We start from the raw sequence: 144,179 nt of genomic DNA, 5'->3' as shown, positions 1-144,179 counted from the left end.
GAATTTTATTGAACAGACATAATGTACAATGGAAGTTTTACTGAGAAGCTTAAGCTGCTTTTTAAGCTACATATTCCTCCAGGTAAGAGTTTACCAGTCTTTAATGATGTACAGCAGGAATTTATTCCATTTTAACAAATATAATTACAGATTTTTTTAACAACTAAACTAATTTTCAACATGATATAAGATCGTTGCTTCATTGTGGCCCTCAAATTATATTATGACTACTTTTGCTAATATAGATACAGTGATCTTCTATGGAAGAGATCCTGTGTAACATATGGGCCCACAAGTTTCCTTCCTGTTAGTAGTCAATTTAATGATAAAGTTTGTATATAAGAATTACATATCATTTGCTTGTTGGTATAATGTTGAATTGTTGTTGTTGTCATTAGAGTGGAAATTAACTTTAGACAAATTGCCAAACTCGCAAAATACTACAAATTATTCAGAAAAATGGGACAAGGCAGCAGGGATATTAAACATTTTAAAAAGGAAGCACAATAAAAGCTATCATGTATTAAGCACTTGCTCTGACAAGATATTAACTTTACATGCATTTTTTAAATGTTATTCTCACAATATCCCTGATAGGTGGTATTATCCTTCCAATTTTGATGATAAGGAAACTGAGAGCTGGAAAGATTAAAATTTGCCAAAGATCACATCGCTAATAAATTGCATAGCAAACTGAAGTCTAACTCCAAAGCTCACATTTCTTTATATTCTTCCGTACTACTTCAAAATTACCACACCATTCAGTTTACTTGTTTTTCCCACTGATCTGAAGAGGATGCCTTGCCAAGGCCTGATCCCTACTTTGTGAAAACAGTCTTAGGCTTTAAACTGAAGGAGCATTGCAAAAAGTACCTTTTAACCGAGATTGGGTAATTCACAAAAACAAACAGCACCTCATAATTTGTTTAAAGCTACACCTGGGATCCCTTTTCAGCTTTTCTCAGGATAGCCAGGAAATATTCTTTACCAGACCAACAAGCTAAAGGCCATCTTTAACCCTTCACACACTCAAATCACAAACACAGTATTAAAAGCAAAAGACAAATCACCTAAAAATTTAATTATAAAAGCAGTTTAGAATGTTTAATATTGTCATCAACTATGCTTTTAACAGAGAGATAAAAAATAGGAAAAACATTATTTACCTGTTAAAGCACAGGTAGGAAGTAAACTAAAGCACCCAACTTTCTGTTTTCCTTATTATTGAAGATGTTTTTTTAAATGGCTGAAGTCACATTTTCAGAGATTTCTAAATGCCAGATTTAAACAATTTCAACTTTTAATAGCTCTTGGAAAACAATTAAAACAACAAGTAGGAAAAATAATAGAACTCAAAATGATCAAGTACTTCTTTCATTTACTATATTTTATATATATTATGTATATTACAGTATAATTACTATATATTACAGTAGAGTAGAACCACCTCTACATTTCTTCACTTACATCTTTCTTATACAGAAACTCTTTAACACCCAGTTCCCAGATTTTCCTGACCCATTATGAACCTCATCTCTGCCCCTGGTTGTTAATAAATGTAATTTGGGTTATTTATATGTTTTCAGCTTATACTGAAGTGAAATCTAAGGATACTTCAAAAGGAGATGAACTTTCCAAGGAAGAATTACTTTATTTCAGCCAGCTCCATGGTAAATACCTGTTTAAAACTTTAACTGTTTTGATGATTAGTCACCCATAAAGATCTTGTTGACTTAGATATACTTTACCCAGCTAAAATTGGGCTTCATTTTACCTTATGCTTCTTTTGTATTACCACAGCACTTAGCATGGTCCATAAATGTTTGACCGGTTAACCATATTGCATTTTGGGACTTTGATTTATGGAATTTCTTGCTTATTGGAGACTCAAAAAAGTATTTTGTTTCTACTTATGTTGCAGAAATTTCTAAAATGTGTTAGATCATTTTCATGCCTTGATAAAATACAATAGAATATTTGATGATTGAAGGTCATAGCTATTTTTCAAACAGTGAATACTTATTATAAATCACTGTAGGTGTAGGAGACAGGGATGAGTCTGTCTCCAAGACAAAATTTAAAGTGATATGAGCTTATTTTTGTGTCCTTTAGTTTATTTTCATAAATATTCAATGTCCTATAGAGGGATGAACCCTGATTAATGTATATTTGTGGTTATTATATGTTAAAGTGTTTGAACATTAAGTTTGAAGGGACCTTACAAATCTCTTCCTTTTATAGATAAAGGCAAGTCAAGTCTCTTCCTTTTATAGATAAAAGCACTGAGGCCCAGAGAGAAGTGACTTGTGCAAGGTTTCACAGTGAGTTATTGCCACAGTCAGGGCTTTGTAGCACACTCTTCTGACTTCCAGTATGTGCTTTTTTCCACCTGATAATAAAAGTAATATAACTTTATTTAAAGAAAGTCACAAAGAAGAAAATACTACTCAGAAATAAATACTTAGTATTTGGTATACTTCCTTCTAAGATTTTTTAAAATATGGATTTCCCCCCGGTGTTCTTTTTACTGTGAAAGTTTTGGAATATTTTGTCTTCTGATGATAGGTCAAGTCAGCTAAAATTTGTTTGCAGAACTGAATAATGTAATGTGCTTATATGTCTATACGAAACATTATTTTACTTTCAAAGAGTATTTGTTAAACATCTTACAGAATGCAATTGCATCTTTTCTTCTAGTTTCCAAGCCTGAAAATGAGAAGGAAGAAGAATCAGCAAAACACAGCCCTGAAAAAGGTACTATGATCTAGGAGTTATCATTTAATTTATTTAGTTATTGTTTATGTAAATAAGGATAGCTACAAAGGGGGAAAAGATGGATTCCTTTTAAAGGCTATTGATGTCTCAGAAATTATAGAAAATATGATAGTAAATGACCCATATTCATTTAATTTTATTATTTTAAAAAGATTTATTTTTAATTTCAAAAGTAATAGATAATTCTTGGAAAAGAAATTCAGACAGTACATAAGTCCTTTTGCCTTCACTCAACCCTACCCGAAAACATTTTTGCCTATATCCTTTTCAGATCTATTTCTGTGTATACACAACATATGCAGACATCTCTCTTTTTAAAACAAAAATCCATAAGTACTGTTTTATAATTTCCTTTTTTGATTTTGCAATATATCATGGACATCTGTTTATTTGTTTGTTTGTTTTGAGATGGAGTCTTGCTCTGTCACCCAGGCTGGAGTGAAGTAGCATGATCTCAGCTTACTACAACCTCCGCTTCCCAGATTCAAGTCATTTTCCTGCTTCAGCATTCCGAGTAGCTGGAACTACAGGCACCTGCCACCACACCCGGCTAATTTTCATATTTTTAGTGGAGACAGGGTTTCACCATGTTGGCCAGGCTGGTCTCAAACTCCTGGCCTCAGGTGATCTGCCCGCCTTGGCCTCCCACGGTGGTGGGATTACAGGTGTGAACCGCCGTGCCCAGCCCACTTTGGTACAATATATGCATATTAAGAACATAATATAGAAGCTGTTTTAAACTTAATAATATACATGAGAATGAATACATAAAATTTGCATTATTAAGTCGGGGTGTATTGTTTTAATCTAAATATGTCCTTTCTCCCTCTCTCGCCACATCTTCACTAGTTCCTAACCTTCCCAAAGTAAACGTTTTAGTCTAAACAGGAATGGGAAAAGTATTCTCAGAGCCAGTGGGTGAAATGAAAGGAATTTCAGATCATTTCCTGGATTAAAAAAAAATAGACTCATATCTCAGTGAAATACCTTTTAATCATAATTATTATTTTTGAAATTTGAGAAAGTATAGTGGGCTGTTCCTTATGAAATGGTTTTACTCCCTTTCTTCAGGCAAAGGGAAAATTGATATTCAAGCATATCTAAGTCAATGGCAAGATGAGCTTTTCAAAAAAGAAGAAAACATTAAGGATTTACCAAGAATGAATCAGGTATAGCATTTTCAAAAAGAAAATTCTAAGTTCTTGCTTTTTTGTATGAATGTGGGTGTAACCTCTAAAATAGCTAACATGCTATTCCCAAAATAGTTAAATAATCTATGTATTATCTAAGTTTCAGATGAGCATGGAACAGTGGGAAGAAATTTTTTAATGATTTTTTTTTTATTTTTAACACTTAAATGTGTCTAGTGTTTCAGAGAATTCTTCTGCTATGACATGCACCTATAGAAAAAACATATGTGTAATATATTTCCAACTTTATTGGAAATGTTAATTTATTCAGTAAACATTTGTTTACTGTCTACCAGATACCAAACCCAATGCTAGGTACTGGGAATGATAAATTACTGAGATGGGTCACACCCTGGTTCCTACTGATCTTATATCCAAACATAATCTTAAGTTCCTCTTTTTCTTATACACTGCCTAATCAAAATATGTTCTTTTTTAAATTAAAATCTGGTTAGTACAGATACGGAGGATCCCGAGAACTTTACCAAAATGAAAACTGTCAAACAACTTCATATTTTTCAGTGGACTGTATCATTTGACAATTGAATAAGTACTTTCTAAAATGAGTCAGTATGACATATTTATTCTAGAATTATTATAAATGAACAGTACTATTGTTTAGGGAAAAATTCTCTCAAAGTACCTTTTTTCCTCTACTCTCACACCACAACAATAACAATCATCAACATAGAAGAAAACATCTGTGGCCAAATGTGTGGGGGTTTTCCCCACCACCAAGCAGTAGATACCAGCTGAGTGTCCTCCAATTAAATTCCAACACTATCTACCTAGAAATAGTATGAGATCCCACAGGTTGAGTGTTCAGTCCCCAAGACCGCTCTCTCCTTTCCCCCAGTAACAAGTCTGATCTCCTGAACTTCTGGCTGACCAACTTCAAGTTGGGGTTCCCACTATCCCTTCTTTGAGTTTGATTAATTTGCTACAGAGAGACTTACAGAACTCGGAGAAATCCTTATATTTACTGGTTTACTGAGAAGGATATTTTAAAGAATACAGATAAACAGCCTGAAGAAGAGATACATAGGGCGAGGTCTGGAAGGGTCCCAAGCACAGGAGCTTCTGTCCCCATGGAGTTGGGGTGTGTCACCCTCCCGGCATGTGGATGAGTTCTTCTTTACCTTCCTCCTGTCAGCCTCCATACATTCAGCTATCAGAAGCTCCCCGAACCCAGTTCTCTTGGGTTTTTATGGAAGCTTCATGATGTCAGCATTTCTTCCCCCAAGGATATGAGGTAGGACCCTTTCTAGGGAGGGTTTAAGACCAACTATCAGAAAGCTACTCGGGAGGCTGAGGTAGGAGAATCACTTGAACCTGGGAGGTGGTGGTTGCAATGAGCCGAGATTGCACCATTGCACTCCAGCCTGGGCGACAAGAGCGAAACTCTTTCAAAAAGAAAGAAGGAAGGGGAGGGGAGGGGAGAGGGAGAGGAGGAGGAGGGAAAAGGGAGGGAAGGGAAGGGAAGGGGAAGGGAGGGAAGGAGGGAGGAAGGGAGGGAGGAAGGAAGGGGGGAGGGAGGAAGGAAGAGGGGAGGGAGGAAGGAAAGGAGGAGGGAGGGAGGAAGGAAAGGAAAGTAAGAAGGAAGGAAGGAAGGAAAGAAGGAAGGAAGAAAGGAAGGTTGGAAGAAGATTAGAGTGGGGAGAAGATTCTGTTTTATGAGGCCTGCCCCTGTGGCCTAATACACCCAACATTATAAGACAATACTGTAACAAAGGACTATGGGAGTTATGAACTAGGAACCCAGAAAAATATATTATATATATATTTATATTTATATAGGAACACTAAAACTGTAGATTAATTAAGAAAGAAAAATGTTACAATATATTATCATGAAGTATATCTTTTGTATATGATTTTTATTTACAAGTAAACTTTTCTGGTAGGATGATTGACTTGTAGAATTCTTATGTTGGAATTGCTTTTGTAAATTGACAGGTATCTTCTAGGAATATCTATGGATCATCAAGGTGCAATTAGCAGGCAAACCCGTTTATCTGTCAACTTAGGCCCCACTTCAGCCTTTAAAGAGAAACATGTCCAAATGGGTTCCTTGGACTGGGCACGGTGGCTTATGTTTTTCTATCCCAGCACTTTGGGAGGCCAAGGCGGGAGGTTTGCTTGAGTCCAGGAGGTCGAGGTTGCAGTGAGCTGTGGTCGTGCTACTGCACTCCAGTCTGGGTGACAGAGCAAGACTCTGTCTCAAAAAAAAAAAAAAAAGTGTTACCTGGAGTCACCTTGTACTACTAGATAGTCCCAAAACTTATTCTTCCTTAAATTTTCTTTTTTATTTTTGAGACAGAGTCTGGCTGTCTCTCCCAGTCTGGACTGGAGTGCAGTGGCATGATCTCGGCTCACTGCAAGCTCCGTCTCCCGGGTTCACGCCATTCTTCTGCCTCAGCCTCCCGAGTAGCTGGGACTGTAGGCGCCCGCCACCACGCCCGGCTAATTTTTTGTATTTTTTTAGTAGAGACAGGGTTTCACCATATTAGCCAGGATGGTCTCGATCTCCTGACCTTGTGATCCACCCACCTTCTGGCTGAGCTACCCACTCCAGCCATTTCGGATTAAGTGGAACTCATTTTTAATTGTTACAATTGGTTAATGAATGAATGATTTATGTGTAGGGAAATACGGTGTAACCATAATAGTTCCTTTACCTGATGTACACAGCAAGTCAGTAAACCGAGACATTAGGTTGCAGCAGAGAAAGAGGTTTGATTGTAGGGTTGCTGAATAAGATAGGAGGAGGCCTCAAATCCATCTCCTCGAGGAGTTTGAGACTAGGGTTTTTAAGGGGTTCGGAGTGGGCCAAAGTGTGGAGATCATTGGTCGAAGAATGCAGGGTGTAATCATTGGACAGGGAGATGAAGAAACTATTCTCATGCTGGTTTTGTTCTTCTGTCGGGGTCTTCAAACTGGTTTGCATCAGCTATTTTGCTGGAATTCAGGATTAAACTTCTTAATTCTTAAACAAAAGCCTTATGATTCTAATGTCAGTGACTTTTCATTACATGGAAGCAAGTCCAAGTGCAACCTAATTTATGCATAATTATAACTATATTTCTGTCCAGAATTCTTGTTCACCCTGTGAGGACAGCTTCAAAGGGACTTTGTCTAATTAGAAGTACCACCTGGCCAGCACAGTGGCTCATGCCTGTAATCTGAGTGCTTTGGGAGGCTAAAGTGGGAGAGGATCACTTGAGGCCAGGAGTTTGAGATCAGGCCAGGAGTTTGAGATCAGCCCAGGCAACATAGTGAGATCCTGTCTCTACAAAAAATGTGAAAATTAGCCAGGCATGGTGGCATGTGCCTATAGTCCTAGCTACTTGAGAAGCGGAGGTGTGAGGATCACTTGAGCCCAAAAGTTGGAAGCTGCAGTGAGCTATGATTGCACCACTGTACTCAAGCCTGGACAACACAGCAAGACCTTGTCTAGGGGAAAAAAAAAAAAATAGCACCTAACATTTAAGTAATGCTGGCAGGCAAACAGTCCAGGAATTAGTCTGGATAAAATGTACTGCTATTAGGCAATAAGTGAGAGCATCTAAATGAAATTTCCTTCCATGCTTCATACTCATCTTTTTTTTAAGATGGAGTTTCTCTCTTGTTGCCCAGGCCGGAGTGCAATGGCATGATCTCGGCTGACTGCAACCTCTGCCTTCACGGTTCGGGCAGTTCTTCTGCCTCAGCCTCCCGAGTAGCTGGGATTACAGGCGCCTGCCACCACGCCCAGATGATTTTTTGTATTTTTAGTAGAGACGAGGTTTCATCATGTTGGCCAGGCTGGTCTCGAACTCCTGACCTCAGGTGATCCTCCTGCCTTGGCCTCCCAAAGTGCTGGGATTACAGGCGTGTGCCACCACGCTTGGCCCATACTCAACTTTCTAGAACCAAGATTTATTTTGGGATTAATCACCAGTTCTTATAATTTCTAGGGTGAAGCTTCTATGGTACAAATCCTATATAGGAGACTATTCACTTCTAAGTTCTCTTTATATTTGCTAAGTCTAATATTCAAATGTGATATTTTCAACTTGTGTCTTCTAGTCTCAGTTTATTCAGTTTTCAAAGACCCTCTATAACTTATTTCATGAGGACCCTGAAGAAGAATCATTATATCAAGCCATTGCTGTTGTAACCAGCCTTTTACTCAGGATGGAAGAAGTTGGAAGGAAACTACATAGCCCTACATCATCAGCCAAAGGATTCTCTGGTACTGTCTGTGCTTCTGGAGGACCCAGTGAGGAAAAAACAGGGAGCCAGTGGTCATTTGCATTTGAACAGATTCTTGCATCGCTGTTGAATGAACCAGCATTGGTGAGGTTTTTTGAGAAACCCATAGATGTAAAAGCCAAGCTGGAAAATGCAAAAATTTCTCAGTTAAGGTCTAGAACCAAGATGTAAATCCCTAGGAATTGCCTATCATAGACCACCAGTTTACTAAGATTCCTGTAGCTGTCAGCTTGATTCCTGTGAGTAGGGCTCAGGGATTTATCTTGTTAAAAATGTGTCTAAAGGCCAAAATATATATCCAGAAGCACAATGCATCATTCCTTTGTTGTTGATAATGGGCTTTGTTAGCACTTTTTTAAAAAAAAACAAAAAACAAACAAAAACAAACCACATTTGTTATCTCAAATTTTGATGATATTCTCAAATACAAATATACTTTTTTGTATTTCACAATATATGCAATATCAGGGGAACATGCTAAATGTTACCACCAGAGGGCACAAGCATATCACTTTTAGTAAGGAAATTACTAGCTTGTGTTGCTATTTACATATGAATTACTGATGATTTTGAAAAGACAGTGTTATGCTTGGGTGTTAGTGAGGCTGATATGTCATGTCAATCGATAAACCCTACTTTCCAAATTATCTAGAAGATTACCATTTGGGGCCCTTGTTTTCAAGTTATCTAACTGAAATATTATTAACTTTTTAAAGTTAATCTCATTCAGTCTTCTAGTAATAAATGGTTTTTTAAGTACCTTCTACAGTCTTCCTACCTGAGGGGTTCAGAGGCTGCTGACTCACACTGCTAACTCTGTTACTGATAAAAGCAAATCAATAACTCTAAATTCTGGGCCGATATTAAGAAAAAAACAATATTGGATTTGGATTTAAGCTGGATAAAACCAGCCTTCTGAGAAGGGCTAAGAAATGGTTCAATTAAATGTATAGGTCTTAAGAAATCACTAGAAATTCTGGGCACTACTGTTTGTGGCATTTGTCTCAGAGTAGCTTATGACTGCTTTGGTTCTAGCTGTAGATTTTGGATTTTCACCAGTCATGTGTTAATTTACATTAGATAGTAAAGAATGGCTACACTAAGACTGAATTATCTTATAGTCTGGCAAGCACATAAAGTATACTTGTATGTAATGATTGCCAAGGTAACAGAATTGCTGACATCAGTCTAAAAAGTTTTGACTATCCAATTTAGATGTGTAATTTCTATATACTTTATGCTGCTTATATTTCAATCATTACACAGACAGTCCATTTAGAGATAATAGGCTTTGTTAGCACTTAAAAAAAAAAAAACAGCAAACCACATTTGTCCACTGTCCTGTGCTATTCCTACCAGGGGCAATTTATTAATCAACTGACTTAGGAAATTGGGGGAGAAATCATTCATTGGAGTGTCTTGCTTTACAAAAGACGTTGGTTATAAGCTCTTTGACTTTTCTAGATGTGAAACCATGAAAGGGTAGACCTCCTTCAGAGTGACTCAAGAGGTCTCCCTTTCTTGGAGGGAGTTGGTACAGTCAGCCTTTGGGAAGAATCCACTGTGAACAAAGCTCAACACATGGGGCTTCATCGCCCATAGAATATGTTATTTTCAAAGAAGTTCAAGAATTTTCAAGTTGAGCCTTTGAAAATTCCATAAATTGGTTTTAGCTAAACACTTACTAGTAGTATCTTTAAAATGATTTAATAAACCTTGTCTTTTCAAGGAAATTACCACTTAAAGAGATAGTTGGTAAATAAACATCTATGCCTTTTCTCAGAAATGATTTGCTGAACTATGTCCATATTTTAGAGCTTAGTTAATAGTTTATATGGAAACTATTATACATCTGCTATTATGCAATGATTGTTAAATTACACTGAAGTAGCTCCAGAAAGACACATGTATACAAGGCACTATTGTACACACTTTGTTGAATATTTTGTCAGTTGTATTTACAAAGAAAGGTACTTTGTAAGAGCATATGTTATTAATATTTGATAAGATTTTAAAGTCAGAACAGTACAGATTACTGAGTATATTTTAGCCTCGATTAATTAAAATTGAATACTGAAAGAGATTTTTTGAGTTGCAAAATTTTATAAATGCAAAGCAAAAAGAAAACATTTATTTTCTGAGTCTGCAGGAGAAACAAACTAAACATTATAGATTTTTATAGCTGCTATCTTGTTAACCAAACAGGTTGTTCATAATATTAAAAATCTTATGTAGTTGTGTTAAACTGAACCAGTTCATTATACCTTATACATTAAATTAAATATGTTATAAGGTGGCTTTACTTGTCTTTATAAAAATAAATATTATATCTACTAAACATGAAAAATGGTTTACTTAAAAAGATTAATATTGTTTATCATGATACCTTTTTTTCCTTTTTCTTTTCTTTTCTATCTTCTTTTTTTTTTTTTTTTTTTTGTCTTTTTATTGAGACAGGTCTCATTCTGTCACCCAGACAGACAGCTCTCATTCTGTCACCCAGATTGGAGTGCAGTACAGCCTTGATCTCTCAGGCTCATGCAGTCCTCATATCTCAGCCTCCCAAGTAGCTGAGACCACAGACACACACCACCATGCCTGGCTAATTTTTTTTTTTTTTTTTTTTTGGTAGAGATGTGGTCTCCCTATGTAGCCCAGGCTGTTCTCAAACTCCGAGGCTCAAGCAATCCTACCACCCCAGCCTCCCAAAGTGTGAACTACAGGTGTGAGTCACCATGTTCAGCCTTTTTTTTTTTCTTTTTCTAAATTTCAGTTCACACAGAACTATGATATATTTTCACTTACACTTAACTCAGATATCACTTGAGGACTTCCCTCTTGTATCAGAATTCAATTGCAGAGAACTAGGTCACTCTAGTTAGTTTAGTCAGGAAAAGATTGATTACTGGATATCAAGTGGCTTACATAATTACCAGGAGGATAGACTAACTTGAGCTTTCAAGAACAACTTCCAAAGACACACCACTATCAGGCCACCAAGGGAATTGCTAACTCTTCAGTGGTAAGGACACTGCTACTTCCTATTGCTGTCATAAAAAGCCATCACTACTACTGCTACCTCAGGAACCATGCTTCAACTGCTGTGATTTACACTAGCAAAATAGATGACAGGCACCCTGCCTCTCATCACCCACAAACTCATGACTAAATTGCAATAGAACAGCCAAACATCTTCACAACTATGTTTAACAGCAGAAATGGCAGAAACATAGCCAACACCTCACTCCCGTCATTCAAGTCTCACATGTGTGCATCTGATTAGCCTCTAATAAATCCAGAATCCTAGTTGCAGAGGAATCTGGGAAATTTACCTTTTTAGCCTCTACAGTATAGAAAGGCAAACTAAGAGGGTGGAAAGCAAATTGAACAGTGTGTTTGTTTTCTGTTGTTGCATAACTAATTCCAGCACACATTTATTATCTCACCATTTCAGTGGGTCAGGACTCTGGGCTCAACTTATCTCAACCTTCTGCTTAGGATCTCACAAGGCTGCAACCAAAGTGTCAGCCAGGATGGTTCTCATGTGAAGGATCATGTAAGGAATAATCCACTTCCAGGTTCACTCAGGCTGTTGGCAGAATTCATTTCCTTGTGGTTTCCAGTCTGGGGCAACAGCTTCTTGCTGGTAGTCACTTGGCAGCCACCATCAGCTTCTAGAGGCTTCAGTCAGTTCTTAACAGCTGCCCTCACCTTCTGTGAACAGTTCTCTGCCACATCGGCTTCCCCCAAAATGGCCACTTACTTTATCAAGCCAGCAAGGGAAGTCTCTAGAGCAAATCTGCTAGCAAGACAGTATCTTCTATAATGTAACATAATTACAGCCATAACATCCTATCCCCTTCACCATGTTCTGTTGGTTAAAGCAAATCACAGGTCCTGCGCACACTCAAGGGGAGAGGAGCAAGATTGATGCATGTGACACTGGGGCCCTGTAGCTCCGGTCCCTAAAGGCAAGGCAGATTATTCCAGTAACTACATTCCTAGGCATATAACCATCAAAAGAAGCACATTTTATCCTATCTCTCACATTATGCTGCAGTTTCCACTTCTGTCATCAGAACTACATATTTCTCCCATCCCAGAAACATCAAGCAATGTATTTCCCAGCTCCTAATTCTACTTGTCTTCCTTTTGCAGGTAATGCCATTTCTTTATGACTACTTTTAAGGTCTTGATCTTTCTAGTGTTCTACAGTTTCCTATGATTTATCCAGCTTTAAAAAAATCCTGTTTGAGATAAATGATTAAATTTTGATAATTGAATATCATTTTCTAAGACCTCTCTACCTTCGGCATAGTCCAAACAGGCAAGTTAAAGGAGGGTATGAAATCACCCCCACCTGCCATACACACACGTTCTTCAAATCTTTGGTACACACTCATCTCTGTGATTTCCCTAGACAGACCCAACTAATTCTACCACAAAAAGTTCTTACTACACTGATCAGGGGGCAGATGTAGTGTATCTATCAGTTGCTGATTGTGGCTATTTCAAGTTGTGCATTCATGAACCAGGAAATAGCTATATAATATATTTGCAAATACACTAGATCCATTGTAGACTGATTCAAGATAAAACTGTATCTCTTGACTCCATAAGCCCTGCCTCTGACCACTAGTTAACCACTGTGTTCTAACCCCTTCTAATCTCTCCCAGGAATGAATGTGAACTCAGAGTCAGTGTCAAATAATCTCTGAAAGTCCAAGTCATTTGCCCAGTGCAAATTACCCTGGTAAATGGCTCCTCTTCCTAAAAGAAGATTTACAACACGTGCTCATGGTGTTGCAAAATCCTTCCTTAAGGTTACCTGGTTTTCCTTCAGGAGCCTCTGAGTGTGTAAACTGACTCAGGTCTGCAAATTGGGTGAAAAACCTTAAATCTCCATAATGATTACTCAAATTAGATCTTTGTTCACCAGACTGCAAATATTTTGCCTATACAAATAAAGTAGGAATTAGTAGGCTACCATTTATTTTAATCTAAGAGACCTGAAGAAAAATTAGCCACTACCAAACATCTCTGTAATTCAAAACATATAGATTACTTCCTTGGCCATGATCTTATCATACTCACCATGCTCACCTCATCTCTAGTCATTAAGTTCTACCACTTGGTCTCTGCCATTCTAGGTTCCCATTATTCTCATAGGAATTAGCAAGTTCCTGACAATGGCAGCATGAACTAAGAAATTAAGGAGACCTACAAATAATATTGTTAAAATGCTCATACTACCCAAAGTGATCTACAGATTCGATGCAATTTATATGAAAAAATGACATTCTTCATGGAAACAGTAAAAAAAAATTAAAATTCATGTTTGACCACAAAAGACCACGAATAGCCAAAGTAATCCTGAGCAAAAGGAACAAAGCTGGAGGTGTCATACTACCTGACTTCAAAGTATACTACAAAGCTATAGTAACCAAAACAGAATGTTACTGGCACAAAAACAGACACATAGACCAATAAAACAGAATAGAGAACACAGAAATAAATTTATGCATTTATAGCTGACTGATTTTCAACAAAGACACCAAGAACATACATTGAGGAAAGGACAGTCTTCAATAAATGGTATTGGAAAAACTAGATAGCCACATGCAGAAGATTGAAACTAGACCTCTGTCTCTCACTATATACAAAAGTGGAGTCAAAATGGATTAAAGACTTAAATATAAGCCCGGAAATGATAAAATGACTAAAGGAAAACATAGGGGAAGTGTTTCATGACATTGGTTTGGTCAAGGATTTTTTTATTTTTTTAATAAGACACAGGTGACACAATTAAAAACACAGATGACAAAATTAAAAATAGACAAATGGGATTACATCAAATTAAAAAGCTTCTGCATGGGAAAGGAAATAACAGAGTAAAGAGACAACCTACAGACTGGGGGAAAATATTTGCAAACTATCCATCTGACATGGAGCTAATATGGAGCTAATATTCCAGAATATACAAGGAAGTCAAACAACAGCAAAAAAGAAGCAACCCAATTGAAAAATGGGCAAACCACCTGAATAGACATTTCTCAGAAGAAGACATGACCAACAGATATATGAATAAATGTTCACCATTTTCATCAGGGAAATGCAAATCAAAACCACAATCAGATATCACCTCACCCCAGTTAAAATGACTGCTATCAAAAAGACAAAAATTAACAAATACTGGTGTGAATGTGGAGAAAGGAGAACACTTACACAGTGTTGATGGGAATGTAAATTAGTATAGCCATTATGGAAAACAGTGGGGAGGTTCCTCAATTAAAAATAGAACTACCGAGGGGAGGGGGGAGGGATTGCATTGGGAGTTATACCTGATGTAAATGACGAGTTGATGGGTGCTGATGAGTTGATGGCTGCAGCACACCAACATGGCACAAGTATACATATGTAACAAACCTGCACATTATGCACATGTACCCTAGAACTTAAAGTATAATAATAATTTTTTAAAAAGTTTAAAAATCCACCCCTGAATAAATGCAGCATTGTGGATAAGAATTAGAGATATATACACAAACCCAGGAAATTTAAAATAAAGGATTCCACAGCAACTATTTTCAAATAAATGTCACAAATGTATTAAGGTTATGAGAAACATGGTACCTGAGATATGACTAGGCAATTAAAAGAAATGTCATTTTGAATTCTCTGACATGTAAAGTCTTAACTGTATTTTGACACTATTTTAACATAAAAATAATAAAGAATATAATTTATAAGCAAAAAAAAAAATAGAACTACCGTATGATCCAGCAATCCCTCTTCTAGGAATATATCCAAAGGAAAGGAAATCAGTACGTCTAATAGATATCTGCACTCTGATGTTTGTTGCAGCACTATTTACATAACCAAGATATGGAATCAGCCTAAGTAATCATCAATGAATGAATGGATTTTTTAAATGTGGTATATTTTCACAATAGAATACTATTCAGCCATAAAATAAAGTGAAATTTTGTCATTCATGGCAACATGGATGAACCTAGAAGACATTATGTTAAGTGAAATAAGCCAGACACAGAGAGACACATACTGCATGATCTCACTAATATGTGAAATCTCGAAAAAGTTGGTCTCATAGAAGAAAGTAGAAATCGTGGTTACCAGAGGGTTGGAAGGGTAGTGGGGAGGAAGGGATGGAGAGAGATGGATTAGGGAATACAAAGTTACAGTTAGATAGGAAGAATAGGTTCTGGTGTTAGAACATTAGGGTGACTATAATTAACAATATTGTATTATATATTTCAAAATAGCTGGGAAAGATGGGAGAGGTTTTGAATGTCCTCACCACGAAGAAATGATAAATATATGAGGTGATGGATATGCTAAATACCCTTATTTGATCGTTGCACAATGTATACATGTATTGAAGCATCACACTTCACCCCATAAATATGTACAATTATTATGTGTCAAAAATTAATTTTAAAAAAGAAGTTAAGGAGACTTAATTTCACCATAAATCATAGCCTACAAAAGACAGCCACTGTAGCATGTTTCAAGGATACTGGGACTCCTCTCATTAAGGTAATTTTCAATGCCTTGAGTAATAAAGCATCCTCTGGTCCCTGTTGGAAGAGGGACATGGTTAAAATGTAAGTGACTGAATCATATAAATGTACTCCAATGTTTCTGTCTCCTTAAGTCTTTGGAGTACTTCCTCTTCAGCATGCCAAGGAATATCTGCCATATCAACTTCATTTAATATGGGCTAGTTTTGAGCCTTGGCTTCTGTCAATCAACTGATCAAACAGAACCACTTCCAATTAGGTAAGCTAGTAATTGAATTTAGACTCTCTGGTAAATATGCAGATGTTGGTCTATTTGGCCTGATCAAAAATTATTTTTTTCTTCCGTGGTATACCATTCTAAGACACATTTCTACACATATTCTTCAGACTTCTGTCATTGTAAATTAGCAAAATTTTGCAATTCTTGTCTCCTTCCAGGTCAGACTTCATATTTGTACCCTTGGAGCATATGCTTATCTGACTCTAGTTACAAGTCTGGAAGCAATAAGAGGGGGTAGGGGTGCTTTATGAAGAAAGTTTACATTCCCCTAAAAGTAAATTCAGAGTGTTCAAGGAAGGCAGGACCAGCCTTATCAAACCGGGGCTGCTTCTGCTGGCAAAGCACACTTGTTGGTAAACTACTTAGAGTTATCTGAATCTACCCAAATGTACCCATTTCTTTAAAAAAATATATTATTATACTTTAAATTCTGAGATACATATGCAGAATGTGCAATTTTGTTACATAGGTATACATGTGCCGTGGTGGTTTGCTACACCCATCAACACATCATCTACATTAGGTATTTCTCCTAATGCTATCCCTCCCCTTGCCCCCCAACCCCCCGACAGGCCCTGGTGTGTGATGTTCCCCTGCCTGTGCCCATATGTTCTCATTGTTCATCTCTCACTTATGAGTGAGAACATGCGGAGTTTGGTTTTCTGTTCCTGTGTTAGTTTGCTGAGAATGATGGTTTCCAGCTTCATCCATGTCCCTGCAAAGGACATGAACTCATTCATTTTTATGGCTGCATAGTATTCCATGGTGTATAAGTACCACATTTTCTTTATCCAGTCTATCATTGACAGGCACCAAATGTCCCCATTTCTATTCTTGGGTGGTCTCACTCTATCCTGATAAATATCCTTACTTTCACAAAAATGAGCTAGTAAGGCTGTGAGTTCAATGTATACTATAATTTAATGACCCATTGTATCAGACTCTGGCCAATTTTCAACTATGTCAGTTCTACATCAACAAGAAATAAGGGAATAGAAACTCATAGTTGTCTGTTTCTTGTGCTGACCATGTAAATCCCAGTGTAGCCATTTTCTTTCTTTAAACTCTAGAGCACAGTTAGAAAAAGTTAGCCCACTTCACAATTCTTGGGTTCATTATTAATGCCAAAATAATCTGTAGTGGCAGTTACCTGGTTCATCTAGCCTTGCCTTCAATAGGCACATGGACTACCAACATCCCATATTATAATACTAAAAGAATTATCACTGCTTTCAAACTTAACCAGATTATTTAATCTCCAGTTTCCTATTTCCTTGAAATGTTATCACCTGCAAGCACTCCAGGTACTACATTCTTTATCATCTCAATAGATGCAGAAAAAGCATTTCATAAATTTCAACATCTTTTCATGATAAAAACTCTCAACAAATTAGATATAGAAGGAATGTGTCTCAACACAAAAACACGTATGACAAACCCACAGCCAACATCATACTGAGCAAGGAAAAGTTGAAAACTTCCTCTAAAAACTGGAACAGGACAAAGATGCCCACTTTCACTACTCTTATTCAACATAGTACCAGAAGTTCTAGCCAGAACAATAGGCAATAGAAAGAAATAAAGGGCATTCAAATAGAAAAGGAAGAAGTCAAATTGTCCCTGTTTTCAAATGACATGATCTTATATACAGAAAAAACCTAAAGACTCCACCCAAAAATTCTTAGAACTGATAAATTCGATAAATTTGCAGTATACAAAATCAACATACAAATATCAATAGCATTTTCATACACCAATAATGAACTAGCTGAAAAAAATCAAGAAATCAATCTCATTAACAATAGCTATTAAAAATATAATACCTAGGAATAAATGTAAGAAAGTAAAGGAAAGATCTCTATAATGAAAACTATAAAAGACAGATGAAAGAAATTGAAGAGAACATAAAAAATGGAAAGATGTCTCATGCTCAGGGATTAGAAGAATTAATACTGCTAAAAGGACCGTATTTTACACAAAGTGATCTACAGATTCAATGCAATCCCCATCAAAATACCAATGACAGTCTTCACAAAAATAGAAAAAATAATCCCAAAATTTGTATGGGACCAATAAAGACCTTGAATAGCCAAAGTAATCCTGAGCAAAAAGAATAAAGCTGGAGACATCACACTACCTGACTTCAAAGTATACACTACAAAGCTATAGTGGACAAAGCAGCATAGTACTGGCACAAAAACAGACATGGACCAATGGAACAAAATAGAGAACACAGAAATAAATCCACACACCTACAGCAGAGTTTGTTTTCAACAAAGGTACCAAGAACATATTGGGGAAAGGATAGTCTCTTTAATTAATGGTGCTGGGAAAACTGGATATCTATATGCAGAAGAATGAAACTGGACCCCTCCCACCATATACAAAAATTAACTCAAATGGATTAGAGGCTTAAATGTCAGACACAAAAAATATGAAACTACTATAAGAAAACATAAGGAAAACACTTCAGGACTTTGGCCAGTGATTTTATGGATAAGACCTCAAAAGCACAAGCAACAAAATCAAAAATAGACCCAATGAGACTATACCAAACTAAAAATCTTCTGCACAGCAAAGGAAATAATCAGCAAAGTGAAAAGATAGCCTGCAGAGTGGGAGAAAATATTTGCAAACTATTCATCCAGCAAGGCGTCGATATCCAGAATACACAAGGAACTTAAGCACATTAAAAAAAAAAAAAAACCTCAAATGATGCAATTTAAAAATGGGCAAATAAGGTGAATAGACATTTCTCAAAACAAGACATACAAAATGGCCAACAGGTACATGGAAATATGCTCAACATCACTAATCAGGGAAATGCCAATCAAAACCACAATGAGGTATCATCTTACCCCAGTCCAAATAGCTATTATTAAAAAGACAAAAAATAACAAATTGCTGGCAAGGGTGTGGAGACAAAGGGACCTCTTTTTTTGTTTTGAAACAGGGTTTCCATCTGTTGCCCAGGCTGGAGTGCAGTGACATCATCACTCACTGCAACCTCCGTCTGCCGGGCTCAAGTGATCCTTTCACCTCAGCCTCCCAAATAGCTGGGACTATAGGTGCACGCCACCACACCCAGCTAATTTTGTATTTTTTAGTAGAAACGGGGCTTCGTCATGTTGCCCAGGCTGATCTTAAACTCCTGGGCTCAAGCGATCAGCTCACCTCAGCTTCCCAAAGTGCTGGGATTACAGGTGTCAGCCACTGTGCCCGGCTGAAAACGGAACTCTTATATACTGTTGGTGGGAATGTAAATTTAAAAATTAGCCAATATGGAAATCAGTATTTAGATTCCTCAAGAAAAACCTAAAAATAGAAAACCATATGATCCAGCAATACCACTACGGGTATATATTCAAAGGAAAGGAAATCAGTATGTCCAAGAGATATCTGCACTACCATATTTATTTCAGCACTATCCACAATAGTGAAGATGTGGAATCCACCTAATTGTCCATCAACAGACAAATGGATAAAGAAAATGTGGTACATATACCCAGTGGAATACTATTCAGCATAAAAATAATGAAATCCTGTCATTTGTGGCAACATGGATGGGCCTAAAGGATATTATGTTAAGTGAAATAAGCCAGGCACAGAAAGTGAAATATTGTATGTTCTCACTCATGTAGAAGCTAAAAATGTTGAGACAGAAATAGAGAACAGTGGTTTCTAGAGGCTGGAAAGTGTAGGGGGAGGGGAGGATAGAAAGAGATTGATTAACAGATTTAAAATTATAGCTAGATAGGAGAATAAGTTCTAGTGTTCTATATCACCATGGACTGATGATATTTAATAATTTACTGTATATTTTCAAATAACTAGAGGAGATAATTTTTAATGTTCTCAGCACATGAGAAAAAATAAATGTTTGAAGTGAAGAATACATTAATACTTTGATTTAATCATTACACATTGTATACATGTATCAAAATATCACACTGTATTCCATAAATATGTGCAATTATTATGTGTCCATTAAAAACACCATGACAGAAGATCGAGACCAGGTGGGAGCAAGATGGCCGAATAGGAACAGCTCCAGTCTCCAACTCCCACCGCGAGCGACACAAAAGACCGGCGATTTCTGCATTTTCAACTGAGGTACTGGGTTCATCTCACTGGGGAGTGCCAGACGATCGGTGCTGGTCAGCTGCTGCAGCCCGACCAGCGAGAGCTGAAGCAGGGCGAGGCATTGCCTCACCTGGAAAGCGCAAGGGGGAAGGGAATCCCTTTTCCTAGCCAGGGGAACTGAGACACACAACACCTGGAAAATCGGGTAACTCCCACCCCAATACTGCGCTTTAAGCAGACAGGCACACCAGGAGATCATATCCCACACCTGGCCGGGAGTGTCCCACACCCACGGAGCCTCCCTCATTGCTAGCACAGCAGTCTGTGATCTACCGGCAAGGCAGCAGCGAGGCTGGGGGAGGGGCGCCCGCCATTGCTGAGGCTTAAGTAGGTAAACAAAGCTGCTGGGAAGCTCGAACTGGGTGGAGCTCACAGCAGCTCAAGGAAACCTGCCTGTCTCTGTAGACTCCACCTCTGGGGACAGGGCACAGTAAATAATAACAAACGCAGCAGCTCTGCAGACGCAAACGACTCTGTCTGACAGCTTTGAAGAGAGCAGTGGATCTCCCAACACGGAGGTTGAGATCTCAGAAGGGACAGACTCCCTGCTCAAGTGGGTCCCAGACCCCTGAGTAGCCTAACTGGGAGACATCCCCCACTAGGGGCAGTCTGACACCCCACACCTCACAGGGTGGAGTACACCCCTGAGAGGAAGATTCCAAAGCAAGAATCAGACAGGTACACTCGCTGTTCAGAAATATTCTATCTTCTGCAGCCTCTGCTGCTGATACCCAGGCAAACAGGGTCTGGAGTGGACCTCAAGCAATCTCCTACAGCTACAACCTACAGCTGAGGATCCTGACTGTTAGAAGGAAAGCTATCAAACAGGAAGGACACCTACACCAAAACCCCATCAGTACATCACCATCATCAAAGACCAGAGGCAGATAAAACCACAAAGATGGGGAAAAAGCAGGGCAGAAAAGCTGGAAATTCAAAAAATAAGAGCGCATCTCCCCCGGCAAAGGAGCGCAGCTCATCGCCAGCAACGGATCAAAGCTGGACGGAGAATGACCTCGACGAGATGAGAGAAGAAGGCTTCAGTCCATCAAATTTCTCAGAGCTAAAGGAGGAATTACGTACCCAGCACAAAGAAACTAAAAATCTTGAAAAAAAAAGTGGAAGAATTGATGGCTAGAGTAATTAATGCAGAGAAGCTCACAAACGAAATGAAAGAGACGAAAACCATGGCACGAGAAATACGTGACAAATGCACAAGCTTCAGTAACCGTCTCGATCAACTGGAAGAAAGAATGTCAGCGATGGAGGATCAAATGAATGAAATGAAGCGAGAAGAGAAACCAAAAGAAAAAAGAAGAAAAAGAAATGAACAAAGCCTGCAAGAAGTATGGGATTATGTAAAAAGACCAAATCTACGTCTGATTGGGGTGCCTGAAAGTGAGGGGGAAAATGGAACCAAGTTGGAAAACACTCTTCAGGATATCATCCAGGAGAACTTCCCCAACCTAGTAGGGCAGGCCAACATTCAAATCCAGGAAATACAGAGAACGCCACAAAGATACTCCTCGAGAAGAGCAACTCCAAGACACATAATTGCCAGATTCACCAAAGTTGAAATGAAGGAAAAAATCTTAAGGGCAGCCAGAGAGAAAGGTCGGGTTACCCACAAAGGGAAGCCCATCAGACTAACAGCAGATCTCTCGGCAGAAACTCTTCAAGCCAGAAGAGAGTGGGGGCCAATATTCAACATTCTTAAAGAAAAGAATTTTAAACCCAGAATTTTATATCCAGCCAAACTAAGTTTCATAAGTGAAGGAGAAATAAAATCCTTTACAGATAAGCAAATGCTTAGAGATTTTGTCACCACTAGGCCTGCCTTACAAGAGACCCTGAAGGAAGCACTAAACATGGAAAGGAACAACCGGTACCAGCCATTGCAAAAACATGCCAAAATGTAAAGACCATCAAGGCTAGGAAGAAACTGCATCAACTAACGAGCAAAATAACCAGTTAATATCATAATGGCAGGATCAAGTTCACACATAACAATCTTAACCTTAAATGTAAATGGACTAAATGCTCCAATTAAAAGACACAGACTGGCAAAGTGGATAAAGAGTCAAGACCCATCAGTCTGCTGTATTCAGGAGACCCATCTCACACGCAGAGACATACATAGGCTCAAAATAAAGGGATGGAGGAAGATTTACCAAGCAAATGGAGAACACAAAAAAGCGGGGGTTGCAATACTAGTCTCTGATAAAACAGACTTTAAACCATCAAAGATCAAAAGAGACAAAGAAGGCCATTACATAATGGTAAAGGGATCAATTCAACAGGAAGAGCTAACTATCCTAAATATATATGCACCCAATACAGGAGCACCCAGATTCATAAAGCAAGTCCTTAGACACTTACAAAGAGACTTAGACTCCCATACAATAATAATGGGAGACTTCAACACTCCACTGTCAACATTAGACAGATCAACGAGACAGAAAGTTAACAAGGATATCCAGGAATTGAACTCATCTCTGCAGCAAGCAGACCTAACAGACATCTATAGAACTCTCCACCCCAAATCAACAGAATATACATTCTTCTCAGCACCACATCGTACTTACTCCAAAATTGACCACGTAATCGGAAGTAAAGCACTCCTCAGCAAATGTGCAAGAACAGAAATTATAACAAACTGTCTCTCAGACCACAGTGCAATCAAATTAGAACTCAGGACTAAGAAACTCAATCAAAACCGCTCAACTACATGGAAACTGAACAACCTGCTCCTGAATGACTACTGGGTACATAACGAAATGAAGGCAGAAATAAAGATGTTCTTTGAAACCAGTGAGAACAAAGATACAACATACCAGAATCTCTGGGACACATTTAAAGCAGTGTGTAGAGGGAAATTTATAGCACTAAATGCCCACAAGAGAAAGCACGAAAGATCTAAAATTGACACTCTAACATCGCAATTAAAAGAACTAGAGAAGCAAGAGCAAACACATTCGAAAGCTAGCAGAAGGCAAGAAATAACTAAGATCAGAGCAGAACTGAAGGAGATAGAGACACAAAAAACCCTCCAAAAAATCAATGAATCCAGGAGTTGGTTTTTTGAAAAGATCAACAAAATTGACAGACCACTAGCAAGACTAATAAAGAAGAAAAGAGAGAAGAATCAAATCGACGCAATTAAAAATGATAAAGGGGATATCACCACCGACCCCACAGAAATACAAACTACCATCAGAGAATACTATAAACACCTCTACGCAAATAAACTGGAAAATCTAGAAGAAATGGATAATTTCCTGGACACTTACACTCTTCCAAGACTAAACCAGGAAGAAGTTGAATCCCTGAATAGACCAATAGTAGGCTCTGAAATTGAGGCAATAATTAATAGCCTACCAACCAAAAAAAGTCCAGGACCAGATGGATTCACAGCTGAATTCTACCAGAGGTACAAGGAGGAGCTGGTACCATTCCTTCTGAAACTATTCCAATCAATAGAAAAAGAGGGAATCCTCCCTAACTCATTTTATGAGGCCAACATCATCCTGATACCAAAGCCTGGCAGAGACACAACAAAAAAAGAGAATTTTAGACCAATATCCCTGATGAACATCGATGCAAAAATCCTCAATAAAATACTGGCAAACCGGATTCAGCAGCACATCAAAAAGCTTATCCACCATGATCAAGTGGGCTTCATCCCTGGGATGCAAGGCTGGTTCAACATTCGCAAACCAATAAACATAATCCAGCATATAAACAGAACCAAAGACAAGAACCACATCATTATCTCAATAGATGCAGAAAAGGCTTTTGACAAAATTCAACAGCCCTTCATGCTAAAAACGCTCAATAAATTCGGTATTGATGGAACGTACCTCAAAATAATAAGAGCTATTTATGACAAACCCACAGCCAATATCATACTGAATGGGCAAAAACTGGAAAAATTCCCTTTGAAAACGGGCACAAGACAGGGATGCCCTCTCTCACCACTCCTATTCAACATAGTGTTGGAAGTTCTGGCTAGGGCAATCAGGCAAGAGAAAGAAATCAAAGGGATTCAGTTAGGAAAAGAAGAAGTCAAATTGTCCCTGTTTGCAGACGACATGATTGTATATTTAGAAAACCCCATTGTCTCAGCCCAAAATCTCCTTAAGCTGATCAGCAACTTCAGCAAAGTCTCAGGATACAAAATTAATGTGCAAAAATCACAAGCATTCTTATACACCAGTGACAGTCAAACAGAGAGCCAAATCAGGAATGAACTTCCATTCACAATTGCTTCAAAGAGAATAAAATACCTAGGAATCCAACTTACAAGGGATGTAAAGGACCTCTTCAAGGAGAACTACAAACCACTGCTCAGTGAAATCAAAGAGGACACAAACAAATGGAAGAACATACCATGCTCATGGATAGGAAGAATCAATATCGTGAAAATGGCCATACTGCCCAAGGTAATTTATAGATTCAATGACATCCCCATCAAGCTACCAATGAGCTTCTTCACAGAATTGGAAAAAACTGCTTTAAAGTTCATATGGAACCAAAAAAGAGCCCGCATCTCCAAGACAATCCTAAGTCAAAAGAACAAAGCTGGAGGCATCACGCTACCTGACTTCAAACTATACTACAAGGCTACAGTAACCAAAACAGCATGGTACTGGTACCAAAACAGAGATATAGACCAATGGAACAGAACAGAGTCCTCAGAAATAATACCACACATCTACAGCCATCTGATCTTTGACAAACCTGAGAGAAACAAGAAATGGGGAAAGGATTCCCTATTTAATAAATGGTGCTGGGAAAACTGGCTAGCCATAAGTAGAAAGCTGAAACTGGATCCTTTCCTTACTCCTTATACGAAAATTAATTCAAGATGGATTAGAGACTTAAATGTTAGACCTAATACCATAAAAATCCTAGAGGAAAACCTAGGTAGTACCATTCAGGACATAGGCATGGGCAAAGACTTCATGTCTAAAACACCAAAAGCAACGGCAGCAAAAGCCAAAATTGACAAATGGGATCTCATCAAACTAAAGAGCTTCTGCACAGCAAAAGAAACTACCATCAGAGTGAGCAGGCAACCTACAGAATGGGAGAAAATTTTTGCAATCTACTCATCTGACAAAGGGCTAATATCCAGAACCTACAAAGAACTCAAACAAATTTACAAGAAAAAAACAAACAACCCCATCCAAAAGTGGGCAAAGGATATGAACAGACATTTCTCAAAAGAAGACATTCATACAGCCAACAGACACATGAAAAAATGCTCATCATCACTGGCCATCAGAGAAATGCAAATCAAAACCACAATGAGATACCATCTCACACCAGTTAGAATGGCGATCATTCAAAAGTCAGGAAACAACAGGTGCTGGAGAGGATGTGGAGAAATAGGAACACTTTTACACTGTTGGTGGGATTGTAAACTAGTTCAACCATTATGGAAAACAGTATGGCGATTCCTCAAGGATCTAGAACTAGATGTACCATATGACCCAGCCATCCCATTACTGGGTATATACCCAAAGGATTATAAATTATGCTGCTATAAGGACACATGCACACGTATGTTTATTGCAGCACTATTCACAATAGCAAAGACTTGGAATCAACCCAAATGTCCATCAGTGACAGATTGGATTAAGAAAATGTGGCACATATACACCATGGAATACTATGCAGCCATAAAAAAGGATGAGTTTGTGTCCTTTGTAGGGACATGGATGCAGCTGGAAACCATCATTCTTAGCAAACTATCACAAGAACAGAAAACCAAACACCGCATGTTCTCACTCGTAGGTGGGAACTGAACAATGAGATCACTTGGACTCGGGAAGGGGAACATCACACACCGGGGCCTATCATGGGGAGGGGGGAGGGGGGAGGGATTGCATTGGGAGTTATACCTGATGTAAATGACGAGTTGATGGGTGCAGCACACCAACATGGCACAAGTATACATATGTAGCAAACCTGCACGTTGTGCACATGTACCCTACAACTTGAAGTTTAATAATAATAAATAAAAAAAAAAAAAAAAACACCATGAAAAATTATATAAATTGAATCTTATGACTATAATACAACATGCATCTTTTTAGTTGGCTTCTTTCACTCAATATTGTTTTTGTAATTCATCTATGTTATGTATCAACAGTTCATTCCCTTTTATTGTGTGTGATAATTCATTGTATGGCTATATTATGGTTTTTAAAATCCATTCTACCGTTGATGGAAATTTGGATTGTTTCCAGTTTGGGAATATAAATATAATGTGGCTGTAAGCTTTCTTATATTTGTCTTTTGATGCCTATATTTATGCATTTCTTTTGGGTATATATTTAAATATCCGGAAGTGAAATTGCTACGTCAATAGAGTATGTATATGTTCAGCTTTGATAGATACTGCTAAACAATGTTCCAAGTGGTTGTGCCAATTAATACTCCAATCAGTCATAAATAAGAATTCTGATCTCTCTATATCCTCACCAACACTTGATATCGTCTACCTTTTTACATCTTAGCCATTCTGGTGGCTGTATAATAGTATCTCATTGCAGTTTTAATTTGCGTTTTCCTAATTATTTTTTAAAGTAAACTTTACTGAAGTATAATTTACACAAAGTTAAGGCATTCATTTAAAGTATACATTTTGACAAAATGTATAATGTATGAATTTCACAAAATGTATACACCCATGTAACTAACCACACCGCAATCAAGATACAGAATATTTCCATCACCCTGAAAGTTCCCTTATTCCTCAACCAGGTCAACCTCCCCCACCCTCAGTTCCAGGTAACCTCTAATCTGCTTTCTGTCATCATAGATTTTTCTTTTCTAGAGTTTTATAAAAACTGAGTCATACACTAAGTTTTTCTGTCTGCCATTTCTGGAATAATGTTTGTGAGAATCATCCATGCCCATATCAGAAGTTTATTCCTTTTAGTGTTCCATTAGTATAAATATACGACAATTTGTATATCCATTCACCCTTTGATTGTCATTTGGGTTGTACCCAGGTTCGGGCAATTATGAATAATGTTATTAGGAACAGTTGCTTACAAGTCTTTGTGTAAACATATTTTCATTTCTCTAGGGTAAATATTCAGGAATGAAAATGATGGGACATATTTTTTAACTTCCTAGGGAACTTCCAAACTGTTTTTCAGATTAATGAACCATTTTGCATTCCCACCAGCAGTATATGTGAGCTCCAGTTGTTCCACATTCTCACTAGCACTTGGCATTTTAAAAATTTTGTCTTTTTAAATTTGGCCATTCTAGAGGGTGTGTAGAGTATTTCATATTGTCGTGTTAATTTGCATTTCACTGATGTAATGGAGTCCAATGTCACTTAATGTACTTATGGATGTTTCTTTTATCATCTTTTGTGAAGCTTGTTAAAATCTTTCACTGATTAAAAATATTTAAATCAATTTTATTGAGATATAATGCATAGATAATGAAATTTTACCAATTTTAAACAGTTTGAGGAGTTTGAAAGAAAGTATACACTCATACAACCACCACTCCAATCAAGATATAGAACATTTCCATCAGTTTAAAAAGTTCCTTCCGGCCCCTTTGAGGCAATCTCCTCCTTCCACCCCTCGCCCTTGGCAACATTGAACAGCTTCCTATCACTGTAGTTTTGGTTTTTCTAGACTTTCATATAAATAGAATCTTACAGTATGTAGCATTGTTTTATTTTATAAGATGTTATTTTTATTGTTTATATACTTCTAAAAATAGCTTCTGTGAGATACAATTTATGTACCGCAAATTTCATCCTTTTGTGTTTTTTGTTTTAATTTTTATTTCTGAGACAGTGTCTCACTCTGTCACCCAGGCTGCAGTGCAGTGGCATGTTGATGGCTTACTGCAGCCTTAAACTCCTAGGCTTAAGCGACCCTCCTGCCTCAGCCTCCCAAGTAGCTGGGACTACAGGTACATGCCACCATGCCCAGCTAATTTTTAAATCTTTTGTAGAGATGGGGTCTTGTTCTGTTGCCCTGACTGGTCTCAAACTCCTGACTTCATATGCTCCTCCCGTGTCAGATCCCAAAGTGCTGAGATTACAGATGTTAGCCACTGTGCCCAATGCAAATCCACCCATTTTTAAATGTAAGATTCAATGATTTTTAAGTCAATTTACAGTTTTACAACCATCACCAAAATCCAAATTTAGAACATTTCCATCACTCTAAAGAGAGCTCCCAATCCTCATTCCCATTCCTGGCCCAGGTAACCACTAATCTATTGTCTACCTTTTGTAATTTGCCTTTTCTGTACAGTGAATATAAATGAAATCATACAACATTTGGTCTTTGCATGTGGCTACATTTACATATAATGTTTTTGAGGCTATTCATGTTGTAGCCAAGTATCAGTAGTTAGTTCCTTTTAATTGCTGAGTTGTTATCCATTGTATGGATATATTGCTATCTATATATTCATTCAACAATTGAACATTTGGATTGTTTTCACCTTTTTTCTATTATCAATAATGCTGCTATGAACATTCATGGTATGTTTTTGTGTGGACATGATTTAATTTCTCTTGGGTATATACCTAGGAATGAGATTGCTGCATCATATGGTAGCTCTATGTCTAACATGTTAAAGACCTGCCAAATTGTTTCCCAAAGTGAATGAACCATTTTACATTACCAGCAGTGTATAAGGTTTCCATTTTCTCCACATCCTTGTCAACACTTGTTATTGTCTGTCTTTTTATGTAACCATCCTAGTAGGTATCTAGTGGTATCTCATTGCAGTTTTATTTTGTATTTCTCTAATGTGAGCATCTTTTTATGTTCTTATTACATATTATTGGATGAACTGTGTCCCCTCCAAATTTATATGTTGAAGTCCCAACCCCCAGTAACTCAGAATGCAACCATATTTGAGATAGGGTCTTTAAAATTGTTATTAAGTTAAAATGAGACCATTAGATTAAGGCATTAATCCAATATAAGTGGTGTCCTTATAAGAAGAGACGGATATACAGGGGCACCTATGTACAGAAAGACAATCATATGAAAGGGCAGCAAGAATGGCCATCTACAAGCCATCAACAAGAGAGGCCTCACAATGAAACCAACACTACTGACACCTTGATCTTGGACTTCTAGTCTCCAGAACTGTACGCAAATTAATTTCTGTTGTTTAAGCCACACAGTCTGTGGTATTTTGTTATGGCAGCCCTAGCAAATGAATACAGCTAATGATGTTGAACATCTTTTCACATGCTTATTCACTATGGATATATCCTCTCTGGAAAAACATTTGTTCATGTCTTTTGCCAATTTTCTAATTGAATTGTTTGAGTTCTTTATTGTTGAGTTTTAAAAGTTATTTTTCTATTCTAGATGTGAGTCCTTTGTCAGTTATATGGTTTGCAAATATTTTCCCCTAGTCTCTAACTTGTCTTTCCATCTAATTCACAGGACATTTCACAGAGCACAGGTTTTTAATTTTAATGAGGTCTAATTTATCAATTTTTCCTATATAGTATCATGATATTGGCATCAAGTCTAGAAATCTTTGCCTAGTTGTAGATACCACAGATTTTCTGCTATAGTTTTCTCTAAAAGTTTCATAATTTCACATTTTGCATTTGTTTATAATCCATTTTTAGTTAATTTTTGTGAAGATGTGAGGTTTAGATCAAGGTTCATTTTCTATTTTTGCCTCTGCCTGTCCAATTGTTCCAGTACCATTTTTTGAAATGGCTGCTTTTACGTCTTGGTAAAAATCAATTTCGCATATTTGTGTGAGAATATTCACCTTAATTTTACAAAGATATTTTTGCTGGATATCAAGTTCTAGATTACTTTTTTGTTTTTATTTTATTTTTTTAATTTTCCAGCACTTTGATAAGCTCATTCTATTGTCTTTGACTTTTATTGGTTCTCTTAAGCTGTCGGTTTTATTGTTGTACTTTTGAGGTTAATATGTCTTCTTTTTTCCCTCCAACTGTCTTAACCCTTAACTTAAAAGTCTAAAAATAATGTAAGCCCTTTAAGGAACATTTGGAAAAAAAGAGGAAATGAAGTAAAATCACATCTAATGTCATCAGCCTAGCACAACCACAGATTTGCGCTTCTGGATACTAAACATTTTAAAGAGGGTTCATTATTCAATCCCCTGCCTATTTCTTTCTGTTTAATCCTACTGTCGTTTTTTTCCCCTCTTTTGAGATGAGATCTCACTCTGTCGCCCAGGCTGGAGTGCAGTGGTGCAATCTCGGCTCACTGCAACCTCCACCTCCTGGGTTCAAGCAATTCTTCTGCCTCAGCCTCCCAAGTAGCTGGGATTACAGGCTCCTGCCACCATGCCTGGCTAATTTTTGTATTTTTAGTAGAGAGGGGGTTTTGTCACGTTGACCAGGCTGATCTTGAACTCCTGACCTCAAGTTATCCATGGCCTCCCAAAGTGCTGGGATTACAGGCATGAGTCACCATGCCCAGTCTAATCCTACTGCCTTCTATTTGGTTAAAGTTGTGGAGTCTCCAGCTGCATGCAATTTTATTGGACTCATAAAAATAGATATAAGGAAGCATTGCAAACATCTACATTTATGATTCTTACCTTCTATTCAGATAGGAAGAGCAAAGTTTTCATTTCTACTAACTCCTCATGAGCCTATGTATGGTTTTCTATATATCTAATAGGGGAAGAGTCCACAAAAAGTGTATAATATGTTACATAAAAACTAGTATCTTCACCCTTCCTTTTCTTAAAAGTAAAAAGAAACTCTCCTACCTTTGATCATTTTATTTGTATTCCTCTATCTTCATTTTACTTTTTATGTTTCAGCAAACATTTTGGTCAGTTGGAATTTTGCCTACCATTTTTGGTGGTGTTCTTATACCTGGAATGATTCTCTTACGGATTATTTGTAAGTTTTTCCACTATATTGGAGAAAAAAAACACCCTGAAAATTTTCCCTCTACCTTTTTGGAGTTTAAATAGTATGAATCCTTCAAGTTGTTTGTAGAAAGAAAAGTCCATTTTCCTAACATGCTGAGTGTCTTCAGAGTGAAATAATATGTAGCCGGGTGCGGTGCCTCACGCCTGTAATCCCAGCACTTTGGGAGGCTGAGGCAGGCAGATCACTTGAGGTCAGGAGTTCAAGACCAGCCTGGCCAACATGAAACTCCGTCTTTACTAAAAATACAAAAATTAGCTGGGCATGGTGGCTCTCGCCTATAGTCTCAGCTACTCAGGAGGCTGAGACGTAAGAATTGCTTGCACCCTGGAGATGGAGGTTACAGTGAGCTGAGATCGCACTACTGCACTCCAGCCTAGGCGACAGAGTGAGACTGTCTCAAAAAAAAAAAAAAAAGAATGAAATAATATGTTCATGTTACTCAAATGCACAAGTAGCCTAGCTTCGGAGAAATAACGTGAACTTCAGATTTTGTAAGCCATTGCCAATGGCAACCACTAAATGTCATCACTCCCAGTAATTCAGGCAAAGTTACTATTCCCACATTTACAGTCTCACATACAGGACCTCTTGGAAAACTTCCCCAAGTTTATTAGGAAATGGGGTATCCAGGAAAAGTGGGCAGACAAAAACTATTTCTACTACCTTTTTAAGTGAAGCCATGAGGTTTAGCTTCTCTAGGAATTTACATGAATGACTTCTATGCAAGATCGCCAAGGGTTTCTCCCAGAAATTTATAGGGCTTGTGTCTGCATTTTGAAAGGCAGACTATTATCCTGAAGTTCTTTCCACAGTGCTTATTAAAGTACAACTTTATATAACATTTTACAGTTTTCTGAGTGGTTTAATAATGTAACTATATACTGGAACCTCATATAATGTAACTATATACTGGAACCTCATTGCCAAAAACCTGTGCGGTTGATAGGCTAAAGGTTGTCCCTATTTTAGAGATAAGAAAATTAAATCACTTGTCCAACGTATTAGAGAACCGAACAAGTAATAAATGACGGAACTAAACAAGTACCTGAGTCAGTCTTCTGATGCTTGGTGCCCTTTCCTTCCCACCACACTGCCCCCATCTCAGAAGATATTAAATATCCATTCAAAAAATCTGCTAAGTTTGCAAAGAATGGCTTTTTATTTCAGGCCTTTCTTACACGTGGAAATTGTCATCAGTTTTCTAAGAATATTTTGGTACTCAAGTTTCTATGGTTGTGTTTGAGCAGAGGGAAATTCCACTGTTAGTCCAAGGCAAAGCTCCTACTCCCAGGCTAACAATTTCACTACATGGGCAGGTCACTTCTCGGTATCTGTGAAAGAGTTACACACTACTGAAAGCTCAATATAAAATTTGATTTTCAATTGAATGTGCTCCCAAAATCCCCAGTGGAAGGTGAGGAAATTGAACATGTGCATCCTTTCTGCCCAGTGTAGACACAGGCTGGGACAAGACTCTGACCTTGGGCAAACCTTCCTAGATGTTGTGGGTTCAAGTTGGAGTTTTTATTCCTGAATTCCTGAATCTCACCCTTCTCCTTAACCCTTCCCACCAAGAAAACTATATGTGCAAGGAACAATAGTAAGCAATAGTAAGCAAAGTATCTATTAATAAACGCTTGATCTGAGAATTCAGCATAGGCTTGGTAACCTTGTTCTCCTCTTTCTGTTGCAGGGTTCTTTGGTTTAAAAAAAAAAAATGGATTGGAAAATGCAGCTTAAGCTACTCCCTTCCCTCTGAAACTGAGAAGCTAAAGTCTTCAGAACAAATTTGGCCTGACCTAATCATCCAGCAGCAAGTGGAACTGGCTATCTAGTCACAGATGTGTATAATTCTTTTCACCGTGATGACCTAGCTCACCAGTGAGCTGTGGCCCAATGATTGGCCTCAGACCAGTGAGATTAGAAACTCCCATGCAGGAAGAGCAAAGGTGCCTGAATTTGCAGGTGAAAGTATTTTCTCTCACCATGAACTAAGGCTGAAGCACGGAGAGAGGGTTAAAAATGTTTTGCTTCCCTAATATTAGAGAGGGAGTACACTTGCTGTTTCACATATGTCTATTGGGGAGAGATTGATTTCAATGTTGGTTCCCGCTCTTGAGTTGCCATGGTGATGAGCAAGTGAAAAACAAATGATAGCAGAAAGAGAAATTCAGTGCCACCCAGAGATCCAGCACTCCAGAAGGAAGTAACAAGATTTCCCTCTGAGCAGAACCAAGCTTGCCAGTGTCGCATGGGGGCTAGGAAGAGGGTGTTTGGGCTCTATGATTTGTTATCTCAGCAGTGCTCATTTTGTCACCAGTGTGTTAGAATGAGAAAACACGGCCACTGTTATTGACAGTCAAGCCTGCATCCTCTGCCCCCAAAGTCATATCAAATGACACCAAGAGCTTTGAGTTATTATCGTACTGCTTCTCTCAGTGCCTACAAACAGATGCTGCCATCAGGACCCATGCTGATGACATGCATCAACACCTCCCAATCTTTGTGCTGACTAGGGACAAGGCTGCCCTTTTGAGACCCTGCCCTGATGGTTATATCCAACACGAAAAGAGTGGCTAAGTCAAGCTGGCTGTGAGTACGGGACAGCAGCTAATTCTTTAGCAGTGCATGCAGCTTGGTTGAGAAGATAATGTTCACCTCTCTGCAAACCCATCATCTAACATTTAATTGTATTCTTGGCATGTTTTGGAGATGTGGCTGTCTTGGGTCACCAGTCCTGGCAACATGGTGCCACTTCTTTTAGGTGAAGAATCATAGTTTGATAGTTTCCTGGAAATACAACCTTGGCCTCAGTAGAAGCGGGAAATTGGTGTCAAAGTGTAGTGGTGTGGCCTTCAAAAGTAAGCTCCGTCCTGGATTACAAGTGCTTCATATTTAGTCAGAGCTCAAGGCCCTGGATGATTGCAAGGGTTGGTAGAAAGCACTGGACTCAACATCGAGATTCTGGAGGTTAGTCCTGACTCCTGCACTGACTTGCTGTGCAACCTTGAGCAAGTCATTTCCCTTGTCATCATCTTCAATATCCTCATTTAAAAAATTGTTACCGGGCACAGTGGCTCATACCTGTAATTCAATTTGGAAGGTTGAAGTAGAAGGATTGCTTGAGCCCAGGAGTTCAAGACCAGCTTGGACAACAAAATGAGACCACTGTCTCTACAAAAATAAATAAATAAATCAGCAGGGCATGATGCCACACGCCTGTAGTCCTAGTTGCTCAATAGGCTGAATTGGAAGTATTGTTTGAGCCCAGGAGTTTGAGGCTGCAGTGAGCTATGATTGAGCCACTACACTCCAGCCTGGGTGACAGTGAGACCCCATCTCTAAAACAAAATGAAAAAAAATGAGAGTACTGGGAGTATTAAGAGATTCAAATGAGATCACGGAGGTAAAGCTGCTTTGAAACACAGAAAGAGCCTAGAACCTGTGTAAAGCAAGCTTATTAACATTCCCAGAATATTGAAGGACAAAGATGTGCAGTCCAAGATTCTTGAAAGTGTACATGGAGAAAAGCAAGTATCTTAGCCCATGTCTTTCCCATAAGCTTCAAGGGAGTGTGTTGACAGTACTTGGGGCACCAGGGCTTAGTAGAGCTAGATAGTGTATTAGTCTGTTCTCATGCTGCTAATAGAGACATACCCAAGACTGGGTAATTTATAAAGGAATTGACTCACAGTTCCCCAGGGATGGGGAGGCCTCAGGAAACTTAGGATCATGGTGGAAGGAGAAGCAAACAAGTCTTTGTTCACATGGAGCAGCAAGGAGAAGTGCCAAGCAAATTGGGGAAAAGCCCCTTGTAAAACCATTAACTCTTCTGAGAACTCACTGTCACGAGAACAACAGCATGAGGTAACCACCCCCATGATTCAGTTACCTCCCACCATGTCCCTCGCATGACATGTGGGGATTATGGGAACTACAATTCAATTTGAGATTGGGGGGCAGGGGCACAGCCAAACCATATCAGATGGGAAAGGCAAGAGAAGTCAAAATGATGACGAGTATTATGATACCATGTGTCAAAAAGAACAATTATTAGATGTGTATACATTCATATATACACCTATGCACTATATATAGTAGTGTGTGTACATGTATATATAAATATATATGTATGTCTCTATCACATCTGTAATGTGCCAAGTACTCTGCTAGTCCCTTACATATGCTGTCTCATTTAATTCTTACATTAACCCTGTTAAAATGGTATTATTATCATTCCTATTTTATAGATGAAGAAACTAAGGCTTAGAGACATTTTCTCATGGTCACTTAGCTAACAAGGAGTCGAGCCAGTATTTGAACCCAGGTTTAGTTTTAAGTCCAGAGTCTGTCTCCTTAACCACCAGGCACAAAACAGTGCTGGCCATAGAATCCTCTGGGTGATGAGCCCCCTCATCCCGGGCCTTGTGCTGTAGGTTTAGAGTTCAGCCACTAGAGGGGGTTGCCTGTCTTGCTGTTAGCGAACACAAGTTGAATCGCTAGGGACTTGGAGGCCGCCGTTCTCTCCCTTGGGTGGAAGACTTCTAGAAGAACCTAGAGCCTACTCCAGCTGGTTCCTGGTCTCTCCCTCAACCTCTTTTAATTCATAGTTGGTCCCAGGCCTCAAGGTGTCCCCAGTGATGGGGATAGCAATGCCTTTGTGTGACAGTTTACACACTTCTTTCCCCATAGGCTGCAGGAGGTCAAGGTGAGCTGCCTGCCCTAAGGGACTTTCAGGGCTTCTCTGGGAGAATAAGGAGAAGGGAAGGAGGAGAGTAGTAGTTAACAGCCAGGACTCTGTAGTCGCACTGTCCTGTTCTACCCCAGCTTCCCACTCACTGCCTGTGCCACTAACAGGTCACTTCACTTATCTGAGTCCCGGTTTCTTATCTGTAAACATTAAGATGCCCCACCACCACCACCACCCAGTTCAGGATAAAGCGTGTGTGGTGCCAAGTACAGTGCCTGGGATAGCACGGGAGAGCTCAGCAATTGGTAGTTCCTCCCACTTTTCAGCCAGAATGAGACGTGCCCAGCCAGGGCCCATTCCACTCTGAGGCAGCACAGCACTGAGGGGCAGGAACAGAATTCCCTCATCCCCCTCTCACCTCTGGTAGCACTGTGCCCGCAGCCCAGGTGCTGTGAGAGTCTGCCACTGCCAGGCAGGAGGTCCCCAAATATTCCTCCCTCAGTGACACCTTTCAGAGGCCCTCAGTTTTTCCTGGCACCTGGCCCAGAGTTCTTCATATCCTCTGACTCACTTCCCTGCAGCCAGAACTTAAACCTTTTCTCCCTTGCCCTCCCACAGATTTAATCCTTCAGCAAACCCTGTTGATTCCACCTCCTGAAAGCTCAGGGCTCTGGAGTCAGGCGGCCCTGAATCCTGGTTCTGCCACTTACCATTAATGTAACCTGGAGCAATTGCTGTCATCTCTCAAATCTTGGGTCGGTCATTTATTAATTACGTGACCTTAAGATTCCTTAACCTCTCTGAACCTCAGTTTCCTCATCCATAAAACAAGGAAAATAATAGTGCTTGAGTTTTAGGGTTGCCATAAGGATTAAATGAGGTAAAATGTGTAAATAGCCTGACACTTAGAAGGTGCCACAGTTTACCAACTGTGTGATTTGGGGCAAATTTTAAAAACCAGTCTAAGCCTCAGTTTTCCCAACAATACCGATCCTTCAAAGTTGTTGTATTAAAGGAGTTAATCCATGTAAGGTTCGTAACAAGAATTCCAGAATTATCAGCTGTTCTCTTATCCTCCTAGGTATCCTGTTGTCTAGTCTTCTCTGGACGGGGAAAGCCCCACTCCCACACTTGTGGGTGTTACCACCTCCTACCCACCCCCACCCCACTGTGCCTGTATGGCTCTCTAGTGGAGAGACAGTTCATCTCCTCTCCTCTCCAGTCTCCTGTCATAAACTACCTGACTTCACTGTTTTACCTGTCATGGCCTGGTGTTGGTTCCTGTATTTTTTTACTTAATCACCGCTGACAAGGTTTGTAGCATCTTCCATGCAGGCACACAAACCCAGGCATAGAAACCCAACTAACTCTTAGTTTTCTCATTAATAAGTGGGGGTAATAATAAGACCTATCTCTAGGACTGTTGTGATTACAATTACCACACGAGACGATGGGTATAATGTCAGTAGCAAGTGCTGTGGCACCCGCTTTCGAGCACTAATTCCTTGTTGGCTTTCTGTATCTGGGTTTCTGTGTTTCCATGGAGATTGTCACGAGCCTTGCCAGCCAGGGGATAAACGAAAAACACAGGAACCAACACCATATTCCTGATAGGCCAAAACAGTGGATTCAGGTCCGCTAACAACCTTGTTTGGGACGGGGATTGGCCACCATTTGGCAAAAAGGAAGTGGGGAGTAAAGGAGACAATGTATCTACCCACTAGATGGGTCACACAGGCATAGTTTCGAGGAGGGGCTGAGAGGTGAGGTTTTGAAACACCCACTGGGTAGGCAGATGGCTTTCCATGACCAGGCAAAGGAGAATAGGCAACTATTTTAATGAGCATGTGCTGTGTGGGGAAGAGGTGTGATACAATAAAGAACTACAGTCAAGAGTTCAAGACCAGCCTGGCCAACATACTGAAACCCTCTCTCTACTAAAAATGCAAAAATTAACCGGGCATGGTGGTGCACACCTGTAATTCCAGCTGCTCGGGAGGCTGAGGCAGGAGAATTGCTTGAGCCTGGGAGGTGGAGGTTGCAGTGGGCCAAGATCGCACCACTGCACTCGAGTCTGGGCAACAGAGTGAGACCTTGTCTCAAAAAAAAAAAAAAGAAAAAAAGAAAAAGGAAAAAAAAAAAACTACAGAGGTTGTAGTGAAAGTGTTAAGAGCAGAGAGTTGACCTTGACACTTGAGGGGAGTGGGCCTATGAATTGAGCCAGCATGCAGCAGATAAGGCATTTGAACCCAGGTACATCTGCTTCCAAAGCCCATGCTCTTAATCATTACAACATTAAGGGCTGGCACATAGTAAGTGCTCAATAAGTATTGTTTAATGAAGGAATTCATAGTGCTGCCTCTTTCTGAAAAGTTTTCTCCCTCCATTACTACTCATGCCCATCCTTCAAAGCCCAGTTCAAATGCAGCCTCACCCCAACAGATGTGTCCTCTCACTGCTGCTACAAGGTGGGATAAACAGGAGGAAATCAGTGCTAGGATGGGGAAGTACTGGAACACTAGAATGGGCCAGCTGGGTGGAGCTGGAGGAAGGACTCTTGAGTTTTGCACAGAGATTTTTCTCCTGAGTTTGTGCACTGGAGTTGAAGTTGGTACAAACATTGGAAATGCCCATAACAAAGTAACTCATACTGAGCTCTGATTAGTCAGAACAGTGAATTCCAATTACTTAGCAACCACATATGGGGAGGAGGATTGAAAGCCATTTCAAGACAGGGGACGGAGAGGACAGTGAGACAAAATGTCTGCCCAGTAAACAACAGCATGTGTGCAGTAAGGGAGGTAGGGTTGGGAAATGAGAAAAGTCCATTCTGAGTTAAGAATTACTACTCCAAGGATTTTAGGGTCTTTAAATCCCTGAGGATTTAGGGATTTGTAATTCTATGCTATATAATACCTTAAAACCAAGGATATTGGGATTCCAAGGATTTTAAATCCCTATAACCTATGGTATAAGGATTCGAGCAATTTTTGAGCTATGAAATGCTGGGTGCTTAGGACCCAAAACAAGGATTTTAAACAGAACACTGGACATTTTGAAGTACTAATTAATCTCCCTTCTACTTCAAAACAATCCTGGTTTAACCCTTGGAACAGTGGTTTCCAAATTGTGTTTCCCACAGTCTAGGGATCCCTGAAAGTGCCTCACAGAAAGGGGTGGAGACAGCTACTTTACCAGAGAAGACACCAGCATAAGAATTCTGCCCTTCCCCGCATTATGGCTTCCACCTGGGTAGCTCCATTTTTATTTGATTTATATATTGGGATTCTGCATTCAATTCAAAAGAAAAGTTTTCCTGCTAAAGCACAAAAAATATGTTTACAAACCTCTGGCCTTGGAAAAAGGGAACTGAAACCTGTGGGCTACCATTTGAATGTAGACAGTGGTCCAGGGAGCCACACTTCGCCTCTGCTTTTTGTTGTTTTTTTTTTTTTTATTATTATTGGTTGGGGTTTCTTTCTTTTTTTTTTATTTTGGAATAAACACTGAAAAGATGCTTTTACTGGTAAACCATCAAATGGTGCCAGGAAGATCAAGTGGTGATAACTGACAAATCAGTTATTAGTTGAGTAAATCGTCATTAGCTGACTCTGGCCTATAAGATTTCCTTTATAAAATCAGTAATAGCAGCTACTAAGACTACTATTATGACTACTACCATTTATTGAGGGTTTGTACTATACGACAGGGGGCATGCTAAGTACTTTACATATATTATCTCATTTAATCCCCACAATAACTCTGAAAGGAAGTATTATTGGCCCCATTTTACAGATGAGGAGACTGAGACTCAGAGTGGATAAGTAACTGGCCCAAGGTCATACTGCTAGCACATGGTAGATTCCACTTTACTTGCAAACAGAAACAGAATGGACTAAAAGAATTAATGTAGTCAAAGGTCAACTGCCTGGAAGCCTTAATTAAAGAACAAGGTTAAATTTTGACCAATAGATGGCACCAGTGTGTGAGTATGGTGGCCTACTCAAGGTTTTGTCCAATGCAGGCAAGTCCCAGCTAGGGTTCAGAACCGAAGCAGCCTGTCTCATGTTGAGGGAGGAAGAAAAGAAAGATGGTCATCGTTTTGCTCCTGAGAGAGATGACATTACCCTCTCCCCTTTGTAGCTAAACCAGGAAGCTGGCAAGTTGAGGAACAATGGTGGTTCCACCAAGAGCTGCTTTCAGAAGACTTGAGAATCTTTTCTCTTTCAGCATTTTCTGAGCACCTCCTTTGTGCCAGGCAGTGTTCTGTGCAATGAAGTCATATGGGAATATCAAATACAGCCCCAGATTACTACATAGGAAAGGAGGCAAATGCTATGTTAGAGGAGGCTCTGAATGTGTGGGGGCACCCAACCTGGTGCCTGAGGGGTCTGGGGAGGCTTCCTACAGCAGGGGTGTCTGAGCTGGTTCTGTTGGATGAATGAGAGTTTACCAGGCACGCGAAAGTGGAAAGGCATTCCAGACAGGGTTAAGGACACAGAGGTGTTAGAGAGCATGCCACATTCAAGGAGAGGCAGTATAAACTTCAAGAGTTGAGAGATGAGTCTGAAGAGACAGGCAAAACCCACATAATTGAAAGGCCTAGAATATCAAGTTAAGTACTTGATTTGTGAAGATATAGCACTGTGTGTGAGTGTGTGTGTGTGTGTGTGTGGTGTGAACACATATATTTTTCTGAGTAGAGAAGCCACAGGTTCTCAAGGGGATCTGTGACCAAAAAAAAAAAAAAAAAAAAAAAAGCCCAGAAGTGTTGGCAAAGGCATGATATGGTCTAATCTGGTGGTCAGTGTGGAAGATGAATCACAAAGGGACAGCTGGAGGCCAGAAAAAAAAAAATAGTCGAAGAGTAATTGGAGCAAGGGTAAGCATGAGGGTCTGAGCTGCAGTAAATACAAAGGGAATTGAGGGGGAAAAAATGCTAGGACCTAGTAGCCCTCCTCCCCACATGCACACAGCCATCTCTGAGGCTCAAATGAGGCTGCACCTGTCACTTTTCCCCTCTCACCTCCATCCCTACTTCCAACTTTCAAGTTGCCTTTTGGGGGCCTTTTTGTTTCCTTTCCAAGCCGTCCTTGAAGTTTAATCAAGTCTGATTTCACAAGTTGATGGAGGGGGCCTGGCCCCATGCTGGGTCCCCAGCCCTACAACCCCATGAAGAAAAACTTGTCAACTGACCTCAGGTAGGAAAAGCAATGAATTGGCCTTGAGCTGGTCTCTGACCCTCTGCCCATGGCTTCACAGCATGGGCAGAGTTCAGTTAAGAAATCAGCACAGTTCCAAGAAAAAGGAAAACACCCTCCAGTTTATTTTTCTCCTGATTCATCTCATGCCAACACAAAGACTTCAATGGACAGCAGGCAAAATGGGGGTCATCCCCAGAGGAAGCCGATTCTCTACATGCCCCCTTCCCTTACTGTAAGACTCATCAAAAAGGCACCCCAACCTTACATGGATCTGCTGTTGGTATTCCTGGGGGTGAAGCCAGAAGTCAGGCTTTCCACAGAGAGACGGGACTACATGTCCACCTGGCAAGGCTGGGGAGTCAAAGGGCCTGAGGAGTGACTACTTCCCTCCGCAAGGACATGCTCTGCCCTGTTCTGCTTCCTGGAGGCTTCAGCAAGCCTTCCTTCTTCTAGAGCTCCTAGAACCCTCCCATGGTCAACACAACAGCAGCCCAGACAATGAGATGCCAGAGGCCTGGGCTTATAGGCCAGTCAGGTAAGCCAGGGTGAGCTGGGCAGTTAGAGGACCCAATTTTCAGTCCAGAAAGCTCTATCTAATTGATGTCTGTGGAAACTTCCCAATCAGCTCTGGCTGCCTCCATTTGGATAGGTTAGGGGTAGGGAAGGGGGATGAGCTGTGGCACTGTAGGATATGGACCCTGGTACCCTCACACACCCTTCTGGCCTCTTTTCATCAGCCTCCTACTTCTCTTCTTCATCCTCCTCTTCTTCATCTTCCTCTTCTTCGCTGTCTGAGTCCTCATATAGGTTGATGGTTGCCTGGACAGGAAAGTTCTGCAGTAAAATCTCCCCAGCACTGTACAGATAGTCGAAGGAGTGGGATTTAGGCCAGAAGAGCCTGTGGACAGAGAAGAAGCATAGCCCCTAACTTAGACAGGTCTCATATGTTCAGAGGGGCCAGTAGGGCCAAGAAAGAAGCTGGCCCCTAAACCCCTTCTCTTGGCTGCAACAATGAGGTCAGAGGGAAAGGAAGAAAGAAAGTTTTGTAACAGAACCTTCTGCAATTGTTACAAAATAGCCCCACGCAGGAAGGTAACCCCTTATGGACCTATAGTGGCGGGGGTGGGGGCCCAGCCCCAGCATCTATCAACTATGGCTCTGACTCCATCTGCTACCTACCCCAGAAGGCTTCTAGCCAAGAATTCTCCAGCCCTGTGGCCCCCATCTCCTTCCACTGAGGATTATTTCACTGACCCATCCATGGGGGATCATTCTTGGCATTAGTAACAATGCCTCCAGGGAAGACAGCCTTGGTCAAGTCCCTTAACCTCTCTGGGCTCCAACTTTCTCTGCTATGAAACAGCGATCATAGATAGCAATCCCTCCCTTCTCCTGCTTTACAAGACCTTTGTGAAGATTCAAAGAGCTAATGGATCTATGTCAAGTTTGGAGCTTGATGCCAGAAGCTTACCTGACAGGGTGATGGAACTTGGATTCAGCCTTGGTGACCTCAGCAGCTGTTGCTCCGCCAGCAGCCTGTTCAAAGCAAAAGCTAGCATGTGGTTCAAAGTACATGGCTAGATAACTTCCTCGTCTGTACCAGAGGTCAGAAAGCTGCAGGGAAAATGATCTTGAAGAGACCTTAGACATCTCTGGGACCCAGCAACCCCCAATACCTGCCCCTCAACAAGGGGTCCCTCTTGTTTCTGGTTAAAAAACAAGCAGACAGAGTCCTGTGGGTTGTTTGCTTCCCTCTTCTGTTCCAGCACCTGTTTGGAGGCTCTCCAGGGGACAGAGTTCTACTGGAGCAGCAAAGATTCAAGGAGATGGGGTGGGTGGGAAAGCACTGGAGCAAGGTGCCAGGAGACCAGGCCTCAAGCACCAGCACTGCCCCACACTGGGTGTGGGGCCTGCCCAGATCTCTTGTCCACTCTGAGCCTTGGTCTCCTCATCTTTCCAATTGCCACAGAAAACTTGGATCTGCTCTCTATTGGAATCAAATGTTGGCAAAACTGTGAGGATGCTATCTCAGATCTGCACCCTTGGACTGAGGTCAGGGGTTCTCTGGGAAGTGACCTGGTCAGTGTTAATGCATGTGGCTGCATGTCATGCGTCACAAGGGCTCGAACTCACCAAATCCACCAGCTTCCTCATCTGCCTTGGGGAATCATTTGTGGAAGACAGCCAGGGCCGCCAGAGACAAGTTCCTCTGGGACAAAGAGAAGAGATTAATCGGTAGAGGAAGAGACTGAAAGATGGACTCCCTGAGATAACAAGAGGCCTCCCAAAAGCTTGGCTCAGGTGCCATCTGCTCCAGGAAGCCTTTCCTAAGGCTCCTGAGCCCCTTCCAGGACAGATGCCCCTTCTCTCAGCTTCAGCAATGTTGTTATTGCTTTTATCATCCTGTTTTGTAATTGTCTATTTACTTGTCTTTGGGCTTCTTAACACCCAAAGAATCCTCAACACCTAGCACAATGTCTGGTACACAGCAGCTGTTTCAGTAAATGTTTGTTGAAGGCTAAATGTTTGGAGTAATGAATAGGGGTTAGATGGAAAATATCTTGCCTTCTACTTCCTGCTCCAAGAAGTAGAACTCAGAGCTCTACCATCTTCCTGGGCTGAGGAAGAGGGCCAGAAATATTCCTGGGCCCACTGCTTCCCCACTGTACTTGCAGAGGTAGGAAAAAAGCCAATGGAAATCTTATGTCATGGTCAGGAAAAAGACAATGTCCCAGTCAAGGACCTCTTTAGACTTTGGTCCTCTTTCCCCATACTCCGCACTGCCACAGTCTAGATTGTGTTAAGCCCAGGTTTCATAGAAGTTCCCCATCCCCCTCAGGGGACTAAGCCACCTGGCCTATGAAGACCTGGCTGCTTCACCTTCAGCTTTGGCAACAGCCACTGTCCCCAAGTCCCCTCTTGCCACCCAGCGGGATTAGTGAGGTGAAAAGCCAGATGAGATATTCCAGCTAGAGATGAGGAGGGAGGGCTATGAGGCCATTGCTTTTCCCCTTCACAGAGAACAGGGTGCCCTGGACATCTCATTTTCCTTCCTCTCTCAGGAAGCCCTCAAGCCTAAGTTCAGGTTGCCAAAGGCCACGCTCAACTTACCTTTCACTCCCATCTACTTCTTTTCCAGAGGAGAGAAGGGGAGATGGGCTTAGCAGGCCAGGGAGTGCCAGTGGGGCTTGTGCTAGGTCTGGAGCTAGGGCCAGGGCCAGGGCTGGAACAGCGGTGGCAGCAGCAACACAGGCAGCAGAGTCCATTCTTAGGGGACCAGAGCCAGGCGGACTGTGGGGTCCCCTACTTCCCAGAACCTTCTGCACTCTTTTGGCCTTTCCTGGGACACCCTTTTATAAGCCCTGCCTGGTCTTATAAATTATTCAGGGAGGACAGGGGTGGGATGATTCGGGAGGGGGACAAAGATTTAGGGAAGGGGCTCAAGGAGGGAGAGCTGGGTTCCTGGGTGTGAAATCTCTCCCAGTTGAATAAACATGGTGTCAGTGGGAAGTGAGGGATTTGCTTTGCCTCCAAGTCAGAAAGGAAAACACAGAAGGGGCAAATCGCACACCATTTGTGTGAATTCCCCAGGCAGTAGCAAGGCCTGAGAGGGGAAGGAGAGGAGCTCATTAGCACTCTGAAACCACAGAGCTGTCAGGGACAGAGGACTGAATAGACAGGCCTTTAACAAAGCCAATTCCTGGCAAGAAGAGACAGCTGACTTCTTTAAGGAGAGTGAGGGACTCACTTGTTATTTCAGCTCAACCTCAAATAGATTTGCCAGGTGGACCTGAATATAGGGTGACTGCCATTAAGCATATCATCTGGGTTAGGGAAAAAAGGGGGCATTCTGGGCAGAGCAGGCCCAGTTGCCTGTACAGTAAACCTTAAGTCTTCTTTCAATGCCCCTCAGCCCCTTACTGATCAGTTCATTTGCCAAAGTGCCCCCTCCAGCCTCAGCAGTAAGTGGCCCAGTGAAGGAGAGCAAGCAGGATTTCACAGGGCCTCTGGGTGAGATTCCAAACCTCAGAGCTCAGCTTCCAGTTCAGGAGCCAGGGTGCTGGGGAGAGGCAAAGTTCTGCCCGACTACAGAGCTGCTGAAGGACCAGCCCCAGCCCTAGGCCTCAGTTCCCTCACATGAAAGATGAGGGTGCTGACCCAGTGGTCCCATAGGACCATGCCAGCCTGAACACTCTCTGACGGGGGCTACATAAATGGGTACTGAACCTGGGCAAGCCCAGAGGCTTGAGCACAGTCCTCGTCCTTAGCCAGCCTTCTGCGCCTTTGCCAGAAAGCTTCTAGTTACAACTACTGGCAGGGACCTTACGCTTCAGAGGCCTCAAAAATATTCCTCCTGACCTCAGTGTCTAGCCCCAGCACAGATTTAGCTTCTTGGGTGTTCATCACAGTCTGGTTTGTAATGGTCGAAAATTAGAAACAACCTCAATGTCCAATAATAGGAAACCAGTTACATTAATTAGGGCAAATACTTGCAACTGAATACCAAGCAGGTGCTCATAATCATGTTCTGGGAAGTGTAATTTTTCAACACAGACAATGGAAAAAAATCAGATGGTAAGATAGCATGACTAATTTAAGGGCTCCTCATTTCTCTGTTCACCTACCCCTCATCTTCACCTCACTTCCAATTCTAGTCTCACTATGTTCTTTTCAGCAAAGGAAAATTGAAAACAACCTAAGTGTCTCACTTTTAAAAGCTGGTTAGATAAATCATTGGGCAGTTACACAATTTCATATTAAAATTGGCATGGTAGAAGAATGAGGGAAAAGTTAACATATTGAAAGAGTGAAAACAAAATAAGTGTCTAAAATATTACTTAAAGGATGATCCCATTTTGGTAAGAAAAAAGATGTAGAATGGACAGCGTGCAGAGAAAAAATAAGACTGGTGAGAAGAAAGAATGCTAGGGTTGTCATTTCTGGGAGTAACAGTGGGGTGGATTTTTACTTTATGTTTTTCTGAATTTTCTAAAAAGTTCCACAATGAACTGATATTATTTGAGTAGTGAAAAGGAAAGGCACTAAAAATAAACATAAACCAAGAAAGAAATGTTTATCTGTGGAGGAGAGAAAGCTGGGTGAAATGACAGATATTTTCAAATATCTGAAGATTAGACTGCAATGAGATTACACTTGTTCTGGGTGACTTCAAAGGGCAGGGCTGAGGCCCATGGCTAGAAGCTACAGGGAGACACATTTTGGCTCAATCAAAGGAAAACTTTCTAATGGCTCAGTCACCACCTAACCCAAGGACCTGGCACAGTCCCAGCCCTCAATAAACAGAGGTTTATTATATGAGATGAAATGAGTTCAGTGGAATGTGCTGCCTTGGACTGGAGAGAGCTCTCTGTCCCTGAATTTTCTAAGTGCAAGCTAGATCCCAGGTCCTGAAGAGGGAAATCTTGTGGGGAAAGAGAGGGTTGCTGGGGAGCCGGAGCATCTATCAATCTCTCAGAGTTCTTGCTAAATTTACCTTCATGAGCTGAGCATTTGCTTGTACTGACTGCATCATTGGCTGAAAGGAGGATTGTGGCTCAGAGAAGGAGTCAGGCTGAAAAGACTGGGCTGGAAGGAGATGGCGTGCAAAGGAGAAAGAAGCACAATACCTGTTGTCACACTCTAGGATCTTTTCCACTTGTAAGTGGCCTCCGAGAATCAGCAGAAGGAAGGAGGGAGAGGGCTAAGAGGCAGATATTCCTCCTGAGGTCGGGACTCATGCCTGACCAGACTCAACCATGCCACCCATCATGCCACCTCCCACCTTCAACTTGTGTTCCTTCAGTCACTCCCTTCACATTAGGAGCTGTCCAGTCCCTTCACTCCTCTGACTAGCAGGCCTCAGGGTTCCACTTACACTCAGCTCCCAGCATGCTCTCCTGGAGCCCAGGGAGCCTTCAGTCCTGTTTCCATGGGTCTTTGACCTCCCTACACAATGGCTGTGTCTTGCTACCTCCTAAGAATTGCCTCAGCCTCATTTAGCTTGTGGGACATGAAGCCGCTGGCTCCTCTTGTTGGCTTTTCCCTGGCCTGTAAGATTTAAGGCCTGCAAGTGTTGCTGGGTAAAAGTTGGCTGTTCTCTTTTTCACTTAACACAAAACAGGAGTAAACTGGTCAGCAAGGCAGCAGAAAAGGTCTGGATCAACCAAGATGGAGACCTGCCTATCAGAGCAATTAAGATCTTACCTCTATTCCCCGTAACAGCCCTATAGTGCTTCTGGGTTTTGCCAGTGATTGCTTTTCCAGACCTTTCTGAGAGTACTAGGGTTAGCATTGCCTCACGAAGGGACAGACAGGAAAGGAAAGTGCCGTGGACTCTGCCTCAAGCTTAGCGAGGGAGACAAGACCTGCAGAGGGAAGACAGACTTGACCAATCTCAGCTCGCCTCAGTCATCCTTGAGCATGTTCCCTTGTCAAGGCCCCAGCTCCAGCCTCCACATTTCGCTTTGGCCACATTCCAAGCTTCCTTCACCTCCTTACCATGTTCCTGCCCCTCCCCTCTCTGCGTGGAATAACCTCTCCTTCTACTTCCCTGAGAAAACAGAGGCCTTCAAGCGTGAATTACCTCAGTGCCCTACCCCACTCCCCCCTCAAACTTGACCTGCCTTTCCAACTTCCTTCCCCTCCAGCCCTCTCTTCTCAGGGGACAAGGTGCCCCTCTGGTTAAAGGCTAATCCCTTCGCCTGGGCCTTGGCCTCATCCACCTCCTTCCTGGGCCCTTCCTCCAGCCATTTGTTATGCTTCTTGTCTTTGGGAAAGTTCAGCTTCTCTATACCAGCTCTTTCTCTCCTAATTATAAAATGCTTGTCTCTGTTATCCCAAAAAACAAGAACTCCCTCTCCACTGTGTGTTCTCTTGCTCCTTTAACTTGCTCTTTCTCTCTTGATCTCTTTCTCTACCTCCCTCCCTCCTTTCCTCTCTCTATTTTCTTTCCCTCAGTCTCAAATTTATTGGAAGTACTCTACATGTTAGACTTCCGCTTTTCCTGGCTTCCCACTCACACCTCAACCAAAAGGAGTTTGACTCCAGCCACATTATCTCAGTGAAAGGGCTCTGTCACCAATGACCTCCTAATTGATTACTTCTTTGAACTCTGGGTGGCAAAAGACACTGTTGGCCAAGTCCTCATTTCTGAAACTGTCCCCTCTTTTGGCCTGCATGATCACGCTTTCTTGGTTTTCCTCCTGCCTCTGGAACCATTCCTCATGGTCTCTTTTGCTGGCCTCTCTTCCTTTGCCCATTCCTCGAATCAGTGGTTCTCCAATTACAGTCCACAAAACAGGCTGATATTATACAGCGATGTTTTCATGGCAAAATGAAAAAAACTTTACTAGGAAAGTTTTTCAATAAATAAATCTTTTCAATTATAAAGGATTAGGCCGGGCGCTGTGACTCACGCCTGTAATCCCAGCACTTTGGGAGGCTGAGGCGGGCAGATCTCTTGAGGTCAGGAGTTCAAGACCAGCCTGGCCAACATGGCAGAACCCCATCTCTACTAAAAGTACAAACGTTAGCCAGGCATGGTGGCACACACCTGTAATCCCAGCTACTCAGGAGGCTGAGGCAGGAGAATTGTTTGAACCCAGGAGGTGGAGGTTGCAGTGAGCCGAGATTGTGCCACTGTACTCCAGCCTGGTCAACAAAGCGAGACTCCCTCTCAAAAAAAAAAAAAAAAAAAAAAAAAAAAAAAAAAAAATTATAAAGGACTCTCCTTTGTTCTGAGATTATGCTCTTCCTAGTTTTTGGTAGTAAAATGTTCTTTGAAATGATGGCAATGATGGAAGTTACTTTATTTCTTTAATGTTTCTACTTTGGCAAAACAAAATGTTAGTTTATCTATGTCAGTCTCATAAATGTTTATTGAATGAATGAAAGAATGAGAGTTATGTTTCCCACTGAAATTTTCCCAATGGGTATCTCAAACTTATTCCAAAACTGAACTGTTTTCTCCCGGGACAAATCTCCTCTGTACCTACCTTGGAAACCAGCATCATATTGACCCAGTTACTCAAGCTCAAAACTTTGGCTGCTGATTTGTCTTCACCATTTCTGACTTTTGTCTCCTCCATGTTCTGCACTCCTCCACTCTCCCAATTGTTTCTTAAATTATGGCCTCATCCGTCCTCTCTCACCTGGATGCTCAACCAGAGCTTCCTCATAGTTTTCCCTGTCTGTGAGTTAGCCTTTCCAATCCATTCTCCTCACAGCTGCCCCAGAGGTCTTTCTAAAATACATAGCCAAGTATGGTCTTCTTCTCCTTAAAAACTTCCAGTGCCTATAGAAAATGTCCAAACTCCTTCGTGTGGCAGTTAAAGCCCTTTGACATCTGAGCTCAGCCTGCTCTCTGGTCTTCTGCCTCAGAAGGCCTTCCACACACCGTCCACTGCAGCCTCCCTCGACTCTATCTCCATCCCGCAAACATGCCATTCACCTGTAAACTTTTCAGGGTTTAGGGCCTCTGGAGGGAAGGCTCAGGATCATTCTTGGGACAGTGTATTTTTTTTCTTTCTTTCTTTCTTTCTTTCTTTCTTTCTTTCTTTCTTTCTTTCTTTCTTTCTTTCTTTCTTTCTTTTTTTTTTTTTTTTGACAGGGTCTCACCCTGTCACCCAGGCTGCAATGCAGTGGCACGATCACAGCTCACTGCAGCCTTGACTTCCTGGGCTCAAACGATCCTTCCACCTCAGCTTCCCAAGTAGCTGGGACCACAGGTATGTCCCAACACCCACGGATATTTTTTTTCATATTCTATAGCAATGTTTATATACAAATTCATTGTATATCAAATGAATACACTGATACCAAATGCATGGACTGGGCCATGCTATAAAATATATTTCTTACTGTGGGTCACAGTCAAAAAGTTTGATAGCACTAAGGAGAATAGCACAGATGTTATTCTGTGATTAATTTAGTTAGTGCTGCTCACGTCATTGTCCTTTGCTCTCAAAATGGTTCTGGTCTCATTGCCGGGTGTAACAGAGGTCAGGAGACTGGATACTGCCCAAAGATTTCATGGAGGAGGGGGAGATTGAGCTGGACTGGGTTTAAGGAGGCAGAGAGCAGGTGGAAATGCAATTCTGGCAGAGAAAAGTGACACAGAGGTGGATAATAAGTAGAGAACATTTGTTAAACATTTATATGCCAGGCATTGTTCTAAGCACTCTGCATGAATTAATTCAAGTCTCACAAACAACCCAGTGACGAAGATACTATTAAAAGCTGCATTTTAAAGATGAGACTGGGGAACTTACCCAGGGTCACAGAACTAAAAGTGACAAGATTGGGATTTGAACTTGGGGAGTCTCTGTGCTCCTAACCACTGCCCAGCCCTACCCTGCCACTGGGGAACAGTGGGGAGAGTGGGCTGTCTTGGGAAGCGAGAGCCTAGGCCAGCGGGCAACAGAGGGAGGAGAACGTTGAATGCCAGGTTGAAAGTTCCAGCAACAGGTTCTGAACTCCTCTCCAGAAAGGAGCTCTTCCTCTTTCCCTCTGGCCTCTGCCTTGCAAGCTGGGGCTCCTGGGGTTGAAGGCAGGAGGCCTAAACATCCAGTGAGGGTGCCTGGTGGAGGCCCGAAGTAACACAGGGCCTGCTCTGAAAGAGGAGCAAAGGAGAAGTTTCTCTCCCCAACCTGGGCCTGCCTCCAAATCATAAATAGCAAATGGTGCCTGGGGCCTCTGCCCTCCAGTCCAAATGTCCCAAATGTGCCAACTCTTATATGCAGTCCCTTGGGTTCCTGGGACAGGGGGTCCCCTCTGGAGAACAGTTTGTTCCTGGGTCAGCTCTCTTCCTACACCCTCCGCCGCTTGGTCCACCATTTGAGCCAGGGCTGTGGCCCATGTGGTGCAGATTCTCTTGGCAGAACCTCTCGCAGCTCCCCATTTGCTCCTCATTTGGACTGCAGAAGCCTAGAAAAACAATGCTCTGAGGAAGAAGGTGGGCAGGAGGGAGGTGTTTGGAAACGTCACTCCCAGCTGGGCTCCATCCCTTCTCCGTCCTGTCCTTCCATCCAGCTCCTCCCCTGGCTCCTTGGGCCAGCCTCTTCATCCTTTCTTCTCTGAGACAGCCCCTTTTCCCAGCCTGGCCTGAGACCTTGGGAAGATGAAGCGATGCTGAATTCTCAGTAGCGCGGTCTTTCCTCTTGTCCTTTTAGTCTTGGTGTCCTGATGATCCTGGCTAAGTAAGCAAAAGATACTAGTAACTAGTGGCAGCTATTTTCCTGGGATGTGGATCCTGAGAAACTAACAAAAACAATGACAAGAAAAATAGCTCACATCTATTGACTGCTTACTGTGTGCCAGGCACCATGCTAAGTGCTTTATTGTTTTATTATTGACTCCTCACAAAAATCTTATGAGGTAGTTACTATTATTGCTGCCATTTAAAGGTAAGCAGAGGCTGGGCGCAGTGGCTCATGCCTGTAATCCCAGCACTTTGGGTGATCTGCCCGAGATGGACGGATCACCTGAGGTCAGGAGTTCAAGACCCTCCTGGCCAACATAGCGAAACCCTGTCTCTACTAAAAATACAAAAATTAGTTGGGCATGGTGGCTTGGGGCACCTGTAATCCCGGCTACTCAGGAGGCTGAAACAGGAGAATCACTTGAACCCCGGGAGGTGGAGGTTGAAGTAAAATGAGATCGCACCACTACACTCCAGCCTGGGCAGATAGAGCGAAACTCCATCTAAAAACAAACAAACAAAAAGCCATAAAAATAAAGGTGAGCACAAAACTGAAGCATGGAGAGATTAAGTAATTTACCCAGGCTCAAGGAGCTATTGAGAGGTTTGTCTGCTACTCTAACTCAGGGCCTTCTTGTCTAATGCCTGTACTTTTGCAGTCAAACTTAAAGTGGAAAAAGCTTGGGCCCTACAGCTAGACTTGGGTGTGGGGAAAAAATAATGGTTCCTACTTCACAGAGTTGCAGTGAAGACCGAAAGAAATAGTGCATGAATTTTGCTTAAAACCTGACATGTAGTTAGCACTCAGTAAATGGTGACTATTATGATTATTCCTTTTGCCCCTCCATCATTGCATACATTGTGGCTATATAGAGCACAGGGTTTAGAAGCAGGCCTAGGTTGGAAGCCTTCCTCGATCCTTTACCATGCAGGTAATGTTGGGTAAGTGAACCAATTTCTGAGCCTCAATTTCCTGGGGATGAAAACAATAGTACCCATCTCCCAGGACTAGAGTGAGGATGAAATAAAATACTGTATGGAAGCTAGTGTTCCTTTTCTGTCCCACATACTTTCAGGTGTTTTGCATACTGGGCCAGATTTGGCTTCCCAGAACATAGCTTCCATCCTGCTCAGACACCCGCAATGGCAGCTCATGAGTGATGGGAATAAAAGGCATTTACACATTTTCCCTATTCTTTCAAGCCTCACCTCTGACTCCACCCTGTTCTCCCCCTTACTTCCAGCAGGCTTGTTACTACAGTATCCCTGCACATGACCATCTCCACACCCCTAACCCCTTCCAAGTCTAGAACACCTCTCTTCCCCATGACACAAATTCTGCCCTCCCTTCCAGGTCCTCCTTGAATTCACACTGACTGCAGGAAGCCTCCAAGCTACGCTAACATCTGCCTCCTTCTGCAGGCCTCTCATTTGAGCTTTCCCCCATGTAGGGGTGTCGGCCCTCTTTTCAGTCACTGTTTTGGATAGGAAGCAAGCCTTTGTATTGAGGTGCTGTGGCTTAGTCTCGTCTCCTCCCTCCCATCAGCACCTGGCCCAGGACTGGGGACATGGCAGGTGTTCATTTCATGCAAATGGAATGGTGTTGACACAGGTAATTGGTCTGAGAAGACTAATAGATTTAGTCTAGCAAGTAGCCTTGGGGCTCCACGGTAGGGTGGCAGACAGCTATGACAGGTGCATGGGTCAGGGTGGGATTCTCTATTCGCATTGGGGCCTTGTAAGACAGAGCACTCAAGATCCCAGGATACGAGTAGTTACAGAGGGTCGCTGTTGACTTGGCTGGGACAGCTCATGAACAAGGCAGGTCAGGAGTAGGAAATGGCACAACAACAGCAGAGGTCCTTTGGGAAGGAACCTAGGAATCCTCTCCTCCTCTTCATGCCCAGCTGTCTCCTCTACTGACAGGACATTTCTAAGCATTATTAAAATTTCATCTCCACTCTTTCCCAGGCCTCTTCCCTCCCCTTCCAGCCTCAGCCTAGACCAGCAGCCCTAAAAATGTGGTCCAAAGATCCAGGGAGCCCTAAGATTCAGGAGGTTCAGTCAAAACTGCTTTCATGGGGCCAGGCATGGTGCCTCACACCTGTAATTCCAGCACTTTGGGAGTCCAAGGCAGTAGGATCTTTTGAAGCCAGGAGTTCCAAACCAGCCTGGGCAACATATGAGACCTTGTCTCTACAAAAAAAGTAATAAAAAGTAGCTGGGCATGGTGGTGCACAACTGTCATCCCAGCTACCCAGGAGGCTGAGGTGGGAGGACCACTTGAGCCTAGAACTTCAAGGCTATAGTGAGCTACGATTGCACCACTGCTCTCCAGCCTGGGCGATAGAGTGAGACCCTGTCTCTAAAAACAAACAAACAAACAAACAAAAAATATCTCGTTTCATATAGTACTAAGACGTTATTTGCCTTTTTTTGCTGTGTTGACATTTGTACTGAGGATGAAAAAGCTATGGTGGGTGAAAGTGCTGGCGACTTAGCATGGATCAAGGCAGTGACACTACATTGTATTCATGTTCTTCTTTGTCACCAATGTATTCCTGGTAGAAGAAATGTCAGGTTCATTTAAGAATGTCTCAATGAAACAGCAAAAGTTATTAATTTTTATTCAATATCAAACTTTTGAGTATGTCTTTGTAATCATCTGTGTGACAAAATAGGAAGTACATATGGATATATAAAGCACTTTTGCATACTGAAATGCAATTGTCATGAGGAAAAGCACTTGCACAATTGACTTACAAGCTAAACTAGCGAATTTTTTATGGAACTCTTTTTTTTTTTTTTTTTTTTTTTTTTTTTTTTTTTCCAGACGGGGTCTGGCTCTGTCATGCAGGCTGAAGTGCAGTGGTGCCATCACGGCTCACTGCAGCCTCGATCTCCCAGCCTCAAGCAATCTTCCCACTTCAGCCTCCCAAGTAGCTGGGACTATAGGCTTGTGCCACCATGCCCAGCTAATTGTTTTATTTTTTTAGTAGAGACATAGTGTCGCTATGTTGCCCAGGCTGGTCTCAAGCTCCTGGGCTCAAGCATTCCACCTGCCTCAGCTTCCCAAAGTGCTGGGGAGCACTTTATTTTTTTACTTGAATGATTGACAGATAAATTGTGGTTATTCGAACTTGGGTGCTTGGCAAGTATTTTGTTAAAAATGGACAAAATGATCCTGTCACCTCAAGGAAAACAACTGTTACTATTTGTTGTCAAGGATAAAAGTTAAGCTTTCAAGGAAAAAGCAAAATTTTGGAAAACCTGTATCAGCCACTGTGAACTTGAGAGCTTCTCAATATCCTAAAGAGCTTTCTAATAAGATTAGTAGGGATATTAATGAATGTGATTTTTTAATATTGTACAATCAAAAAGCGAGTCAACAATGGGAAGATCTGCATAACTGGGTAGACAGATATTTTCCAGATGACTAATGCATGATGTTACAAAATCATGCATGGTAACAGATCCATTCAAAGTGCAATTGATTTTTTTTTTTTTTTTTTGAGACAGAATCTCACTCTGTTGCCCAGGCTGGAGCACAATGGCACAATCTTGGCTCACTGCAACCTCCGCCTCCCAGGTTCAAGCAATTTCCGTGCCTCAACTTCCCAAGTAGCTGGGACTATAGGCGTACACCACCATGCCTGGCTAATTTTTGTATTTTTTGTACAGACAGGGTTTTGCCATATTGGCCAGCCTGGTTTTGAACTCCTTACCTCAAGCAATCCACCCACCTCAGCCTCCCAAAGTGCTGGGATTACAGGTGTGAGCCATGGCACCTGGCGGACCAGTAGATTTTAATGTAACAGAGTACAAAAGGTTCACTGATATAGTTTAGTTTCAGATTCAGCATTGCAAAGAAACATTAAGAAAAAACCACTTGTAAAGTTTAGGTGTAGTTATCAAGAATCCCCACACCATTTATTAGTTCTCTATTGCTGCCATAACAAATTACCACAAACTTAACAACTTAGTATGATACCCATTTATCATCTCGCAGTTATATAGGTTAGAAATCCAGGTGTGTTCACCTGAGTTCCCTGCTTAGGATCTCACAAGGCTGAGGTGAAGTGGTCAGCTGAGCTGGGCTCTTATCTGGAGGCTCTGGGGAAAAGGCCCCTTACAAGCTTACTCAGGTTGTTAGCAGAATCCAGGTCCTTCAGGATGTGGGTCTGAGGCCCCCTTGACTTGCTAGCTATCATCCAGAGGCTGCCCGTGGCTCCTAGAGGCTACCTACACTCCTTCTTACGCAGCTCTCTTCATTTGGAAACCATCAACAGCATAGTCAAGTTTGCATCTCTCTGACTTCCGACTTCTTTTCTGCCACTAGAAAACCCTTTTTTTTTTTTTTTTTTTTTTTTGAGACAGGGTCTCGCTCTGTGGCCCAGGTTGGAGTGCAGCAGTGCAATCTCGGCCCACTGCAACCTCCACCTCCTGGGCTCAAGTGATTCTCCTGCCTCAGGCTCCCGAGTAGCTGGGATTACAGGTATGCACCACCATGCCTAGCTAATTTTTGCATTTTTGATAGAGGTGGGTTTTGCCATGTTGCCCAGGGGAGTCTCGAACTCCTAAGCTCAGGTGATTTGCCTACCTCAGCCTCCCAAAGTGCTAGGATTACAGGCGTGAGCCACTGCACCCGGCCACGAACCCTCTTTCAAAGGACTCCCGTGATTAGGTGAGTACAACCTTGATAATTTCCCTTTGCCATATAACTAACACAAACATGGGAGTGATATCTCATCAGAAACACTCCCAAAAGAGAGGGAATGTATAAGCAGGTGAGGGTCATTTGGGGGTCATTCTTAGAATTCTGCCTATAAAGTCTATTAAATACCCGCCTTCTCTACCTCCCTATCTTTGTGGGGCTGGATTTTCTTCACACACTTCAACCAAAAACCACATATTGCAACAGCTGGAGTGCAAGAGCAGATATGAGAATCCAGCTGCCTTGTGCTCAGCCAGACATTAGATTTGCAAAAATTGAATATAATGCCACTTTCTTGCCATTTTTTTGTTTTGAAAACTATAATTGTCATAAATATATATTATTTATGTTATAATGTAATAGGTTCATAATTTTTATTTTAAAGTAATATATAAATAGTTAAAATGTAAGTTTTAATTTCAAATATATTCAATGTCAATAGATATAACCCTTTGGAGGTTAGGCAAATAAAAGCCCTTTAGAGTCCTCAATAATTTGTTAACTAATATCTTTTATTTGTTTATTTTTAAATTTGCATAGATATTAAGGTTCTGAATGACAAAATGTGGAGGGATGTATAAAATTCACTCTTTTGGGTGTGCAGCTCCATGAATTTTGACAAATGCATAGAGTTATGTAACAACAATTAAGAGTTTCAACACCCCAAATAATTTCCTTATGCCACACCATTGTAGTAAACCCCTTCTACCACCCCAGCCCCTGGCAACCACTAATCTATTATCCATCCCTACAGTAGTGTCATTTCAAGAATGTTATATAAATAGAACGTAACAGTAAGCAGCTTTTTGAGTCTGGCTTCTTCCATTCAGCATAACACATTTGAGTTTCACCCATGTAGCTGTGTGTATCAATAGTACATTTCTTTTGATTGTGGAGTAGTATTCTATTACACAGATATACCAGTTTATTCATTCACTAGTTGAAAGACATTTAGATCATTTCCTAAATAAGAGTGTAAAGTGATCCTGAGACCAAAATGTTGAGACCCATTGACAGAATGTGCTCTTCCCAGAGGTCTCCTTAATTTGGGATTTTTGTGGACCAGTGCAATTACAAAATTTTTTTAAATGAGGGGGAATCAGCATATGGTTGTCAAACTTTTTAATTTTGTAATTAAGGACATTGAAAAATACTACCACCTCTTATTTTACAAAAGAAACCTTAATACCAACTTTTCAAAGAATAAGTCCGGAATGACAAGTAGCCTTTTAAGTTGAATACGCTTTAAATAATTTACAAATCTTGCTACATTGGCCTTTGTTTCCTCCTATTGGTGATCCTCTACCACTCCCTTCCTTTCATCTTAAGTCTGTGCATTAGTGCTTAGGAAGCACTTGCTCAACATTTCTCTTCCTAGATCTGCTTATCCATTGCCTCTCAAACCTTTATTCTCTCTTTCCTCCCAGACATGTCTTCATGAGCCCTTCTCCTGCCTCCCTTCCCAGAACTTACCTTCTTCACCCACCTTTCCCTTACATAATCACTTTGTCTCTCCTTCCTCTTCTCCCGGACCCCTTTCTTCCCAGACCCATCTACTGTTTCCCTTCTTACCACAATCTCTTCTCAGTCTGATCCCATCAATTCAATGGTGCACCTACTATGTATTAGACTAGAATAGTGATGAAAATAACAATTGAAAGCCAAACCCAATTTGCACAACAAATCCCCATGACACATGTTTACCTACATAACAAACCTGCACATATACCCCCGAATCTAAAATAAAAGTTAAATTAAGAAAATTTTTAAAAAGAAAGCCAAACCCTTCAGGCATTCACAGTCCTATGCAGGAGCAACAACAAATGCAATCCAATTGCCGGGGGGATAACAAGATGCTTTGGGAGCACAGAGGAGAAACATCCAACCAACAGACCCCAGGAATCAGGGAAGCAATGCTTAAGCTGAGCCCTAAAGGATAAGGAGTTTTCCAAACAAAACCAGCTGAAGGTGGAGTAGGGTCAGGGTCCAGAAAGAGTTCCAGGCAGAAGGAACAGGACTTGTAAAGGCCTAGAGGGGAGGGAGAGCATTGTAGGCTTGAGAAACTGAAAGGAAGCCAGTTGGGAGAGTGGGGAGTGAGGAGAGTAGTATGAAACCAGTTTGGAGAGCTAAGTGGGGGCCAAATCATACTACTATGTGGAGAATGGACTGTAGAAAGTCAAAAGGAAAAGTAGGAAAATCAGAAGGGTATTGCAACATCCCAGTGAGAGATGATGCTAAGGGGAGTGGAAGTGGAAACCAGCAGATGGACGAAAGAGCTAAATTTTGGAGGTAGAATGGGAAAGACTCACAGGTCTGATACAATGAGGGTCAGAGAAAGAGAAAACAGTGGAATTAAGGCTAACTCCGAGATTTCTGGCTTAAACAACTGGCTTCCTTAAAGGGAGAAGACTGAGGGAGGACTGGTTTCAGTTCGAAGGGAAATCAAGGATACAATTTTGAGGCTGAGCATAGTGACTCACACCTGTAATCCCAGCGCTTTTGGGGGCTGAAGCAGGAGGATGGCTTGAGCCTAGGAGTTTGAGACTAACCTGTGCAATATGGTGAGACCCCATCTCTACAAAAAAAATTATAAAAATTAGCTGGGCGTGGTGGCACATGCTTGTAGTCTCAGTTACTTGGAAGGCTGAGGCAGGAGGATCGCTTCAGTCCAGGAGCTCAAGGTTACTGTGAGCTGTGATCATGCCACTGCATTCCAGCCCAGGCAACAGAGCAAGGCCCTGGATATGTTGCATTTGAGACAACTTTCAGCTATCCAAATGGAGATGCCAGTATATAAAGGTCTGAAGCCCAGAGAAGTCTGGGCTGAAAATGATGATTTGGAAGTCATCAGATGATAGAGGATAATTGAAACCACAGAGGATAAATGAGACTTCCCAAAGTGGGAATGCAGAGTGAGAAACGAGGACTTAGGTCAGGCTCCTGAGAAGCGCCCATATTTAAGGGTCTGGCAGAGGCAGAGGTACCAATGAAGAAGTACCCAGAAAGATAAGAGGAAAACCAGAGGAGTGTTGTTATCACAGAGGCCAAGAGGAGAAAGCATTTCAAGAAAGAAAAGGTTATCAAGGGCATTGAATGTTGCAGAGAGGTCATGGAAATTAAGGACTAAAAAGTGGCCATTGGATTTGGTGACATGTGGTCATTGGTAACTGTGACAAGAACTTCTTTTGGTGGAATAGTGAGGGTGAAATATCTCTAAGCCTCTCTCTGCCCTAGACCCTAACTTCTTCTCCCAGAGTCCATCCCTGCACCCTTTTCCTTAGAATCTCTTATTTCTCCTTCTAGACTCCTCTTTTCATAGCATCATTTCCTCCCTCTCCTTTGGGACCTTGCTTTCTACAGAGCGCTCTTCGATTTTCTTCCTCAAAGACCCTTTTTCTCTCTTCTCCTTTTCTCTTCCCCAACCCACCACTTCTCCATACCCTTATTTCCCTCCCTTTATTCTCTCCCCACTCACTTTTCTCCTGAACTAAATGCTGCTTTTCTCAGACTGCTATTTGTTCCTGTTCTTTTAGCCCCCTCTCCATTCCCGCACCCATCTAAGCTCTTTGGATCTCAGCAGGGGTCTTGGCAGAAGGATTACTAAAGAACCTCCCAGGCTCAACACTGAGGAGTCATAATATTTGGCATGATTCCACCAGGATCTGACAATGCCGACCTGAAGGAAACACAGTGTTAGAACCCATTCCTTGAATGATTGCCAATCTGGAAACCACATCCTGCCAACACAGTCTCCTCATCCGCCCTGGCACCTGCCCCTAAGATTCTGCCTTTTCCTATCCTCAACTGCACAGTCACTACGAACTGATAAGGTGCCCTTCTACTACAAATTCTAATATTCTGTGTTAAATCAGCATTTTCTACTTGTCAAAATGCATTCACATTCATTCACCCTGCCTTGGGAATTCGGCTGGGTGAGGCCTGAAGAAAGAAAATGGAAGACTTGCCTGAGGCCACATAGTTGGTTAGAGGATTAGCCTGGTATCCCTCCCACCCCTTCAGCCTTGCTTGCCTTCATGCCCAAAGAATCCCCAGGCCTGAGCTCAGGCATGGCTGCCCTTTTAGCGTGTTCCAGCCTGCCAAGAGGGAGTGACCTGGAGAGACCCTTGCTCAGGAGCACTGCCACGGGGTCAGGGCTCCATTTGTACCTGCAAGGTAGGGATGGGCTGCCTTGGGAAGGAGGATGATTTCTGGTTTGCTTCACTGAGTTCACTGTAGGCAACAAATCTGACTGTTTGCTTTGATATGACTTGAAAAAGAGAGTCAAGCATAATGATTATGAGGCAAGCTCTATAGGTGGCCAGGTTTGGTACCCACGCCTCACTCTGCTCTGTACTAGCAGAGAGAGACTATGGATAGGAAACACTTCAGGACAGTGCCTGGCACCTAGCAAGTATTCAATGAACAGTGACCTTATCATTTGTACATGGGAATCCTTGGGAGGGAGTTGTTGTTGTACATCGCAAAGTTTGCCAAGTTAGACATCTACAGACCTAGATTCCAGGTCTATTACTGCTCAACTAGGGATGTTGGGCAACTCTTTTCATCTCATTGGGCCTAGGTTTCCTCATCTGGAAATAGTAACGGCTGCCCTATTTTTGTAATATGTTGTATTGGCCTTTAAAACATGCACTCTTTCACTGAGCAATTCTATTCTTAAGACTTTGTCAGTATTATGTGCAAAGATGCTAGGTTATAGTGAAAATGAAAATAACAAAATGTCTAGTAGTTAACAAATAAATCATATTTTATATATAGAATGCAGTGCAGCCATGACAGAATGATGTAGTTCTGTGTTTTAATGGACATGGAAATAGGTCCATGATATGTTACTTACAAATGATGGAAGGTTACATAAATTGTAGGTATAGTGTGATTCAGTTTTATACAACAAATCCCATCGATATCTTCTACATCAAAATGTTAGCAATGATTATCTCTGGCTGGTGGCATTATGAGGACCTCTATTTTCTTCTTTATAGTTCATTTTCTGAATTCTTTTCAATAGCACCTAGTATTTTTCTACTTAGAAAAAACAAGAAAGCTTTTTTGCATTGGGAGAGTAAAGCCAGTCACTGCACTCTACTACTCCACAGCATGTTTTTGTTGTTATTGTTGTTGTTTGGATTTTTGTTTGCTTGCTTTGCTTTTTTGAGATGGAGTCTCACTCTGTCACCCAGGCTGGAGTGCAGTGGTGTGATCTCGGCTCATTGCAACCTCTGCCTCCCGGGTTCAAGTGATTCTCCTGCCTCAGCCTCCCCAGTAGCTGGGACTACAGGTGTGTGCCACCACGCCCAGCTAATTTTTGTATTTTTAGTAGAGATGAGATTTCACCATGTTGGCCAGGCTGTTTTCGAACTCCTGACCTCAGGTGATCCACCCGCCTCAGCCTCCCAAAGTGCTGGGATTACAGGTGTGAGCCACTGCACCTGGCCTTCACAGCATTTTTGAGAGGCTTAAATGACATAGTGCATGGCACTGCTGTGTGTGGTAAAAAGGAGAGCCCTGTCCTTATGCTGGCCTACTCAGTTCCACCTTGTAGGACCTGCTCTTTGAACTCAGAGTCTGAAGTTACAGTACCCATGTTTGCCCTTGAGCCTTGGGACCAACCTTAGGGGTGGGGTAGGGCTGAGGGCCTGCCAGAGAATCATGCTGAGTAGAAAAGTCTGTGCGGCTGCAGGCCATGCAGGGTTGCTTGGGCACTGGCTCACCAGGACTGTGTTTATGCAGCTTACTCCCCACTGGGCTTCAGGGCTGCTAGCCAGGGACACCTAATTGGCGGGACAGAGCCCCCTCCTCTCACCACCCTCAAAGCTGGAATGTTCTGAATTCCTTCTTGGGCCAAATACCCTCCCCACAAGACCTCTCCTGGGTTCACAGAGGTCACCACACAAAAGCCCAGCTGGAGTGGAGTTTTTGACAGAAAAAAAAACACACACACACAAAACCCACCAAACCCTTTTTTTTTTTTTTTTTTTTTTCCTAAAGTACCTCAGTCTTTCCCAGCCTCCAGGGGTTTAATTCTGATCTGTAATAAGTCTCTGACCCACGGCTCAGATTTGCAGATGGATTTTGCAAAGCTGTGGTTAACGATTAGAAATCCTTTATCACCTCAGCCCGTGGCCCCTTGTACTTCGCTCCCCTCCCTCAGGATCCCTTTCTCCCTCTCCAGGGGCATCTCCCCCTCCAAGGCTCTGCAAAGAACTGCCCTGTAAGTATCTCCATCCTGATATAGTTGCTGCCTTTTAAATTCACTGAGGTGGGCACTCTTCCTTCCTAGTCACTATCCATTCACCCCATGGTGGAGCCAGGCTGGGCCAGTTTGGGTTTCTGAGTGAAGGGTATGGGAGGGTTGGGTTGGTAGTATTTGTTTCCTCAAAGCTATCACAAAGATTCTAGTCTTTAAAACTTCAGGACCAGAGAAAGCGCTCTCCAAATCAGATATTTTCTGGTTTGGGGGGTTAAAAGGACTGGGATAAAAATTGGAGGAAGGAAGCCACAGTTTACCTCTCTGCCTAAGTGTAGGGGGCTGAGGAGGGGCAGAAGGAGCACTCCCTCACAGCCAGTTCCAGTGCCCTCCTTGGCATGAAGGCTCAGGGAGGTAACAGAAGGTGGGTTCCTAAGTGAAGTCATAAAGTTTCCCCATGACGCCCTTCAATAACTCTCCCCCACTGGTCTGCAAGTCTGTCATTAGAAATTCCTTCTTTGGACTGAGGCATTACTCTCTTCAAGTGCCCTCTCTGAAAATGAAGTTGGAACCAAAACATTCACAGCACTTCTGCCTGGGGAGATTGTAGGCGATTTTTGTTTTCTAAATTCTGCCTTTTTGTGTTTTCCAGTGTTCTAAAGTGAGAATGCTTTACTTTGATAATCAGGACAAAAATCAACTTCCTTTTCAAACAATTAGAAAATCTCTCAATCCAGTTGCAATTCTCTGAACTGCCATCAATCAATTGATGCAGAAGGAAAGATGAACTGCACTAAGGACAAACTTTTGAGAAAGTAGAGCCTCGAGGGAATGGCTTTGCCACATACTAGTGCCCTTGGCAGCTGGAAGTGAGGTTCAGAGAAGGGGGCAAGCGTCTCAGATTCTTATGAGGGGCAGCGAGATCAAGAGATGGAGAAATGAGGCTGACTGACAGAAGAGGGCTGTGGTGGCCACCATCAGCCCCAGAAGGCCACATCAGTTCCTTCCTTGAGCCTGGGAACCCCAAGTGCCTGTCCCATGTACTCTTAGGAGGGTACTGCCAAATAAAGAGTACCACGCATAAGACTCTTGGAGCAAGAGATGGGGAGAATAGCAGGGAAAGTGCCCAGGTGAGAAGGGGTTAAGTCAGGAGCTGCGGTCAATCTTGACCCTCCTAATCCTCTCCTGCAGCTCCAATCCCCCCACTAGGGAAGATTAAGTAAGGATCCTAAGTTAAACTTTCTTGCCCAGTCCTTGGGCCATGGAGTATGTTGGCCCCATGCCCAGAAGACAAATTCAGCTGGCAAGGCCTAGAGTCTTCTGTACCTCCAGAACAGCCAGTACTTGACTTCTAGGAGGATCCCTCAAAGAGAGGTTTCTATTAAAGCTGGCTGCTTCTAATAACAGCTCTTCAGTCTTCTATATTTGTCAAAGTGGCTTCCTGTCCCCATGCCTTTGAGACTCAAAATCTTGGAGATGACAAACTAGGGCCTAGAGAAGCTATAGGACTTCCTCAACAGGTTCCAGGCAGAACTGACACAACAAGAAGCTAGATCTTTTGATTCTAACACCAGGACCCTGTCTGCCCTCACCTCTACTGCTCATCAGACAAACAAAACCCTGGCTGAATGCAGCCTGGCTCACCACCCAACCATTTGCCATTTAACTGGTCTTCCTAACCCTGGTGGAAAGCTGAACCCATCACTCCACGCCCCCCGCCCCTGCATGGGGCCATTTTTGCCACTCGAATAAGCTTCAATAACTTGTTCTTCCTCCTGCCTGGGCATGCTGCTATGTCAAGTCAGACTCTAGAGATTCTAAGCCTCAGTAATGGCATTTTCTTGACTCTGTCCTCTCCCTCACCCCAAAATACTTGCCTACTTACTACTACTTAGGACAGGCTCTGGGGAGAGGCTTTCCTCTTGGGGACACTGTTGATTCCCTTGAGAAACTCAAGCTTGGCTCTTCTGCTGCCATCCCAGGAAGGCTGAAGCAGGAGCTGCTCCTCTGGGAAGCAGTAAGTAGGTCTTCCCCCTGAAAACCTCAAGGTATCTCACCAATTCTCACTGAAAACTCAGATACAAATAGGAGGAGGAAGGGAAAAGTACTGAACCCAGCCTGGGTGAGCAGCAGGGAGGGCCCAAGGATGGTTTCAAGGCAAGGATGCGTCCTGAAAGATGATTTGCAATTATCCAAGCAAATGGTGGATGGTAGAATAGCATGCGTAAGGGCTTGGACACACAGAGAAAGGCAAAGTCAGAGAAATTCAAGTGCTTAAGTTTGGCTGGATCATATGTGTATGTATAGGAGCATAAAGCATGAGGTTGGTAATGGTGTAAGATGAGGCTGTGAAGAAAAGCAGGGGTGAAATAATGGAGGGCTTTCCTGGTTTCCTGGGCTAGCAAGTTTGAACTTCATCCTGAAATACTTAAGAGCTCCTGAAGATTTTTTTTTGTTGTTGTTGTTGTTTTTTGTTTTTTGAGACAAAGTCTTGCTCTGTCTCCCAGGCTGGAGTGCAGTGGCACAATCTCGGCTCACTGCAACCTCCACCTCCCGGTTCAAGTGATTCTCCTGCCTCAGCCTCCCAAGTAGCTGGGACTACAGGCACACGCCACCACGCCCAGCTAATTTTTGTAGTTTTAGTAGAGACGGGGTTTCACTACGTTGGCCAGGATGGTCTCAAACTCCTGACCGCATGATCTGCCCACCTCGGCCTCCCAAAGTGCTGAGATTACAGGGGTGAGCCACCGTGCCCGGCTGAGCTCCTGAAGATTTTTAAGCATGGCAAAAGGTGAGGTGAGAGTCACAATTTGATTTCAACTTTACAAAGATCTTTGACTACTGGGTGGGTAATTCATTAATGCAGGATTGGGGCAGAAGTGAAATTAGAGAGATCAATTTGAGGTGTCTATGAGATTTCCAAATGGTCAAGAAACAATGGTTGCATAGTCTGAATTATGGTTTGGGCAGTGGCAACAGAAAGAAGTAGATGGATTCACGGTCTATTTCTGAAGGCAGACCTGATGGTACGTTACAATTAATTATATGTCAACAAGAGTGAAAAAGCAAGGTTAACTGGCTTGGGTTATTAACTGGGTGATGGCCCCACTGAGGTAAGGAACACTGCATGAGGAGCAGTTTGGGCACGGGGAGAGAAAGGGCAGATGATTCCAGCTTTGCAAATGTTGAATTTGAGGCCATTAAAACATTCAGGTAGGGCCATTCCAAGTAACAGTTAACTACACAAATCTTGAGCTCAGAGAGAAATCTGTGGCAGAGGTATGAATTCAGGAGTCACTGGCATGGAGACAGAGTGGATGAAATAACCCATGAAGAATGTGAAGGATAAGAAGAGCCGTCTAGAAGTCAAGATTAAACCCTGAGGAGGCTACAGGGGCAGAGATAGATAGTTAGACTTAAAGAGTGAGCAGCAGAAGAGGAACTTATAAAGGAAAACTAGAAGAATCATTTTGAGAAGTAGGTAAAATGGAATGGTGCTACAGAAAACAAGGGAGAAGATAGTTTTATGAAGGAGAGAGACAAGGTGAGATGACAGAGATATGATCATTGAATTTTGGAACAAGAAAAGAGTTGATAACTTTGGTGAGAATATTTTCAGTGGAGGGCTAATGGTGGCAGCCAGACTGCAGAGGGCTGAGCAGTGAGTGGGAGGGTGAAGAAGTGGAGACATCAATAATGAATGGCTTAAGGATCTTGACTGCAAAGAGAATGATCAAGATAGAAGTAACAGCTGCACAGGGAGGAGGTAGGATAGGGAGCTCAAAAAATAGTAGTAAATATTTGAAGTAGTCATCAGAAGGGTGCTTACCAGGGAGAAGTAAAAGCATTTCCAAGCAGCACTGAAGGCCTCAATGAGATGCACAGTCATGATCAGGACAGGTACAATTGTGCCAAGGTTAGCAATAAGAAACCAATGTCAAGAAAGACTTGTTAATGAGTGACAGAGGTGAGATTCAAACTATGTCTCTCTTCATTCATCAAATGTTTATCAGCTCCTGCTCTGCAGTGCTTTGCATCAACACTGGCATTGGTGTTTCCAAGGCTGATGAATCGTATTGACTATCAATCATGTGCCCAATGCTGTGGAAGCATGATAGACATTTAATATATATTTTTTCACCCTCAAATTGTTAGGATTTGGTTGAAGAGACGAAATATTCCACAAATATATATATTATAAATATATATATAATATACATTATATATATGGTGAAGCTCTGCCCTCTCTCTCCCCCTTTACCTATTTCTTCCTCTGATCCCCCATCTCTCTCTCCTTCTTCTTTCCCAACATTGGGCAGCACTTCAATGACCCTTACACCGAAGCATTATTGACTCATTTGGGAAGTCCCTATATTTTAGTTACATGGAGCCCCTCAAACCTCTTTGCCAACTTCATTCATTCATTAAGAAGATAGTTTTTGAATTGCTGCTCTGGGTAAAGCAGTGTGTAAGGCACATGAGATACAGAAATAAATAAGATACAGTCTTGCCCTCAAGTAGCTCACAGGCTAATAGGGAAGAATAAGGGTTTAAACAGGAAATTGCAACATAATGCAAAATGTACTATCTCTGCCTCAGTTTCTTCATCTATACAATAGGGATTATTAGTGCCTACCACAAAAAAACTTGTGATGATTAAATAAGTTAGCACATAAAAAGTGCTTATAATGGTCCCATAAGAAACACTACATAAGTGTTACTATTATTATTATTATTACTATGATGGAAGTAAACACAAGATACTGTAAGAATAGACAGGAGGGGTACTTGACCCAGGCTAGAGTAAGAGACATCTGCACTGAATCCTAAAATACGAGAAGGCACTAAACAGAGGAAGAAGAATACATTAACACTCTGCATAGAATATTCTGTTCTATTTCTATTTGGGAGCAAAAGACCACATGGCATGATTGAAGACTGGAAGTAATTTAGTTCCACAATAGTATAGACTATGAGGAGGGAAAGGGCAAGAGATGAAGCTTGAAAGGTCATGGAGTACAAGCAAGTTTGGACTTTTACTTTTTAGCAAATGGGGAGCCATTGGAATGCTTTATGTAGAGTAGTGACTTGATCAGATTAATGTGTTGAAAGATCACCTTGGCAATGATGTAGAGAATGAATTGGGAGAAAGACCAGTTATAATCCAGGTGAAAGAGAATGAGGAGGTCGTGTATGGTGGCTCACGCCTGTAATCCTAGCACTTTGGAAGGCCGAGGTGGGCAGATCACTTGTGGTCAGGAGTTCGAGGTCAGCCTGGCCAGCATGGTGAAACCCTGTCTCTACTAAAAATACAAAATTAGCTGGGTGTGGTGGCATGCACCTGTAGTCCCAGCTACTCAGGAAGCTGAGGCACAAGAATCGCTTGAACCCGAGAGGTGGAGGTTGCAGTAAGCTAAGATCACACCACCCCACTCCAGCCTGGGCGACAAAAGCAAAATTCTGTCTCAAAAAAAAAAAAAAAAAAAAAAAAAGAATGGTGAAACTCTGACCTAGGGAAGTAGTGGAAATGGAGACAAAGGAACCATAGATTTGAGGTATATTCATAAGGTAGAACTGGTGGGACATAGGGACTATAGGATGCAGGAGGTAAGTACAAGAAAGATGCCAAAGATCACTTTCCAGATTTTGGTCTGGCACAAGGGGACGGATAGAAGTATCATTCAGTGAACACAGGGAACCCAGGGAAGAACTGTTTGGGGAAAGCTGCATGGGGGAGGTGATGAGTTCTCTTTTGGACATGTCAAATTTGAGATGTCTATGAGATTTCCCTGTGGAGATTCTGACTAGGTGATTGCTCTGCCAGTCTTGAAGCTCAGAAGGGTCTATCCTGGCAATTCAGATTTGGAGGGTCAATGGATGGGTAGTAGATTAAGTTATGGGGGCAAGATGAGTTTGCTCAGGGACAGAGTGTTAATTGAGAAAAGGATGGACTTCTGAGGAATACTCACATTTAAGAGATGAGTAGGGAAAGAGAAATCTTGAAGAAGGCTAAAATGGAATAGCCAGATTGTGGTGGGTTGAAAAAGTAGTGGGTTAGGTCAGACGGTGGCTCATGCCTGTAATCCCAGCACTTTGGGAGGCTGAGGCAGGCAGATTTCTTGAGCTCAAGAGTTCAAGACCAGTGTGGGCAACACGGCAAAACCCGGTCTCTACAAAAAACACACATACACACACACACACAATTAGCCAGGTGTGGTGCTATGCTCCTGTAGTCCCAGCTACTTGGGGTGCTGAGGCAGGAGGATCGCTTGAGCCCAGAAGGTTGAGGCTGCAATGAGCCGAGATCATGCCACTGTACTCCAGCCTGGGTGACAAAGTGAGAACCTGTCTCAAAAAGAAAGAAAGAAAAATCAATGGGTCAGAGGGTCTTATAGAGAATGGGGAGGTGTACCCATGACCCTTAGTGTCCTGAATCTTGGCAACACTAGGGGCTCCTTGAACACTGCAAAATCTTATATGGCTCTGAGATTCCAAAGCATTGACTCAGATACCCACCTCATGCAAAGCCCTATATTCTAGAGCAGTTTCCCTTTCCTCCATGGCAGACTCTTGTCCCCCTAACACATGTCCCAGGGAATTTCAAGGCTCCCTCTCAGTCCTGGAACCCTTGTTCCAGAGTGCTCCCTCATCATCCAAGGGGCTGATGATGGGAGCATCTCTTAGGAGACTGGACAGGAAATGTCTGGGCATGTTACACATGCAGGAGGCTTTAGACTAGGCTGCAGAGGGGGATTTGGGCATGGCTGGGAGGATCTGAACTCTCAGAGTATGGACAGAAGGCTTTGCTGCCTACCCCCATCTGTCCTGGAGTAGATTTTCAACATGGGCAGAATGATTCAGGGCTAGGCCACTACTCTCTAGGCCCCTGGAGATTCAAGAGGCCTCTAATAAGCTGGAGTCCAAGGCTACATTCTAGGATCTGTTCCTCCAGAAGCAGTCTGCAGTTTGACCTCAGTCTGCAATTGAGGGGCCCTATGGCACTGTTGCTTGGCAATGTATTAAACAGCAGGCCTTAGAGACTAGGACTTGAGTTAACACAGCCACCACAACCGCCACAGCCATCATCACCTTCCCGGAAGGCAGCCACCTGTCTGGCTCCTGGCTTTGTCCAGCTGCCAACCTAAGGCATGTGCCTACGCAGGAGGCGATGACATTTTGGCTCCACGTTCAAAGTTGTTTTTTTTTTTTTTTTTTTTTCCTTTCTCATGTGTTATTTCTAAAGATAACAAAGGTCAAAAGGCATCCAGCATTTTCTGGTTTCTCATAAGCTTCTGGTCAATATTTAATCTGGTTTATGGATTTTTTTTAGGTCTTCTAGATGCCTTCTTGAGCCTGCTTGTGGCCACCCACAGACACTTGTAAGGAGGAAAGTCAGCAGCCTGGCAGAGAGACTCTGAAATGAGGGATTAGAGGTGTCCAAGGAGCAAGAGCTTCAGCCTGAAGACAAGGGAGCAGTCCCTGAAGACGCTTCTACTGAGAGGTCTGCCATGGCCTCTCTTGGCCTCCAACTTGTGGGCTACATCCTAGGCCTTCTGGGGCTTTTGGGAACACTGGTTGCCATGCTGCTTCCCAGCTGGAAAACAAGTTCTTATGTCGGTGCCAGCATTGTGACAGCAGTCGGCTTCTCCAAGGGCCTCTGGATGGAGTGTGCCACACACAGCACAGGCATCACCCAGTGTGACATCTATAGCACCCTTCTGGGCCTGCCCACTGACATCCAGGCTGCCCAGGCCATGATGGTGACATCCAGTGCAATCTCCTCCCTGGCCTGCATTATCTCTGTGGTGGGCATGAAATGTACAGTCTTCTGCCAGGAATCCCGAGCCAAAGACAGAGTGGCGGTAGCAGGTGGAGTGTTTTTCATCCTTGGAGGCCTCCTGGGCTTCATTCCTGTTGCCTGGAATCTTCATGGGATCCTGCGGGACTTCTACTCACCACTGGTGCCTGACAGCATGAAATTTGAGATTGGAGAGGCTCTTTACTTGGGCATTATTTCTTCCCTGTTCTCCCTGATAGCTGGAATCATCCTCTGCTTTTCCTGCTCATCCCAGAGAAATCGCTCCAACTACTACGATGCCTACCAAGCCCAACCTCTTGCCACAAGGAGCTCTCCAAGGCCTGGTCAACTTCCCAAAGTCAAGAGTGAGTTCAATTCCTACAGCCTGACAGGGTATGTGTGAAGAACCAGGGGCCAGAGCTGGGGGGTGGCTGGGTCTGTGAAAAACAGTGGACAGCACCCCAAGGGCCACAGGTGAGGGACATTACCACTGGATCATGTCAGAAGGTGCTGCTGATAGACTGACTTTGGCCATTGGATTGAGCAAAGGCAGAAATGGGGGCTAGTGTAACAGCATACAGGTTGAATTGCCAAGGATGCTCGCCATGCCAGCCTTTCTGTTTTCCTCACCTTGCCGCTCCCCTGCCCTGAGTCCCCAACCCTCAACTTGAAACCCTATCCCCTTACCTTAAGCCAGGCCTCAGAGGATCCCTTTGCCTTCTGGTTTACCTGGGACTCCATCCCCAAACCCACTAATCACATCCCACTGACTGACCCTCTGCCATCAAAGACCCTCTCTCTGGCTGAGGTTGGCTCTTAGCTCATTGCTGGGGATGGGAAGGAGAAGCAGTGGCTTTTTTGTGGGCATTGCTCTAACCTACTTCTCAAGCCTCCCTCCAAAGAAACTGATTGGCCCTGGAACCTCCATCCCACTCTTGTTATGACTCCACAGTGTCCAGACTAATTTGTGCATGAACTGAAATAAAACCATCCTACGGTATCCAGGGAACAGAAAGCAGGATGCAGGATGCAGGATGCAGGATGGGAGGACAGGAAGGCAGCCTGGGACATTTAAAAAACTAAAAATGAAAAAAAAAAAAAAAACAAAAAACCAGAACCCATTTCCCAGAGCACTTTCCAGAATTCTCTCATATTTGTGGGCTGGGGATCAAGCCTGCGGCTTAAGGAAAGCACAAGGAAAGGAAAGAAGATCTGGTGGAAAGCTCAGGTGGCAGCAGACTCTGACTCCACTGAGGAACTGCCTCAGAAGCTTCGATCACAACTTTTGCTGAAGCCCCTGCCTCACTCTGGGGCACCTGACCTGGCCTCTTGCCTAAACCACAAGGCTAAGGGCTATAGACAATGGTTTCCTTAGGAACAGTAAACCAGTTTTTCTAGGGATGGCCCTTGGCTGGGGGATGACAGTGTGGGAGCTGTGGGGTACTGAGGAAGACACCATTCCTTGGTGGTGGCCAAGAAAGAATAAGAACCTTGCTATCTAAGAAGCCAGGTGGATGTGTGCAGTGGCTCCAGTGGGTGTTTCTACTCTGCCAGCGAGAGGCAGCCCCCTAGAAAGTCTTCAGGCGTAATGGAAAATCAGCTCAACTGAGATCAGGCCCCCCCAGGGTCCACCCACAGAGCACTACAGAGCCTCTGAAAGACCACAGCACCAAGCAAGTCCCTTCAGATTCCCCCACTGTCCATCAGAAGATGTTCCAGAGTGGCTAGAGGGCATCTAAGGGCTCCAACATGGCATATCCATGCCCACGGTGCTGTGTCCATGATCTGAGTAACAGCTGCACTGCTGCCTGGGATTGTAGCTGAGGTGGGAGTGGAGAATGGTTCCCAGGAAGACAGTTCCACCTCTAAGGTCTGAAAATGTTCCCTTTACCCTGGAGTGGGAGTGAGGGGTCATACACCAAAGTATTTTCCCTCACCAATCTAGGCATGACTGGCTTCTGAAAAATTTCAGCACACCTCCTCGAACCTCAGTGTCAGCAGAGAGGGCCCATCTGTTGTCTGTAACATGCCTTTCACATGTCCACTTTCTTGTCCATGTTCCAGCTGCTCTCCCAACCTGGAAGGCCCTCTCCCTTAGCCAAGTCCTCCTCAGGCTTGGAGAACTTCCTCGGCATCACCTACTTCATTGAGCCTTCTCTGATCACTCCATCCCTCTCCTACCCCTCCCTCCCCCAACCCTCAATGTATAAATTGCTTCTTGATGCTTAGTATTCACAATTTTTGATTGATCATTATTTGTGTGTGTGTGTGTCCGATCTCACAAGTACACTGTAAACCCTTCGGTGGGTGGGGGCCATATCCTAGACCTCTCTGTTTCCCCCAGAGTATCTGTAACAGTGCCGGGCACACACTAGGTGATCAATAAACACTTGTTGATTGAGTAACTGTCTTACTGATTAAAAGGGGCCCAGAATGGGCAAGTGAAACTCGAGGGATTTCGCCTAAGGGGAGGGGAGGGTGGAAACTGACATTTCTTTCCACAGGGTGGATAGACAATTCTAGACCTTACTAGAAATAATTAGAAAGCATGACAATCTCCTCCCCAAGGCAACTCCAACCTCTTCAACTTGCCCAGGGCTCTTTCCTTTTCATAACAATTGTTTTCAGTTGTTTGCTAAATGATGATGTATTTATTCCTTTCATTCTCTGAACCACTATCATGAGGAAGGTGAAATGGATCTAATCATCTGCATTTGGCATATGGGAAAACTAAGGCCCACACAGGTAAATAGATTTTCCCAGGGCCACAAGGATAGTGTTAGTTCCCTCAGTCTCCTGACTGCCAAAATAGGACCCTGCTGATCCCACACTATTCACAGCCAATAGAAGAGCCTTCTAGAGGTCCCTAAGCTGCCTGAGGAAAATAACTCACAGCCAGCCAGGTAACAAGGAGGGCACACAGGCAATCCTGGTCGCCCATGAGGACAGTCTGGCAAATCATCAAGTGTACCATCTGGAACTGCCCTCTCCTGCTATGCTGGCCAGCCTGGGCCCCGCTAGCTGCTCTACCAGGAGCATGCCAGGCTTACATTGAGTAAGACACAATACCTCAATTCCAATTCCCTAACTCTGAAGGTGTGGCAGTTCGGGAGACCAATGATTTGGCCCTGTTCTACCCTCACTAGGAATTAACAAAGCCCCATTCATAAGGGTGTTCACTGTGGCAACACTGACAATAATGGGGCCCTACCTGATTCAGCTTAACCAGCCCCTGGATCTAGAGGGCCTCAGCACATAGCCTGTTGTATCAGACACTACCCTTGCACTTCTGAAGTGAGCCTTCTTTGGTGCAGAGACTAGAATGTCAGCAACCAAATCCATTTAGAGGGAATGGCAGCAGGCAGGAATAAGGGTAGAGAGAGAAGGTTCCCTGGATAAAAGCTTAACAAGAAGTCATGTCTCTGGTCTGGCACCAGGAACCCCAGAGCTCTTGATTGGGGGCCACTGGAGGTTGGAAGATAAAACCACCTTGCTGGCTCTGCTATGCTGAGTAGGCAGCAATCTGGTATGGGCTCTGATGACCTACCATCTGGCTGCTAAAGCACTTGCAGATCCACTGATTTTACTGCATTCTCTACATACTCCAGTGAAGTGGGTCTTTTACAAGAGACAAAATGGAGGCCCAGATATGTGAGTAATATCACTCAGGTCACAGTGTCAGAGTTTGAACGTAAGCTTAGAAAGTTCTCACAGCAACATGAGCCCAGCATTCTGGTCTCAGAAGGTGTATGAGGACATATTGCTCTTCAAACTCTTGCAGGCTTCGTGTCCCTGTCAGTCACTGGAATATAAGGGCCTTTGCTGGATATAGAGCACAGAGCTTCCCTTCATCTTAGGAGGAGACTGGCCTGAGGGATCCTCCTACATTCGTTAACCTGGGAAGTTTCAGTGGAAGGAGTTAGAAGTTCATCCTCAACCAGAAAAGCCAGGGAAAACCTAACAAAGAGCAACTGTTCCCTCCAGCTGGTTAAGCAAGAAAGGATTTGCTCTAAGTAGTTTCCTAGAAATATTCCCGACTCCTGGGTCCAGGGCAAACACTTTTCAGTTCACCCCATTGCCTTCCCTCATAAAGTAATTTAGATTAGCCACAGACCTAGGGGATAGTGAAGGCCACTATGTTTAATGCTCCAGCCTCATGGCTCTGACCCTTGCACAAGGAGAGATGTTCTGCCCTCTGTCATTCCTCTGATAATAACGTGACTCATATTTTCTCCCCCTTGGAGCCCTAGTGACCCACTGCTATGTGATTATTAATGGGGGAAGGACTGAAACTGGCTTCTTAGTGGAAAGGCAAGCTCCAACTTTCGGAGAGACCTTTGTCCAGCTATTCAAACAGCCATCTGCTGGCCAGCCCACACTCACTGAACTCTTACTCTGTGTCAGGAAATGTGCAAAGGGCTTTGAGGGTGATCAGAGTCAACAAGGTAAAGTTTGTACCTTGTAGAAACTGACAGCTCATCTACAGGAGATAAGACATGGACACCTAACTGTGGTACAAGGCAGCATATGGGCTGTCCTGTGAAAGACATGACAAAAGTGACATAAAATAGGGGTGTCAAGGGCTGATAAAAATAGTCTTGTAAGTCCCCTTAAATTACAATCCATATGAAATGAGGGCCTGCCACTACATGAGCTTTTGGGAAAAGCATGATGAAAACTGCTTCTTGCAATGGAAGGACTCTGGGAAATTGAGCAATCGGGTGGAGAGGCAGTGCTAAGGAGGTAGCAGGGATATGCTGTGCAGCTAATCCGGAATCCTTCTGAGTTTGCCTCACAAGACCCTTATGTGACTTTAAAAGGAGTGACCCTGGGGTTCAGCCTCTCCTCCCTCATCTCCTTCCCTTGCACAAGACTTTGCAACTTGCTGGGGGAAGCACAAGCAGTGCCCATTCAGGTAGCCAGGGGCCTTCTGTCTATGGACCAGAGGAGAAATGCAGGTGTGGGAGAAGGGAGACAGGCAAGAGAAGAGCCTCGTGCTAAAGGAAGGTGATGAGGCCTGGCAGGGCCAACTCTGTTCCCTCCCACTCAGCCCTGGGCCCACGGACAGGGGATTCTTTCGTGCCTGCAGCAGCCCACTCTGGGACACAGAGGCCCAGGCTGGGAAGTGCATGTGCTTCTCCTCAGCTGGCTGAAGCCTGGCCTTCACCCAGACTGGTCTCCCTGCTCAAGCGGCTCCCAGCTTTGATGAGAAATTCTGTTATCTCAAGAGGGAAAAGAACCTCAAACAGGAAGTCTAGCAGGTTATCTCTCTCTTCTGCCCTAAGTGGTGGCTCACTATATGCTGTGATGTGATCATTGATAAAATATTAACAGGCTGTTAATAGGCACAGTAATGCAGAGGCTATATTCTGACCACTTCCTCCCACCCACAGCCCACCCCTTTCCTGGGAACTGCAGCTCAGGAATTTCTTGTTAACTCTCACCTAAAATTCCCTGCTCTGGGCTTCATCATCCCCCGAGACAAGCAGCAGCCTTTGAGCTTGATAAAGCAGGAAGCCACCATGCAAGGGCACATCATCAGGTCCATTTTAGGAGAGAGCTGCTGCTTTCCTGTCCTCTCTGAAGTCCTATTCCTCCAGAATGGCAGCCTCGCCACTTTACGGGTCACCTCCTCGGGAGTTTTGAAGAAGTTTGTTTGAAAATTCTCATGACCTTGTGGAGATAACACTGAGAACACTCACATGCTTTAAAAAAGATACTAAAGAGGTTAATGGGATGTGATATGAGATGCCAAACGAGTACGAATAGTGTGGCGGACAAGCCAGCATTTGAGTGGTAGCTCCTATTCTCCACCAGTGCTTTCGGAGTCTGTGATATTTGACCAAGTTCTGTGTGGGCTGCTCAGGAGAAAGGCCAGTTAAACAAAAACTACAGAGAGGCTGGACACAGTGGCTCACGCCTGTAATCCCAGCACTTTGGGATCATGACACGAGGTCAGGAGATCGAGACCATCCTGGCTAACATGTGAAACCCTGTCTCTACTAAAAATACAAAAAAAAAAAAAAAAAAAATGAGCCAGGAATGGTGGTGGGCACCTGTACTCCCAGCTACTCAGGAGGCTGAGGCAGGAGAATGGCATGAACCCAGGAGGTGGAGCTTGCAGTGAGCCGAGATCATGCCACTGCACTCCAGCCTGGGTGACAGAGCGAGACTCTGTCTCAAAACAAACAAACAAACAAACACCTACAAAAAGAAGATGCTCTTTGCAGCCTCTTCACCTATATTTATGTCTGGAAATGCCCAATGGAACACAAGAGGATGGATCAGCATCCCCCACAGAGGGATATATCTGATGATACTGTGAAGACCCTACTCCCTTGGTTTAAAGGCACTGAACACTTTGGTTAAAAAAGCAAATATATTGGCTGGGAAAAGAAACACGTTCAGCCACAGATCAGGTATCAACACCAGCATTTGCACCAGTTTCTCAGTTTAGCCTAAAAGGAGCCAGAAAAGACGAGTTCAGTGGTTTTAAAAAATAGAACCAAAATTCAGAAACAATGGACCCTGGAATTTGGGGGAGAAGGGGACTTCTCTGAGTAACACACCCTTTACCAAAATGATTCAATAGCTTAAAAATGGAAGCAAGATACAAATCAAGGAAAAGGCAGACAGGATGAGAAAGGTGGTGCCATCCTCCTGTTGGCAATTCCAGAGGTACCTTGTATGGTTAATTTTACTTCTCTGTGTGTAATAATAAACCAATATGTTCTTAAGTGTCACTTTCTCACTCCCCAAGAGACTTGTCCAACTCAGCACTGTCTGGAGAGGGGGATTCAAAGCAGCCAGTGAGAACACCCGTGGGCAGAGGCCAGCAAGTCCAAGACCTCCCGGAGTGTAAGAATAGGATCTCGATGGCTGTGTGGATATCAGGAAAGCTGCCAAGTGACAGCTGTGAGTGAAAAACCCAGTCAAGGGGAAATGAATTTCCACGTTGTTTGGAGGGATATTCGTTATATAAGTGAACAATTTCCTGATCATGAGGGCCGTTAAACATTGTGTGGGATTGTGAAACTGTCTTCCTTGGAAATTGCTGTTAGTGTGGGCTGGTTTTAGCATTTTCCTATTAAAAGGAAGAAGACAAGAGTAATCATTTTCAAGATAGGCAGGATAGTGTAATAGGCAGTGAGTTTGGGCTCTGGAGTCAGATGAATCTGGGTTTGGATTTTGCCTCTGCACTCTAGCTGGATGGCCTTGGGAAAGTCACTTCAATTCTCTACAATCCAGTTTCCTCATCTATACAATGTGGATGAGAGCTGCCTCTCAGTGTGGTCATGGCATACAGTGGGTACTAACAAATGGGTAATAAATAAGTAGACTGGCGACCTAAAGGTAGGGTCAAAGCCACACCAAAATGTGTGTCTTTAGGGAACGGGGGCAGACAACAGTTATTTTCTGCCACAGATCTGAATCCATGTTATCAAGGGAATGGTCTTTCCCAGGCCAAAACTTCTCAAGATTCTTCCCAAAGTTCAAATATCTTGAAGACTTTGGATGGGTTTCCACTCATAAAATGTGGGAAGCCAGGGGAAAGGCAGACCTGAGAAATTAGAGAGGGAAGGGATAATGGTGGCTCTCATCCAGATCTGTGACCATGTGGATTGGAACAGAACCATGATTAACCAGGTCTCACTGCTAGAGAAAAGGTCAGTCCAAGGTAACTACACACTGCGGTTAACATCCCAAATTTAGGGACAATTGGAGAGATTTCAACAGCTACTTCATCCTAATTCATTAAGCAGGTTTAGCATAGCCCCTCTTGTTGGCATTTCCCAGCCCTTGGTTGATTCTGTTCCTTATGCTTCACACTAGATAATCCACTCTCTCAAACCCTCTTGGGTATTTCTGTATTCACTCTCCACCCAGTCTTGTGACTTTGCTTACTCTTCCCTATACCTGTAAAACCCTCCCCACACATCTTCAGCTTTCCAATCCTTCCAGGTTTCCAGGGTCTATCTGGAAGACCAGACCTTCTGCAACACTTTCCTGAGCCTCTGTCTAAAGTCATCTTGCCTGCCTGAGGGCACAATGGACAGATATATGGAAGGTGTTTGGTATGTTGAAAGCACCCAAAACATTTGCACGGTTTTATCTAAAATTGGGTTGCGACTTTCTGGTGAATCACATCAAAACTTTGGGCTTAGGGTTGGGGGCAAGAAACAAAAAAAATTTCTTCTGGAAGATTTTATTTTCTATTAGAAAACAAATGCCATTTATGTATCTTTGGTAACTAAAGCTTTCACATACATAAGACTAAATCAGCTCTTCTTTCAATTATCTAATTTGTTATCCAAACATGTTCTCTAAGTTTTGATTCAGAAAGTATAGTTCCTTAATGCCCCCTTTGCCTAATTGAAGTCATGAGTTACAGATGTCCATTTCACAAAGCGTAAGTCATTCTTTGAAGGAAATTACACTTGACTTAGCCTGAGCTCACACCTGGCATTCCTCAGTAGACCCCTGTGCTTCACTCTTAATACAGTAGTATAGAAAAGGGTTTGAATTCATATACAGAATTCTGAAAGACATTCTATATGGAGACTGCCTCTGGGAATGAAGAGCTTGTAATTAAGCCTCTGCCCCTGAATTGTTAGCCCAGATAATTTGCAATCAGTAAACCTGGGCAAGCAAATTCTCCTGTTCCCTGGGGCCACAAGGTACCTGGTCTAACCCTCTACCAGGTGCCCATTAGTTCATCCAACAAGCACGCATCGACCTCCTAGTGCCCAGAACTTGTTTCCTAGAGACTTGTTCTGTTCTTTGCTTGAGAATAGCTCCTTTCTTCTCTTGATACAAACTATCACCACTCTCGGAAAAAGTGAACAGATGCCTCCTCAGAATGTTTTTTTCTCCTTTTAGTTCTCATTCTCAAGATCTGGTCTCTACAGACATCTCCTGGTTATGTTTTATAGTTCTCAGTATTTAAAAACTGCATGCCAGGGAGCCTCTAAAAAGATTCAGAATGTTTGTAGTAAAGAATACCCACATTCCTGTTCTCCTTTGGTAGCCTTTCTACCTACCCATACCAAAGATCAGCTAAAGAGAAACACTAGGCCACTGCAGCTCGTGCTGATCGCCCCTTCTAACCTATAGCACTTAATATCTCAGTCTTTCATTTTCCAAGTTGAATGTCCAGGATTTTCATCTACCTCACTCATACTGCATTTATCCAACCCCTTCTATGAACAAGGTACTGTTTTAGGACCCTGAGGGAGATGAAGATATGAACAAAACACAGTTCCCATCATTAACTAATTACCTCCTAGATCCCGGGTACTATGATAAGCTCTAAGATACAGTGGTTGCCAAAAACAGGCATGGCCCTTCCCCTCATGGAACTTACTAGTGAGGGAGGCAGACAGGGAGCATGTATGTTGTATTTACTACTGTGTATCACAAGGCACATAGTCGGTACCCAATATTTATTGAGTGAAAGCAAATGACCAAATATATCATGATAAATTGTGAGGTGCTATGAATTGAGGAAAACAGGAAACAGTGATAGCATAATAGGGAAGATAGAGACAAAAGGCTGCCAGAGAATGCCTGTCTGAGGAAGTGACACACCAAGACCTGAAGGATGGGGACTAGCCAGCTATATGCTAATACTGGAGATGGGAGCATTCTAGTGGAGGGAGCAGTATGGGTAAAGTATGTTTGGGGAGAGGGAATAGCAGGGTAAAGTCTCTGAGGTAAGAGCTCAGCATGTGTCCATAGGAAGACTACAGTGAGCCAGGGGGAAAGTGGTATATGAAGAGGGGTCACAAGAGACAAAGTACAAGTAGGCAGGGGCCTTGCAGGATACTGTAAGTAGTTTGGATTTTATTCTAAGTGTCTGTGAGAAGTCATTTAAGGGCTTCAAGCAGGGGATCACGTGATCTAATTTATTACTTAAAAAAAAAATCACTGTCTATAGACAACTAAAGAAACAAGAGTAGAAGGACTCCAGCTAGGAGTTATAATAACCCATGGGAGATCATGGCAGTTTGGACTAAGACAGCTATAGCAAAAGTGAGGAGAGTCAAGACACACTTTGGAGGTAGAACTGACAGACTTGTTGACAGGCTGGATGTAGGGAGTAAGAGAAGAGGAAAATTAGGGATAACTTCCAGGTTTCTAGCTTAAGCAACTGGATGGGTGGAGGTGCCATTTTCTAAGATGAGGAAAACTGGGAGAAAGAGAACAGCCCCAGGGTGTATCACTGCTTATTTTTAATGAGGCAATGTTAAGTGTACATGTCAAGTAGGCAGCTGAATATTTGAATCTAAAGCTTTCTAATAGGGAAGACAGGACACGGATGTTTGTGATACAAGCCTTGAAAAGTTAAATGTTCACAGAGAAATTTTTTGTCTAGCTGGGTTAATCAGAAAAGTTTGCAGGAAAAAGTTGGCATTTGAGCCAAAGGAAAGATGATGAGGGAAAGCATTCCAGGTAAAGGGAATGAAATTGCAAAGGTGGAGACGGGAGAAATCTTAAAGCATGCTCAGAAATTGGAAAATTGTTCAGTTTAGACGGAATGTGGCTTGTATCTGGAATGTTACTAGATGACTCTAGAAAGGGTGACTGAAGCCAGATCACAAAGGGCTTTGAGCACCATCCTAGGGAATCTGTACTATACAAGGTGGGCAACTGGGAACGCACTAGCAAGTCTTTGAGCAGAGGCATGACCTGAAAAAGTTGTTAAAAAACAAAATTTGGTGACACTGAGTAGGGTGGATTGAGGAGGGAGAACAGGAGGCAAGGGAGGCCATCTAAGAATTTATTTAGATAATCAAGGCATGAGGTAATAAGTTATTTAGGTAATAACCTAAATGTTGATCATGGCAATGGAAAGTTAAACGCAAATGTGGGAAACATTTTAAAGGGGAATTATGATTATGTTAACCTAACAGGAAAGCCAGGAGGAGGCACCTGCTTTTTTCTTCTCAGTATCTTTTGCCTCCACACTAGATCATAACCTCTGGTAAGGCTGGGAGTTATTTTTCAATCTTTCCACAGTGGGATTTAACACTATCAATGAGATCTCATGCTAGTATGGCTTTGTAGTAAATAGGAAACAAAGAGGTAGCTTTAGTATTGAAGTGAATGGACTCACACAGATAGTGGTGCTGGAAAAAGCATTGTGGGGTCAGGACCACAAACCAGGGAATGGGCTGAGAGTAAGCACTAGGAAAGAAGAGTTCAAATTTCCTACCTTCTTCCCTTTAAAGCCTCATTGCCTGCCCTCCTTCCTACTCCGTCCCTTCATTCAGCCAACACTCACTCACATAGGCAGAACCTTCAATGCTCTGAATTTTTTCCTCCAGCAGACTCCCATTCATCTGTGTGAAATCCCACCCGCTCACAGCCCCCATCTGATGAATAAGTCTCACTGAGAGAATGTCAGAATGTGCTACTCTTCCCTCAGTACTATTTACATTTAGACAACTGTGGCCTTGACTATCATAATCCAAATGTCTAACATGAAAATTAATCACATGGCAAGCAAGAGCTGGGGTGAGGTGGAAGGTAAGGGGGCAGGGGATATCTTTCAGTACTCATTCTAATGATGAAGCCTGGATCCGGCCTCCCCTCATTCCCTGCAGTCTCACTGGGATATCTACTATGAATCCCCTTTCAAAGGAGGTAAAATTAATTTGGAAAAGTGTTCTGAAGTAACTCTGTGGGGGAGAAACAGAATGAATATCCAAGACATTTCCTCTGGACTAGCTAATCCTTTTGCCACTGCTTGATCTCACCTTCCTTTGATTGTTTCTCCTCTACTTCCTACTTTTTACTGTTGGTATATTTTTATGTGTTCATTGTTCAATGTCTTTTGAAAAGTATCCTGAACTCTTTGGAGAGTATGTGCTATGTAAACACAATAAAGAAATGAATACAATGTCTCCTTTTACAAGAGAATAAGTTTTACTATTTCTGATAGTATGAGGTTTACCCCTCACTCAGCACTAGCCTGAAGAGTGAGTAGGTATATTCTGGGGGACACCAGATAGATTCCACTCTAAAATACTTCCCTAACAACCCGAAATCCCATTAATTTGATGATAAATATATTTTTTAATTTGAGCCTTATAGGTTTGTTTTTCAAGAATCCCTTATTAAAATGCAAATACCAAAGCAGGTGAACAGATCATGATGTAACCTTAGTTCCCTTTACATTAACCCACCACTTCTATCAAACACATTTTTCACATTCCAAATTTTTCCACGCCTTTGTTTATGCTTTTCTTCTTCCAGAGGTAATGCTAAATTTAATATAAATTAGAAATATAACATTACCTTATATTTTCACATAATCTCTCATTTGATATTCAAATCCAAGCCTACTTGATCTTTTTAAAAACAATTTATTTTTTCCAATGTAAGAATAACAAGTTTAATACTGAAAATCTGAAAAAGGCAGGAAGATAGGAAGAAGAAAACTATCAACCATAGTCCTACCACCTAAAGAACACTCATTGACAGTGTGGCCATGCTCATTCTTTAAGCCTTAATTTAGGTCCCATTTCTGGTGTGGTGCCTTCCTTGAACTTCCTCCCCCAGATCTTCCATGTCATATCTGTACCACTCAGTTGTACATATCATACACTTTTGTGTATAATGTGATGTATGTCTTATGTTTCCAACGAGATTGTTACATCTTCGAAGGCTGCAAACATGAGTTATACTTATTAGCTTACCCCCAAAACACCTGGTATACCGGACCCAATATCTGCTGATTGATTTAACCTAAGTGAATACAAAACATTTCAGAAAAAGATATAAAATAGACCACATATCCAGGTCATGAAAATTAAAGCTTTCAGGTCACCTAGCTTGGTGACTATTGCTTTTCTATTCCTAGACTCTTTAAAGTCTATTTAAACCGGCCTCTTTCTCCACACTAAAACTGATAAGAAGGAGACTGATTATGAGCCAGGATTTACACAGAGATTCTCTATATAAGGCATAAAGGTGAGGGTGAGAGAGAGAGAGAGAGAGAGAAAGACAGACACAGATGTGGGGGAGTGAGAGAAAAGAGAAGAGACAGAAGAGAAGGGTATACAGTCTGGTGCTCAATCCAGTATGTGATTTGCCTCCAGCACCGTGTACAGGATCCCATCCACTTGTTCTGAGTCATACCCGATCTCACGAAGCTCCAAGTGAGGGAGGACAGAAGTAAGGAGATAGCTGACGTGGATACGTAGCCGCGTAAGCTTTGCCAAAGCCCTGTATGAAGGAGTGAGGGGGCAGGAGAAGAGATGATATGGAGTCATTAGCCAACAGAATAAAATGAAGCCCCTTCAAAATGGAACCACATTTCTCAACAGTTATGTTTTCATTAGCTAGAAAGAAGAAAGCACAACACCACCAAGCATAGGGAGACTGGCTGCAGCTTTCTAAGAAGTAATTACTCAATTCTTGGTGGCCTGTGAATTAAGGCTTCCTCCTTTGTCTATGGCCAATAACAGGGGGTCCTGAGGGATGCTTCCCATTAGCACTCACAAGCTGATAACTAAACCCTAGTAATTAACCTTTCTAGGTCATCTCCCTCTGGGGTCCGGTAGGAGACCTGAGCCTTCTGCAGCATTTCCAGGTGTGTCTCTGCTTCCTTCAATTTCTCTTTTAACTCTTCCTTTTCCTCTTTGGTTCTTTCCAGCTCAGCTTTCAGAATCTGGAATTCAGCTTGGCGATAACCCATGTGTTTCTTGCTCCAGTACAAGCCTTCCGCCTCCTGGGTACTGTAGATCACCAATTCATGTTGGACTTTCTTGAATTCAGACTGCCAGTGATTCCTCTCCTGTTCCAGCTCCTCCACCTGCAGTCCAAGAAACAGAAATTCAATGACCCCACAAAAAAACATGCCCAAAACCATTCCTCATATGGTCATCCTGTGATTCCACTATACATATTCCTCTACTTAGGGACCTTTTCAATACCCTAAAATGTGCAGGAAGCCTACTACAGTTACTCTATCTGAAACACCACAGAATAGTTCAAGGGCGTATTTTGTTTAAAGGCCTCAGAACATTAAATAATCAGGGCACCAACATCCCGGTCTCTTGGTTACAATGGTCTCTTATTCCTAGTGGTGAGGTATTACCCTAACCTTTTGCTGGAACAAATTCCTTTCAGCCAAAACACGTTCCAATTTTTCTGTGGTTCTCTTCAATTCTTCCAGCTCTCTCTGGTTCTTCATCTTTGGTGTATTACGACCTTCATTCTCCTCATAGCCTCTTCCTTTCTCCCCAATGGCTGCAGCAGGGATTGCAGCAGAGGCCACAGAATAAGGCACTGGGTTCCAGGATTCAACTGCTTTTCGTCTCTCAGCAAGCTCCTCTCTGTTAAAAGGGATCAGCTGAATGGGAGCTCCTGAATCTCTAACACCTTTGGCAACACCAACAACAGCTACAAAAGGTCCCTTGTTCACTTCCTCTTTGTTTATGCTTGTGCTACTTCTGTTAGATTCTTCTGCCACCAATCTTGGCATCTGATCTTCTAATTCTTCAGGAAGCAGGGACCCCTGGCGTTGGTCTTTGGTCCCAGGATACAGAATTGAAACCTCCCTATTCTGACCTGTATTCTTGCTTGCTTCTGGATATTCTGGGAAAAGGTATGGTGGTGTACTTCTCTCAGAACTCGATTTATCATGGCTGTTCTCCCCTTCTGGGTAGGCAACAGGTGCCTCTACCCTCCTGTAAGGAGCAGGCATGGAATAATCTAGAGAAGGTGTTGTCATCTCATTCTGGAGCCTTCTTCGTTTCTCTACTGGTTCTTCACCTAGGATCCATTTGTACTTACTGCAAGGAGAGGAAATTAAATTGTAAGCTGTCACAGTACAAGTTAAGTATTTTCTGATCCTATGGAACCCCAACTCAAACTTCCCATATTCAGACCGGCTCTAGATGTTACCCACAGACAAGTTCAGGTTAGGGATACAACTTTACTCACAAGCCTCAACCCTTTCACCAGTGCAATTGGTATTAAGGGAGAGGTGAAGTTGAAAGATGTGAATGGGCATCATCTGGGTATAATAGGACTAGGTTGACCTTGGTAAGAATTCTAAAAATAAGATTGCGACCAGCCTGACTTAGAAGTATCCTGAAGATATAAGTCTAGAAGGAAGACAAAAAACACATACCCCAAATCCCCTAACACAAGAATGGAATAAAAAGGCCATAAAAAGCCTAGAGGAGTATGCAGAGAACAGTGCCAACTCATTAATTTTACAGCGTCACAAATGCCTTCCAGTATCAAATACTTATGTACATTTTTTTTTATATTGCAGCAGAACCACACAATTCTTTCACCAGCCCACTGGATTGTGGCTAATGCCCCCAGTTCACTTGTAAAAGTTAATTGAATCACAGGGGCCTATTCAGAAACAAAGAAAGTGAATCAGCCAATTCAAGTCATTTCCCCCTTGTAACAAAGAATTCCCGTGCTCAAGCACAAGCAGACACTCCCTGAGTTCTGCAGGAAAGCCCATGATGATGGCCTTAAGTCACCTTCCATTTCTGGCTGCTGTATGCACTAGGGGTTGAAGAACTAATGAAACAACTGGCACCAGAGAAATCCATTGGCAATTTTTAATCGTGCAGCAGGGTGGGAACCCCATTTTTATCCTTACAACTATTCTGCCCTCTCTCTGGATAACCAAGACATTTCAAGATAAAATCAACTTTCAAATTTTCAATGAGAAAGCATCAGACATATGATTTGCCACCTCATACTACCTCAAGGCTGCCCATATTTCTCTGTATTTTCTGAGAACACCTGTAAGACAAACCAAACTGTAGCTTCTTATAATGCCCATATGTTCTTCAGAAATACAACTGATCTGCCATCTTTACAGATCTTGTCGTGTTAGCCTTAGGTAAAAGCAAAAGGACTTAGGACCTATGTAAGAACAACTGTATCCATCTTTGAAGATGTATAAGGACCACTAGTGATGGCCCATTCAGCTGTGTTACTGAAGAAGACAGCAAACAATTGGTTGGCAGGTCTAAAGGAAAAGTATATAATACTAAATAGCAACAACCAAGCCTTGTGAAAAGCAATTACAGTCATATTATTTGCCTTCTCTTCGTTTTCCCACCTCTAAGGGTTCTGTCCTTAACTATCTTCTCTTCTGACCCTGTGTTTCTTCTCTTTCATAATCTTATACAACCTCTTGGCTATAACCTCTGGACAACAACTCCCATATTCTCCCAAACCCTGACCCCCAGTACTGAATTTCCAACTGCCTGTCACATATTTCTTCCTGGAGTCCCACTGATATCTCAAACTCAGTATGTATAAAACCAACCTTTCATTTTCACCTTCAAACCTGCTCCTTTTCCCTATGTTTCCTATTTGTGTTACAACAGCACCAAACTGTCAGTAATATTTATACAGTAGTTTTATATATTATCAATACTCAAGTTCAAGCTCCCTCTACCTTTCCTGGACTACTGCAATGGCTTCCTCCTATCTCCAGTCTCCCCTTCTCTTACCTCCAGATCACTGTCCCAAGCTAATCTTCCTAAAGCATTGCTCTGATCATGCTACTCCTCTATTCAAAATCTTTATTTATTGCTCCCCACAACATAAAAGCTTAAATGTCTTAGCTCAGTATTGAAGCTTTTCCATGCCCAAACATAGTAAACATTGACTGAGCACTTACTCTGTACCAGATCATGTAAGAAGTGCTTAACATGTATTGCCTCATCTAATTCTTCCAATAAACATAGGGATTATTATCTCCATTGTTTTAAGGGGATGCTCAGGAAGAAGTAAAGTAACTTTCCCAAGGTGGCTAGTAAGTATCAGAGCTGGGACATAATTTGGCCCTAGTTTTATCTCTCATTACTCCCTTCACAAACATCAGTCAAACTGGATGCCCTGTAATTCCTCATGCTGCTCCTTTTGACTGGAGTGCCCTTCTTCTACCCAACACTGAATGTGTAAATCCATCTCAAATGCTACTTCCGAATTCCTATAGCACTTCAAACACTCTTATTAATATGCATCACTTACTACTGTGTGTGTGTGTGTGTGTGTGTGTCTCCTAGGTACCTTACAAAAGTATACGTTCCTACACAGAAGGGAGCTTAATTAACCATGCTAGATGGGGAGGAGGGAACAAAACTTTCACATAAGAGGCAACCAAAAAAAGAACTATTATGTGAATGAGGGAAAACAACTAGATTTTACTTATTGGTGCTATACTTCTCCAGAAAGTCTGGCAAGTCCTTTTAGGAATCAATTGTCATACCAGACTTGTATTCACTCATTGAGTAGAGATTAATTATGGGTTTTATATACTAGAAATTCTCCAACTACACAGTTCCCTCTTATTTCCTTTCTGCTCTTTGTCATATTCCTCCATTGTCTGTCAATTTATGGTGCATTTTTGGTTTTCTCCTTTAAGTATTTTACATTTCCTGACATACACCATGTTTCTGCTCCTTCAAAATGCTTTCTGAGAGGCTTCTATAATTAACCACTATCAGTTTTTGTATTCTTTCATTAACCAAGACAGAGAATGATATATTCAAATTAATATATTTCATTTTTTACTCACTCATTTCATAAATGTTTCCTACTATGCTGAAGGAATAGGCAAGAATAAGGACCAAAAATCACAGCCCGTAATAGTGTATATATACTCCTTCCAGATGATGTATTTTTCAACATCTTTACTGGCACAGAAATATATAAATTCATTTAAGGTGTACAATTCAACAATTTTAGTATTCTCACAGAGTTGTGTAACCATCACCACAACCTAAGTTGTGAAAATATGCACCACCCCGCAAGAAACCTCCTACACATCAGCAGTTACTCCCCATACCCCCACTGGGCCACTACTCTACTTTCTGTCTCTGTAGATTTGCCTATTCTAGGCATTTAATATAAATGGAATAATACAACATATGGTCTTTTTAAAACTTGCTTCTTTCACTTAAATGGAATAAAACATATGGTCTTTTTTAACTTGCTTCTTTCATTTAACATAATGTTTTCAAGTTTCATCCATGTTGCAGCACATAATCAGTATTTCATTCCTTTTCCTAGCTAAATAATAGTCCATTGTATGAATAGGCCACATTTTATATCCATTCATCACTTGATGGTTATTTAAATTGCATCCACTTTTTGGCTACCATGAATGATGCTGCTATTAAAACATTAATATACAAGTTTTTGTAAAGATACATGTTTTCAGTTTTCTTGGGTAAAAACTTAAGGGTGGCATTACTGAGTCATACAGCATTTTGTTTAACATTTTGTGAAACTACTGGAGTGTCTTCCAAAGCAGCTGCAACATTTTGCATTTATAACAGCAAGTGATCCTCCCACCTCAGCCTTCCAAGTAGCTGGAAGTACAGACATACACGCCCAGCTAATTTTTGTATTTTCTGTAGAGACATGGTCTTCCTATGTTGCCCAGGCTGCTCTTGAGCTGCTAGGCTCAAATGATTCTCCCACCTCGGCCTCACAAAGTGCTGGGATTACAGGCATGAGCCACCATGCCCAGTCTCTTTCTTCAACTGCAATGTAAGCATCTAAAAATATAATTTTCCCTCTGAGTATTTCTTTAGCTTCAACCCATACTTTTCATATATTTTGTTTTAATTTTCATCTTTCCAATATATTTTTACATTTCCAATGTGATTTTTTTCTTTTACCCATTTGTCATTTTGGAAATTAAGACATGTGTCATTTAATTTCCATATATTTGTGCATTTTCCAAATTTCCTTAGGTTGTTGATTTCTAATTTAATTATATTGTAATTGGAGAACATCCCCTGTTTGTATGATTATCAATCCTTTTAAAAGGTTCACTGAGGTTTGTTTTACAACCTAACATACAGTCTGTCTATCCTGGAGAATATTTCATGTGCATTTGAGAAGAATACATACTATGTTGTTGTTGGGTGAAGTTTTCTGTATATATGTCAGGTCTGGTTGGTTCAGAATGTTCTTCAAGTCTTCTATTTTCTTGTTGATCTTCTTCCCAGTTGTTGTATCCATTATTGAAAGTAGGGCATTAAAGTCTCCAACTATTATTGTTAAATTGTCTATTTCTCTCTACATTTTTGCTTTGTGTATTTCTGGGGCTGTGTAGTTAGGTCCATATGTGAGTGTAGTTACTACATCTTCCTGATGGACTTTATCGTCAATGAAATGTCCCTCTTTATACCCACTAACCTTTTTTATTCAAAAGTCTATTTTGTCTGATATTAGTATAACCAGGTTTGCATGTTGAATCTTTTCTATCCTTTTACTTTCAACCTATCTGTATCTTTGCATCTAAAGTGTGTTTCCTGTAAATAGTATATTTGCATTTTAAAAAATATATAATCTGAGGCTGGGTGTGGTGGCTCATGTCTGTAATCCCAGGACTTTGGGAGGCCGAGGCAGGCGGATCACAGGGTCAGGAGATCGAGACCACAGTGAAACCCCGTCTCTACTAAAAATACAAAAAATTAGCCAGGCATGGTGGCAGGCGCCTGTAGTCCCAGCTACTCAGGAGGCTGAGGCAGAAGAATGGTGTGAACCTGGGAGGCAGAGCTTGCAGTGAGCCGAGATCATGCCACTGCACTCCAGCCTGGGTGACAGAGCAAGACTCTGTCTCAAAAAAATAAATAAATATATATATATACACACACACACACACACACACATATAATCTGATATCTGTCTTTTGATTGGATTGCTTAATCCAGTCACATTTTATGTTACTGATAAGGCAGAATTTACATCTGCTATTTAGTTTTTAAATTTTCTACAGGTGTCATGCCTTCTTTGTTCCTTTGTCCTACCTTTACTGTTCCTCTTTTTACGTCATATATCTTCTAGTATAACATTCACGAATCTAATAATACATTGTTATAATTATTACTTTATGCAGTGTTGTATCTTCCAAGGAAACCAAGAGAAGAAAGTAGAGCAAGTACATATTTAGAGTTTGTTTCATTAACCTTTTTATTTTCAATTTTTTACTATCTGGCATCATTTCCTTACTCCAATGTAACTTTATTCCCATCCACCTCCTTTATGCTGTTCTTGTCAAATATTTTACATGTGTATATGTTATAAGCACAATGATAAACCAATATATATATGCAATTATATACATATATATTGCTTTGCTATTATTTAAATCGGTTAAGAATAGAAAGAGGAAGAAATATGCTATTGTATTGTGCTTTATAATTAACCACACAATTACTTTTACAAGCACTCTTTGCTTTTTCATGTGAATTCAGATTACTGTCTGATATTGCTTGCTTTCATCCTAAAAAACTCTCTCTAGTATTTCTTGTAAGGCAGGTCTGCTGGCAACAAATTCCTTCGGCTTTTGTTTATCTAGCAATGTATTTAGTTCACTTTTATTTCCTAAAGATAATTTTATTGTATTTAAGATACTTGGTTGACAGTCTTTCATTCAGTACTTTGAATATGTCATCACGCTGCCTTCTTGTTCCCATTTTTTTCTCACGAGAAGTCATCAACTTTAATCTTGGGGTTCTCTTCTACATGATGAATCATTTTCTCTTTGCTTTTGGCTTTCAATATTTGCACTATGATGTGTCTGGCTATGAATCTCTGTATTTATCCTATTTTGAGTTTGCTGAGCTTCTTAGATGTATACATTAATGTTTTTCATCAACTTTGGGAAGATTTTAGCCATGATTTCTTGAAATATTTTTTCTACTTCATTTTCTATTCTTCTTGCACTCCTATTATGCATATGTTAGTGCATTTCATGGCGTTCTACATTTCTCTGAAGCTCTGTTCATTTTTCTTTTCCACTGTTCTTCAAATTTCATGATCTATAACAGATCTATCTTCAAGTTTTTTTTATTCTTTATCCTTCCAACTGTAATGTGCTCTTTAGTCCCTTTTTTCATATCAGTTATTATACTTTGCACCTTCAGAATATCCATTTAATTCTTTTTACAAGTTAAACAGTTATTTGTTGGTGAGAGAGTCCACTATGCTCATTTCTCCATTCTGGAAGTTGTTTCCCCAGATAATATTTTTAAATGTTAATACTGGCCCCTGAATCAATCTTATTCATTTGCAAAATTGTTCTTCTATTTCTACCCCTTGTTTGTTATTTCAAGTATTCCTTTAGACACATTAGAATGTCTCTACTTCTCTCCCTCCACCATTACAGTGCAATTCAGAATTTCTTGTTAACCTTTAAAAATATGAACTAATTAGCCTTTGACATATAGCTTACTCAAATCTAAATATCTAAATAAATTACAGTCACTAATTCTTCCCTTCATTCAAATGCTTACGGTAACTTTAGATCTTTCTTTTTTTTTTTTTTGAGACAGGGTCTTGCTCTGTTGCCCAGACTGGAGTGCAGTGGCACAATCACAGCTGGCTCACTGCAGCCTACGCTCAAGTGATTCTCCCACCTCAGCCTCCAGAGTAGCTGGGACCACAGGCACACGTCACCACACCCAGCTATGTTTTTTATTATTTGTAGAGAAGAGATCTCACTGTGTTGCCCAGGCTGGTCTCAAACTCCTGGGCTCAAGCAACCCTCCTGTCTTGGCCTCCCAAGTGCTGGTATAAGAGGTGTGAGCTACTGCGCCCAGCCACTTTAAATCTTATTTTGTATCACCCATAAGAGAACTATATGTATTTGGCCGGGTGCAGTGGCTCATGCCTGTAACCCCAGCACTTTGGGAGGCCAAGGCGGGCACATCACAAGGTCAGGAGTTTGAGACCAGCCTGACCAACATGGTGAAACTCCGTCTCTTCTAAAAATACAAAAATTAGCCAGGCATGGTGGCACGCACCTGTAATCCCAGCTACTCAGGAGGCTTAGGCAGGAGAATCGCTTGAACCCAGGAGGCGGAGGTTGCAGTGAGCCAAGATTGCACCACTGCACTCCAGCCTGGGCGACAGAGCGAGACTGTCAAAAAAAAGAAAGAAAGAAAGAAAACTTATGCATTTTATATGTAAATATTGGGGATACCTTACATATCAAACTTTGACCTTATCACTACCCTAGAACAGGGCCTTTCATAAAATAGGCACTCAAATACAGTCGTGCATTACTTATTGATGGGCATATGCTCTGAGAAATCCATTGTTAGACAATTTTCTCATTGTGCAAACATCATAGTCCTTACACAAACCCAGATGGCATAGCCTACTACATACCTAGGCAATCGCCTATTGCTCCTAGGCTATAAACCTGTGACTGTAGTGAATACTATAGGCAATGTAACAAAATGGTATTTGCATATCAAATATATCTAAATATACAAAAGGTACAGTAAAAATACAGTATTGAAAGTTTATGGGATAACTGTTGTGTATGTGACATCTTGTTACTGAACAAGATGTCATTATGTGGTGTGATTATACACGTAGAATGAACAAATAGAAAGGGATTATTTCCTTTAACAGAAATAAGCTGTCTTCCCCTAAAAGGTTATACCTGCTTACATACTGGTGGAACCTATTCTTTTTTTTTTTTTTTTTTTTTTTTGAGATGGAGTCTCGCTCTGTCACCCAGGCTGGAGTGCAGTGGCCGGATCTCAGCTCACTGCAAGCTCTGCCTCCTGGGTTTATGCCATTCTCCTGCCTCAGCCTCCCGAGTAGCTGGGACTACAGGCGTCCGCCACCTCGCCCAGCTAGTTTTTGTATTTTTTTTAGTAAAGACGGGGTTTCACCGTGTTAGCCAGAATGGTCTCAATCTCCTGACCTCACGATCCGCCCGTCTTGACCTCCCAAAGTGCTGGGATTACAGGCTTGAGCCACCGCGCCCGGCCTGGTGGAACCTATTCTTTATTGCAGGTCCTCTCCTTCCCTTGCTAGATTTGTGGGACTCACAGAGCTGTTTCCAGTGACACCTGTGGAGCTCCTGCTAAACTACCCCACTAGAACTTAAATGTGTTTTCTTGGATACTGTAGGCTTTATTTTATCTAGAGTTAGTAAGCTGAACTACATGACCCAAGGACCCTTATCAGCTTCGTATGCTGATAATAACAGAAGACCTTTGTAACTCTTGATTAAACCTTAATGTTTTATCAGAAATCCTATATATTTTACTAGACTCTTAACTCCATTTTCTCCCATAAAAAGGTAGTCTCAGCCCAATCAATGTGATTCCCTCAAAAAGGGTAACCTGAAATGACACAATCATCATTTACTGATCTTATGTAACATATTTGACATTAGCAACAGCAACTATCACATACCTCTTATGTATCTCTTTCTCTTAAAATAATTTTATTCTCAATAAATAAAAATTACACATGAATGGTCAATGTACTTTACCTGTCCTCTACAGCCAAAACCTCACTCTCGATATAGCAATCTATAAAGACTCATATAAAAATTCCAACAGAGACTGATGAAGTATGCCACCCAATGGAAGTTCTATTGTACTGCATTCATAAAATAAGTATATAAATTAGCATTTGTAATCCCCTTGAGGTTACCGAAAACCACTACAGAGTTACAAAAGAAACACTGGAAAAAAAGGAAAAGTGGTCACAGTAGGGAAAGGATAGTCTTCAAAAGCAAAGACACCTGACACTCCAGCAGCAATGGTGATATATGAGCATCTCCAGGAGCCCAGGGTAAAAAGGTAACAATGTGCTTCAAAAACACTTAGCATTTACAGTACACCCCTCCCAACCTAAAATGGGAGTTGGAAAAGTATGCATGGAAATGGTATAATTAGGCTCAAGCTCCTGAGACTAAGGTTGGATTCTATTTCTTATCCCATTGCTATAAAATTCAATCTTAGAAACTGCTTCTTAAATATGACTCAGATTCAACCATTACTTATTGAGTACCTACTATATTCCAAGGCACTGTTCTATTGTGCATTTTTTTTTTTTTTTAAGAGATGAGATTTTGCTGTGTCGTCCAGGCTGGTCTCGAACTCAGAAACACAGAGAAAAAGAAACCACCAACCAGGAGTCACTTTATCCTATTATGTATTCCACTGACTATTCTACAATATGTTAAGAAGATATCCAAACTGAAAATAGTCACTAAAAAGTTCACATCCCGACTGGGCATGGTGGCTCACTCCTGTAATCCTGGCACTTTGGGAGGCTGAGGTGGGTGGATCACCTGAGGTCGGGAGTTCAAGACCAGCCTGACCAACATGGAGAAACCCCGTCTCTACTAAAAATACAAAATTAGCCAGGCATGGTGGCACATGCCTGTAATCCTAGCTACTCGGAAGGCTGAAGCAGGAGAATCGCTTGAACCCGGGAGGGGGAGGTTGTGGTGAGCCAATATTGTGCCATTGCACTCCAGCCTGGGCAACAAGAGTGAAACTCCGTCTCAAAAAAAAATAATAATAATTCACATCCCACTATATAATAGTCATATTACTGATGAACATAGACATTTCTACTATTAGAGAGCAACCCTGTCCCTGCCCTATATGGCTTGACCCTATAAGAGTGAGAAGCAGAATAGAGAGGAGAAAGCAAAGAGTCATAATTAGGAGTACTAAGTTCAGTCCCATGGCAGTAAATGGGCAGTCAGATCCTTCAATGCTTTAAATACTTCTGATATGTAAGAAAAAGAACAGTTATGCTCCTTCTTGTTATGAAGACACAAAATAACACTGATGAGGTGCTAGAAGGTGAACAAGTAAAGTCCAATGCTAAACTTATACTAATAATTTATTATAGGAAACAACAGATGATAAAGCTTACCTAATGGCACAAATATATAATAGTTATTTTTATATGTGGCCAACACGTGCTAGGCCTATGAGGCCCCAGAGAACTTCAATATCCATACACTGAAGAAAAGGAACAAAGCTTATCGAAATAACATTACCTTATTTGTGTAGTATTTTACACTTTTCAAATTTTGCCTATTATTTCACAATTCCCAATATAATGTGAATACATGATACATAAAAAGAGCATCAGCAAATGATCACCTCAAAATTACAGACCTGATACAGCAGTTATAATACTGAAAAACTGGAGGTACATGCAACACACAATTCTATCAACTTAAAATTGTGTTTCTACTTCTAAATTCCATGCTAGGCCTTAGAAAAAATAGAAACAAGGTAAAACATACCAACTTACTCTATAGGAAAACAGACCCTAAAGCTTACTATTGACAAGAGATCATGCTTTTTAGTCACCTGGAAAACTGAAAAACACTGGAATCCAGAGGCTTAAGTTGAAGAGAAGGTGATCTGCTTTCTTCTCCACCAGATGGAAGCACACTAGGGCTATGAATTCCCTCATATCCAATTGTCTTGTTATTCAATCCAGCCATTTCTTGAATAGTAAGGATCTTTGGTGGATTACTGAATACCTAGAAAAGACAGAAATGATTTGTAAAAGTCTCAAATTCAAACCAAATGTCAAAGGATGAGTCAATCCTTTTGATGCTAGGAAAGAATGCTTGGCCAAATAAAAAGAAATCATTTCCTACACAAAACAAACAGTGCACAGTAATGTACACTAGAACACTGAACCCAGGCGTATTCAGTTATCAACCTTATCAGCTGGACACCAAACAGACCTCCCCCAGCTTACTTACTGGCTCCTAGAATTATCCCATCCCCAGTATAAACCCAGGCCCCCAATCACTGTCTAATTCTCTCTTGTGACCCAGTTTAAGGCTGAGTTTTCACTCCTCTGAGATGTGTGATGAGGGTAGGGATGGTGGGAAAATGCACTGCAGCAAGTGTCTGTGCCAGTTTGGGAGAAATACATGCGACAGACTAACATATATTCATAGTATACACACACACACAGACATGCATCTGGATCTTGTGGGAGAGCCAGCTCATGAAAATACTATGAATGATTAAGGTGAGGGAAAATATACGGGAGGCAAACTGAATGAGAACAGGGCAGTCCTAGGAAATCTCTCAATCTCTACATCAGACAATTAAACCAAGGCATTAGGGTATGAAACCTGATTATTCATATGCCTGGGTCTTGGCAGGATATCAGAAGAAGAGTTAGTATTAAATTGCCTCTATCCTCACCAGTCTGACCTACCCTGATTGAGTGGGTGGAAGGTGAATCTAACATGCGACTAGTAGATCTCTCTGGGAAAGAGGGTCAAGAGGGAAATCATGCAGAAAGGCACGGTTGGGAGGGGAAGATATATGGGTGCTATGGTGGCTGTCAGGAAAGGAGTGTCCCTGAAAGGACGGCCAACCTTATTGCACCCTTCAGCGTCCGGAGCTGGGCAACCATGTCCGAGAGACAGTGCTCCTGAAAATTCAAAACAGCAGAGTTTTTATAAAGCCAGCCAGCCTGAAAGCAGGGATCGGAGAGGAGTACAAAGAACCACCCCTTCTTCCCAAGAGGAAGGAGGAAGGGATCACCCCTGAATCCTAGAAGAAAAGAGACAGGAAAAGCAGACACTTAACAGGAGAAGCCTGTATGAGGATGGAACACAACCCTGAATATTCTGTGACATTGAATGTGACATTCATACTGTCCAGATTCAGTACTGAATCCAAATCTGGAAGATAAACGATTTGACTCTTCTATTTCTGGTGATCTAAACATCAGTGACAGCAGAGCAAAGCAAAACCAAAAGATTCAATGAAAAAAGACCACCAAAAGAAATTGTTTGTTATTTCTATGCAGCTTTCAAGATTGCTGCTTCCTTCAACTTATATTCTCTGCTGGGGAAAATGTTGTGTGAGAACGATAAGGGTGTACACTGCCTCTCACCTGGTGGTTCTCATTTTCCGTAGGCATCTTCTTCTTCTCCTCAACAGTTTGTTCTCTAGGAGAAGACAAAAATGCTATTTAATTCACTCATGTAACTTCTCAGTTTGAAATGGACTGCCAATTGTAGATTTAGGTTATAATATTCCTTCCAAATAACAAATACTGTGAGCCTCATTGAGTAACTGAGGGTGCCTTTCTGAACTAGGTTACTGAAGTGAGATTTTAAGTGCCCCACCAGAGAGAGAGAGAGAGAGAGAAAGAGAGGAGAAAGACTAAATACAATCACTAGTTGAGACATTCAAGAGATGATTAGAAGGAATAAAGAACTGGGAGAGCCGAGAGGTGAAGAGGGAAATTATTTAAGAACCAAAAATAATTCTCTCTTCTCAAAACTCCCCTGTCCTATAAGGAAGTGTCAGGCTACTCTACCCTATGATAGAGAATACCATCTCATGTATACTCAACTGTTTCTTAGCTTTGCTCAAGCACAGGTCTTCGTCAGTGAGTTCGTGTTCCTCTGGAACAGAGCATCTCCTGCAGTATAGAGAAGAAATCATGCTTTGGAAAAAAACTGGGTCCTTCACTTTTACCTTTTAATTTCCTTACAACTATGCAGGTTAACAACTCTCTAACATTATAGAGTTCAGATCCCATTCAAATTGTAAAACCTTGTTATATGTAAAGCATGAGAAAGAGAATTTTAGGAGTAAAAACTGAAAGGAGTACTAGAAAATACATTCAGTGGTCAAAAGTAATCCTAGAAACAAACAAAATTTAACAATAATTGGCAGCTATATTATACCCAGTTTATAAAAGGGCAAAGTGGCCTGCAAGGTTATGTCTCCTGTACTAAAAGATAAAGTATTCACAAATGAGACTTCTAAGTACTCAGTTCCATATTCTAATTACACAATCTCATTTACTCTCATGGAAAGATACTTATGCATATCTAGAGACTATGAGGAAATGTTTGTATTTATAGACCTAATCTTTGTTCATTCAACTTCTTCAATTTTAGACATTTTCCCCTAAAACGCATACCCATTTTAGAACCTTTCTATCAGTATTTATCCTGCAAGAAGAATTTCAAGAAAGTCACAGCTGAATTGAAGCACACTGACTTATTATTATGAACCTATATGACTACTGAGTCAAATTTTTAAAAACTTTTAAAGTTAATGCCCACAGATATGCCAGACACTATTTAGATGTTGGATGTTGCAAGGAACATATGGTATATTAGGAAGCCAAACACACAAACAACACTGAATATACAACAGGTACAGGTACTACTGTAGAACACTGATTCCAAATACGAAGCATATAAAGAACATCATCGACTTGACCTGGAATGGAAAGTCCTTGGTCTCAAAGAGTTTATAACCTCTTGAAGAGCCAAAGCTCTTCAAAGATACATATGTGAAAAACATCCAAAAAGTACAAAACAATATGTGAACAAACGTCAAGAATCAAATACCAGAGGAAAGCAGAGTAAAATAACTGTAAACTATGGTCAACAGGAAAAGCATCACACAAAACACTTCCTCCCCAGATGGATGTGATGAGGATAGACAAATGGAATGCGGAAAGTCATTGCAAGCAAGAGGAATGACACTATCAAAGTCACGGACATGAGAGTAAGCATGGCATGTGTAGGGAATAGTGAAGCCACAGGTCTGGCTCAAGTACAAAGTTTGTGTTAAGATACCACGAAATGTAAGGCTAGATAGGTAAGGTGGGGTCAGGTAGAACAGGGCCTTGAATGCCAGGCTGAAGGGTGTGAACCTGACATGAAAAATGTTTTAGACTATAGAGATAAATCAGGAGTTACCTCGAGCATAAGATTGAGTCCTGGAACCTTACCTGTACTTTGGATGGGAATTATAATAACAAAACCATCTTGCAGGTAACATGGATGGATCAATCTTGCCAGGAAGCTTCCTCCATTTAAGACACTCATCACACTGAACCCATGTCTGGTCAGGAACCCTCCTGAATGAAGGAAAATGGAAGGGTGACTGTGTATATCTTAGCTCTGTGCTTTGTCTTAAATTAGAAAGGTGCAGTCTAAAAGAGAAAGAACCTAATTTCATATATGAAATGTGTTGGGAATGTTATCATCTCAGTGCCCAAATGTATATATTTTTAACTTCACAGATAAAATGATAGAACTATAGCAAATATGGATAGGAAAAATAGTTACAAGTATTAACATGGTGAGCTACTTTTATGGACGTCAATAATATTTATCCCGTAACCAAAAACCACTTATACCCCAAAAGCTATTGCAACAAAATTTTTTAAATAATTTTTATCCTGGTAGCACTTGTTCCAAGCAAACAATAGGATAATTTTAACTCTAAAATTTATTAACTTGGAAAAATTCTGTTTATTACTATATTACCAAGAAACAAAACACATAGAATCATTTTGTTTGCTTCTGTGCAATCACGTAACAGGCTTAAAATGCATTTATGGGAGTCATAGAAGCATTGCCATTAAAACATCTCCCCCATTTCCCTACAGAGACTCCTTATTCCTTTTTGTTTCCCTCTCAAGAAAAACCCTTTGCTTATAATACTTCAATCAAAATTTTACAAGGTTGATATTCCCAAAGTTAATGTTAAAAAGTAATATAAATCTGATTAAATTTCATAACTAGAAATGGTGGCTCCAGACAACAATGGGGTTAAATTAAGACAAAACTCTTCCAGAGTTCAACTCTTAAAATGCATACCCACTCCCATTCCCCTCAGTTACCTACACTTTAGAGTGAATTTGTTTCTCTGAGAAAGAAAGTGGCCCTTATAATGACAGAAGTACTCAGTACCTAAGGTATAAAAGACAGGCTAGAGTGAGAACAAAGAAGGCTGGAGAAAAGACACACAAAGCAAGAAGAGGGACACCTCAGCCAATTTCACTAACATGTAATTTAGCCCAGGATGAAATTTATGCATGTTATATTTACACTGCTCTCATACTAGATATTTCAACAGACTGGTGCGGTTCTTTTACGTCTAGTTCAATAATTTTCTTAACATCTTAAATTGTGCTTTTTACTTTTCTTGTTGTTGTTTCCTTTTAGACAGGGTCTCACTCTGTCTCCCAGGCTAGAGTGCTGTGGCACAATTTCAGTACACTACAACCTCTGCCTCCTGGGCTCAAGCAATCCTCCCACCTCAGCCTCCCAGGTAGCTGTGGGACTACAGGCATGCGCCACCACACCCAGCTAATGTTTGTACTTTTGGTAGAGATGGGGTTTCAACATGTTGCCCAGGCTGGTCTTGAACTCCTGAGATGAAGCAATCCACCTGCCTCGGCCTCCCAAAGTGCTGGGATTACAGGTGTGAGCCACCGTGCCCGGCTTTAAAATGTGCTTTTTTCTAAATATAAAAGTAATATAAGCTCAATATTAAAAGCTAGAAAATAGAGAAATATATACAGAAAATAAAAGGCACTCATAATTCTACCACTGAAATACAATGCCCTCTTTTTTTTAAAAACCCTGTTTGAACAAAGAAAGTTTGTGCACATTTTTGGATCTACAGCTTCCTATTTCCTAGCTCCAGGCTGTTCCAGCCTTGCAACCTCTAAGCTGTAAGCTCAGGCCTGACCTCTGGTGTCTATGTATTTCTAGACAGCCACTGTTTTAGAGCCAGAGTCAGTAAAAAGCAGCTTCAGCAGTAGTGGGAGGGGAGAAGAAAGATGATATTAGCTTTGGTTCTACATGCATATGCACAGGAGAGTCTCTTGCAGGGTGCCAGTATTACTCTCTCAGGGATAGGCACGCTTAGAGGTAGCAACCGTCTGTTTCAGGTTCCATGCAGATCATGGTAGATCCCTCAATCCAGGCAGATAGGAGAGGCTTTTAGCCCATGCTTTCAGGAAATAGGTAGCTGAGGCGGCTGTACTACATTCCCCTCATTGCATCCCTCCAGAAGAAAGCAGCAGTTAAGAACTTAGGTTTGGGGGACCTGATTTCGAACCTATATTCGAACCTTAGGTCTACCACTTGCTGCTTGTCTAACCTAAAGCAAGTTACTAAAGTTCTTGGTGTATCAGTCTCTACATCTACAAAGAAGTAACAATAATATCTAACAGACAGGGTTGTTGTGATGATTAAATAAATCACTGCATGTAAAGAACTTAGAACAGTGCCTGACATATAAGTAAGTGTTCAATAATTACCATTGTTACAGTTCTGCTTCCAGCACACACACTCTCTAGCAGTATGTGAACATTGGTTTCACTGCATTAATCACTGCTAATTTGAAAGGCAAAAAATGGCATCTCATCTTAGTTTGTACTTCTTTGAAAACTATGGAGGATGGCCATGAGCTGACAACCATCTGATCTTTGACAAACCTGACAAAAACAATAAATGGAGAAAGGATTCCCTATTTAATAAATGGTGCTGGGAAAACTGGCTAGCCATATGTAGAAAGCTGAAACTGGATCCCTTCCTTACACCTTACACAAAAATCAATTCAAGATGGATTAAAGACTTAAATGTTAGACCTAAAACCATAAAAACCTTAGAAGAAAACCTAGGCAATACCATTCAGGACATAGGCATGGGCAAGGATTTCATGTCTAAAATACCAAAAGCAATTGCAACAAAAGTCAAAATTGACAAATGGGATCTAATTGAACTAAAGAGCTTCTGCACAGCAAAAGAAACTACCATCAGAGGGACAGGCAACCTATAGAATGGGAGAAAATTTTCGTAATCTACTCATCTGACAAAGGGCTAATATCCAGAATCTACAAAGAACTCAAACAAATTTACAAGAAAAAAAACAACCCCATCAAAAAATGGGCAAAGGATATGAACAGACACTTCGCAAAAGAAGACATTTATGCAGCCAACAGACACATGAAAAAATGCTCATCATCACTGGCCATCAGAGAAATGCAAATCAAAACCACAATGAGATACCATCTCATACCAGTTAGAATGGCGATCATTAAAAAGTCAGGAAACAACAGGTGCTAGAGAGGATGTGGAGAAATGGGAACACTTTCACACTGTTGGTGGGACTGTAAACTAGTTCAACCATTGTGGAAGACAGTGTGACAATTCCTCAAGGATCTAGAACTAAAAATACCATTTGACCCAGCCATCCCATTACTGGGTATATACCCAAAGGATTATAAATCATGCTGCTATAAAGACACATGCACACGTATGTTTACTGTGGCACTATTCACAATAGCAAAGACTCGGAACCAACTCAAATGTCCATCAATGATAGACTGGATTAAGAAAATGTGACACATATACACCATGGAATACCATGCAGCCATAAAAAAGGATGAGTTCATGTCCTTTGTAGGGACATGGATGAAGCTGGAAACCATCACTCTCAGCAAACTATCACAAGGACCAAAAGCCAAATACCGCATGTTCTCACTCATAGGTGGGAATTGAACAATGAGATCACTTGGACACAGGAAGGGGAACATCACACCAGGGCCTGCTGTGGAGTGGGGGGAGGGGGGAGGGATAGCATTAGGAGATATATCTAATGTAAATGATGAATTAACGGGTGCAGCACACCAACACGGCACATGTACACATATGTAACGAACCTGCACATTGTGCACATGTACCCTAGAACTTAAAGATAATTTAAAAATAAATAAAATTTTAAAATAAAATTAAAAAACATAAGAGGGTAATACAGCCATTAGGTTGCATTTGAAATAAAATTTTATATCATACATTTGCCTAATAATTAAAATAACAGGTACCTACTCCAAAAAGAACTTCTACCACTCTAATGTTTGTCCTGATGGTAGTGTAACTGACTGTGTATGTGTTGCTACACATTCGATCCTCTGTATTATGCTCCTTACCTGACTTGTCTTAGAGTCAATAAATTCTACCTTTTCTTTAACATACTGGGTTCTCTATTTCTACTCTCATGTACTGGTATAGTCCCAGCAATATTCACTAGGAATTAAAAAAAAAAAAGGGAAGTTTGCTAACATGTCTGAACACCTACTATATGCCAGTCACTGTGCTAAAAATGCATGTCACCTAAGTTAATATATTCAGACAGGTGAAGTAACTTACTTACCCAAGCTCACTCAACTATTAAAACGCAGAACCAGATTTTCAACCCAGGAATGTTTGATTTAAATAGCCATAATGTTCTACTATATCACACTACCAGTTTTAAATTGACAGTACTCAACTCATCACATTTATGATCCAGACCATAAATGTGTTAAAGCAGAATGAAGAGGTTTAGAGAATGAAGCAATTAGTACCTGTGACTTCCTATTTTTAATCAATTAAACTTCCTGATGTGAAAAGCACCATCTTACTGAGAGGTGAGGCCACCTGGACTTCCTAGGTCAAGTGGGGACTTAGGGAACTTTCCTGTCTTACAAGAGGATTGTAAAACGTACCAATCAGCACTCTGTAAAACGCACCAATCAGCAGGATTCTAAAAGTAGCCAATCGTGGGGAGGATTGAAAAAAGGGCACTCTGATAGGACAGAAACGGAACATGGGAGGGAACAATAAAGGAATAAAAGCTGGCCACCCCAGCAAGCAGCGGCAACCCACTCGGGTCCCCTTACAAGCTGTGGCAGCTTTGTCCTTTCGCTGTTCACAATAAACCTTGCTACCACTCACTCTTTGGGTCCGTGCCATCTTTAAGAGCTGTAACACTCACCAGGAAGGTTTGCAGCTTTATTCTTGAAGTGAGTGAGACCACGAATCCACTAGCAGAAACCAACTCTGGACACATTACCCTTGTTCCTTCCATTTGATCTATGGATATTATCCCTAATACATTCATATTCTATATCTATTACTTACGGTATTGGCCTGGCTACAGCTGAGGTCTCAAAATTATATTGAGATGTTTTTTCCTTCCAGTAAGAATTGAGCTTCTGGGCAAGGGCATTTATTGTTAACCTGAAAGAAAATGCAAGAAGTATGTCAAAGTTTAGCACTTGTTGAACAATTCTTTGATCTTTGAAAAGCTCCCATTTAACAGACGTCAATAATTTAGAGTATCTGGCATACTTTCGAACATCTATACTTTAAGAAACCAAGATGGGAATCCATTGCCTTTGCAAGCTATGTGTCAAGATGACAAAGTCATAACACTGAACAGTCACTTTGGTTGAAAAGGTGAAAGGGTCACAAGTGCTAAAAAGTAGAGTTCCACAAATTTTCAGGGCTTGTTGAATCATGGAGTGTGTGGGTAACCTGACATTAGAGACTATGACTGCAGAGACAGGATAGAGCTAAATATCAATAAGTTGATGGGGAGTTATTTGATTGTCAGATGACTACAGGTAGATAATTCAGAATAAGGTAAAAATCAGAGGATCAAATACTGTACCCTATCTATTATAAATCAATCAAATATTAACTCTAGTATGTCTATATAGTCCCTCTTCATCCAAATGCTGATCATAGTAGCATTATGGTGCCCATGAACAAGCACTCCAACATTCTACTACACAGCCGTTACTGGAGGCTGTATCTGAGTTCCAGCCCTTGGTCTTTCTCTTTTATTTCTCTCCCCAAAGGAACAACAGAAGACTCAGCGTCAACAGAAAATGTAATTTGTAAAAATCAAAACCTGAATTTTACTTTTAAAAACTTCCAACTTTCGAATTGCTAATTCCTATTTAATTCCATAACCCGAGATTACAACTTAATGAAGAGCTATACACAACTGGAAAACTGTACACTTAGAATTCAGAATATTTTAAATATCTAGGCCCCCTGGATCATTCCCCAAGGTTTTTGCAGAGCTCTTCTCTTGTTAAGAGAAACTCTTATCTCCAACCTTACTCATATTAAATTAGATTCTCACTACACAGAAAAGATTAACATAATCATATATGACCTCCCCTATAAACTCTTACTCCCCTTCAACCTATTACTGTTCCTACTCTATGTCTGTATCCTTCCCTCAAGTCACAGATGAAGAACTATTCCTCATTTCCTCTTAAAAATCTACTTAAAATCTACTTTAAAAAGAAGAAGATTAGATGGGCTTATGGGAAGATGGCAGAATAAGAAGCATGTGGAAGCTGTCTCCTTACATATACAACAACTGCAGTAGCAAAAGCTGCATGATGTAACTATTTTGAAACTCTGGAGTCTATTGGAAAGTTTGCAACTTCCAGGGGAAAGCTTGGATGGTAAATTGTGGTTAATTTTGGTCAATTTCAGTTCTTAGCTCAGTAATAGCTACCCATTCCCCATTCCCAGCCCTATAGAAGCAACTCTGCATGTGTTCTAAGAGCAACTTGTAGGAGCCAGTGTAAGCAAAAAGGACACTGTCCTCCAAATATTGCAAATCTGATCACTGCTCGCTGCTTTTGATCACAGATGTGAAAACAAGAAGCAAGAGACCATTGTTGTTGAACCTCCTCCATTGTTTCAACCCTCTCCTCCTCCAGTTGAAGTGACATCCAGAGGATTCAAAGTCCTGGCATCTTTTTTTCCTCCTCTATTTCTCTATTTTCCCCTTTCGTGAGCCAGACATAAAGACAAGGACATTCAAAAGCAATTCCACATATAGGGAAAATTAGAAAGCCACTGTGAATGCCCAGAAAAAAAAATGCAAGCTGAAAAAAAGAAGTGAAAAGACCTTAAACTTACTTCTCAGGTTATTCCTTGGCACAGAGAAAGCCTACAACAATAACAACAACAACAACAATAACAACAAACAGCAAACCATAGGAAAGGAGAATTTTATTTCCAGAGTTACCACATTATTAGATTCAAATGTTCAGTTTGCAACAAAAAGTTACAAGGCATACAAACAAACAAGACAGGGTGGCCCATTCAAAGGAAAAAAAAGAAATCACCCCTGAAAAAGAACTGATAGATCAACTCGACAAAGATTTTAAAATGGTCTTAAAGATACTCAAAAAACTATATGAAGATGAGTAGAAAGTCAAGAAAACAATGCATAAGCAAAATAGAAAATCAACAAAGAGGTAACAAACCTAAAAAGAAATCCAAAAGAAAGTCTGAAGCTGAAAAGTCTAAAAACTGAAATAAAAAATCCACTGCAGGAATTCAAAGGCAGATCTGATCAGACAGAAAAAAGCAGCAGTGAACTTGAAGATAAAAATTGGAAATTATCAAGTATTAAGAGCAGAAAGAACAAAGATTGAAGAAAAGTGAACAAAAACTAAGGGACCCATAGGACATCATAACTGGTCCAACATATGCATTAGCAGAGTCCCAGAAAGAGAAGAGAGAAAGGAACAGAAAGAATATTTAAATAAGTAATTGCCAAAAACTTCCCAAATTTGATGAAAGACACGAATATAAACATCCAACCTTAACTGCAAGTAGGACGAACTCGGAGAGACTCAGACCCAGACACATTGTAATCAAACCATGAAAGTCAAAGACAGAGAATCTTAAAAACACCAAGAGAGAAACAACATATTACATTCAAGGAATCCTTAAAGTTTGTAACTCCACTTTTTATTTTCTATATAATGTAAGAGAATACATTTAAAAGAAAAAAATGGGCCAGTTGCAGTGGCTCATGCCTGTAATCCCAGCTATGTGGGAGGCTGAGGCAGGAGAATAGCGTGAACCAGGAAGGGGAGGTTGTAGTGAGCCAAGATGGCACCATTGCACTCCAGCCCAGGCAACAAGAGCAAAATTACATCTCAAAAAAAAAAAAAAGAAAAGAAAAGAAAAGAAAAGATAAAAGTTACAAGTCTGCAAGCCAGTATTATTGTAACTTTGGTTTGTAACTCCACATTTTGTTTTCTACATAATTTAAAAGGCTAATCCATTACAAATTATTTGTTTATGATTTTGGACACACAATGTACAAAGATGTAATTCTGTGATATCAACAACTGAAAGGAATGGTGATGCAGCTGTTAAAGGAGCAGAACTTTTGTAAGGAATTGAAGTTAAGGTGGTATAAACCCAAATTAGAGTGTCATAACTTAAAGATATTAAATGTAATTCCCATGATAACCACAAAGAAAACAGCTATAGAATATACACAAAAGGAAATGAGAAAGGAATTTAAATGTTTCACTATATATAAAAAAAATCACCTAAACACAAAAGATGGCAATGTAGGAAATGAGGGGCAAAGAAAGCTACAACAGACACAGAAAACAAACAACAAAATGACAGAAGTAAGTCTCTCCTCATCAGTAATTATTTTAAATGTAAATGGATTAAATCCAGATTCACAAAGATATGATATAATGAAAAAGAATATAGCAGATGGTATCTGGAAGTGGGGTACTACTATAACAAATACTTAAAAACATGGAAGTGGCTTTAGAATTGGTAATTGGCAGAGGCTGCAACAATTTTGAGAAGTTTGACAGAAAAAACCTACATTGCCTTCAATGTAGTAGAAATATAGATGTTAATACATGCTTTCACTATTGAGGGCTCAGAAAGAAGTGAAAAGTATGGCAGAGAAAACACAAATTACCTTAGAAAATACCCAAATCATTGTAAACAGACTATTGGTAGAAATATGGATGTTAAAGGCATTGCTAGTGAAGGCTCAGAAGGAAGTGACAAACATGTTATTGGAAAACTTGAGAGAAGATGATCCTTGTTACACAGTGGCAGAAAGCTTAGCAGAATTGTCCTACAGTTATGTGGAAAACACAACTTATAAATGATGAAACTGGAAATTTAGCTGAGGAGATCTTCAGGAAAAGTGTTAAAGGTATAGCCTGATGTCTTCTTGCTGCTTATGTAAAATGCAAGAGGAAAGAGACAAATTGAAGAATGAACTGTTAAACAAAAAGAAACCAGGACTTGATGACTTGGGAAATTCTCAGCCCATTCACATTGCAAAATATGCTAAAATTTAGAGATTCACTGTCAGGAAAATATGCTCTAGAGAAAAAGTTGAGGCTGGGCCTGGACAATCTTTTGTTAATATCTCAGAAAATCAGAAGGTCAGAGCATTCAGTCACACAAAATACTCTTTTAAAAGATAAAGTGAGCGCTTCCAAGATGGCTGAACAGTAACAGCCCCAGTCTACAGCTCCCAGCGAGATTGATGCAGCAGACAGGTGATTTCTGCATTTCCAACTGAGGTAACTGGTTCATCTCATTGGGACTGGTTGGAGAGTGGGTGCAGCCCACGGAGGGAGAGCCAAAGCAGGGTGGTGCATCGCCTCACCGGGAAACACAAGAGGTCGGGGGATTTCCCTTTCCCAGCCAAGGGAAGCCGTGAGTGAGTGTACCTGGAGGAGCAGTACACTGGTGCCCAAATACTGCACTTTTCCCATGGTCTTTGCAACCAGCAGACCAGGAGAAACCCCCCTGTGCCTGGCTTGGCGGGTGCCACGCCCACAGCGCCTTGCTCGCTGCTAGTGCAGCAGTCTGAAATCGACCTGGAACATGGGACCTTGGCAGGGGGAGGGGCATCGCCATTGCTGAGGCTTGAGAAGGCGGTTCTATGTTCACAGTGTACACAAAGCAGCAGGGAAGCTTGAACTGGGCGGAGCCCACCACAGCTCAGCAAGGCCTACTGCCTCTCTAGATTCCACCTCTGGGGGCAGGGCATATCTGAACAAAAGGCAGCAGACAGCTTCTGCAGACTTAAAAGTCCCTGCCCGCCAGCTCTGAAGAAAGCAGTGGTTCTTCCAGCACAGCGTTCAAGCTCCGATAACGGACAGACTGCCTCCTCAAGTGAGTCCCTGACCCCCGTGTAGCCTGACTGGGAGACACCTTCCAGTAAGGGCCAACAGACACCTCAAACAGGCGGGTGCCCCTCTGGGACAAAGCTTCCAGAGGAAGGATCAGGCAGCAATATTTGTTGTTCTGCAGCCTCCACTTGTGATACCCAGGCGAACAGCATCTGGAGTGGACCTCCAGCAAACTCCAACAGACCTGCAGCTGAGGGGCCTGTCTGTTAGAAGGAAAACTAACAAACAGAAAGGAATAGCATCAACATCAGCTAAAAGGACATCCAAACCAAAACCCCATCCATAGGTCCCCAACATCAAAGACCAAAGGTAGATAAAACCACAATGATGGGGAGAAACCAAAGCAGAAAGGCTGAAAATTCCAAAAACCAGAACACTTCTCCTCCAAAGGAACACAACTCCTCGCCAGCAAGGGAACAAAACTGGATGGAGAATGAGTTTGACGACTTGACAGAAGTAGGCTTCAGAAGGTGGGTAATAACAAACTACTCTGAGCTAAAGGAAAATGTTCTAACCCATCCCAAGGAAGCTAAAAATCTAGAAAAAAGGTTAGACAAATGGCTAATTAGAATAACCAGTGTAGAGAAGAGCTTTAATGACCTGATAGAGCTGAAAACCACAGTATGAGAACTTCGTGAAGCATACACAAGCTTCAATAGCCAATTCGATGAAGCAGAAGAAAGGAATCAATGACTGAAGATTAAATTAATGAAATAAAGCAAGAAGACAAGATTAGAGAAAAAAGAGTGAAAAGAAATGAACAAAGCCTCCAAAAAATATGGGACTATGTGAAAAGACCAAATCTACATTTGACTGGTGATCCTGAAAGTGACAGGAAAATGGAACCAAGTTAGAAAACACTCTTCAGGATATTATCCAGGAGAACTTCCCCAACCTAGAAAGACAGGCCAACATTCAAATTCAGGAAATACAGAGAACACCACAAAGATACTCCTCGAGAAGAGCAATCCCAAGACACATAATTGTCAGTTTCACCAAGGATTAAATGAAGAAAAAACTGCTAAGGGCAGCCAGAGAGAAAGGACGGGTTACCCACAAACGGAAGCCCATCAGACTAACAGTGGATCTCTCTGCAGAAACCCTACAAGCCAGAATAGAGTAGGGGCCAATATTCAACATTCTTAAAGAAAAGAATTTTCAAATAAGAATTTCATATACAGTCAAACTAAGCTTCATAAGTGAAGGAGAAATAAAATCCTTAACAGACAAGTAAATGCTGAGAGATTACGTCACCACCAGGCCTGCCTTACAAGAGCTCCTGAAGGAAGCACTAAACATAGATAGGAACAACCAGTACCAGTCACTGCAAAAACATGCCAAATTGTACAGACTATCAACACTATAAAGAAACTGCACGAATTAATAGGTGAAATAATTAGCTAGCATCATAATGACAGGATCGAATTCACACATAACAATATTAACCTTAAATATAAATGGGCTAAATGCCCCAATTAAAAGACACAGACTGGCAAACTGGATAAACAGTCAAGACCCATCGGTGTGCTGTATTCAGGAGACCCATATCACACGCAAAGACACACATAGGCTCAAAATAAAGGCATGGAGGAAGATCTACCGCAGAAATGGAAAGCAAAAAAAAGCAGGGGTTGCAATTCTACTCTCTGATAAAACAGACTTTAAACCAACAAAGATCAAAAGAGACAAAAAAGGCCATTACATGATGGTAAAGGGATCAATTCAACAAGAAGAGCTAACTATCCTAAATATACATGTACCCAATACAAGAACACCCAGATTCATAAAGCAAGTTCTTGGAAACCTACAAAGAGACTTAGACTCCCACACAATAATAAAGGGAGACTTTAACACCCCACTGTCAACATTAGATCAATGAGACAGAAAATTAACAAGGATATACAGGACTTGAACTCAGCTCTGGACCAATTAGACCTAATAGACATCTACAGAACTCTCCACCCCAAATCAACAGAATATACATTCTTCTCAGTACCACATAGCACTTATTCTAAAATTGACCACATAACTGGAAGTAAAACACTCATCAAATGTAAAAGAACAGAAATCACAAAAAACTGTCTCTCAGACCACAGTGCAATCAAATTATAACTCAGGATTAATAATCTCACTCAAAATCACACAACTACATGGAAACTGAACAACCTGCTCCTGAATGACTACTGGGTAAATAACGAAATGAAGGCAGAAATAAAGATGGTCTTTGAAACTAATGAGAACAAAGACACAACATACCAGAATCTCTGGGACACGTTTAAAGCTGTGTGTACAGGGAAATTTATAGCACTAAATGCCCACAAGCAAAAGCAGGAGAGATCTAAAATCAACATCCTAACATTACAATTTAAAAAACTAGAGAAGCAAGAGCAAACACATTCAAAAGCTAGCAGAAGACAAGAAATAACTAAGATCAGAGCAGAACTGAAGGAGATAGAGACACAAAAAACCCTTCAAAAATTCAATGAATCCAGGAGCTGATTTTTTGAAAAGATCAACCAAATAGACAGACTGCTAGCAAGATTAATAAAGAAGAAAAGAGAGAAGAATCAAATAGACACAATGAAAAATGATAAAGGGGATATCACCACCAATCCCACAGAAATACAAACTACCATCAGAGAATACTATAAACACTTCTAAGCAAATAAACTATAAAATCTAAAAGAAATGGATAAATTCCTGGACACATACACCCTCCTAAGTGTAAAGCAGGAAGAAGTTGAATCTCTGAATAGACCAATAACAGGCTCTGAAATTGAGGCAATAATTAATAGCCTACCAACCAAAAAAAGTCCAGGACCAGACGGATTCACAGATGAATTCTACCAGAGCTACAAAGAGGAGCTGGCACCATTCCTTCTGAAACTATTCCAATCGATAGAAAAAGAGGGAACCCTCCCTAAGTCATTTTATGAGGCCAGCATCATCCTGATACCAAAGTCTGGCAGAGACACAACAAAAAAAGAAAATTTTAGGCCAATATCCCTGATGAACATCAATGCGAAAATCCTCAATAACACTGGCAAACCGAATCCAGCAGCACATCAAAAAGCTTATCCTCCGCGATCAAGTTGGCTTCATCCCTGGGATGCAAGGCTGCTTCAGCATATACAAATCAATAAACGTAATCCATCACATAAACAGAACCAATGACAAAAACCACATGGTTATCTCAATAGATGCAGAAAAAGCCTTCAATGAAATTCAACAGCCTTTCACGCTAAAAACTCAATAAACTAGGTATTGATGGAACGTATCTCAACATTATAAGAGCTATTTATGACAAGCCCACAGCCAGTATCATACTGAATGGGCAAACACTGGAAGTATTCCCTTTGAAAACTGGCACAAGACAAGGATGCCCTCTCTCTCCACTCCTATTCAACACAGTACTAGAAGTTCTGGCCAGGGCAATCAGGCAAGAGAAAGCAATAAACCGTATTCAAATAGGAAGAGAGAAAGTCAAATTGTCTCTGTTTGCAGATGACATGACTGTATATTTAGAAAACCCCATCGTCTCAGCCCAAAATCTCCTTAAGCTGATAAGCAACTTCAGCAGTCTCAGGATACGAAATCAATGTGCAAAAATCACAAGCATTCCTATACACTAATAACAGACAAACAGCCAAATCATGAGTGAACTCCCCTTCACAATTGCTACTAAGAGAATAAAATACCTAGGAATGTAACTTACAATGGATGTGAAGGAGCTCTTCAAGGAGAACTACAAATCACTGCTCAAGCAAATAAGAGAGGACACAAACAAATGGAAAAACATTCCATGCTCATGGATAGGAAGAATCAATATCATGAAAATGGCCTTAGTGCCCAAAGTAATTTATAGATTCAATGCTATCTCCATCAAGTTACCACTGACTTTCGTCACAGAATTGGAAAAACCTACTTTAAACTTCATATGGAACCAAAAAGGAGCCCACATAGCCAAGACAATCCTGGGCAAGGAGAACAAAGCTGGAGGCATCACGCTACCTGACTTCAAACTTTACTACAAGGCTACAGTAACCAAAACAGCATGGTACTGGTACCAAAACAGATATATAGACTAATGGAACAGAACAGAGGCCTCAGAAATAATATCACACATCTACCACCATCTGATCTTTAACACACCTGATACACACAAGCAATGGGGAAAATATTCCATATTTACTAAATGGTGTTAGGAAAACTGGCTAGCCATCTACAGAAAACTGAAACTGGACCCCTTTCTTACACCTTATAGAAAAATCAACTCAAGATGGATCAAAAACTTAAATGTAAAACCTAGGACCATAAAAATCCTAAAAGAAAACCTGGGCAATACCATTCAGGACATAATGGGCAAAGACTTCATGTCTAAAACACCAAAAGCAGTGGTAACAAAAGCTAACACTGACAAATGGGATCTCATTAAACTAAAGAGCTTCTGCACAGCAAAAGAAACTACCATCAGAGTGAACAGGTAACCTACAGAATGGGAGAAAATTTTGTAAGCTATCCATCTGACAAAGGGCTAATATCCAGAATCTACAAAGAACTTGAACAAATTTACAAGGAAAAAACCAACAACCCCATCAAAAAATGGGCAAAGGATATGAACAGACACTTCGCAAAAGAAGACATTTATGCAGCCAACAGACATATGAAAAAAATGCTTATTATCACTGGTCATTAGAGAAATGCAAATCAAAACCACAATGAGGTACCATCTCACACCAGTTAGAATGGCAATCATTAAAAAGTCAGGAAATAACAGATGCTGGAGAGGTTGTGGAAAATAGGAACCCTTTGACACTGTTGGTGGGAGTTTACGTAAACTAGTTCAACCATTGTGGAAGACAGTGTGACAATTCCTCAAGGATCTAGAACTAAAAATACCATTTGACCCAGCCATCCCATTACTGGGTATATACCCAAAAGATTATAAATCATGCTGCTATAGACACTTGCACACATTAGGTTTATTGCGGCACTATTCACAATAGCAAAGACTTAGAACCAACTCAAATGTCCATCAATGATAGACTGGATTAAGAAAATGTGGCACATATACACCATGGAATACTAAGGAGCCATAAAAAAGGATGATTTCATGTCCTTTGCAGGGACATGGATGAAGCTGGAAACCATCATTCTCAGCAAACTATAACAAGATCAGAAAATCAAACATCACATGTTCAGGTGGGAGTTGGACAACAAGAACACACAGACACAGGGAGGGGAACATCAAAAACTGGGGCCTGTAGGGGCTGTGGGGCTAGGGTAGGGATAATATTAGGAGAAATACCTAATGTAGGTGATGGGTTGATGGGTGCAGCAAACCACCATGGCATATGTATACCTATGTAACAAAACTGCACATTCTGCCCATGTAACCCAGAATTTAAAGTATAATAATAAAAAGAAAGATAAAGCATATGACTCACAGATCTCCACAGCCATCTCAGCTGAAGCCAAAAAACAGATATAGGATTCCCCAGGAAAGACCTGCCCAGAGCCTCTTGTTGGATGACATGAATATACATGACATACATGGGAGACTCACAAGATTCTTAAGAGTGGCATACTAGCATGACAGCTAGCTTGAGGCTGGGCGCGGTGGCTCGCACCTGAAATCCCAGCACTTTGGGAGGCTGAGGCAGGAGTTCAAGACCAGACTGACCAACATGGAGAAACCCTGTCTCTACTAAAAATACAAAATTAACTGGGCGTGGTGGTGCATGCCTGTAATCCCGGCTACTCTGGAGGCTGAGGCAGGACAATCGCTTGAACCCAGGATGGGGAGGTTGCGGTGGAGTGCCACTGCACTCCAGCCTGGACAACAAGAGAAAAACTCCATCTCAAAAACAAATAAACAAACAAAACAAAACAAAAAGCTAGCTTGAATTGAAAGGGATGGAGAGAAGCCTGTTGGACCCTCAAAATTCTACAGTCAGGAAACAGGCTGATGAAACTACTCAGCTGCAAACACATGCTACCCTTCAGGAAAAAGGAAAGTCAACTTTGAGGGTGGAATCATAAGCCCAGAGAGCAAAGCCTCAAGACTAGAGGATGAAGGCCTTGAAATTTAATGGAATGTGCATGGCTAGATTTTTGAAAATGCCTGGGACCTGTGACCCCTTTTTTCCTTTTAGTTTCTCCCCCATTCGAAAAAGAATATATATAATTAGTATCCTATGCTTGTCCCACCACTGTATTTTAACAGCAAAATACAAAAAAAGAAAATACATATCCTCAGATGTAGAGGAGTTTTGCCCGAAGATGTACCATACTCAGAGTATCGCCCTTATGTGATTTAGATAATGAGATTTGAGACTTTTTAGTTGATGACATTTACATGAAATTTTTGACCCTGCATTGATGCTGTAATGGGTGGAGACTTTTGGAAATGTTGGAATGGGGTGAACATATTTTGCATATGAGATGTAAGCGGAATCTGGGAGAACAAAGGGAAGACTGTGATAATGTTTACACAGCAAGTGGAAATTTAGGTTACTCATCAAGTTGACCTTAAGACAGAAAGAATATCCTGAATTATCCCATGTAATCACAAGGGACCTTAGAAGTAGAAGAGTGCAGCAGAAGAGTCAGAATCAGAGAAGATGTGATGACAAAAGTAAGGTCATCAGAGTGATGCAATATGAGGACTCAACCTGTCACTGCTAGCTTTGAAGGTGAAGGAAGAGGGCCATGGGCAAGAAATGCTGGTAGCCTCTATAAGCTGGAAAAGACAGGAAACTGGATTCTTCCCTAGAGCCTCCAGAAAGGAATGCAGCCCTGCCAATACCTCGATTAGAGCCCAGTAAGATCTGTGTAGGACATCTAACCTACAGCACGCTACTACAGTAAATTAGTATTGTTATCAGCCACTAAGTTATGTGGTAATTTGTTATGACAGCAATAGAAGACAATTTCTGTGGTTTATAGACAGAAGTTGAGTATCACTATATTTCCCTCAAAGATGTAAAATAACCTCATGGCTCTCCTATGATTTCATTATGTGTAGCTTAGCATGTAATTTAGGAATGATGGTTCTAGGACAGGGGTCAGCAAACTGGAGCCAAATCCAGCCCACTGCCTGTTTTTGTAAATAAAATTATATTAGACATAGCCATGCCGATTCCTTTACTTATTGTCTATGGCTGCTTTCATACTACAGCAAAATCGAGTAGTTGTGACCCCTTCCAGCCCTTTTCAGAAAAAGTTTGCCAACTGCTCCTCTAGGGTATGGCTCTACTCTACCCATTTAACTTGATTTGCCTTCACTCTAGTTATATCCCGTTATCTCTCCTCCCCATATTCTTACCAATTCTGAGTTCCTGTCAGTACCTTAGCTCATGCTACAATTCCATCTTAGAATTCCCTTTCCTCTCGAGAATGGCGTGAACCCGGGAGGCGGAGCTTGCAGTGAGCCGAGATCTGGCCACTGCACTCCGGCCTGGGTGACAGAGCAAGACTCTGTCTCCAAAAAAAAAAAAGATTTCCCTTTCCTCTCTTCCATGTCTTGTAACATGTGAGGCACATCTCAAATCATACTTTCTACCCAAAACCTTCCCCATCTCCTCTATCAAGGCATTTTCCCCATAACATGCTACTTAGGCTTTGATTGATCAAAGAGCTTTTTTATTGCTCACCAAATTACTTCATATATGTTACAATCTGTTTATACAAATGTCTGTAAGCTCCACAACTGTTAAAAGTGATATTACAGATGATTTATTTGTAGACATTCCAGCAGTATGATGGCTGGTATCTCCTTTATCATTTGCAGGTTTTGATATCTATAATATTCATAGGATGAGTTTGTTATAGCAGACAACCTTCTCTAATCCCTCCCTTAAATTCCTGTTTTTTTAATTTAAATACCTTTTCATTTTATATAAAATAAATTGAATAAAAAAGGGCAAAGGTGCCAGAATTGGCACAAGAGTTATGCAAATTTGTTATTCTCAAAAGACTACACGCAGAATAGTATACTAGTTCTCTGTTTTTAATAAAGTATGTAGCAGATGTTATGCTAAGTCAGAAATCCTGTGTGTTCAACTGAATAAATCTACTGTCTACAGACTATCTCTAACTGATCCACTGCAATCACCTCATCATACCAAAACTAGACATCAAAAGCCAAAGGTCTAACGCCTGTAAAATGTTAAAGGTAGATTTGGGGGGTTGGTGGCAAAGATGATATAGAAAGATGTTAAATAATTTTTAATATCTAACATTTGAATTTCACAAATCTTAATTATTTAGGTAGTCATCAGCAATTCACTATTCTTTTCATTCAACTGAAACATAACAACTTGACTCGGATACTTTTGTCAAACTAATGTCATTCCTAAGTTTTCACTCCTAAGAGTCAAGTCCTGGCCAAAGATTTCCATTATGGGCCAGATTTATATTTAAATGACCATTTTACTTAGACTGAGGGCAGGTAGTTGTCATAACCACTGAGTAGCCCAAGTGACCATGAACCAATTACCCTGAAATTAATTTGGAGTTGCCATTCCAATAGTTATCTCTCTCAAACAATAAACCTAAAATTCTTGTGGTTCCAGACAAATTAAGATACAAGACTTGACTTCATTACGGTCTGGGCACAAAACAAAAGAGATTTCGGAAATTTCTTTTCTCCCACTCTAAGAAAAATATTTGCTACTGAGACTTCAAGGAAAATGACAGCAAATGTCCTCATGCCTTCTTTCTCCAGACTCCCAGAATACCCCTTATCCTTTTCTGCGCTTACAGATACTTCCCTCTGCTTAGAATGTCCTTCCTCTACTGTACACCTAGAAAACTTTTCCTTCATGTTTAATCTCAAATATAATCTGCTTTGTGAAGCCTTCCCTGACTCCCTTAGGCATATTTAAAGTTCTCCCTGCTTTGCACATATCCCCTATTAAACAATTATAAGTATTTAAGTTTCTTATTTGCATACATATTTGTTTATAGGTGTCGAAGGGTCTTATTTTTCATCCTTAGTACCTGGCACATAGAAGCTGTCTCATAATACTTAATGAAATAAAACTCATTTCCCTCTCGACATTTTTAAAACAAACTATTCTAACCTGGCTTTAAAAACTCCTTTCTTTGTCTTCTAAAAATATCCCTACTGGTTCAGCCATAATGTCGAGTTCCTTTCAGATTCTTACCTGTTTGCTTGCCCTATTAAATCTAGATGCTTTAAAGAAAGCACGTCTTTCCTGCTGTTCCACCACTTTGCTCTAAATCTGTTCACTGGCTTCAAGAAAAATTTTTGGAACAAATTTCAATCTGCTTTTTTTTACCCAATGTATTCCATAACTTCAGATCCATTCATCTGTTTCCATTAAGATCAATTCCAAAGCTTTTCATTTCCCCAGAAATCTTTTACCAAATTACTCCTATGCTCTTTGCATAATTTCTAAAGGTAAGGTTTATCTCAACAAGACTCCATATATCATTCAGCAAAATTTAAATTTAATTTAAAATGAAATCATTTTATCTCTAATCTTAGAAAACATATTTGAAGTAATTCTCAGTTAACTTATTTAGCAGGTTTTTAGAGATGGTTTTAGAGGCTTTGGAGAATAGAATCACATCTGAACAAACTAACGGAAGCACCTCAGGTTGGGAGTGACTCACCGGTACTCCTTGGTATACTCAAAGTCTTGTTTGTTGTAGGCAGGTTTTAGGAAATTGCACTCAATGACTCCAATTACTCCTACACCTTCTCCACGAGTTGGCTTAGAAGAAAATATTAATTTCAACACTTACATTACTGTTGGCTGCCTGCAGGCATTTCCTTTTGATTCCAAACAATAATAGAAAGGTTACATAACGTTCATGAGCAAGAAAAGACCATCAAGATCTAGAGAAACACTTAGAATGTACATCAACAGACTGCAAGCATTAAACTGAACTAGAAATTCTGACAAATTCTAGGGCAGAGATTTTCAAAATATGATCCATAGATCACTAGGAGTCTTCAGCAATTAGTAGCCATCTCTACTTCACCCACACTACCTCAACTTTTATCTGCTTTATATTCCAGGACTACCATAAGACTGCATTTGAATAAAGAATTACCGTGCTAAAAAACCAAGGTTATATACTACTGTTCTAAGGAACTGAAACAAATATTCATCTGAAAACAATTTTAGGGGTGCTATGTGATCCTATATTAAAATAAACAATTCTCCCACATACATAGGCCACCAAACAACTACTAAAGAGAGTCACACAGCAATTATTAATTACAAGTTGATGCAAGAGTTTCATAGATTTAAATTATATTCTAATTCTTTAACGGAAGAAACCGAGTAAAGGTGTAATTAGACTGGCACACAAACATGAGTTGTCTAAAGGTGCTATAACAAGGAAAAACAAAATAGGCTGAAAATGAGTTATCCTGGGCTTTATATAACTGTCTTACTATGATGAAGCAGTTCATCATTTTTGTGCGTTAGCAATCTTATCTGTAAAACAGGAATAAAAGGGATACTTGTAGACATTGCTACTTTAAATAATCATTAAGACATTAAAGATGATGGTAAAATTTGTATAGAGTGGTTTAAAAAATATTTTCACATAATTTATCCCATTTAAATCTCTCAACCCTGTAAGCTGCGAGGTAGGCAAAGCAGGTATGTTTATTATTGTTGTTTCCACTTTATAGGTCAGGAAATTGATCCTCAGATAAATTAAACAATTTATCCAAGGTTACACAGTTTGTAAATGGAAAATTCAGGACCCAAATCCTGGTCTTCAACCACCATATTTTATATGCCTTTCACTACGCCTTATTGTCTTCCCAAGAAAATGGAAAGAGTTACCTAAAACACAAATAAGCTGAGACACATGGTAAACTTGCTGGTATTCTCATTCTGCCTCTTAGTAACAGCTACTTAGAAAATGCATTCAGTAAAGTTGTTGGGTTGATTAACATCTGAAGAATGAGAGGTAGAAAGAGTTTTTCAACACAAGACAGCTCACTGGTAACACAATTCCAGGATCAGAATTCAATAAGCATCATAAGATGGGAGTAAAAGCCATTAATGAGCCTATCCCCTTTGCAAATTTTAAATTCTCTTCCTACTCTTTTCAGCCTCCTATGACAAAGAAATATTAACCACTCACCTTCACCTGGCACCCCACCTTCTCAAAGGATTTTATGAGTCGGTTGTTATGATACATCATTATTCCAAACTGGTTACTATTCTTGCAAGAGAACCCAAAGGTGATTCTCACCTGCTTATTCTGAGAAGAACATTGTTAAGGAGACAAACATACCAGGGACTTCAACAATAAATTTTGCACCATATTATAGAAAAACCATCAAATACCAAGGGACATAAATTGGTACAACCTTTTGAGAGGGCATTTAAACACCTGTTGCAATTGCTTTGAGAATATTCTTAATATTCGACCAAGTAATTATCTTTTAAAGAATTTATCCCACAGAAACAGTCAGGGAGGCCCACAAAGGTTTAGGAATTACAGAGATTTTTCAATTTGTTATAAAAGCAGAAAAACAGAAATAATTTAAATGTTCAACAATAAAGAAATGATTAAATAAATGCTGATACAGCTACATGCAGCTCTTTTAAAATTATGCCCTTGAAATATGTGAGAATATCAGGAAATGCTCAGATTATAAAAACATCACACACACACACGCACACACACCACACACACACCACACACACGCACAGAAAGACTGTAAGAAAAGATACCTAAACACCATCAGTGATTATAAAATTGACAAATAATCACAAAACATTTTTTAGCCCTTGCTAGTTGCTCAATTTGCTGCTAGGGCTCATAGGTTCTGATAAGAGCTGTAAATGGGCCAATACGAAACTGTAAAATTATATCCAATAAAGTAAATCTTCTTACCATACCAAACACAATGAAAGCAAAAGCAAAAGTAAAGAACAATGAATAGTCCTGTAGTGATACATCTCATGGGAAGAAGTTAACAAGCTTGGATAAATGAAATGAAGACAACTGATTATTACAAGTAAAATATGAATAATGATGAGTTTTTAACAGGTCCTACTTAATTTAAAAACCGAGGTAAGTAAGTGAGAAAGATAAAGGGGAGACAGAGAAACTGAGATTTTCATTAAAACAAATTCTAAGAAACCTTCATGTCTAAATGAGTCAAATGAAAATTTACTTTTGTCACTTATTCAAAAAATGATCTCCATGCCCCCTTTAAAAGAAAAGCTACTTGCATCAAAACCCTATAACAAATGGGTCACATATGACACAAAGACATGACTCAAGTGGGTGCATAACACAGTAATGTTTGGCTCAGAATATATAATGTTCTGGACTCTAGCAGTTCACATAAAACCTCAAATAAGACCTATTCTAATGCAAAAACAAAACAAGACAAAACTCCTGCAAGCAAACAAACCAAAATCCTATGCCATAAAATTAACTTTGTAAAGATAAAGATTGTCAAATTTTTCTTTCTGTTGTGCACTTTTAAAATTTCAAATTATGGAGTGAGGGTACACTGGGGTAGGAGACTTGCCATATTAGTGCAAGGAGACAGAACAAAGACGAAAGAAGTGGACTTTGATAATTGAGAAGTAAGTAAGTTAGTATCAATGATCTTGTTCCTCAGTGACCTTGGGGGAAATTTTATTAGGACTTTCATTTTACCCATGCCTAAAGTAAATCTGTTTAGTCCAAACTATAATATTGGAAGGTAATTTGGTTTAATGAGAAGGGAGTCTGAGAAGAGCTGAGGTAACATATAGAATGCAGGCATAAAAGTTTCCCAGACAGAAACCCACAAAAGAAAAAAGCTAGAGACAGTATGTGTTATATCCTAAAACAGTAGTTGGAAAGCATTTCTTTAGACTGGCTCTGTTAAACCTATGGTACTAATATCCTAGTCTACATATGGTGAGATTATAACTAATTCACCTATAGAAGCAAACAATGCTAGCTCTGGCTTTATTAAATTGATTTGTTTAGTGCTTTAAGAAAACATTCCTAGTAGCCAAGATATGTGTTTCCAAAAAGGAGAAAAAAGAGACCAACGATTTCTCATTTTTGGTCAGGGAAGGACAAAGCATGCTAGATAATGCCTTTGATAAAGCAAATAGAGTGTGAGCATGTTTCTCAGGCCAAGAGTTGTGCTTAGTTACTAGAAAATAAATTAAAAGGTCAATTTTTCATAATCTTGCAAGTTTTCAGCCTTCCAAAAACATTTTCTGCCCCAAAAGCCATCAACGAAATTGTACCTAATATCCACAGTTCATCTTAAGATTTTTTTCTAGTCTCTGAAATCCATTCTCGATGCAATGCGGGGGAGAGGTAGAAGTAAAAAGCAATGGCTCCTCTGAGTGGCTACCATTATGAGAAGTACCAGGAATTTATGTCAAACCTAAGAAGATTTATTTCACTCTAGAAAATCAACTTTTAATTTCCACTTTCCTAACTTCAATCAATGTAAGTCTGGACCTGTTACAACAAAAAATTGCAGTGTATCTACAAGATTAAGAAGTTCTAGTCAGTATTTTGCTTATTTCAGTAAATTTAATATATATCAAAATCCCAGTACAAACCAAATGATGTGTATTATTCCTTACAGTAGAGATTCTCAAACCTGGCTGCTCATTAGAATCAGCTGAGGATTTTAAAATAATAAATATTTCTTATTTTTTTTAAAAAAGGTTTCAGACACTACTGAACCAGAATCTCCAGTCTCAGGATTCTATTATTTCAACAGTTTCCAGGTGATTTCTGATAAAAATGGTACGTAGATTGGCATTTAAGAAAGACTTCCTCAGAGTACACTATAATAGAATGTGTACTATGACATATGCTTTTGAATTGGAAAGGGAAAGTTTTTGTTTTTCTGTGTCAACCTGAAAACTTAATCCTGAAATAAAGAGGTCAACTTCATGTAGTGGTATAGTTGTAAGGATACTGTGAAGGTAGGTTTATATGTATCATATTCTACATTGGCCAGGCTCTTGGCAATCATCTGGGTAGTCACCTTCTTTTGACGCAGAAAAATTTTCATCCGTGGCTTCATGTATAGAATACCACAAAATGCCTGTGGAATAGAATGGTGAAGGGAAAGTTATGTGATATTGCCAATTCTGCTGACATCCCCATAAAACACTGCTATCACCTGATTCTATGCTGGGCAAAGATTTGGCTCCATTTCTATACCTTCTTACACTATGTAAACTACCACACTAAGGTACTGTTGACTATATTATCTAAACTGTCTCAACGGAGACAATAAAAAGGAATACTAGCACATGGCTGGAGGGTTGTCATCTTTGTATAACTAAAAGAAGATCTTGTTCTATAATATTTTCAGGTTATAGGAAATCTTACCTCTCATTGTTGAAAAACCATTCTTACTTACCCTTAAAGAATATTCTGTTTCTGGCAGCTCAGAGGTAATACCGCCAGTCATTTTTTCTTCTGTGTCAAAGTCTGATACCAGGATGTCATATTGATCTGTATCAAAGTCCAACTCAGATTTTCCATTTTTATTTCTGGGGAAAACAGACAAGTACCAATCTAACAAAAACTGGCTCCAAAGGACAAAAAATGCACTAGGAACCCAAAAGAAAAAAAACAATATGAGCCAAAACTCAGGTATCTGTTTCCTTCCCTGACTACCAGTGCAAAGGAACTACAAACCACTTGGGTGGAGGATCATATGATACTTAAGGGTATTCCCATTCTAAACAAATCTACTTTTTCATAGAGGTGATGATGCCACATTCCTAAGAAAAAAAGAACGTGGAATGTCTATGATCTGATAAATCAAATGGATGTCAGCTATCTTCAAAGTGGGATCTTAAAATAGACACAAGCTTTCTAGGTATTGTTAGTAAGTCACTCAACATCATTTTCCCCAACTGAATGAACAGATGAATCAAAACCCACTTCTACCAACTTCAAACAAAAAAGATACTAACATCTCCCCAGATCTAATCCTATTTCTTAAAAGGAAAAAAGATTGTTATAAAAGCCGCATATATTTACTAGTCCTCTAGGATACCATTTATAGAATTATCATTTACACATAATGGTACTAATATTCCTTTCATAAGGAACTTTCTTCTTCCCATAATCTTTTTGGGCCACTTGGTTTTGATCCATTCCAAGACCCTGAGCTATATCACTAACCACTGCCGGGAAAAAAGGTTAAGACCCATCTTAATCCTTGAAAAAAACTCAAATGACAGGTTTTAGAGAAAACATATATATCAGAACAGTAGTTCCCAAAATTTATTCTGTGCAACAGTAATCTCACAAGATACTCTTAAAAAGTACATAAAATAAAATACATAAAATACATAAAAGTTCTAAGATCAAATAAAATTGAGAAATAATTCTTAGCCCTCAGAGTCACCTCGAGCTCTAGTGATAACTCTGCTTCATACTTCAGGCTCTGTAAGCTCAGAGCTGCTGTGTTGAAATTGTAGCTCCTTTTATAGGGCTGCACCAGAGCCATTATGGTCTGTCTGCATCATGTCCATGTCAATGTATGATAGCATATTATGGATTTTCCAGGATAATTCTGATTCTCACTACTCCACCCGACCCCAAGGCATATGCCCTGAGGAGATTCTCTGTCTTCCTTGTCCCTCACCTTCCCCATCTAAGGAAAAAAGGTCTGTAGAAACATTTTCGTTAGAGACAGGGTCTTGCTCTGTTGCCCAGGCTGGAGTGCAGTGGCATGATCATAGCTCACCATGGCCTCCAACTTCTGGGTTCAAGCAATTCTCCCATGTTGTTCTCCCAAAGGTCTGGGTTTAGAGGTGTGAGCCACCACCCAACCTAAAGAAATACTTTTTCAAAATTGATTGGGAAACACTGCATAGTATATAGCTCTTTTACATATTTTCAACATACATTAGTATATTAAAGTACTCCAGGACCCTCAGAAGTCCTACAATAAAGCAACACAGTAAACCTTAAGTCAGCTTTTCCCAAATTTATTTGACCATGTAATCCTTTATTTATACAGGTTGAGTATCCCTTAACTGAAATGTTTGGGACCAGAAGTGTTTTGGATCCTTTTGGATTTTGAAATATTTGCATTATACTTACTGGTTGAGCACCCCTAATCTAAAAATCCAAAATCCGAAATGTTCCAATGATCATTTCCTTTGAGTTGTCATGTCTGTGCTCAAAATGTTTTAGATTTTACAGCATTTCAGATTTTAGATTTTTGGATTAGGGAAAGTCAACCTGTATAGCACCTAGTACCATACACATAACTGGGAAATGACATAAAAAGAAAAAGTTCTGTTTAAGATATGTAAATCACTGTAATACCTCAAAAAATTCTTTGTAATACAAACTATATTACTTGAGGTTTTCTCAGTAGGACACAGCGAGGATCTAAATTACCAATGTGTGAGTCACACTTCTTTTAAGTACAGTACTCTCTATATAAACCAGCATTGTTTTTATTTGTTTTACCCAGGTAAATGAGACAAAATACTTCACCTAAGGAGAAAAGGATGAAGAAATGTATCTGATAATCTTTTCTATTAGGCATATCAGTAATACCTCTATTTTATATTAAAGGTTTTTAGGGTTTTTTTTTAGTATTTAAGTGTTAATCCATTCTTTTTTCTTTTTTGAGATGGAGTCTTGCTCTGTTGCCCAGGCTGGAGTGCAGTGGCACCATCTCCACTCACTGCAAGCTCTGCCTCCCGGGTTTACGCCATTCTCCTGCCTCAGCCTCCCGAGTAGCTGGGACTACAGGCGCCCGCCACCACGCCTGGCTAGTTCTTTGTATTTTTTTAGTAGAGACGGTGTTTCACCATGTTAGCCAGGATGGTCTCGATCTCCTGACCTCGTGATCTGCCCGTCTCAGCCTCCCAAAGTGCTGGGATTACAGGCTTGAGCCATAATCCATTCTTAAATGTATTCCATTAGACATGCTAAGATTAAAAAAATGAAATACCATAAAGTATTTCTAGATTGTTTTATTAGTTTTGAAGACATGATCTTAACCTAGTCTCATTATAGTTCATATTTATGTGCTTCAAAGATTTTTTTCTACTTCTCTCCTTTTTTTTTTTTTTTAAGAGACAGGGTCTCACTTTGTTGCCCAGGCTGGTTTCAAATTCCTGGCCTCAAGTGATCCTCCTGCCTTGGCCTCCCAAAGTACTGGAATTACAGGTGTGAGCCACCATGCCTGGCCAGATTTTTCTACTTCTAATCCAGCTACTGTGAAAGCACTAATATAGAAGTTGTTATTTTTTAAAGATCTTACTGTATTTTGTTTGCTCTAATTTTTCTTTCTCATGCTTCATTGTCATTGTCTAATAAGTAAAATAACTATCAATTACCAAACATAAAAAAATGCCTATTGGCCAGGCACGGTGTCTCACTCCAGTAATAGAGGCTGGGGTGGGTGGATCACTTGAGGTCAGGAGTACAAGATCAGCCTGGACAACATGGCAAAACTCCGTCTCTACAAAAAATATAAAAATTAGCCAGACGTGGTGGCACACATCTGTAATCCCAGCTACTCGAGAGGCTGAGGCACAAGAATCACTTGAACCCAGAAGGTGAAGGTTACAGTGAACCAAGTTTCCACCACTGCACTCCAGCCTGGGCAAGAGAGACTCTGTCTCATTAAAAAAAAAAAAAAAAAAAAAAAAAGTGCCCATGAATGTGAAACATATTTATAAAGGATTCTGAGGAGCTTAGAATATGCTAAACTGTCCTAATTATCTGTGGCAATAGCCTCAGGATATGTGTGTTTCCACCTTAAACATACCACATTTTACCAACAAGAACCACTATCTCAAACAGAACTGTTTTCCTTTTTCTTTTTTTTTTTTTTTTTTTTGAGACGGAGTCTCACTCTGTTGCCAAGCTGGAGTGCAGTGGCGTGATCTCGGCTCACTGCAACTTCCAACTCCTGGGTTCAAGTGATTCTCCTGCCTCAACCTCCCAAGTAGCTGGGACTACAGGCGTGCACCACCACACCCAGCTAATTTTTGTACTTTTTTTTTTTTTTTTAATAGAGACGGGGTTTCACCATGTTGGCCAGGATGGTCTCAGTCTCTCAACCTCGTGATCTGCCCACCTCAGCCTCCCAAAGTGCTGGGATTACAAGCATGAGCCACTGCACCCAGCCAGAACTCTTGTTTTTCTAAGACGAAGTTACATAAAAGTATGCAATGAGATATAAATATGTATCAAAATTTATCTACTTTGCTTCTCTAAAAAGAGTTATTAAAATGTGCTAGGCCAAGTGCAGTGGCTCACACTCGTAATCCCAATAATTTGGGAGGCTAAGGAGGGAATATCGCTTGAAGCCAGGTGTTCGAGACTAGCCTGGGCAACATAAATGAGACCCTGTCTTTCTATAAAAATTTTGAAAGTTAAAATTAAATAAAAATGTGTTTCATCATACTACCTTTGTTTATTAGAAGCTATCACCTTCGTAATACTATACCTGCGGATGTTCCAAATGAGAACACGAGTGCCTTTTTTGCCTGGGATGGCATCAAACTGGGCCAGCAGGTCATTTTCACTGTTGAAAATGGAATAGTTCAAGATGGCTTCTAGGCTGGGCAATGAATCCTCGGTAACAATCATTTTTTGTAAAATCAAATATAGTCAAAGAAAAAAATAATATCTTAGGATGCTATTGAGAAGGAAGATCTGCCCTTTGGGTTGCATATTTAGACAAAACTACAGACATAAAGCATGCATATTACTGCTATAGAAAGAAGAAAGGTGAAAAATGGAGAAAGGTTATAGAGACAAGCTCCAAAATCAGTTGCCCATGCAGAATATAGCTTCAAAGATATAATGTAAACAAAGTCTTATATTTAAAAGCAAAGATCAAAGGCTTAAATTTTTAACTTCTTCGGAAGCAATAAGTTAAAACCTTATTGCTATACTGTTCCAGTCAAGACAACCAGGTGTCTAACAGAAGTAACAGCTGTGCAGATATAGGGAAATGACTATTCTGCTATTATATAAGCTGATAAACAGTACGTTTCTAGGCGTATCAATACAAATGTAGCTATCCTTTGTGGGGGGAAAAAAGGCAGGCCCCGGGAGCTTTACCATGGGATGGTGGTAGAGCAGACACATACCATATAGATCAAACTGTGTAACAATGAAAATTTCAATACAGCAAAAACATTTCTAAGCTTCTGTCAATGGTCTTATTTTTAAAATATTTAATACAGAAAAATCCCAGTTAAATTTAAGACATTTGAATACCTCTTTTAAAACTTCTGATAGTTGGATTTGACCTGAAGAGGTTCCTATCAAAACACTCAGATTGGACTAATCTTTAACCAACATTCTCCATTTCCAGAAAGGATATTGTTTTGCTGGTTGAATGGAACAATTGGTACAATAACTGCCTGGGCCTGGACACATTCCAGATAGGTCTGTGACAGAAGTCCAACAGTGAGAGTACCCCCATTCTTGGTGAAGACAAGGGCGTCCTTTCCTAGCCGCATGGAGCCTGACTTGAAACCATTACCAAAGACCCCAATGGGACACTGGCTCTTCTTTATTACTTTATCTGTAAAGCCAAAGCTGCAATTACAGAAGAAAAAACAAATCAGAAAAAAAGAAATCAGAATGGTAAACAGCATCCTAAGATAGGTGACAGGCAGAATATTTGGCCTACAAATAAATAACACTTGTAAAAAGTCCCTCCTTTTTTATTCCTTTTGGTATTTATGGGCAAAACTATTAGGTTAAAAACACAGGAAATTACTATGGGGTAATGGGACTAATTTTTCTGTGTGGTTTGTGTGTACATAAATAGTTCCATTACGTTAGAGTCACACTTTATAAAAGTAAAAAAGGGCCCCTTTCCACCAGCTAACATAGCTGGAAAAGGCCTGGGAAGCTGCCTTTCCTGTCTAGATAAAACAGCTCTGATTGCTGTAGAAGCAAAGTTAGGGTAAGGTGAAAAGGGTAGTTATCTAGAGAGGGTAACAAAAGTTTCAGATATTGTCATTGGTCAGAGGTACTAGATTAGGCATCTCCTAACCTGTTTATATCATCCTCTAGAAATCTGAAAGTCAGGGATCATATATCTTGACAATTTCAACTCTCCACTCAAAGGATAATCCTTCCAATTCTTAGTCTCTGTTCCATCTGCTGGGACAGTTCATTGGAATGTGGCCAAAGGATAAAAATAGGTAGTTCTGCCTCTGAATATCAGCAAACAGCTGCAGTATAAAGTCTCTCTTGCTCTATTAAGGACCTTTCACTTAGGCACCTCGACAATCTCTGTAGTCCATTTTGATCAGCTTAATCTGGAAGCCAGAACCTTTCCCTTTCTTGTATTTTCCATTCAGGTACACACCAAAATAACAGAACTTTAAAAACTAAAAATTAAATGATTACATATCTTCCCTCATCATCAATAAAACTAATTGTAAGGATTGTTTCTCAGGATGAGGAGGAGAAATGAATAGAGTTTGGTGAATGAGTACAAAACTTATAGTTAGATAGAAGAAAAAAGTTCTAATGTTCCAGAGCCCAGGGTGACTATAATTAGCAATAATACATCATATATTTCAAAGTAGCTAGAAAAGAGGACTTCCAATGTCACCAACATATAAATTCTCAAGGTGATGAAAACCCCAAACACCCTCACTTGATCACTGCACATTCTATACATGTATAAAGTATTCACATGTACCCCATAAATATGTAAAATATTAGGTATCAATGAAAGAAAAAAATCATACTAAAAAGGATTGTTTCTCTCCAGACTGACTAATTTTACAATGTTGTGCACTACCATTCATTCAATAAATATTTAAACTAAGCACCTACGATGTGCCATGCATTGGGCTAAGCACTAGAGACAATTGTTAATAAAAGAGACATGATTTTTGCCTTCAGAGTTTATAATCTAAGGAAGGACTTCATATATTACAGATTAGGTGCTTCTCAACATCAATAAAATAGATACTCTGAGCAGACCATGACTGAGCAGGCTGATCTTTAACAATTTTACTCTTTTGAGCATGGAGAGCTGAGGTATCTGATTTCTACTTCCTGAAGGCTATGGTTTTGTGTTTACTCACTAGGAAAGGGAACTACCTTTTAATTTGCTATTTCAAAGCATTATACAGTAATACCATATGTCCTCCTAGAGTAAACACTTTATAGGAGCTGTGTGTATCGCACAAATAAATCTAGTGACAGAAAAAGGTAATTTCCACGGCAGCAGTCTGTTGGAAAAAAAAAAAGAATATTCAGTCTGTGTTGCCTATGGGCCTTAGTATTCCAGGATATAGACTTGTAATAGTAAGATTCAGGCATTCCCATTCTTCTTGTGGAAGAATTGGCTTTAAAAAAAAAAAAAAAAAAAAAAAAGTTTGTTATGAGGATTAAATTATATACTGTATGCAAAATACATTAAGTATAAAGTAGCATTCAAACATTAATTTTAAACTAACTCTAGAAGTCATTCTGATAGTTGTCATGTGCTATCCCCTACTCCTACTTCAGACCTAAGATCACATCTAAAACTCAGGGCTCTTCATAAATAGTAATCTTACACACCACTTCAAATGAATTTGTATGGTTAACCGGACTTTAACTTTCTCTTATACCACAAAAGCTTCAATTAGGTGATCAAGGGAAAGTGGTGAAAATAGGGAGATTACAACTCCCTTTAATTTTTAGCCTCTTCCACCATCTATCACCTCTTTTTCCCTTTGAAAGTATAAACCCTCACTGTGTTAATTTGGGGAGACCAAATGATGATACAAGGTTGAGAAGATAACCAGTAGCATGAGGCTAGAACCAGAATGGAAAAGGATAAGAAAAATGAGAAGAGAGGAGCTGTAAACTCTGGATTTTTGTTGTTGTTACTGTGTTTCACTTAACTCTTCCTGTGTGCTCTTTTATTCCTCCTAAGTTCTCATGTTAGGCATTCCATTTAAATGCAAACTGGCAGAATGAATGCCAGGTACCAATCAAATAACTACCTAACACAAAAGCCCTCACCACACATAATAGAATTGTAGGAATGAATATAATAGTTTGCTATAGCTCAGTAATATTTTCCACAGAGCTAACTTGGCTCAGGTGGTTTCTATTTGCTAAGTCAGTCCTGCTGTATCCTCTCATGTAAGAGACAACACTGTTTACACATCAAGGTGGCTTGGATACCAGCACTTTTAGTGGAATTCAAAACTACAGCAGCTTGCTCTGGAGTATCTTAAAATGTCAAGAATCCAGAATCCAGAGAGGTAAATTTAAATTGGGACTCTGCAGTGACACGTGTTTACCTATGTAACGAATCTTCACGTGTACCTCCAAACCAAATACAAAAGTTAAGAAAAATAATAGATAAATAAATAAATAAATAAGGACTCCGGGAAATGAAACAAACCTTGGCAAAATCCATGGGCGCACAAAGGCAGGCACTGCTATTTCCTAGGTATTTTTGTGATTTAATATGTAATATAAAAGAATGAAAGCGTGCTAAGCAGACTGTTATTCTCCAGCTATTGTTTTAGAAGAATATACCCGCTAGGAAGTGCACTTCTGAGCACAGGTAGCAAATACCCTCTGTGGTTCTGTGGTTGTTTTTAGTCTTTGAACTTTGAAAGCGGTTTCTCACCTTGCTTGAAAAAGGCAGCTGAATATACAGACTAACTGATCCACACACTAGCCCCAGAAGGTAAAGATAATTAGTTTGGACCTTAAAGGAATTTAATAATAGGTTTTTCCTTTTTAATTTGATTTTCATGAAATTCTATGTTTATGGAAGAAACTGTTCCTACAGTTACACAACTATTTTATCAGTCTGAAAACAGAATTGCATAAAGAGTTGGAAAGTGTGGACAGGGTAACAACAAATGTTAGAGGTCAAACAGAACTTCTGTAGGCTTAATAAATTTGCATAATTACTTCTATTATTTTTTCCAATTACAAAAGTAATATGCCTTCAAATAAAAAACAGCGCCAGGCACGGTGGCTCACACCTGTAATCCCAGCACTTTGGGAGGCCAAGGCGGGTGGATCACTTCAGGTCGGGAGTTTGAGACCAGCTGACCAACATGGTGAAACCCTGTCTCTACTAAATATACAAAATTAGCCAGGCATGGTGGCACATGCCTATAATCCCAGCTACTTGGGAGGCTGAAGCAGGAGAATCACTTGAACCCAGGAGGCAGAGGTTGCAGTGAGCCAAGATCGTACCATTGCACTTCAGCCTGGGCAACAAGAGTGAAACTCCTTTAAAACAAAAAAAACAAAAAAAAAAAAACAAAAAAAAAACAGAATCCTTCCGGCTAGGCATGGTGGCTCATGTCTGTAATCCCAGCATTTTGGGAGGCCGAGGTGGGACCATTCTAGCTGCCAACATGGTAAAACCCCGTCTCTACTAAAAATGCAAAAATTAGCTGGGCGTGGTGGCATGCACCTGTAATCCCAGCTACTCGGGAGCCTGAGGCAGGAGAATTGCTTGAACCCAGGAGGTGGAGGTTGCAGTGAGCCGAGACCACGCCACTGTACTCCAGCCTGGCGACAGAGCAAAACTCCATCCAAAAAAAAATGTAGAATCCTTCGCTAGAAGTTAGGATTGGACTAAATAATCTTTTATTTTTTATTTATTTATTTATTTTTGAGACAAGGTCTCCCTCTGTTGCTCAAGCTGGATTACAATGGCACAGTCTCAGCTCACTGCAACCTCCGCCTCCTGGGTTCAAGTGATCTTCCCACCTCAGCCTTCTGAGTAGCAGGGACTGCAGATGCATGCCAAAATGTTCAGCTAATTTTTGTATTTTTTTTGTAAGAAGGGGGTCCCCCTGTGTTGCCCAGGCAGGTATCAAACTCCTGGACTCAGGCGATCTGCCTGCCTTGGCCTTTGGAAATGCTAGAATTATAGACATGATCCACCATGCTTGGATTTAAATGATCTCTTTTAAATAAATGGTATCTTCACCAGGCATGGAGGCTCATGCCTGTAATCTCAGCCCTTTGGGAGGCCAAGGCAGGCTGATCACTTCGGGTCAGGAGTTTGAGACCAGCCTGGCCAACATGGTGAAACCCTGTCTCTACTAAAAATGCAAAAATTAGCTGGGCGTGGTTGTACCTGCCTATAATCCCAGCTACTCGGGAGGCTGAGGCAGGAGAGGTGTGTGAACCCAGGAGGTGGAGGTTGCAGTGAGCTAAGATCATGCCATTGCACTCCAGCCTGGGGGACAAGAGTGAAACTCCGTGTCAAAAATAATTTTTTTTAATTAAAAAAAAAGGTATCTTCTAGCTGATTCAAGTTTGTTTCAAAATACAATCACAAATAAACAAACTTGAATCAGCTAGAAGATACCTGAGATTATTTTTTAAATAGGAGGAACAATTGCCCAGCTCAAATTGGTGGGAAACATATTTGGTATGATAGGGAAAATTCTACAGCTAAGAAAGTTTCTGCCTATTTTGCTCCTTGGGGAGGGAACAAAAAATTTGAATGGGTGATACTCATCCTTCATATTTCAATTCAAATGTCATTTCTTCAGGGGAGCCTTTTTTTAACTCTCTAGACTAGATTAGATCCCTGTTATATGCTCTCAAAGAAACTGTGCTCTACCTTCATAGCACTTACCACTGGGTGGAATAGCCTATTTAGTTATATTACTAGTCAATGTTGTTCTTTCTCACTAAGCTGTCAGCCAAGAATCATGTCTATCTGATTCACCACTTTATCTCCAGTGCCTTGCACACAGGTGCTCAATAAAAATTTGTTGAATGAATAAATGAATGAATCTGGAACAAAAACTGTGGCAATTATTTTGAAACCATTCTTCTCCTTTCTACCTTATAACTCTAACCAAGTTTCACAGATGTAGTCCCACAGACAAAATGGAAGAAGATCAGATTTGCTGGGCCCACTACTCAACACCCATGTCAATGGGATAAGGTATGATGGGACGGAATCATTAATAAGATAAGCAATTTTGGATGGGTGCGGTGGTTCACGCCTGTGATCCCAGCACTTTGGGAGGCTTGAGGCAGGTGAATCACTTGAGGTCAGGAGCTCAAGACCAGCCTGGACAACATGGCAAAACCCTGTCTCTACTAAAAATACAAAATTATTAGCCGGGCATGGTGGCACACACCTATAATCCCAGCTACTCGGGAGGTTGACGTATGAGAATCATTTGAACCCAGGAGGCTGGGGTTGCAGTGAGCTGAGATCACGCCACGGCACTCCAGCCTGGGTGATGGAGTGAGACTGTCTCAAAAAATAAGAAGACAAGTAATTTTAGGGGGAAAAAAAACAACTAGTACACACAGAACTGAATATATAAATGCTTTGGTTCCATCCCATCTAAAATTGTATTTTTCTTAATATATAATAACAAAATATATATATGTTAATAATAATAATATATATATTCTTAATATATAATATTAGCTTCAGGATATAAAACTGATATTATAAGTTGAAGGATTGAGCCAACTCTCTACCTTCACTAACATACTGGTCACAATTCTTGTTTCACTTTTAGAGGTTTTCCTCAAATAGTCTTCTAATTAGGAGGGTCTGACACACAAGGTATACAGAGTGCTGAGTGGTAAAACGCAACCACTTACTTTGCCCAAATTTCATATCTGTTTCTTTGATGGATCAAAGGGATTTCCCTACAAACAGAGTAATTCATTTAGAATACCTACAAGGGTAACTACAACCACATGAATTTATTTTCCATTTTTATAGTTCGGAGCCCTTTCCCTCCTCCACAGCACTCCTCTATTGTTACTCGTGCTTCACACACTCTAGTTCAGGAAGCCACAGGGAGGGTAATCAACCTCATCTGCTAAAAAGGAAAAGAGAAGGAAGGAGTTGAAGGAACACTCATCTTCCACTGAGTGATATGCGAAGATGATATAGTATAAATTTACGTTCTCAACTACAAATGTTTTAAAGTGATTAAATGAACTGAGAGTGGCAACAGAAATCTAGCACCAGCTTCAACAGTTAGAAAGGAGACTTTCCGAAGTTTGTGATTCTACTGCAAAACCTTTAAAGAATATGTGTCTGAATGCCTTCTATTTATCTTGCATGGGGTTTGATTATACCCAGGCACCTTCATGGTTCTAATCAATAAATCATTCCAACTCCAATACTTCTGATTTAAGAGTGAGTTTAGGTTAATATAAATTGGAGGTCTCGGACCAGTGAAGGCCTCTGGGTCTTTATATTTGCTGTTCTCTTTGCATGAACTGTCATCCCTTGCTCCCTGCCCCTTTACCTGGTTAAACTGTACTCACCCTTATATCTCAGCTTAAATATCATTTTGTCTAGGATACTTTTCCTAACCTCTGGGATCAGATTGGGTTCCCCTGAAGACTCATCTCAAGCATTCTGTACCTTCTTATCATTATGCTTATAGCTGTTTATTGCTTAATTGTCTGAATTGCCAGCTAGGCTGAAAGCTCTGTGAGGGCAGGACAGTATTTGTTTCATAATCAGTGTCCTGGCACATAAGAGATGCTTAATAAATATTTGTTGAATAAACAAAAGGAAAGCAAAATATTAATGAAAATTATGAAGCCTTAAATAGGGTTCATGAGCTTAAGACAAGAAAAAGCCAATGAAGACATTTTTACCTGAGCATTCGGTGTAGTTTATGAGGTGTCATCCCACATCCATCATCGGTAAAGGTCAAACAAGATTTATTCTTGACCTCCTCAACATCTATAAAGACCGTCCTGGCAGATACATCTGGATCTACAGCATTATCTGCAAAAGGTAAAAATCTGTGATATTAGATCCCCTTTTCCAATATTGTATCAAAATCTCTAGTTCAGTGACTCCAAGACATAGAAAATGTCCTTTCCCTCCCTCATTTGGATGTTCGAGAAGGTATCAGGGAGCATTAATGGTAGTGCACTTACTAAATTACAGAGAACAAAAGAGATGATGGCAGATTGAGTTCTAAAGCTGATTTCCAGATTTCACATGAGCGATCTGCAATCTGCCTTTCCACTTCAAACTTCAGGGTCTTTGGAAAAAAGTATTAATAACTACTCCCATATAAAATGCATTTTGCTCCATTTTTGTCTTATTACTTCTTCTTGCCTTTTAGCCCCTTTATTGTTTATATACACATACAGTAAAGAGTGGTTACGGAGAAAAGCTGAATGAGCAATTTTGGTAAAAGTTGATGCATATTACACACATTGCAGTTTATTTGTGATCATTTTATTTTCTTCTTTCTTACATCACCTCCTCTGTTAAAGAACACAGATAGTACTGCCATTCCTGTTTATAGCCTAAGAGGCACTGAAAGGGTTAGAGTTTAAAACCAAAAGCCTTAATTGCCTGCCTAGATCTCAGTGATGGTAGCAAGCATACTTAAAAGGAGTGATTTTTGCTTCGGTATTTTGTAATAGTTTTAAAGGCAAGGCTGTCCATCCTCTCAGGAAATGTAGAACATAGAATCAAAGTAGAAAAAATACATAGGTTCACGATTCCTCCTGATTTATGTCTTCACAATGAGTTAATTATTTAAGACTCCAGGCCAGGCGTGGTAGCTCACACCTGTAATCCCAGCACTTTGGGAGGCCAAGGTGGGCGGATCACAAGGTCAAGAGATCAAGACCATCCTGGCTAACACGGTGAAACTCCGTCTCTACTAAAAATACAAAAATTTAGCCAGGCATGGTGGCAGGAGCCTGTAGTCCCAGCTACTCGGGAGGCTGAGGCAGGAGAACGGCGTGAACCTGGGAGGCAGAGCTGGCAGTGAGCCGAGATCGCGCCACGGCACTCTAACCTGGGCAACAGAGTGAGACTTCATCTCAAAAAAACAAACAAACAAACAAACAAAAGACTCCAAAGACATCAAAAATTGCCATAGTCTAACAATTGTGTCACATTCACAACCCCAGGGGTGCCACTGTCTAGTTGCCACATGTTTTTACCACAGGTACCAGTTTACATAATTGTCAATCACTGACAAATGTGGCTCACTAGCCACAACTGAGGGGCAGTTTATACAATCTGTTGGATAGGTTCCTTAATCGTTCCTGTCTCTACTAAGCTCTTTGAGCGAGACAGAGTCCTTGCCTTCCACCCTCTTCCCTTTCCCTGGTATCCTATACTGCTTTAGTGATACCAAAAAGCTAAGCTGAGACAGCCAGGTCAAGTCCTGGCCATATACTTGTTCCATTACCACTGATCAAATCATGTCATTTCTTCCCGGGAACACCCCTTACAATCAAGAGAAGTATTACAAACATGCAAAACACCCATTTTTTTAATAATACAATTAACAATATCAGTTACAGTCACTTGGATATGTGGAATGTTCATTAAATAAAACAAAATACAGATTAATTTCAAGGGCCACAATGGTATTGCCAGAGTCACTGATAAAACTGTCACTGACTGTAAGTGGAAAAAGTCTTAACAGCAGTAGGGCATCACCAATAGTCCCAGAAGGGGATTAAGAGGCCTGGTATAGTCAATCTTTTTTTTTTTTTTATTCACAAGGCCCTAAGGGAAAGTTTATTTCATATGAGTAGCAGCCACTTTTTTTTTTTTATTATTTTTTAAATTCACATAATAGTTGTACATATTTATAGAATACAATGTGATGTTTTGATACACTTATACAATGTGTAATGATCAAATCAGGATAATTAGCATATTCATTACCTCAAACATTTATCACTTCTTTTGTTGGGAATATTCAAAATCTATTCTTCTAGCTATTTGAAAATATACAGTTAATTGTTATTAATTATAGCCATTCTACAGTGCTATAAAACACTAGAACTTATTTCTTTTATCTTAGTTGTAATTCTGTAGTCATTAACCAACCTCTAGCTATACCCCCTCCCACCCTTCCCAGCCTTTAGTAACTACTATTCCACTCTCTACTTCTAAGCTTATTGCAATAACCTCCTAACTACCTTTTTTTTTTTTTTTTTTTTTGAGGTGGAATCTGGCTCTGTCGCCCAGGCTGGAGTGCAGTGGTGCAATCTCGGCTCACTGCAAGCTCCACCTCCCGGGTTCATGCCATTCTCCTGCCTCAGCCTCCCGAGTAGCTGGGACTACAGGTGCCCGCCACCACGCCTGGCTAATATTTTGTATTTTCAGTAGAGAGGGGGTTTCACCGTGTTAGCCAGGATGGTCTTGATCTCCTGACTCTGTGATCCGCCTGCCTCGGCCTCCCAAAGTGCTGGGATTACAGACGTGAGCCACCGCGCCCGGCCCTAACTACTCTTATAAATCCATATATCTCCCTTTCAATTTTATACACTGCTGAAGATTAACTTTCCTGAAGCACAGCTCTGATCATGACATTCCTCTGCTCAGAAAACTTCAGGCTAAAAAGCCAAACACCGGAGCCTTCCAGTCAAAACCTGATCCCAGATGACCTTTTTAACCTCATTCCCTACTGGGTATTTCCAGTAAAAAGACCTGTGTTTGCATCCTGGATCTGCTACTTAGTACTTTTTCAGTTTCCACATAGAAGTTAGAACATTCCACTCAGTTTGCCTTCTGTGCCTGGCTTATTTCATTTAACATAATGTCCTTCAAGTTTATCCATGTTGCTGCAAATGACAATATTTCCTTCTTTTTATGGCTAAGCAGTATTCCATTGTGTCTATATACCACACTTTCTTTATCCATTCTTCTGTTGATGGATGATATAGTCAAGCTTTAAGGACCAGGTGGGGGGCCTAGGGCCCATATAATGTGGCAAGACAAGTGGGCTAAGTTTTGGCAGGAGTTACAAGTCTGTCATGTAATGGCGGCTTTATCAGAAATGTAGTTCTTTACTTTGTAAGAGGCAGCAATATTTTTCTTTAACTGACTAAAGGATTCAGCATTACTTAGCTGCCTACACTGTTTCAAGAACCTTTACTCGGCAAGCAGGCCATGAATTGTGTTGGGACTGATCAGACACTCCTGCTGGCAGACAACCAAAGGCACTGTGACTGATGATACAACTTGCCAATCAACTGGACATCATTTATACACTGAAAACTCTGGACATAGAGGGATTTTTTTCTAACAATTTGTGAACATTCACGATTCAAACACGTAACACCTATCTACTGCAACTACATGTTTACCCAACAGTGCATTCAACGAATCAGCTCAAAGGCCTCTCACAATATCACCTCAATTCTTTTCCTCTTTACTGCAATTTTGCCCAAACTTTACTAGGTACCTTTTTTTTTTTTTTTTTTTTTTTTTTTTTTTTTTTTACAGGAACACACCAAATGGTTTTAACACAGGCACTTCAGGAGTTACAAGGCAGCTGCCAGGAGCAGCTCAACATTTTATCTCCTTGGCTGAAAGCTCATGGAATACAAGGGGGAGGGGGCATGCAAGAGGCCAGGGTCAGCTGGAGCAGTAGGGAAAGAGAGATCAGTAGAGAGGCACCAGCAAGCACGGTTTTGTACTTACTTTCAGTTTTACATGGCCTTTCATTCGGTCTCAGCAAATGAAATTACAATAATAACAAGGCTGGCCTCAATAAATGAACTTATGATAACAAGGCACCGATCTGGAGGCTGGTTTCAATCCTACTTCTTGCTGCTTAACCCTCCAAACATTTACTAATACATGGCAAATGCTATTGGATCCCAGAAAATCTATCTTCTCTCCTAACCCGGACCATCCAGCCAATGAACAGGTAGCGCAATGAAAGAACCCTTACTCCTCTCTCCCTGCCCACCAGTTAGGTGAGAATTGTGCTATCAGATGCTGGGGTGTCTTCATTCCCTAACCTGGCCACACAATCCCATGTGCTACCAAATCACAAGGAGTTTTCTCTCTGCTAACTTAGCTCGTGCTATCCCTTGGTGGGAGGACCCCATCTCTACCTTCCCCTTGCTCTCGTGTCTCATCAGAATCTAGGAGGCAATGAGAAACTATTCCATGATAGCCTCCCAGGAGAGATAAGATGGCAAGTGGGAGATGGCTTTGAGGTAGTGCTTCACAAGCCTCTCATCCTTTTCTGTTTCATAGCATCACAAGGCTCCCATCCTCCCCTGTTCCAGAAGGATGGCCTACAGGTGGCTACATGAAAGATTGCCAAGGGTGGAGCTACTGTCCTACAGAAATCCTACAGGTATCTAAAAGTATTCCTGCCTAAAGGTAAAGTTATCACCTTTTGTCACAAGCCTATTCCAAACACACACAAGGTTAGCACTGAAGAGACCACAAATTTGAAATTTAAGTACTTTTCTTATCCCTCCCTCTCCTTTACCCTATACATCCCTAGACTCTCTCATATCCTATTTACTCTATTTCCATTGTCAGTCTCTTATAGAGTTTATTTCCCCTCATCTGGATTATTGCAATAACCTCCTAACTAGTCATATAAGTCTGAATCTCTCTCTCCTTCATTTTTATACACTGCTGCAAGATTGACTTTCCTGATACACAGCTCTGATCATGACATTCCCCTGCTCAGAAAACTTCAGGCTAAAAAGCAAAATACTGAAGCCTCCCAGTCACATCCTGATTCCAGATAACCTTTATAACCTCATCCTTACTTAGTATCTGGAGTAAAAAGGCCTGTGTTTGAGTCCTGGATCTGCTATTTAGTATACACGTAACCTTGGAAAAGTCAATTAAATTTTCTGAACCTCTTTTTCTTCATCTGCAGGATGAAAGTAAATGTTTACCTCAAAGGGTAATGTTAAAAAGTTATTTGTGAAAGCTGTTTGTAAACTTTTTAAGTACCTATCGTTTTTACTATTTGTGAACCCCATGCTCTAATTAAACTCCACTAAATATTCTTCATGCCTTTGTTCAAGCAGTTGTTCCTTTTGCCTGGAATTCCTCCCCACCCATATCCACATGTCCCAATCCTTCAAATCTCAGTTTAAATGTCACCTCCTCTACAAAGCATTTCCTAACCTTCCTCTTCCTGATAAACTGGAAGCCATTCCTCCTTCCTCTGAACTCCCACAGCACTTGTTTTTATCTTTGTTTATATATCGTTTTCTATTTTGTTGTTATACAAAGCATAAACCTTCTGTACATGTTTTATCTCCCCTACTAGAAGAGTGAATCTGTGTTATATTCATTTTTGTGCCTACCACAGTGGCCTTGCACACAGTGGGTGCTCAATAAATATTTACCAAATGAATGATTCACTAGAAAATTAATGCCTAAGTGGATAAAATGATTGAAGGAAAACCCAAAATGAAAGCTTTGGATTGCCAGTTAACACTTCGCTCTCTCTTTTCCCTATTGCTAATATTTTCACAAATAGTTGTTATTTGGTCTTAAAATCTGTGTTTGTATACATGTATGCATGCATGTGTGTGCATAATACATACACATATTTGCTCTCATACTGGACATCTTAGATCTGACTTAGGTTCTTTAAGGTAATGCTTACGGCCAAAATCACAAATATTCAAAATTACAAATTTAAAACTCATTAAATCACCTGGAAAGTACAGTAAGCATAGCACAGGTATATCACATTCTGCACCGTGCCAACCATGAGAGAACAATACATTTCGGTTTCCCATTCCCCACTATGTAAATCATTATTTTTTGCTCCCTTGCAGTCTTTCTTGCAAATTACATACTTAACTTGGATTGTATTCCATTCTGCAGAGGTTCAGTGCACAGCCCCAAGGCACAGTACCAAACCTCAAAGATACAGTCCCTCTGCTCTAGGGTTCCAAACGTATCAATTCCACTTTTTGCCTTTCACCTTCTAATTAAATTATACATATTGTAAAGCATTCCGTGTTAAGGTTAATCATCAAAGGTCTCTATCATTCTTATCAACCTTCCAACTAAGTCTCCTGCTACCCATTGACTTCTTACCCAAGATAACTCTCATGACATGGCCACAGCGATTGCTTAAGAGACTGGGGTTCATTTGGGGAGCTTTGAAAACATTTTCAAGAGTTTGTTCTGTGCAACCTTGTCCATAAATACTTCTTCCTTCTTTCGATTTTCAAAGCATGTATAATGCGCCCTGTATGGTGCTGCATTTTGTGCAAGACTGTAGTTCTTCTTTGCTTTCCACACAGTAGCACACTACTGCAAAAATTGGTGTACTTAGCTTGAAGGGATCAACTGAAAACACTTGAAAAGCAAACACCGGTGGAGCGAGAGGTTAAGTACTCAATATTCATTCCAGCGGTGTGAGGGCGCTCGTGGACCACGGACCCAGCCCTCCGCAGTAGCAGGGAGCCAAATGCACTCGTGTCATCTCTTAAGAGATGTCCCATCATTCCTAACTTTCTTGTCTCAAAAGTTAAGGAACTCCGCTTTCCAGACCTTTCCCCAGGACCCGCCTCGGTCCTCTACAACGCCCCTTTGCTAGCTGGGCATCCTCCGTCGGTCGCCAGCCGCTGCTGAGCCCAGCTGCCTCGGGGCCTGAGGTTTTTATGCATCTCCTTTTGACTACTAACTAAGCTATCCTAAAGTGCCCGAACATCACGAGCGCGAGAAAAAACATACTGGTGTCTTTAACGCTTCGGACACACCTCGTTTCCTCCGTTTTATGAGCGGAACCCAGTTCCTGGGAGAGAGCCATCCCCCTCCTCCGCCTGCAGAGCCGGGGCCGGTTCCGAGGCCCCCACCCCAGCCCCGGCCCGCCCCGCGCGGCTCTGCGCATTCCTCTCGCGTCCGCGGCACCACGCTGGCACCACTGCCTCGGGCGAACACTGCCGGGCCCGCCCTCGCCACTCACCTAGCAGCTCCGCGATGGCACTGAAGGGTCGCGTGTGGCTGCTGGAGTTGCTCTGGAGGTAGCGGGGGCTCATCTGGGGGCGAGAGAAGGTCCCGTCCCGCGTGAGGCCTCGGCCCGCCGGGCCCTCCCCGCGCGCCCCCCGCGCGCCCCCCGCAGCCCAGGGTCCCGCGCGCGCGTCCGCCCCCTCGGGCCCCGGACCTACCGTGCTCAGGCGGATCCCGAAGGCCTGCGGGCCGCCGCCGGGCCGGGCCAGCCCGCAGCCCGGCGCGCCAGGACCGGCGGGGGCCCCTCGGTACAGGAGCATTTTTTTGGCCGCCAGGGTACCCGTCTGCTGCCGCCGGACCCCTGGCCCGGCGGTCCAGGACTAGCCCTTGCTCACTCCCACTCGCAGCTGGCGGCGACCGTCCGGGACCGGCCCTCCCTGGCTCCCACTCGCAGCTGGCGGAGGCGGGGCGCGCTCCAGCCACCTGTCCCGGGCGGGAGGAGTGAGGCCGGCTGAGCCAAGCGGCGGCTCCGCCCTGTCAGCACCTCTACCGACCCGGCGACTGCTCGGGCTGCCTCTGGGCCGTACAGAAATATGGCGACCTCCTGACAGCCGCTCCTTGATCCCCGCCCCTAATTAATTCTTGGCGTTTGCCATAGGCCAGGCCGCCGAGCGGGAAAGAGCGGGGGCCGAGGGGAGGGCGCGTGGGGAGGGGCGTGAATGAAGCAAGAGGAGGGAGAGCATGTATGGGATTTCTGGAACCTAGTCCCGCTTAAGCTGCATGACTAACAGGCAAGATAAGACAAGTCTTTCAAGTTCTAAAGACTACAGTGTTGCTATCTGGGAAGATAGCAAGCTCGCCTGATGGGAAAACATTCTACCTACTCTGCCTCAAATGCCTCCAGAAGCACCCAGAACTTTCTGGAAGGCATTTAGCAAACTATCTCCAAAGTCTTGCTAGAATGCAGGGACGGTGTTTCTAAAAGGAGAAATTTGATTCACTTAAATACCGCCAAGTAGGGGATTGGTCGAGTTATGAAGTATGCATAAAATGAAATGCCGTGCAGTTCTTAAAGGCCATGTTTGTAGATAAGTATGTGTTTATGTAGAAAAATATTCATGAAGGAATGAAGAAAACAAGGAGTTACAACATATTGTGGAACGCATGATGCCTTTTCTATTGCAAAAACAAGTATATGTGTATGCATATATACATATAAATGCATACATACACACATATACACACATACACGCAACAAAAACCACTTGATATACAGCAAGATGATATCTCTGGGTCTTGAACTAGACACTTTTTCCTTTTTTCTTACCTGTATTTTCTAATGTACTATAAATATACCCTGATAATAGAAAAATAGATTCGTTAAAAATATATGAAACATTCTATGGCATGAATGAAGTATAATTTATTTGACTATTCCTTTATGGTAATTTAGGTTGTCCTCTTTTATTAATTTTGACAATACAAAAAATGCTCCTTCACACACTCATGTACAGGTCATTAATTTCTGATACTGTTATCTCCACAGAATGAATTCCAAAAGATGAGATTGCTGCATCTAATAGCATGTGCATGGTTTAATCTTAATAAATGCTGTAAGATAGGCAATTTGCCCTCCCAGCAACAATTGGCGCTATTTTGCCATGTTCATAGCACTAGATGGTCCCAATCTTTTAACTTTTTGACAGTCTTTTCAATAAAAAATAGTATCTCCTTATTGTTTTAATTTGCATTTTCCTGACTACCAGTAAGGTTGAATATCTTTTCAAATGTTTAGTATACATTTGCATCTCCTCTTCTATAAATGTCTGTTTATGCCTTGGAGCATCATTTTTTACCCCCACTGGGTGCTTTACATCTGTCTATTTTTTAGTTATCTTTTCTTCAAATTTTTAAAATACACAAAAGTACAGAAAACAATATAATGAATCCCATGTATTTATTACTCAGATGCAGTAATTATCAAGACTGCCACACCTGCTGCAATGGACTGAACATTTGTGCTCCCCAAAATTCGTATGTTGAAATCCTAACTCCCAATATGATGGTATTAGGTATTAGGATTAGGAGTTGGGGCCTTTGCCAAGTAATTAGGTCATGAGGGTGGAACCCTCATGATGGGATTAGTGCCTCATAAAAAGGACC

General features: G+C 41.0%; 4 protein-coding genes and 1 long non-coding RNA gene across 8 annotated transcripts in view; 2 read left to right on the top strand and 3 right to left on the bottom strand.

Annotated features, from left to right (window-relative positions):
* TBC1D8B (TBC1 domain family member 8B) overlaps window positions 1-10,511 on the top strand; it is a 66,649-nt gene extending 56,138 nt beyond the window's left edge. Inside the window, exons 17-21 of the mRNA XM_007992470.3 lie at window positions 17-82; window positions 1,587-1,670; window positions 2,698-2,754; window positions 3,847-3,944; window positions 8,034-10,511. Of these exons, the coding sequence (XP_007990661.2) occupies window positions 17-82; window positions 1,587-1,670; window positions 2,698-2,754; window positions 3,847-3,944; window positions 8,034-8,390 (662 nt within the window). The 3' untranslated portion in view covers window positions 8,391-10,511. The remainder of the gene's footprint in view (window positions 1-16; window positions 83-1,586; window positions 1,671-2,697; window positions 2,755-3,846; window positions 3,945-8,033) is intronic.
* Window positions 10,512-41,107: 30,596 nt separating this feature from the next.
* On the bottom strand, window positions 41,108-45,194 carry RIPPLY1 (ripply transcriptional repressor 1). Its single transcript, XM_007992475.3, has 4 exons — window positions 44,128-45,194; window positions 43,150-43,225; window positions 42,488-42,552; window positions 41,108-41,914 (listed from the first exon to the last, which is right to left on the bottom strand). Exons 1-4 carry the CDS (start codon window positions 44,280-44,282, stop codon window positions 41,758-41,760), a joined length of 453 nt encoding a protein of 150 aa, XP_007990666.1. The 5' UTR covers window positions 44,283-45,194; the 3' UTR covers window positions 41,108-41,757.
* A 3,576-nt stretch (window positions 45,195-48,770) lies between these two features.
* On the bottom strand, window positions 48,771-67,565 carry LOC119620928 (uncharacterized). The gene is made up of 3 exons (XR_012091919.1): window positions 65,963-67,565; window positions 51,594-51,717; window positions 48,771-51,208 (listed from the first exon to the last, which is right to left on the bottom strand). It is a non-coding gene; the product is annotated as an uncharacterized lncRNA (long non-coding RNA).
* CLDN2 (claudin 2) lies at window positions 59,761-72,333 on the top strand. 2 transcript variants are annotated; one of them, XM_037988991.2, is made up of 2 exons: window positions 59,761-60,101; window positions 69,464-72,333. In XM_037988991.2, the coding sequence occupies exon 2, from the start codon at window positions 69,642-69,644 to the stop codon at window positions 70,332-70,334; it is 693 nt and encodes a 230-aa protein (XP_037844919.1). In that variant the 5' UTR covers window positions 59,761-60,101; window positions 69,464-69,641; the 3' UTR covers window positions 70,335-72,333. The 2 variants fall into 2 exon arrangements, with proteins under 2 accessions (XP_037844919.1, XP_007990665.1); XM_007992474.3 differs by lacking the exon at window positions 59,761-60,101 and adding an exon at window positions 61,926-62,157.
* A 9,946-nt stretch (window positions 72,334-82,279) lies between these two features.
* MORC4 (MORC family CW-type zinc finger 4) lies at window positions 82,280-142,606 on the bottom strand. 3 transcript variants are annotated; one of them, XM_007992476.3, is made up of 17 exons: window positions 142,235-142,606; window positions 142,033-142,105; window positions 134,957-135,089; window positions 127,689-127,906; window positions 126,804-126,951; window positions 122,733-122,865; window positions 122,283-122,411; window positions 119,471-119,590; window positions 117,977-118,077; window positions 103,470-103,568; window positions 98,501-98,629; window positions 97,103-97,171; window positions 96,638-96,692; window positions 95,080-95,255; window positions 84,042-84,732; window positions 83,467-83,750; window positions 82,280-83,161 (listed from the first exon to the last, which is right to left on the bottom strand). In XM_007992476.3, exons 1-17 carry the CDS (start codon window positions 142,334-142,336, stop codon window positions 83,008-83,010), a joined length of 2,814 nt encoding a protein of 937 aa, XP_007990667.1. In that variant the 5' UTR covers window positions 142,337-142,606; the 3' UTR covers window positions 82,280-83,007. The 3 variants fall into 3 exon arrangements, with proteins under 3 accessions (XP_007990667.1, XP_007990669.1, XP_072869592.1); XM_007992478.3 differs by having other exon boundaries at window positions 83,505-83,750; XM_073013491.1 differs by lacking the exons at window positions 126,804-126,951; window positions 127,689-127,906 and having other exon boundaries at window positions 142,235-142,603.
* Window positions 142,607-144,179: the final 1,573 nt, after the last annotated feature.

Source organism: Chlorocebus sabaeus, chromosome X, assembly GCF_047675955.1.
Source record: "Chlorocebus sabaeus isolate Y175 chromosome X, mChlSab1.0.hap1, whole genome shotgun sequence".
NCBI lineage: Eukaryota > Metazoa > Chordata > Mammalia > Primates > Cercopithecidae > Chlorocebus > Chlorocebus sabaeus.
This window is presented reverse-complemented; position numbering and strand designations above follow the sequence as displayed.

What these genes read in the sequence shown, in the direction of transcription:
- RIPPLY1 (XM_007992475.3), bottom strand. Translation starts at nt 44,282, where the DNA reads ATGGACTCTGCTGCCTGTGTTGCTGCTGCCACCGCTGTTCCAGCCCTG. An exon ending in TGAGGAAGCTGGTGGATTTG is followed by an intron (nt 42,553 to 43,149) that starts GTGAGTTCGAGC and finishes TGCTTTGAACAG; the next exon opens with GCTGCTGGCGGAGCAACAGC. An exon ending in AAGTTCCATCACCCTGTCAG is followed by an intron (nt 41,915 to 42,487) that starts GTAAGCTTCTGG and finishes CTCTGTCCACAG; the next exon opens with GCTCTTCTGGCCTAAATCCC.
- CLDN2 (XM_037988991.2), top strand. Translation starts at nt 69,642, where the DNA reads ATGGCCTCTCTTGGCCTCCAACTTGTGGGCTACATCCTAGGCCTTCTG.
- MORC4 (XM_007992476.3), bottom strand. Translation starts at nt 142,336, where the DNA reads ATGCTCCTGTACCGAGGGGCCCCCGCCGGTCCTGGCGCGCCGGGCTGC. An exon ending in TCGGGATCCGCCTGAGCACG is followed by an intron (nt 142,106 to 142,234) that starts GTAGGTCCGGGG and finishes TCTCGCCCCCAG; the next exon opens with ATGAGCCCCCGCTACCTCCA. An exon ending in TCCATTCAACCAGCAAAACA is followed by an intron (nt 126,952 to 127,688) that starts ATATCCTTTCTG and finishes ATTTGATTTTAC; the next exon opens with AAAAAATGATTGTTACCGAG.